This window comes from Hypanus sabinus, chromosome 15, assembly GCF_030144855.1.
Source record: "Hypanus sabinus isolate sHypSab1 chromosome 15, sHypSab1.hap1, whole genome shotgun sequence".
NCBI lineage: Eukaryota > Metazoa > Chordata > Chondrichthyes > Myliobatiformes > Dasyatidae > Hypanus > Hypanus sabinus.
Window position 1 is genome coordinate 29,919,161 of NC_082720.1, and position 144,179 is coordinate 30,063,339.

The 144,179-nt window shown below is 40.3% G+C and overlaps 1 protein-coding gene across 1 annotated transcript; it reads left to right on the forward strand.

Moving 5' to 3' along the window:
* Positions 1 to 24,466: 24,466 nt before the first annotated feature.
* On the forward strand, positions 24,467 to 111,685 carry nsg2 (neuronal vesicle trafficking associated 2). The gene is made up of 5 exons (XM_059989846.1): positions 24,467 to 24,583; positions 25,582 to 25,748; positions 26,191 to 26,310; positions 98,611 to 98,721; positions 110,590 to 111,685. The coding sequence occupies exons 2-5, from the start codon at positions 25,620 to 25,622 to the stop codon at positions 110,791 to 110,793; spliced, it is 564 nt and encodes a 187-aa protein (XP_059845829.1). The 5' UTR covers positions 24,467 to 24,583; positions 25,582 to 25,619; the 3' UTR covers positions 110,794 to 111,685.
* The last annotated feature ends 32,494 nt before the right edge of the window (positions 111,686 to 144,179 follow it).

The following is a 144,179-nucleotide window of genomic DNA, read 5'->3' on the forward strand; positions in this document are numbered from 1 at the left end:
ACAATGGAACATTGACAGACTCCGCATCCTTCATTCTACAATTAAATAACTTTTTTAGATTTACTCTCTATGTTCATTCTGAACTTATTAAAATATGTAAAATAGAAATTATAACTTGTTTATTATAAGATTTTGTTTGAAAGAAAAAAAAGAAGCATTTATTATGGAATAGAGTTTACATTTCTCTCCCACAAAATTTACAAGAATTATAGAAACTTTGCGGCTGTTTGAACTGGTGCACTATGCTGTAAATAGGAGCATTTTCTTTATAACCTGGAGCTTCTAGTATTAGAAGACTGAAAAGTTTGGAAGGATTGTCTAATGAGTAGAGGGTTGGTCATGTCAAGCCTGCTGTCATTGGAATTTTGAAGCATGAAAGGGGATTTAAATGAAACGTGAAATGCTGATGGGTCATGATAGGGTGGATGTGAAGAATGTGTTTAATTTTGAAGGAGAATTTAGAATTGGGGGTGATGTTTTACAATTAATGGGTCATTCATTTAAGATATAGTTGAGTCACAATTTTGTTTTCATTGAGTTGTCTATTATCTACAAATCTATTAGAGTTTTTCGAGGAGGTTACCAGGAAAGTGGATGAAGAGAAGGCAGTGGATGTTGTCTACATGGACAGTAAGGCCTTTGATAAAGCCCCACATGGGAGGTTAGTTAGGAAGATTGAGTCGCTAGGTATGTATGGTGAGGTAGTAAATTGGATTAGACATTGGCTCAATGGGAGAAGTCAGAGACTGGTAGTTGAGGATTGCTTCTCTGAGTGGAGGCCTGTGCCTAGTGGTGTGCCACAGGGATCAGTGCTGGGTCCATTGTTATTTGTCATCTATATCAATGGTCTGTCTGATAATGTGGTAAATTGGATCAGCAAATTTGCTGATGATACAACGATTGGAGGTATAGTGGACAGTGAGGAAGGTTTTCAAAGCTTGCAGAGGGATCTGGACCAGCTGGAAAAAATGGGCTGAAAAATGGCAGATAGAGTTTAATACAGACAAGTGTGAGGTATTGCACTTTGGAAGGACAAACCAAGGTAGAACATACAAGGTAAGTGGTACTGAGGAGTGCAGTAGAACAGAGGGATCTAGGAATATAGATACAAAATTCCCTAAAAGTGGCGTCACAGGTAGATAGGGTAGTAAAGAGATCTTTTGGTACATTGGACTTTATAAATCAAAGTATTGAGTATAAGAGTTGGAATGTTATGGTGAGGTTGTATAAGGCATTGGTGAGGCCGAATTTGGAGTATTGTGTACAGTTTTGGTCACTGAATTACAGGAAGGATATTAATAAGGTTGAAAGAGTACAGAGAAGGTTTACAAGGATGTTGCCGGAACTTGAGAAACTGAGTTACAGAGAAAAGTTGAATAGGTTAGGACTTTATTCCCTCGAGCGTAGAAGAAAGAGAGGAGACTTGATGGAGGTATCTAAAATTATGATAGGTATAGGTAGAGTGAATGCAAGCAGGCTTTTTCCACTGAGGCTAGGGGAGAAAAAAACCTGAGGACATGGGTTAAGGGTGAAGTGGGAGAAGTTTAAAGGGAACATTGGTGGGGGAGGGGGGGGGCTTCTTCACACAGAGAGTGGTGGGAGTGTGGAATAAGCTGCCAGATGAAGTTGTAAATGTGGGCTCACTCTTAACATTTAAGAGAAACTTGGGACAGGTACATAGATGAAAGGTGTATGGAGGGATATGGACCAGGTGCAGGTCACTGGGACTAGGCAAAAAAATGGTTCGGCACAGCCAAGGAGGGCCAAAAGGCCTGTTTCTGTGCTGTAATGTTTTATGGTTCTATGGTTATGAATCTTTGGAACACTTTTCCTCGAAGAGTAGTGGAAGCACTGACTTTGCATATTTTTTAATCCAAGAAAGGAATTGTGAATGACCAGTAATTGTAAAAGTAAACTTAATGGTAATTTGGAACATAAATTTGGAAGGTCTAAGTGACACGTAATGCAAAAGAATAGATATTAGTCCTGAGTCAAGCATTTTGTGTGGCATGTGTTATTTCCACTTTCTCCTCCTGGTCATGTGCACATACGTACAAATACACACCATAATTTTAACCTCAAAACCTTTAGTATGCATGCAGTAAAACTCCAATAATCCTCCATTTGACTATTTGAGACTATTTGGACATCCTGATGAGTCAGGCTGATGCCAAACCTTTTCTGCTCATGAATTTACACTCATTGTGGTACTGTTACCTTGAATCTTACCACGTTCACTAGAAAATACTCTACTGTCTAACATCTAACAAAAGTATGTTGGAGTATTAATTGAATATCATCCAGTCATCTGCAGAGTCTAGTGCTGCCAAAATCCTAAATGTACCTGATTAACGAAATTTTACTGTACTTTGAATTTATTGAACTATGTATACAGGCTCTGCCAATCTTGTAGACTTAAATCCTTTTAGATTTGAATTCAAATATAAACATATTAAATATTTATTTATATAGTCTGGCAAGAAGAATGAAGTTTTCAGAGTCATTTACAAAATGCTTCATGAGAATGAAAACTTGAGGATCCGATTGCTGAACACTAGCCACAAAAGCACTGTGGGTCTGTATCAACATATTTGATGTTATATGCATATATACAATACATTTGTAGATGTAGTATCTGGGAGCTAATTTTCAAGGCGGGAAATATATATGATGATTGTATTATGATTGTAGCTTTAAAATCATGGAGGTCATCTTTAACCTAACTTTTGGTGGTTAACCTATAGTTAGTTTCAGAATTTTTTCTGTGGATCTTATGCATCCTATTTTGGCAAGGGATTTAGGGTATTTTGGAGTGAGCTTTCAATGTGTTTTTTTTTACTGGTTATGACCAATTCTTTTAAAAACTTATGTTTTATAAATACCTTAACTTTCTATTGTTCCCCTGTTTGAGAATATTTACTAGAGTATAGGACAGGACATTTTAGAAGAAACAGTAAAATGTCAGCTTGATTATATACAATATGAATTAACAGAAGTTCTGTTGTCTTCTTTGTATTGACTTGATTCTCTATAACTGTAAATAATGCTCTGAAATTAAACAAATGTAATAGTCTTTTTATAATTCCTGTCAGCAAGATTTCTCATTGTATTTGGACATTAGACTGAATACAAAATAGAGTCCTTGTTAGATGTGGGGTTGATAGGGAAGAAATTTGGCTGCAATGCATGAGAAAATGCATCATATATTCATTTCAATTGAAATAGCAATTAATTATAGATACTACTGAATTATCTCATGTTCCAATACTGACATTCAATACTCCCACATTGCAAAGGAGCAGAAAAATAATTATCAAATTTAGATTATGTTATCTAACATATTACTCCCATGTTGATGTTTCCATGAGTTCAAATTTATAAATCATACTTCACAATGTCTACAGATATGTACATATTATTCAAAGGTGAAACAATTGATTCGATCAGTGGCGGACCAATTGATTGGGAGAGAGAGCTTTGCACAGGTCAGGGAGAAAAGTTTAAAAAAAAGAGTGTTTCGTGGAGCTTGGCGCATTAGAATAGTGGGTATGACTGTGAGGCCAGTTTTCTGTTCTGGGTGTCAAATGTGGGATGTCTGAGAGACTTCCAGCCTCCCTGATGGCCACATTTGTGACAAATGCTTCGAGCTGCAGCTCCTTAGAGACCGAGTTAGGGATGATGACCTTTAGCTTGTTAGGGAGAGTGAGGAGGTACAGGCAGGTAGTCACTCTGGCACCAAAGGAGATAGTTAAGTGAGTGAGCATCAGGAAAGGGAAGGAGGTGTGTCAGGTAGAGGAGAGCACCCCTTTGGCTGTCTCACTTAACAATAAGTACTCCATTTTGATTTGCAGTTGGGGGTCGACCTACCTGGGGGAAGCAACAGTGTCCTGTGGTACTGAGTCTGGCCCTGTGGCTCAGAAGGGTAGGGAATGGAAGATGAGAGCAGCGGTAATAGGAGACTATAGTTCTGGGGACAGGAAGGTGATTCTGTGGACGCGCAAAAAAAACAAGGATGGTAGTTTTCCCTCCAGCTGCCAGGTCTTGTGATGTTTCTGAGAGTGTCCACAATGTCCTGAAATGGGAGGGTGAGCAGCCAGAGGTTGTAGTACATACTGATACCAATGACGTAGGTAGAAAAAAAGTGGAGGTCCTGAAAGCAGACTACAGAGAGTTAGGAAAGAATCTCAGAAGCGGGACCTCGAAGGTAATAATCTTGGGATTGTTGCCTGTGCCATGTGATAGTGAGTATAGCAATAGAAAGAGGTGGAGGGTAAATGCGTGGCTGAAGGATTGGAGCAGGCGGCAGGGATTCAGATTTTTGGATCATTGAGACCTCCTCTGGGGTAGCTGTGACCTGTACAAAAAGGACGGGTTGCACTTGAATCTGAGAGGGAACCAATATCCTGGCAGGGAGGTTTACTGAGGAGGGTTTAAACTAGGTTTGCAGGAGGATGGGAATCAAAGTGAAGAGGCAGAGGACGGGGAAGTTGGAGCACATAAAAAGATAGCTTGTAGGGAGTTTTTGAGGAAGGATAGGCAGATGTTAGAGCAAAGAGATGTTTGAGATGTGTCTATTTTAATGCAAGGAGTATGATAACCAAGGCAGATGAACTTAGAGCATGGATCAATATGTGGAACTGTGATGTTGTGGCCATTACAGAGACTTGGATGTTTCAGGAGCATGGCTGCTGAGTGTACCAGGATTCAGATCTTTCAAAAAGAACGGAGAGGGAGGCAAAAGGGGTGGGGGTGTGGCATTGCTAATTAGCGATAGTGTCGCGGCCTCAGAAAAGGAAGTCATGGAGGGATTGTCTACTGAGTGTGGGTGGAAGTCAGAAACAGGAAAGGGGCAATAACTACTGGGTATTTTTTTTAATAGACCCCCCCCCCAATAGTAACAGGGATATTGAGGAGCAGATAGGGAGGCAGATTCTGGAACAGTGCAATAATGATCGGGTTGTTTGATGGGGGATTTTAATTTTCCTAATATTGGCATCTCTAGCGCAAGAGGTTTAGATGGGGTGGAATTTGTTAGGTGTGTTCAGGAAGGTTTTCTGATACAATATGTAGATAAACCAACTAGAGGAGAGGCTGTACTTGATCTGGTATTGGGAAATGTACCTGATCAGGTGTCAGATCTCTCAGTGGAAGAGCATTTTGGAGGTGGTGACTGCAACTCTTATCTCCCTCACCATAGTGCTGGAGATGGATAGGAGCAGACAATTTGGGAAAACATTTAAGTAGGGTAGGGGGAAATATGCTGTTGGGCAGGAACTTGGGAGCAGATGTTCTCAGGGAAATGTTCTGCTAAAATGTGGCTAATGTTTAGGTAACATTTGCAAGGAGTTTTGCAATGGTATGTTCCATTGAGGCAGGGAAAGGATGGTAGAGTTAAAGAGCCATGGTGTACAAAGTATGTAGAAAATCTTGTTTAGAAAAGCTTATGAAAGGCTCAAGAAACTAGTAGTGTTAGAGCTCTAGAAAATTACAAGGTTGCTAGGAAGAAGCTTAAGAATGGAATTAGGAGAGCCAGAAGAGGCCATGAGAAGGCCTTGGTGAGTGGGATTAAGGAAAATCCCAAGTTTCTACAAGTATGTGAAGAGCATGAAGATGAGCCGTGTGAGAAGTGTGATAGTGGGAATGTGTGCATGGAGCCAGAGGAGGTACTTAATGAATACTTTGCTTCAGTATTCACCAAGGAAAGAGACCTTGGCAATTGTGGGGATGACTTGCAGTGGACTGAAACGCTTGAGCATATAGACATTAAGAAAGAGGATGAGCAGGAGCTTTTGAAAAGCATCAAGTTAGATAAGTTACCGGGACTGGATGAGATACACCCCAGGCTACTGTGGGAAGCGAGGGAGGAGATTGCTGAGCTTCTTGTGATGATCTTTGCATCATCAATAGGGACGGGAGAAGTACCGGAGGATTGGAAGGTTGCAAATGTTTTTCCCTTGTTCAAGAAAGCGAGTAGAGATAACCCAGGAAATTAGAGACCGGTGAGTGACTTCAGTGGTGTTCAAGTTGTTGGAGAGATCCTGAGAGGCAGGATTTATAAGCATTTGGGGAGATGTAATCTGATGTTTTCTGTAACCTGCCATTAAAATCAGTGTGAGAAAATTAAAAATTAATTTTCAGATGTTGTTAAAAATCAGGTGTACAGAATTAATATAGTTAGCATTAAAGGTTCTAAGGCAAGGGTATATATTGAAGATCAAAGCTTTGGTTAAAACAATAACAATCTTATATTTAAAACATAAAATAACATATTAAGAACTTCATATTTAGAATGAAGAAACCTGATGAAACTAAGATATGAATACAATCTATAGTAATTTGCATTTTAATATTTACATTGTTATTCTGTGATTTGATATTTAGGTTGAAATAATGTGATTTCAAAATATTTAATTTCTTCACTGTTTCCTTGTAGATGCTGATATTACAAATAGGATGAAAGATTCTCCTGAAGCTCTGGTGAGTTTTCTGGGAGTCTTTAGAAATCTGATGTCCATCAATTTGTTTCCAGAACCATCTACAAAATAATCAATAATCAGTATCAGTTGGTTAATTTAAGAATAATATGTCTATCTATATTCTAGCACATGAGTTGGTGATTTTTCCATAGATACAATTTCAGAGTTGATTCTATTATAAAGATAACTTAATGATTTTAAATTTAATGCTTGCTCCTGGAAGGGCATGATTGGCAAAGAGGGAGTAGAGAAAGGTAATTCCAATGGAATCCATCTTGTAAAATACTTGAAGCACACTTTATCATTGTGTTGTTAGAGACAAAACCAGACCTATAGGCAGCACCCCTCTCTCCTTCCAGGTACTGGCAAATTATTTCATCTTCCAAGTGGAGCTTCAAGAATATCCTTATCTCCATTCCAGGACAAGTACTTGTGTCTATTAGAATGTCCATTTCCCAATACACAATTGGCTCCAGTGGCTTAGTTCCAATCAAAATACAAGCATTGATGTAAGCAAATCAGCAAGGGGTTTCACAGCAATAATGGCTCTTTTCACAAACCAGACAACCTGACCACCTCTTCAGTCAACTGAAAACAAAGTCCATATCATCCAAATTGCCCTCAAGCCCACTATAATTGGCAACCAAATGAGAAACTTGACTTCTCCAACAAAAGACAAGGATTGGCTTGATAAGAATGACTAGGAGTGAGTTAATGACACATACGCAACGTGTTCTTGCATCGGAATTTCAGTCCACTGAAAGGGAAAAGAAATGGGCACATGAATGTCAAAATCAAAAAGAAAACTGGTGACCTAAACATTAGAGGTAGAAATACAGCAATTTACTGAGAGCCATAAAATGTGCAGGTTCCTCAGCACCATCAAGGTTGTGTACAGCTCGATACATCTAAACAAAGACCTTGCTGAAAGTTGAGGAAAGAGATAAATTTGTCAAGGATAAGTAGGTAACCTACGGCCATGGGGAGGAACACTTCAATATGTCTACAGCTGTGACTGTTCAACCTTTTCTTGATGTTACAGCAAATTATCTGATCCAGCTTTAATGCTGCTCTTGATTAACGAGGAGTCAAATATGCCATATGGCAGCTGAAAAATGAGAAGGTTTTTGGAACTGGTGGTAACCTTGCTGAAGTTTTAAAACACAGTGGTGACATTCACAACCTTTTTCCCACATCTGTAAAGATGACATGCTAAAGGACCAGGGCCGGATTAAGCTAGTGCAGGGCCTGTAGCATATGTTATAAAGGGGCTCTAAATTTAAAAAAAACAATAGTATTAAAACTTAAATTATTTACTTGCATAGTAAAGTAATTCAATTTTTTCATTTGCTATACAGCCAGATAATATGACAAATGTCTGACTCTTCAGTAATAGTATTACTTACATATAGGTATCAATTTCAAATGTTAGAAGTAACAAAACTATAATTAAAAGTTAGATTTTCTAGATTTAGCATGAGTAAATTTGTTGATGATACTGGAAGTGTCTATTTCACGCAGAAGTTCATGTTCTTATGAACTCGATGGACTCTGAACATCTGATCCCTGAAGTATTTTACCCAGTAGATGCAGAAGAAATTTGATAATTGCGCTTTGTTTGAATTTGTTTACCCTCACCGTCTTTTATGAAAAGTAGAACATTAGAAAATTGGGAGCAGACTTTTAAATTGTAACAGCCCGGGATTAACAATGGTACAAGCACAGATTATCTATTACACAGTAATTAGATTTATCGGTGTCCTGGGTAAGTACCTTTCGGTTTCTTATATGGAGGCTGTGACATCTCCTCACTCTGAGCAACTGCTGATGCGATTTTAGTCTGTGCTAATGAAAATGTATTCATACCACTGTTTTCTATAGGAGATGATGTTCTGGTTCCAACTCACATTCCACGTTAGAATCATTGCGTATGCAGGCCTCTTTCAAATGGGGTTGTTGGCAAATCATCTGATGCCTTGAAACAATTAGTGGAATCAGAGGTGTTTACTGATAACCTGAGCTATCAGTACTCCCTTTCAGATTTTCAGCTCATGTTCCTGACAGTCACTAGAATGCCATCTCGTTCCCCTCAGTCTCATGTCGTGTATGAATACCAATTGACAATTTAACCTGGGTCATGCAGACTTGTCACTGGAACTATTTGTAGTTTTTTCATTTGTGACGTGAGACATCGAACTGCACAGAAACAACACACACAATCCATGTCTATCAAAACATCCTGTCATTAGTGGACCTCATTCATTCGAACTTTTTTTTCACGAGTAATCGATTGAGATATTCTATCTCAGGGCAAATAACTTTGATTTCAACTTTTGAAAATGTTTTCTGCTTTCTTCTCTGGGTTCATGGGATGTGAGCATCGCTGGCAATTCGGATATTATTATCCTCCCTTAACTCCTGCGATTACAGGATTAAGGTAGCAATTCACAAGATCCTCGGATATGCAGCATGTAAAATCCAGCAAGGCCGATTATTCTGCTTCCCAGAAGGTCATTGATGAAACAAATCAGGCTTTGCAGTTAAAATCCATAATACATTATTTGGTATGTTATGTGCTGTTACGAATGATGAACTACTCTGATGGGCAGAAGGGTACAGAATCGCCAATGCCCCCCCCCCCCCCCCCCGGAGAATCGTAAATCGCTACTATTCTGATGCTGTTATCAAGGGAGATGAGAGAGACACAGGAAAGCTGCCAAGACAGTTGTTATTGATGAACAGCTCATGTCAGTTAATGAGAAAGAGACAACTCAGAGATACACAAAGAGGAATGTCTTCTAACAAAAGCGGAATGGAACCACTGATTACTGCTATTGTCTCTTGGAGAAAGATTGTTTATTGAGTACTGTTCTATTTGATGAAACCCCTCAGGGGGCAACCAGAGTGGGCTGGTTTGATGGGTTGCATCATCCCAACCTGATTGACACCTGAGACCCCATGAGTGGGGATAAAAGTAGGGTCTGGGGCAACACCCCTCAGGCGCACCAGGAGAGACGCTACAAGATTGGTGGGGGCTTGTGTATGTGTCCACCCTTGCCTCGGTGACGAGTCCACCACGGAACGGTCTAGCTAAAGGACGGAGGGGTCATACGTGAATGGCCACAACAACAACGCATCAACGGATCAAGATTGTAAAGGAAAATTGGCAAGTCAATAGCTGTTACTGTTCTCTCTCGCTCTCTCTCCAATTGAAACACTGCGACCAACAACTGCAGCCGGCATGAACTGAACTGAATTTTATATTTCCATCTGACAATTCATTATCCCCTAGACAACAATAGAGCTTATTTCTTATTGATTATTATTATACCCGCACTTTTAGGTTTAGTATTGATGACGTGAATTATCTGTATATTTGCATTGATATTATTTTTGTGTATTTTTACTAATAAATACTGTTGACAATAGTATCACCAGACTCCAACGGACACTCCTATCTTTGCTGGTAAGACACCCAGTTACAGGGTTCTTAACAGTGCTAACATAAAGGACAATTCATATTCAAAAAGCATAGATACAGTGTCTTTGCAACTACCTGTAAATTTAGCATTCTTATCTCAGAGGCGCCAGAGATGCATTCACAGCTTTTAGGAAATGCATTGTTATGAACTCAATTCACAGTACTTAGTTAAAGAACAGAAGACTGATGGCTGAAGTCATTTCTTTAAGTGTAAATGTACCTGGTCAGGTGTAAAAGTGTAAATCGTCCACCCAAGACTCACTCTAACAGTCATGAGAAAATGGTGAGAATGCTTATTTCACCAGACTGCAGCTTAGTTGGTAAACATTTAGTGCGGGCGTGGCCCTAAAAAATGCAGGGCCCGTAGCATATGCTACTTTTGCTACTAGGTTAATCCGGCCCTGTAAAGGACCACAGAGAAGAATATAGCCCAGGACATGCCCTTCAACTCATGGTGTGTTGAACTAATTAACCCAATGACTCCTAATTAATATAATCCTCCTTCCTTGTGTGTCGACCATATCATGTCCTCCTCTACATATTCATGTGCCTAAGAGTCTCGAGTCAAGTCAAGTTTGTTGTCATATTTATGAATACTGAACACGTATGCATTGGTGCAATGAAAAACTTATTTGCAGCAGTGTTACAGGCACATAGCATCATAAAAGCAGCATTCACAAGTTTAAAAACATGAATTATATACAGTTTTTGTAAGTGTGAATACCATTAGAACAAAGGAACATTTTAGTGCAAAGTGATCAAACTATACTGTAGTGCTACTAATCAGTGATTAGGGTTTTGCCAGTTGGTTCAAGAACTGAATGGTCTCTTAAATGCTCCTGTGCAATTTGCCTCTACCATCGCTCTGGACAGCGCTTTCCACTCAAAAGAAAACATTGTCTTGCACATTTCCTTTGTACTTTTCCCCTTTTCATCTTAAGTACATACACTCTGGTGCTAGACGTTTCAATCTGGGAAAGAGGTGCTGGCTGCCAACTTTGTCTTGTGTAATTTTATAAATGTCTAGCAAATTTTGCCTCAGCTTCCACTGCTCCAGAGGAAACGATTTTAACTTGTTCAGCTTATCCTTATAGCTCGTCTTCCAAACCAGGTAGCATCCTGGTTAACCGCCTCTGCACTCTCTTTCACATCCTTCCTGTAGAGGTGACCAGAGTTGAATTTAGTACTCAAAATGGACCCTAAAACTGTAATATAACTTCCTGGCTCTCGAACTCAGAGCCTCGACAAATGAAGACAAGTGCCTTCTTTACCAACCTGTCAGTTTGTCACTTTTAGGGAGCCACATTCTTTTATCAAAGATCCATCTGTTCCTCAATGCTATTAAGAGACTCCCATTATCTATGTACTTCTCCTTTATGTTGGATCCCAAAGTGAAATGCCTCTCACTTGGCCTGGATTAAACTTCATCTACCAATTACCTGCCCATATCTGCAACTGATCTACATTCTGCTGGTAATCTTCTATGTAAGACACAGCACCATCAATCATTGTGTGATCTGCAGACTTTTTCACCTATTCCAGCATAGTTTAATCCATATCATTTTTATACAAACAACCTAGTTCTGGTCCCTGTGAAACCCTATTAATTCCAGACTTCCATCTAGAATATGACCTATTCACCACTATCCTCTTCTCTTTGGGCATGCCAAATTTGTTTCCAGTCAACTAAGTCATTATGGATCTTATGGATCCTATTTTTGTTTAACCAAAGGGACCTTGTTGAACATCTTGCTAAAATTCTGTATACAACATCCATTGCTGTACCTTCATCAATCACCTTCATCACCACCTTGAAAAACTCATTGGTCAGACATGACCTGCCTGCATAAAGTCATGGCTGACTGTCCTTAATTAGACTATTCTTCTCTAAGTGCTTACATAGTAAATCCTATCCCCAAAAATGCTTTCCATTAGGTTCCACCATCTTCAAGAAAAAAGATAAATTCAGTTTTGGTAACCACAGAGGTGGTCTTCCTCTTGTATGACTTGGGGAAAATCATTAACAGGATCCTTGTCAGCATACCCCACCCACTGGCCAAAGAGCTGCTTTCTTACTATGTCATACGGGTAGAAGTGGGGATGTTCACTGATGATTGTACAATGGTCAATTTATTTACAACTCATTAACACAGCAGTCTGTTCTTGATGCAGCAAGACCTAAAAAAACATTCATGCATGGACTTTTAATATTTATGCCTCAAAAATGCTAAATATTAACCACCTCCAGCAAGAACGAGCATAGATACTCAATGGGATTGCCATGGCTGAGTCCTCAAACATTAATATCCTGGGGCTCTCAAATAGACTAAATAGACAAACTCAAATAGACCACCACATAAATACCATAGGGTTATATCATATCAGAGGCTGTGTATTCTGTGGTAAGTTATTTATCTCCTGACATGTAAATGATGGAAAGGCCTTCACAAGGCACATGCATGTCAGCAGCCAGATGGATCACCATCCAATTACCTGGATGGTTGCAGCATCAGCAATTCCTGTAGCCTGCTGCCTTTCAGGTTCAGCACATAAAAGTCAGCATAAACATAGGGACGAGGACAGCACATGAAACTAACATTAATCTGTGGGTCCTACGTTGGCTTCAGTAGTCACCTCCGAATCCACAGAAATTGAATGGTTACAAGTTTCTCAATCCTAAGGAACTGTTTAATGAAAGTAATGACCTGACATGCAAATTAGATGCAATGATTGGAGATGGTGGTGGTGTAGTAAAGCTAATTGCCACCCACTACATTAGAAACATTCAACCGAATGTCAACAAAATATTCAGGATCTATCTGAATTCTGTTGGGCATGTTTGGAACATGTAATGTTTTCATATAAAGGCAAGGATATATCATAGTGTATTCCACTCTGCTTTTACAAAAGCAAATTAATATGGGCTAAAATAAAAACAAATTGCTGTTAGTTTTCAGTAGGATTTGGCATTATCTGAGTAATTATAAAAGCTTTTGTACTTTTAAGTTGATAACCTTTAAAATGAAGGCAGAAATATTTTGAGATGTAACAGATTTTATACAGGTGGGTGTAGAGGGTTGAAGGATAATAAAAATAAAGATGATTTGAGATCTTGAGATGGATTTTCAGGTGAAAAATTATGAAATAAGAAACATGCAAATTAAATCCCCTTTTTACTGGGCGTCTTTATAGATGTGGCTCGTTAGCTCCTTGCTAACAGCCACCAGACTTGGCGGTTGTTGATACTGTATGGCAAAGGAAGTATTTAGGACCAGGAAATTAAAAAATCCCAAAATGGGGAGGTTGACAATTAGAAAGGTTAAGGACATCCATTGGAAGAATCTGGATAAAGAGGAGACCGATTTTTGTTACAATATATTTCTATTTCTTATTGATCTCCCTTACAAGCATAAGATCCATTTGAAAGGACCAATTGCTTCTAACTTTCCACTGACACTGTTCTCTAACCATCTGTCAGAAGGGTAGCATCTTTGAGATAATAGAAGAAATGGCAGAGAAGATGTCTGTTGCTGGAATTGAATTGTCTGTAGTCTCTGCTTTTTCACTTGAGCTGTCAAGTTAGAACTGGAGATGAAGGTTAAAACTGACAAGCCTTAAGAAAATATAAATGGTAAAATAAACTGGAAATGGATAGCAAACTGCCATTACCAACAGCTAAAGATGTGCTGACTTCTGTTGGAAAATATCTGGTCAAGGATAATATAAAATTATTAGCAAAGAGCATTACAGTTCCTAATTTGGAGTTGACAGATGGATATCACTACGAGGCAGTGAATGTATTTGTGGTGTTGTAGTACTGAATAGATATTCCATTTGATTAACTTTTTACATTAGGGATTGTTTATGTGAAATTTTCCCTTGGGATACTATGATCAAAGTTTTATGCTCTTCTGTTAATGTCAACTCTGATGCTTATTCATTGTTCCCAGGGGGCGTTTGGGCCACTACAGTATTTTAGATACAGGTGTCCTCCACTTTACAAAGGTTGAGCGTTCCTATGAAACCTTTCTTAAGCCAAAATGGCGTAAAGTGAAGAACTATTAATTTATATGGGGAAAAAGTTTTGTAAAAGTGAAAATCCTCTTTGTAATGGGAAAACAGGTTACTAATGTAGGTTAAGACGTACAAAAAAGCTGGATGAACTCAGCAGGTCGGGCAGCATCTGTTGAAAGAAGCAATCAACGTTTCGGGTCGAAACCCTTTGTCAGGACTAAAGAAGGTGGGGGGAGGATGGAAAACCAATCAGAGGAAAGATCAAGGGGTAGGGGAGGGGATAGGCAGGAGAGGTGAAGAAGGAATCTAAGGGGAAAGCACTATGGGTAGTAGAAGAAGGCAGAGTCATGAGAGATGATAGGCAGCTAGAAGAGGAGACAGAGTGAAGGTGGGATGAAGAAGGGAGAGGGAGGGAATTACCTGAAGTTGGGGAATTCGATGTCCATACCAAGGGGCTGGAGACTACCCAGACGGTGTCTGAGATGTTGTTCCTCCAACTGAAGTTTGGCCTCATCATGGCAGTAGTATTTCTACTCTGTCTCCTTTTATTTTATTTATTTATTTCTACTCTGTCTTCTACCCCCTCCTTTTTTAGTCCTGACAAAGGGTTTCGACCTGAAACGTTGACTGCTTCTTTCAACGAATGCTGCCCAACCTGCTGAGTTCATCCAGTTTTTTTTGTACGTCTTGAGTTGACCAGAGCATTTGCAGTGCACTTTGTGTTTACTAATGTAGGTCTTTTGTAAACACGATGTGGCATAAAGTGAACATTCGTAAAGCAGGGGGACACCTGTGTATACCACTTAATTCTCTTACAGATAGACACAATTTTAATTTGTGTTTTTTTTTTACAGAGCAAAGATAACTTCCTGAAATTAATTTTTTTTTTAATAGGATGCCACTCCTTTTGGATGGGTGTAGGGACTACCAAGCTTCAAATTTTCAAGAATTTGCCATTTGACGAGATGTTCATTTGACATAAAAACAAACGGTTTTGTTTTGGAGTAATACATCTGTATAGGAACAGATGTTTTGTGATTGTAAAGCCTTGAAATAGATTCAATAGAGTTTGTTAATGCTAAGAAAAATAAAATATTTATAGTAATATATTAAATGTATTTCATTTAGTCAATGTGTTTTGCAAGGGATGTACCTAAATATGCAGTAATTCCCTATTGCTATAATACAATAAAATTATTAAAAGATCATTAAATGTTTTTTTTCCTTTTCATGTAATATTTACTTAATGGAAGTTATAAAGGGTTTGATGTTCCTTTTTAATGTCAGTCCTTGTGCAGTAGAGTATTATGTAAAGCACAGTGGTTCAGGCTGCTTCTGCAGTCTGATTAAACAAGCTGCATATAAATTGTACTCCAAGAAACTGGCCATTATGTGCTTGCAGGTTTGTTCACAGCATCTAGATGGGCTTGGTCACTGGTTTTCAAGTTTTTTTTTCTGGTGATCCACTTTAACCGAATATCTCACCCATGTGATGAAGACCAATGAATAACTAGCTATAAGTCTTATTGTAGATGCCATGAGACCACTTTTGTTGAATCTTACTAGCACTGTCATAATAAATGATATTTCAGGTATGTTTCACTGTTTTGCATCTCTATTCTGGGTGACATGCTGATCTGTGATTTGTTTTGGCAACCCATTCTTGTATCATTTCAGGGTCATAAATGTCAGTTTGAAGAACACAGGATATACACAGTTAAGCCTCTCAATCATTTTCTGCAATAATTGATGTAAATTATTAGTGAGCAATTTTTATCCCTTGACTGGTAGTTTGAGATCAGATAAACTTTTTAAGTCTTATGGTTGTATATAATAGAACTATAATAGAAAAAAGGCAGATAAGTCTTAAATTCCTTGGTGTTAACCTATCAGAGGATCTTTCCTGGGACTAGCACTTAGATGTCATCACAAAGAAGGCATGATAGCGCCTCCACTTTCTTGTGTAGACATGGCATGTCATGACAAACTTCTATAGAGGATACTATCCCAAATAATTGCTTCATGGCTTGTTCAGGAATGGAAGTGGCTACAGAAAGTGGTGGATACATCCAGACCAAGCTCTCTCCTCACTGTTATCAGGCAACAGGTACAGAAGCCTTAGGACCTGAACTACCATGCTCAGGAACAGTTAATGCCCTAAAACCATCAGTTCCTGACCTGGTGTGGATAACTTCATTCACCACTACTCTGAACTGATTCCATGACCTACAGACTTCCTTTCAAGAACTCTTTACAATTCATGTTGTCTATTATTTTCATTTACACTGTTTACCACATTTTGCACATTGTTGTCAGTCTTAATCTGTTCATGTGTAGTTTTTCATAACATTGTATTTTTTCCCATAGATGCCTGCAAGAAAACAAATCTCGAGGTAGAATATGGTAACATAGTGCTTTGGTAATAAATTTATTTCAAACTTTCAAGTTTGATGATTTAGTGAACGACTTTCCACCATCAGATTTCTAAGATGTCCATAAACCCATGACTACTACCTCATTTTCCTTTTTTTTGCTCTATTAGTAATTTGTAGTAATTTTCATACCTATGCACAGTACTAAGAAAAACATGGTAACACACCTTAATGACTACTGCCCCATGGCTGTGCCATTCATCATGATGAACTGCTTCAAGACGCTGGTCATGGCACGCATTTACTGCAGCTCCCAGACAACCCTGAACCACTGCAATCCACCTGCCACTGGAGCAGGTCTATTACAGATGCCACCTCCTGCACTCATTTCTGGATCATCTGATCAGTAAAGACACTTATGCTGGACTATTAGTTATTAACTGCAGCTCTTCCTTTGTTATTATAATTTAAAAAAAAACTCATATCCAAACTCCTAGACCCGGGACTTAGCAACTCCATTTACAACTGTATCCTTGATTTCCTGACCAACAGACTTCAATCAATAAAGATAGGTAGCAACACTTGTGCCATGATCATCTTCAACACTAGTGCACACAAGGCTGTGTCCTTCACCTCCTACTCTACTCCTTATACACTCATGACTGTGTGACCAGCTTATTTAACCATCTGCAAGTTTGCCAATGTTACTGTCACAGCCAGAGATTGGTTACTATGTGCTTTGTATTTGCTCAATGTCACTCATGGATATACGTTGTCCTTGGATTGTTTATCTTTTGTGTCTAACTGTTTGCCTTTGCACTAGCCCAGGTTTTTTCACTTTGTTTTGCAGATGTCTCATTTTGGGTCTTTAGGGATTGTTAATCTTTGTCCTCATACCTTACTGAATTTGGGGTAATTAAGGTGGTATTGTCAACATCCAGAATTCCTGTGAGCTCCGGGGTGTATTTCAAGGGGGCATGCCAACTCCTCTTTGTTGGGTCGTTGTGGTTCCTTGTCAAGTGAAACTCAGACCGAGTTCTCTGTGTAACTCAGTGATTTCTGTTCATCAAGATTCTGCACGGTTAGCCTGAGCTTTTATTGTTTTTCTAGTTATTTTATGTGATAAATTTTTAGTTCTATTTTAATTGCCGAAGTCTCCGTGATTCCTGCACTTGGATTTGCTAGTGATCATCACAGTTACTAACATAGTGGGCTATATTTCAGTGATGGACCAGAGTACAGAAAGGAGTTAGAGAGCCTAGTGACATGGTATCATGACAATGATTTTTCCCTCAATATCAGCAAAACAAAAGAATTTTAGGAAAGGGGGGCAGTGCTCATGTTATTGGGTATATCAACAGCACGGAGGTTGAGGAGATTGAGAGCTTCAAGTACCGAGGAGTGAATATCACCAATAGCCTGCCTGGTCCTACCATGTTGATGCCATGGCCAAGAAAGCTCAAGAGCACCTAGGAAGCTAAAGAAATTTTGTATGCCCCCTTTGAACCTTACTAATTTTTATCATTACTTCTCATTGTGTCACTGGGCAGCAATGAAGGTCCTCCATCTCTGGTGGTGTTCAGGGCTTCCTTCATCATGTCAGTAGCTTCCTCTTGCTCTTCACTACTGTCAGCCATATAGTCCCTGGTGGAGACTCAGGAATGCCATCACACTCTGATGTAGAAGGATTCTTCATTGCTGTTTCCGTAACAATTTTGTTTTACCAGTCAGGGTTGTTAGTCCTGACCTGAACCCCTGAACCTTGAGGACAATTTTTATCAATGCACCATAGAAAACATCCTATGCATCATGGCTTGGCTTGGCATGGCAATTATCCTATGATTGCAAAAAATTACAGACACAGCTCAGTACATCACAAAAAACAGCTTCTCACCATGAATTCTGTCTACACTTTTTGCTGCCTTGTTAAAGATGCCAACAGAATTAGCAACCCCACCCAACCAGACATACTCTCTTCTCCTCCCATCTATTAGCCAAAAGATACAAAAGCCTGATACATACCACCATGAGGCTCAAGGAGAGTTTTATCCTGCTGTTACAAGCTTATTGAATGGTTTTCTGGTGGTGTATGTTGGACTCTTGACATCACAATGTATGGCGTTGCCTCCTTGCACTGGTCTTTACTTCTAATTGCAACTTAATTCTGCATTACTTTTGTTTTACCCTGTACTACCTCAATGTTTTGTTGTAATGAATTGACTGTGCAAATAGCAAGTTTCTTTAACTGTATCTTGTACATGTGGCAGTAATAAATTTCACATCATGTAAGTGGGTGATAATTCTGATTTAAATATAATAAATATTAACCTGACTTGAGAGTATTATAATTCTGTTTTATTTTAATTGTTTTATTCTGACTGGCCGGATTGGAGAAAAGCTATATGTCCTTACAACAATTGTTGGCTAGGAGAAGCAGGTGTATTTCCTCAAGCTCAGCAAGCCATTAAGTATTGCATTTTCAGAATGTCTGTACTAACCCTACCCCTAACAACAAGTTGATTGTAAGACTATATGAAATAGTAGTATTAAGTCATTGGACCCATTGAGTCTGCTGTGCCATTTGATCACAGCTGATTTGTTTGCCCTTTCAAGATAGTCAATCACTCAAGGTCTGGACCTCTCATTCTCCCTAGTGTGGAATCAGGTCCTTAACAAGCATATTTCCACAACCCGTCCTGAAGGCTTTCATGCTGGACAGAGTTCCCTTGAAGTAAATCTTAGAAACTGTAGATGTTAGATTTGTATGTTATGTAGGACTAGATGTTAATATCCCTTATTTGTACTCCTGAGACATGCTGCCTAAACTCTGGGGTAGCCAAGTGAGTGGTGGTATCTTCTGGGTTATCAAGTGGGCACCCCCTTTCCTCAGTGCTTTGCTGATAGTCCCACGACACCTCCAGAGGGTTCAGCAGTGAATCCCGGCATCCCAGGCTTACCCCCTAGATGCCATTCACTCACTTGGGGGCCCAGATGGAATCCATTCTCTTTATCCAGAGCCACTGACTACCCTTTTCAGCAGCTCTGGAGAGGTCTCTGACTGCTTGTTGGTGTGTCTTTCCTTGCACCCCCAACTCCCGGAGTAGCCTTGACATTTATGTGGCTACAAATCCTCTGCAGCCTACTTTGACCGGTCACACCCTTGCTTTCTAGCCAAGTTACTACACATTGACTGCAAGCTCAGCGTACCTCAGCTTCTTGCGGTCGTAGGCCTCCTCCACTGCATCCTCTGAGGGCACTGTAGCTCAATAATGTAAATGAGATGGAGTGAGGCTGACCATAGCACCAGGTCTAGTCTGAGGTTGGTTTCCGCGATTTCAGTTGGGAAACAGAGCCTCTGGCCTAAGATATAGAGGCAAAACTAAAAAATAGCCATTGCAGAGTCAGTACCTTACAATATACCTACCTCATCTAGTGTGAGAAAACAATACAAATCTTATTTTCTGGTTTGAGTGCTGTAAATGTACTGGATATCAAATGAAAAAGTATTTCTTTGCTTCATCGGAAGCAAATTTGGTGTTGATGCTCTAAAGTAGCTGATGCCTAAATGCCCGAATTTTAAATTTTCTTTACAGGAAAAGGTTGGATTAGATTAATATGCCACATCATATTATCTTAGGTGCATGTAAATTCCAAAAAGCTGATAGGAAATTTTACTGTACAACGTTCGTCATAATATTAGTCACTTTGAGAGCTGGTTATCAGTTTAGCTAGTTGTGATCAGAGCTTTAATGTCTTTGGATGCTGAGGCGTTATCTACAGATGGTGGAATACAATAGGCATAATCTGTATTATAAGATTCATCATAAAATGAATATCTCAAATGTTTACTTCAGGTTTCAAGATGGGAGTAGTTGTTAAGCACTGCATATTTAATGTAACATGAAAATTAGATGCTTTGCTCATCCCAAATCCCACAACTTTAAGGAATTAGTGGATATAGAGGAGGATGAAGCACTTAATTCTTTGAAAGATGGATCTGGTACAGATGGGAGAGGAGGTTTGTCACGCAGTGAGAAGGGAGTGTAGCCAGTGAGTTCAGTGTATGAATGTTACTTTTAAAGATTCTGGCCACAAGGTGGCGCTGTATTAAAATATTACCAGTACAACATTGGACCACTTGCTGGACCTGATTCATTTCTGATATTTTGTATTGCTTGGTTTTCTGCCACTTAGCTTCCTAATTCTGGTTGATATTACACTCACTTATTCTGCATGCCTAGATTTATGAAACTCTCAGCTACTGAACTGAAATATAATATTTGCAGCCACTTAAGGTGTTATATGTTGAAGAAAATGTGCACAATAATTGCAGCCTAAATGGAAATATTACTGTTTATTTCCTATGCATTAATAAGGCACCTGATTGCTTTTTTGAAAAAAAGGCAAATTACTTTATTGAGAGTAAAATGTTCCTCCTTTGTCATATTCCATTGGCAGACAAGATTGCTGCATTTTGTGATCAGCTTGCAAGGTTACTTTGAAATAAAATGTTAAGTGTTATATATTTCTTTATTCTTGGTGTAATATTATTAAGACATACTTTGATTAACAATTCCCTCTGTTTTGCTAGAAAGAATTAATCTTGCACAAAACAAAATGCCCAATTTGAAAGAGAGTACTTGAACTTTTCAGCCTAATAGATCGCTTTTAGTTTTTGGCTATTTTATTAACTGTGTAGTTACAGGACAACAATTTATTGTAAATGTAGAAAATAGTATATAAAATTAGAGCCCGAATCTCAGGTTAAAATCACAAAATTATACGGGACTGATAACCAGCAAATTGTTTTAATAACATCAACAAGACTAGCAATAAAGAAAACCTAAGATATTATAGTTGAAAAAGTTGCTCTCCTTTGCACAGTTGGAAATAATATGGAAGGATAATTAACACAAGTCTGGAATCATATAATTTTGAAATTAGCCCAGAGTTAAAATTAAAACATAAACTCCTACATGATTTTTAATGAGCCCAATTTTACAAAGAAAGCACCACTTTAACTAAATTAAATAAGGATATGCACCTAGTGACTGAACCTTTCTGAGGTAAAATTATTGATTTGAAATTGACAGCTGGATCAGCTTGCAGGTTATATCTAGCCACCAATCGAAGGATTTATGTTGGTGGACAGGTCCTGTCATGTGATGGATATAATTGAAAAGTTCTATGTTGTTCAGGGCTTCACCAGTACGATTGGAGCTGACCACTAAGAATCTACTTAAGATAATACCTTGGAGAGTAGATAGGTTTAGCATCAACGAGCTATTCTGAAGAATTCTGGGCACCTTCCTTTTATAATATATGGTCATTGACTTTAAATGTTAATTTCGTTTCTCTGTTCATGGATGCTAACTACGTTGCTGAGTGTTTAGAAAATAAAACAGTCAATCCTTTAGCCAATGCTCTCCAAATGCTTTTACCTTTAAGAATTTGTCACAAAAGTCCTGTCACATGACTTAGTCACTTTGTGGCCTATATAGCAACTGTTTCCATCTGTTATCAGTTGCTTTCGACCTGTGAAGCCAAAATGCAGTACTGCCAGTTAAACACAGACTGAAACATTTATTTTACTGAAATCTTCTATTTCAGTATTCAGATAAGTATTTGTATCTCAGAAGTATCTTTATCTGCCACAGGGTAAAAACTGTAGAGTTCACATTGAATTTATGCATTTTAATCAATCACAATATGTATCTCAGGCAATTCTTGATCCAGAAGGTCATAATATATTATTTACTTTGTGAAGAACTTAATTAAAAAAACAAGTTACATTTTAAACTGGAGTAGCCTACTCGCCAATTCAATAAGATCATGATTGATCTGATCTTTGACCATAACCCTTTGATTTCAAAGCCAGCCATTCCCCCATGGTCCAAAAATCTGCCTGACTTAATTGCTGAGTTCTTGAATCACAATAAATATTGATTGTTGTGCTTGCCCCAATTATTACCAAAAGTTTTCATGGGAAAAAACCTTGCTCTTAAATTATATCACATCAGTTGATCAAAAACAGAACCCAGGGCGATGTAGATTAAGAAAATTACACAGGTTTGTTTGAGTTCTTTCTACCTTATCACTACAGTAATAACTTAAGTATACCATCTGATAAAATTAGCCTTATTTGTAAAACATTATTGTTGTATTTGAGGACAATGTTTTGTAAACTTAACATTTTAAATATGTATTTTCTTGGGCTCAAAAATAGACTTACATGAAAGTAAGAAAAGATCCCCTTAAATATGAATTTATTTCTCTTTAATTGTTCTGTTGTACAGTCTGAGGAATTTGTTTCATCTTTTTGGCTTGGTTGTCTGCAATCCAAAAAGATTGTACCATTTGCTAATCTTTGGCTACAAACAAACTCATTTTTAGAAAGGATTAAACTATTGATGCCCTAAAATACACCACAAACATATTCAAGTATTATAGAATTACTGATTGGAGTACGTGAGCTTCTTGTCCATATATATAAAATATTTAAATAATAACTTTTTGCCACTTGTAATCTTTTGAAATAATGTGTTGATATTCAAAGGCATATTATCTGTTAAGCATCAACAAACTTGAAATTAAATTAGTTACACCTTAGAATGAATATTCCATTGTGTACATGATTTTTAAAATTCAGAGAATAGAGAAACATATCTGAATATGCTTTTTTAGCTGTTTCTGTTATGGAAATATTGTAAATTCAATACAGTACTTTCATAAATTCTCATGTTTGTTTAAGTGTGATCTGATACATAAATAAATCGGTTCCTACAAATCTTGATGTCAGCTCTGTAGAGCTCCACCAGACTAATTGAGGGTATGGAAAATAGTTTCAGCATACCATGGCCTCCTTTTTACATTTCATGTGGTACCGTGGCTTCCGTTGTGTGTGTGCTGCATGCAAGTGTGTAGCCGATCCCCGTGGGGTGGTAAACCATATCAACATCAAATTGCCCTTGTGTCTTGTTGTGAGCCTTTTGTTTGTAGTGATGGCTCAAATGCACGTGGCATAATCAATCACTATAGAATGAAGGCATTTTATCAGTTGTCAGGATAATGAGTATTAACCTGAATGAGTTGCCACCTTGTTTGTAGGCGTGCTGGAAGTTATTTTTGCCGGTGCCTAGCTAAACATGAGAAGATGCTAGTGAATCACGTTCTAAAACTGCAGTCATTCTGGGAAATCAAGGCCCTAAAATGCTGTTGGGTCAAGACATCCAGGATTTAGATCCAGCAATTGTGAAGAAAGTGTATTGTATGGTGTTCAGCATGAAAGGAATGTGTAAGTGATGGTCTTTCCAGGAACATTTGTTGCTCTCGTAATCAGAGGGGCACCACAGAAATCAGTGCTATGGTTCCAGTCACAATCAAAATCAATGATACAGCCGCAGGGCTCAAATGCAACACCAGACTAAGTGTAGATGTTAGTAGCAATTAGGATTTGTGGAAGCTTCAAGTGGATATAGACAAGCTCATTGATTAGGCAAAAACATAGTAGATTGAATGCAATGCGGAAAAGTGATGTTTACCCATTGGTGGGAAATTCTAAAAGACTGTTTTCAAATGGTAAGAACTGGGAAGTATTGATGATCAAAGGTCCTTCTATAAGGCACTGAAGAAAACAACATTAATGTGCAGCAGGCTTCTGGGAAAGAAGATCACCCTGTTAGCCTTTATCACAAGAATTTTTGAGAGCAAGTCTTAGCGTGTCAATCAAATGGTCCGAGAAAGTTTTATCAAGGCCCGTGCCTTGCAAATAGATTTTGGAATGTGAATAGCTGAAAAGTAAAACTAGTTTTATTGACTCGGGTCCAAGTTTCTGGAATTCTCTTCAAACCCCGTAAACCTCTTTAAACTCATTTTAAAAACATTCTACAACGGGTTAAGGCGCTGCTAATCAGTTTGGTCGAGTTCCTTCAAAGCAGTGAGAACTAAGTAAGTAGCAATTCAATTATGTTATTCTGTTTAACAGGATGCATTTGGTAGCAGAATTTGCTGGGTAAATGCAGTAGGCGGCGTTGTTTGCACAATGCAGAGAGGAGCATCGAGGGTTCTGGGCTGGACGTCAGTGTCCCGCAGCGCACGGATTTTTCACTTTCAGCACCAAACCTGTTCAGTCTGCGGCAGGAGCGCTCTCTGGTCAGAATCTACTGCAAAATCTTCCCCTTACCAAACGCCATCTTGTGACATTAGGTGCTTTTATTGTAAAGGTAAAAACCACCTACACTGTAAGTATGCATCAAAGAGCATAACACCAAACTGTCACATTTTATCGAACGTAATTCGGACGGTCTGGATTTCAACCGACGTCATTTAGCTCCAAAAAGGCAACATTCGACTGGCATTTCCAATATGTGAATTGTCTGACTAATATTAATTCGCGTCGAGTCAATATGAATGTAACGGAGTGCTAACCTTTTGCGGAACAATTACATTTTTTTCTTTATGATTTATCATGGTTGCGTTGAAAATTAGGCAGGTATAAATGATACACCGTGGACTCCAGATTAGTGCAGGTGCTGTGCTTTGGTGGGCGAGCTCGAAGGGCAGAGAAAATGGCAGTGGGGTACGGTCGTCCACTACATGCGGGAATTATATTAAATACTTTGTTAAAGTGCAAGCGTTCGTGTTTCGTCTTTCCTATCTGGGGAAAAATTCTTCACAATAATCAAGTCGTAAGGAGTCTGTACGCATAATCTACAAGCCGACATATCGACAACAATGCAGTCATCGTTCGGAATGCAGATCCCCAGACATGAAAACGCGAATTCTGCTCCTCTTTGTACTTAATAAATGTCACATAGGAATGGGAACAAGTTCAATTGTGCGGGCTTTTTTCTATGATCGGGATTGTATTTAGTCACGTACACAATTCTGAAATGTATATGGATGTAATGTTGCACGTTGCGTTAACGAAGATTTTCTTTCGTACGCTGGCTGAAATTTGTCGGCTTGGAGTCGAGGATCCTTGTGTGTTGTGATGGTTAAATTATTTTATTTAACATACGACACTTTATTAATCGCTTTGGGATTTATTACAGCACGAAATAAATCAATTAGTATTCTAACCTCGTGCCAAATCCTTTCTGAAAAGAAGATGGCATTGCACTGAATTCACGGTGTGGATTTAAAAGGGAGATACGTGGAAAGGTTTTCTGTAAGAGTCTACTGTGTTCTTTCTGCTCCGTGTCAAAGCACTGCTTCTCTCTTTCTCTTGTTTTCCCAGGATTTGGAAAGTACGTGAAGTAGCCGCCCTCGTGAATAATGGTGAAGCTGGGGAGTAACTTGAATGAAAAGAATGCCAAGCAGTCTTGTAGCGATGATAATTTTCACACCGTCCCTTTGATCACACCCTTGGATGTGAATCATCTGCAGTTCCCCGCTCCAGACAAGGTACTAAGCTTCTTCAGTCAACTCACCGCAGAGCTGAACCACAATAATACAAACGAGCACAGCTTTTGAGTCGTGTATAATTTATTGACTAATACTAATTAACTGCAACAGCATGAGGAAAGGATAATGTATTACCTGGGTCCATTTTGGTTATGGCTATGATAGAGTTCCAGGGGCTACTATCGGTCAATCAAAAGTTAGTAAGGACTAATGAAAATTGACCGAATCAGCGCATTAGGTTGTTTGGTGTTGACTCCGATGAATAAACACTGGGCCGAACAGCTGCGGAGGGGAATCGGGTGGGGCAGGAGGCTTGGGTTAAAGAATGCATCACAATTGCGGTGCATTTCTGCTATCGTTATGTTTATACATTTTCAGTATTGGTTGAGAGTAGCTTTGTAGGTTAAAGAACCGGCACGCCCTGATTTTTCCTTTATTATAGGTTGTGGTGAAAACGAGAACCGAATTCCAATCGGATCAAAAGAACAAAGGGAAACTGCGGGTACCCAAAATAGCTGAGTTCACTATTAGCTTCAACGACGGAGTGTCCGAAAGGCTCAAGGTAAAGGTTTCAATTCTTGCTCATTGTATCATAATGGAAACACATTTCAACACATCTTCGGTCCAGTGAAGTACATAACGAATGGAAAAATCCTGCATTAAAAATCTTAATCAAAGAAAGATATTTACAGTGGAATAAATGGGGAACCATTTATATCTTTTCCAGAATTAAACACATTGGTATATGTATTTTTAAATAAAATTGAATGTGTTGTAACACCAACTTTATTTCTCTAATTTTGAGAAATGTTCATATTTTTTCCTGAATCAAAGTACTTATGATTATATAGAGAATAATATGAAGATCGTACCTGTCAGAGAAAACCATTTTATTGTAGATGGACTGAAAATGTTTCACATATCTCGGAGATATAGCCAGCGAATTTAAATGAATGGAATATTTCACACACAGCTGGTCTCTATAAAATATATATTGAACATAGGAAAGTAGTCACTTTTAAAATTAAGAATTATGATGTAGTACAAATTCTCCTCAAGCACAAAACAGATAGATGACACAATCTATCCTTTAAAATAATCTAGTTATGCATGCAGACTAATGATTAAGGGGACTTGGCATCTATTGTTCATTTCAAAGAGCTGGAAATTACCCAGTTTACAGCAAAGAGATCCGCAAATAAATATTGTGGCCAAGTTGCTTGGCTTATAAAATCAAATGCTCAAACCAATCAAAAAATTGGTGAAAAGTCATCTCTGTGAAATGCTGACTTTGTTTCTCTCTTCACAGATGCTGCCTGACTTTTGAGTATTTCCAGGATTTTCAGTTTTTTTAAATTTAAGTTTGCAGCTTCTGCAGTTCCCCCCGTTTTTAGGTAGTCCGTCAATTACATGCAGGTTGGTTGCTGACTGTTTTGAAGATGAGATTGGTTGTTGCGAAATATCCTTCCTGTGTGCAATCTTAATGCAGTTTCAGTACTTTACAGGGAGTTGTAATGCAAAAGTAAGATATGCTTCCTGGCATCTAAGGTTCTTGTGAGTTCTGGTGATAGTTCCTCTTGGTGTGCATGAAGAGTCAGTATGCAGAGAGGACCTACTAGAAGAGGGGGAGGAAAAGAGCCTCAGCAGAATCTATTCATCAGGAGAGCATGGAAAGTAGTTCAACGTGCATCTTGCAAGGAGCAATGCCTCGGAGGGCTCTATGTTTGAAGGGTGATGCTATATGGGATGTGTCACAAAGATAGTTGCAACTCGTCTGCACCGTTAATCAGAACTATGTTGCCAGTGGTTGTAAAAGGCCAGGGTGAGCATTAATTTCAGTGTTTCTGCATCATTCCTGATGGGTTTCAGAGACATCAGAAATGCTTTTCTGTTTGTAGTATGTTCTTGCATTAGGAGACTCTTTTACTTCTGGAGAATGGTATTCATTTCCTGTCACTGAAAGCTGTGAAATACTGCAAATGTAAGAGTTTCCATTTCCCACATGTGCATTGATGACCTTTTTCAGTGGATTTTTATTGTCACTGCCTGATTCTAGATAGCAGCCACAATCTATTTATTTTATGACATTCCCTCCATCTTTCACTGTGGGGTGTCTTCCCATCAGCTAATTCTTGACTCCTGTCAGAACCACATACAGAGGGACATGGCAAAATTCAGAGTGGGTATAGTGTGCTGCATGCAACCTCCTAGAGTAGATTGTTATATCCACGCAATGCTTTCACTGCCTAATTTGCTCTGGTACAGGATGCACAATGAAACTGGACTCCAGGTTCTATTTTCAGTTGTATGTTTCACACCTGTCAGTTATCATCTTGCCAGCAACCTGAAGGTAGTAGGAGAACAGAAAGAAAGGAGGCAATGTTAGGATCCATTTCATGCTGTCAGTGATCACATCTGAATTATCTTTTTCACTATAGTTCCTATTTTACTGTCCACTTAAACACATTGAACAACAAAAGCCAACACCAAATCAACAGTTCACACTTTACATCCAATTATAGCAAATGATTAAAATCAAAAGGAAACACTTTCACTGTTTAAAAGCAAAGGAGGTTAGTGCCCAGTGGAATCACTACCTCTCCCTAAGGGATTATAGCCCAGAAACCCTTGTAGTCTTTTGAAGAACTGGTTACTGGAATAGTGACATTTTTAAAGCTGTTTGAAATACTGCTGTACAGAGCCATAATAACACCATTTTGGTTCTTATCTAGCATTTTTTTGGCTGTTGACTTTAGCATGTAGTTTACTTGTGGCGTCTGCTTCTGCAAGTAGAAGATAGGAACTCACCATCAGATGGTGCATGAAATCTAGGTCAATAAGTGCCTTTGTACTTGAAAGGACGGGTTCTAAGTTTTGTGTAGAGCCCACTAGTCATAACTGGATTCCTGTGTGGTTCCCAATGTTGCATGTGTGTTTTTCATCCAGTTGTCCAATCCATCAGGCATTTTGCAGTGCATTCAGCCTCCAGTGGGCTGCTCAGAAGAGTATACTGAATGCACTGTGCTTCAGAAGTTTGTACCTTAGCTACCTTTTCCCTTTGCCCTTGCAACAGCCCATATGTGCCCGATAACACAATATATGTGGGTACAGCTTCTAAGCTGACATCTACAATATACAAAATTGCCAGTAACTACTGGGAGTTACATCTGTCAGATAGATTAATAGGGTGTCTTTGCCCCTGTTATTTTGCTGTTAAGTTGTCCCCTGTCCATGTTTTGTTTTTGGCTAACTGAAAATGAAATGCCATTGTGTAGGGTTGTGGAGAGGTGGAAAGAGCTTTACACTATGTGTATCTCTTAATCTGAACAGATTCTGGGGTGAGTGAGAAATGGGAATTTGCATTATATTTCATCATCATATCATCATTCTCAAAGTAAGGATTTGACCATTATCTCTATGATGGCTTGCGTCAGTCCTCTAGGGTGGTTAGACGTTGTAGCCTTGAATTTCCATTTCTTGTTTTGCTGCAGTTATGTGCCTCCCCATTGTGCAAGTGAAAGTGTGTGGTTATGTTTATCATAGTTAAATAGGTGTGCATTCTGTGAAATGGGGTTGTGAGACTTAGAGTGGTGCTAGATGTGTAAGAGTGTACTTTGACATATGAACATTAGGTTCAACCCATGATTTATGAAGACAGTAGATAGCTGAGTGATGGGCCATGTTGTGCATTGAGTAGTGTGTGCGTTTGGTTCCTCATATGGAAAATATCATTTGAAAATCATTTCCCTTGTGGTCATTAAGATAGACACCACTATGTCAATGGCCTTGGTGCTGGACTCTCCCTGTTGCCTTGCCAGCTACTTTTGGCCAGTGGTATTTGAGCATATACCTGGAGAGATACTCTTACTCTGAGTATCTCTTGCCATCTTAATTGATAAATGTTGTGATGGAAAATAACTGGTTCTTTGAGTCTCAACAGTAGAGGCCTGGACACGCACAGTTTTAATAATAAGGAATTTATTTACAAGGGGAAGTCAGGTCAACACAAGCAACTACAATACACAGGAAGTGGTGTGGGGACAGGGTACGGTTACATAAACAAAGAACAAGGGGAAAAGCACTACGACAGCTATCCCCCTTGACCTTGGATAGCTGCGGCTCCCTTACCAGGACAAACAATAGACCTTCCCAAACATAAATCAATGCACTTACCTTCAATGTGGTGGTCTGTAAGAGAGACCGAGCCAGGCACAAGTCTCATCTTTTATAGCATGGGGCTGGGCGAGATAATCCAATTAAGGTAACCAATAATTTAGGTGTGCATTGATTAGTTGGGAGGGACCAAATGTTGATTGGCATGTGGTGTGTCCTCCGACCAGCCAGGTGGCAGTTCGTCTATCATGTGGCCGGTATCTCTGGATACACTCCACCCCTCAGAAGACGCACCACATAGCCAACACATATAAGAGGGTGAAACAATATCACATACCAGAAATAACCATTTTAAAGCAGCTAAGTAAATACAGAGACACTCTTAATCAGCTGGCATGCGCAAGATAATATAGAAATGGCTATGATTACAGGAATGAGTGCAATGGACCAGTGAATGACAGTTGCCCACCACCCCCCTGGTTCAGCCTTGGGTTCCAAAAAGTTCCAAAGACCTCCACAATGACTTCTATTAGTAGTTTTTGCCACCAAATTCCCCTAAGTTAAGAAGTGGAGACTGTTTTTAATCATTTGAAACATCTTAAAATACTACTCCATAAAAATGACACCCATGATCATGCTCCAAGTCAATAAATAATGTTGTAAACATATTTGCAATCACAGTAATGATTAAGCAGTACCAAATTTGCTGCATCAAGCCAAATGGACATGTCTTAATTGTGCTTTGTGGCTCCAGCTCCTGTCTTTCAATACTATCTAGTTTTTGACTCTACTGTATCTATTCAGACATCACAATTATCTTGTCAAGATGAGTCCTCATTGCCTTGAAATCATTCTATTAATTGGATGAATGTGATAAAATACCATCATGCCATTGTCAATAGAATTAATTTGATTATTAAAATAGCAAAAATGACAACAGAAGAGCAGCCAATATAACAAAACTCAATACATTTTACAAAATGTAGTAAGTAATGATGTGTTCCTTGCCAAATATATTTATTTAGATGTAAAATTAATAACGAAGCATGAGACTAAAACAATATATTTTGGGAAGTAAAACCATGTAAAATATTTTAAAAACTTTGTTGGCACCTCTGCCTGAGTAAACTGGATTGCTGCCGAGTTCTTTCATTACAATCTAGTTATATCTTTCTCTTAGTTCTTTGCATATATTTCGTTCAAACAGGTGAGATAGAAAATGTAGCTGCTAACTCAACTCCTGATGTCGATTGAACTTGAAATCTCTATTCATCTAAATTTTTATTTGCTTATTTTTAAATATTTCTAACATCACTAGATTAATAAAAAGGGTGGGATCATTTTTATTTTTAAAAATTTTGTTTGCATTTTTGTGAAATGCAGAACTGCAATAAATGAGTGACAGCACACACAGCTAAAATCTCTATGTAAATGTGAATTCCAAAGGTCAACAGAATACAGGGAAACAATTTATAATCTCCACATGGCAAAAGTAAAGTTTATATATTGAATTTCACAAAATCATCGACCTTGTAACACAGAGGCTTGTTTGGTAGAATTATGCACACATCTCAGTCTAGAGAGGCTTGGCACCACAATAGCTTAGCAGTTAGTGCGACAGTATCACAGCTTGAGGCAATCTGGAGTTCAGTTTAATTCCAGCACTGTTCTGTAAGGAGACTATATGTCCTTCCCATGGAAAGTGGGTTTTCTCCCCGGGTGCGCCGGTTTCCTCCCACAGCCCAAAGACTTGCTGGGTAGGTGAATTGGTCATTGTAAATTGTCCTAAGATTAGTGTAGGGTTAATCAGGTTTGTCGGGGGTTGCTAGGGCAACATGGTTCGAAGGGCTAGAAGGGCCGACGTTATACTGTACCGCAAAATAAATAAATATATATGTGGGTTGATATTCCAGTTCACTACTGAGGTCCCATCCATTTGCTTATGAAATATTTTAGAACAGGAATATTTTCTCATGGGCAGAATCTAGGTCTTCATCAAAATTACTTTGAAAAAGGTGGATTAATCATACTGCTGCTTGTGGAATTTTAGTGCACCAATGGCTACCAGCTTCCCTGTATCACCACGGTGAATATATTTCACCACGCGAGGGATATTTGTGAGAGAACAGTATATGCAAATTAGCGGTCACCTTTCCCACAGTACTGTTAAAGGCATTATATCAGAAGGGAGTGAACTTCTTTAGGACATTCTCTTGTTGTGAAAAGCCCTACATATATGCAGTTGTTTTGTTTTATCTTGTTCACTTGAAATTGCAGCTCTCCTGATTCTCATTACCTGGCTCGATACGCTTTGAGAAACATACAGTTAGTGTTCTGTTTTTGACAGGGTTCTTAACGTTCAGAGGAGAATTTCTTTCTTCTGTTTGGGCATAGTGGTAACATCATTGCTCCCTTTACTCATGTCACTGTTGATCCAATTTGATAAGCTCTTAGTGGTGCCAGGTCATGACATACTATCTTTGATAGAAATAATCCTTTTGATAACCTCAGAATATTTGAAGTGTGTCACAACCCATGAAGTAATTTTGAAATATATTCACTATGGTGATCCAGGGAAGCTGGTAGTCATTGGTGTACAAAAATTCCATAAACAGCAGCATGATTAAGCACTAGCCATGACTCTGGAGTAACCCTCATGAAGTTCTTGCTATGATTTTTAAATGTCTGGCAAAACCTTTCCAACAGCCATTGTATTCAGCTCTCTGGAATAATGGTTAGCAGCACTAACAATAATCAATTTTAGTATCAATCGGACTATCTTCGAAATACGCAATATCTCTGCACATTCTACATTACACTATTATCACAGTAGCACAGATTCATCGTGAATTAGTTTAAATTTCCTATTTGTAAATTGTAGTCAAATTAAAAGTCAAAATAAGAAGATTCTACTTATCAATTACATAAAATAACCCAAATGTAGTTCTACTTTCACAATTTTTTGTCTGTAGTTTGTACCCCTTGAGGAAATATATTTTCAACTATTTTTCTAACATGGTAGTCCTGAAAAGTTACCCTTTTCACAATAACATGATTAAAGCTCAAGTTTGTGTCTAAATAACTTAATTCATTTTTTAAAAATTTGGAACGTCCAGTTTCAATATCTTAGGTGCTTCAACTGGACTTTTCAGGCAGTGGCAAAATGTTTTCGCAATTGATTTGATTTAATATTTTCAATTAGTTATGAAATGGTAGAGGAAAAAATTTAATAGCTGAAAGGTAGGAATAAGTATTTATTTTATCTTAAGATGGTGTTAAGTGGAGAGGGAGGGAGAGAATATAACATAAGAAGAGGGAAATATCACTGGATTTTTAATTTATTTAGATACAGTTTGGAACAGGCCCTTCCGGCCAATTAGCCACATTGTCCAGTAACTCATCCATTTAACCTTAGCCTAATCATAGGACAATTTACAATGACTGATCTATAAACCAGCACTACTTTGGATTGTGGGTGGAATCTGAGGAAACTCATCCAGTCATGGGGAGAGCATACATACTTCTTACAGATGGCACCAGAATTGAACTCTAAACTCTGATGCCCTGAGCGGTGATAGTGTTGTGCTAACAGCTACGCTACTGCGGCGCCCACAATTTTGACCTTGTATTATAAATCTAAGTTCATCTTTTTTATATCTTCATTATCCAAAACAATCTACTTTTTCTCTGAAAATACTGTTGTATATTTACATGAAGCATTATTTTCAGATGCATTGTTGAGAAAATTGAATCAAATTATAGAACAGTACAGCACAGGAAAAGGCTCTTCAGCCCACGATGTTGTGTTGCCCTAACTAAACTAATGACACTTAATTAAACTAATTCCTTCCATTCTCTGCATATTTATGTGTTTAAAAAAAGCTTCTTAAATGTCTCTATTGTATCTGCCTCCTCCATCACATCTGACATCTACCACTCTGTGTGTAGTTGGAAAGGAAACTTGCTTTGCACATCTCATTTCAACATTCCCCCTTTCATATTAAGTGCATGGCCTCTAGTATCAGACATGTAAAGCCTCGGGGGTGGGGGAAGATAGTTGCTGCCTACTCTAACTACACCTCTCATTATTCTATAAACTTCTGTGGCACTGCTCAAGAGAAAACAACCCTGATTTATTCAACCTTTCCTTATAGCGCATTCCCTCTAATTCAGGCAGCATCCTGGTAAACCTCTTCTCCATCCTTTCCAAAACCTCCACGTGCTTCCTATAATGGTGCCAGCAGAATTGAATACACCACTCCAGACGTGGCCTGACTTGAGTCTGATTCTTGAACTCATTGCCTTGACTAACTTGTGCTGCCTTTACCACCCTATCAACTTTTTGTGTAGCCTCTTTATGGAGAGTGAGTTTGAGAATGATGACTTTGTTTGAGATTATTTTAAGTTACAAGTTTCATGTAAAGTCACTTCAGCTTCAAATCATTGTAGGTCTAGTGCCAAACCAGGCATTCATGCACTAAACTTATTTTCTGCAACCTCTTGTCGGAGCAGAGACAGAGTGGAGGTTGAAGGGAAAGTTGTGAGCAGGGTGCACCCAAGGGAGAGGGGAAGAATCTGCTCCTGAATCACTGAGTGTGTGCCTTTAGGCTTCTGTACCTCCTTGATGGTAGCAATAAGAAGAGGGCATGTCCTGGTTGATGGGGGTCCTTGGTGATGGACACTGACTTTCAAGGCACCACTCCTTAAAGATGTCCTGGATACTATGGAGGCTGGTGCCAATGATAGACCTGACTAATTTTACCACTCTCTGCAGCTTACTTTGATCCTGTGCAGTAGACCCTCATACAAAATGTTCGCCATGCTGAAACCTGTAGAAATTTGCAAGTGATTTTGCTGACATACCAAACCTCCTTATACTCCTAATGAAATATAGCACATGTCTTGCCATCATTATGGCTGCATCGATATGTTGCATCCGGGTTAGGTCCTCGGACATTCAGGAACTTGAAATTGCTCATTCTCTCCACTTCTGATCTTTCTGAGGACTGGTTTGCGTTCCCTCATCTTACCCTTTCTGAAGTCCACAATCAGTTCTTCGGTCTTACTGATGTTCAGCGCAAGGTTGTTGCTGCGACACCACTCATCTAGCTGATATATCTCACTCTTGTATGCCCTCTTGTCACCATCTCAAATTCTGCCAACATTTGTTGTATCTTCAGCAAATTTAAAGATGGCATTTGAGGTATGCCTAGCCACACAGTCATGGGTGTAGAGGGAGTACAGCAGTGCACAAAGGATACAGGACACATCTGAGGTGTGTCAATGCTGATCGTCAGCGAGGAGGAGATGTTACTTCCAAAGGATGCCAAAGGCAATATTTTATGGTATTCTCACATTTGAAAGTTGCAGTAGGATTTATGAAAGTGTTACTTTTCAATCAAGAAAACAATCATCATTGTAAGTTGACCAAAAATATCTCTGTTTAAAGCAGTAAATCTTATGGTTTGTATCTTAGGCTAGACACATAAATATCTACCTTTTGTTGCAGATTAAGTGTTGTGTGGTACAGTGTTTTATGCTTTGTAAGAAGAATATTCTTTAACTTGGAATAACCTGACAAGTGTTATAGTATGAATAAGTTTATTATAAGCGAAGATTTTGGTGCACTATAAAATTGACTGAATATTGGCACATAGCTCGCCCAGTTTCCATTCCATTAATTTTAGTGGACAAGAAAATCCAGCAGGAGATTTAACCAGTGGCTAATCCATCTATTTCATGGTCCCAAGAACATTTAATCACAAATTCTTTAAAAATAGTCTAGGATTCAAACATTGATTGTTTAGCAATATACTGGTATGGCTTTCTGTTAACTAAAGTGTTGAATGAGTTTTTCTATGACTAGAAATTCTATTATTTTGAACTGAAACCAACCAATTTTCAAGGAATGGGTTGTATAGTATTACATGTATTATTCCAAAGAAATAACTTCTGTTAGCCTCCAGCATTGATTTTGGAAATGGCTTTTATTCTTCAGTATGTGATTAAAAAGGCAATGTCGCAAATAGCAAGTTATCCTTCCTTGTTCAGAAATGACGCCATTTGGCGACACATTTCTATAATAGGAATAAAAAAAAATTGGAAATAAGAAATAAATGCATATTTTGCCAGAAGTGTACAGTAGGTATTCCTAACAAGAAAATGCAGGGCAGCTATTTAGATACAAATTCTCTGTTATGGCTCACAAACCCAGAGCATGTGAACCTCTTTAAGTATATTGATGGGCATCAATTATTTTGAGTAAATCGTGTTTCTATTTTGGTTACAGTTACAGTTTATTCCATATATCGTATTACTTTGGGGGGGGGGGGGTAATCTTTGCTTCCTAAATTTGCTGTATGTCTTCATCATTACTGATTTAGACCTATCTGTCTGCTCCATTTTTTTTTACAGATATTTCACACTTGGTACAAGTCTTTAAACAGAATATTTACTTTGACCTTTCAGAAAACCAAACTAATCCTCTCTTTATTTCCTTTTTCATCTCATGTGCTTTGGAACCCAGCAGCCTTATAAATACATTATACTTCAACTGTACTTTGCATCTTCATTTAGACATCTAATGGTCAGGAAACCAGAATGCTTACAGAAGTTCAGTTTTCAATGAAATTTTGTTCCACTCTTTCCAACATGGAATTTTGATGTGACTGTTTTTCTTTCATCAAATACAAATTCAATTTGCTAATTTTACTGCGTAATTCTATTGATTTGTTGACTGTCAGTTTGTGGCTAACCCACATCAACATACATTAAGTCCCTGGATGGATTTTCCTTTGACTATTCATTCTGATCATTAGATAAGACTTGCTTTTGTAGCTTGATACTGACTGGCTCATATAAATCAGCTTTCATTTCTTTGGCATAAGGCTTCATTAGATGTGAAGCAAGCATTTTGTCATATATTGTATATTAATCCTTAATACAATCTACTATGATAGACAACTCATTTCTGTATTTATTCCAAATAAAGTTTTCTTCTTCTTCTGTTTAATATCATTACAGTATGAATATATATCTTTTTTGAGATTTTGCATGAAAGTGCAGAATGGAAGACATTTTTTTGTATAACAGTAACAGCTAAACCAGAAAGTTTATTGCATTCCTCATTAGATATTAGTTTTATTTTGTAATACAGTTTTAGATTCTTTCACATTGTTTACTATATTTGAAAGCTTTGATATTTTGATCCAAAATCAATTATGCATAAAGAGCTTTGAGGTTAATGCCTTGTATTTCCATAATTATGGGATAGATTATTCAAAGAATATCTGTAGAAAAGCATGTTTTGAGTCAAACTATATTTTGCAATAGTAACCTTTTTTTAGCTGTACCTAATATTTTTTGCACACATAATTAGTTACCTATTCTTTCTGTTTAATTATTAAACCTCAGAACTGTAAAGGTTCAGTGGAAACTAAAGTCTCCATCATACGTTGATGATATCAGTGCATAAATGTGTTTTCACTTCTGATCTAAATTTTTGTGATTTAATGATGCCATTCTAAATTACTATGATAGTTTTAAGCAGTATGTCCAGAGTCTCTAATGATCTTAACAGGCTTCCGTAGTGTGGTATGTCTGTGCACGAGGTAGGGAATTGTGTCAGTTTGCATTGTCTGGGTGGATTTGGCTAAACATTCCATACAGCATGATTTACGAAGCTTCAATATCTGGTTCCTGAGTAGAATGAAGGCAGTGTAGTGAATTTACTGGCCTGGAGCTTTCAGTTCATTTTTAGAATGGTGGGTGCCTGGAATGTGCCCCCTGGGCTGGTGCCGGAGGCAAGTACGAGGGATGAGCACATGAATTTGCATGAAATGAAAGGATATGGACATTGTGTGGGCAGAAGAGATTAGTCTGGCATTTGAATATAAATTTAATGAGATGGCACATCATTGTGAACGGAAAGGCTTGTTCCTTTGCTGTACTGTTCGAGGTTCTACATTGCCCTTCTGTATTCTGTGAGGTGGGCATGCTCTGCACATGTGATACCTGCTTAGTGGAGAGAATAAACCTGAGTGTGAGCCAAAGCAGTCCGTCATCACTTGCTGTTCTGTAATCTTGTTTATTACTTAGAATTAGGCCAAATTCAACTCATAACTGCTCCCCAAAAAAAAGTGTGATTGACCTCCACATTGCCTTGTTGCCATTTTGGGAGATAAACTTCCCTGTCCATTAAGTTTGCTGCTGAGCTAGTCAAGGAGTAAATACATTCTAATGTCCTGCTGTTTAGTTTATTAGTTCCTCTCTGGACCCTGACTTTACATTGTACGGTATTCTCTTTGTCACCAGGTACTGCTGCTGCCTCTCTGATTCTTTCTTAAATATTGATGTGGTGATTTCCTTTCTCATTGAACCATGCATGAGCTTGCTGAGTATGTGGAGGCATAGACATTCTAATTAAACATATGCTTCTGTTGCTGATGTAAGGCAATCTGTGTCCTGATTTCCTTTTCCAAACTGGTTGTAGAACAAATACCAGCAGCTTGCATAAAAGAAAAAGGCACTGCAAAATAAATGTATAGAAATTCATTTGCACATAAAACCATGAATGAATTTGATGCTGTGCAGAGTATCCATTGCAATGACATTAGCAAAATATTTTCATTGTTAGGTATTGTGCAAAGCTTCATGCCTGAAATTGGTCCAATTCACAGTTTTGTTTTTTTCAGGATTATACAGTTGTCTTAATTTTGGGATTTGAATGCAGTACAGTAAGTAAACCTGAACTGTCACATGTAAAGGCTGAAACTCCTAAAGCACAACAATCAACTATATTGTAAATTGTGAAAAATGCTGAAACATATGGAAGTGGACACTCTGGTTTTCTGCCCTTGACTTTGGGATTGTGCAGATGTGAGCATCTATACTGACTGTCCTCTACCCCTTTCAACAAAAGGTCGCATTATCCATGAATGAACCAAAGCGTCTTACTATGTTTGCAGCTCAGCTGAGTTCAGTGTGAAGTGGCGTGCGGTGGTTGATTCAAGTGTGTAGTATGTGATCCTTGGACTACACTGTGATATGTTCAGGCAGCTCCAGGCATGCCACTAGGAGGGAACTATCTGATCAATAATTTTAGGGTGCACTTGCACCACAATTATCTTGTAGCATAAGGTAATTGTAATGCAAGTTTAAGATGATTGCAGTTATCTCGTAGCATGGAAGTGCACCCTACCCCCATAAATTACATTTTTATCCATTCAAGTACATACCCAATTTAATTAAAATAAGCCTGCTACTACCCCCTTTCAGTCAATGTATTCAAGGTCAGATGACAAAAATGTAATGACAGAATGATAACTAGGGACAGGTGGGAATATTAATTTAAGGAGGCAGCTGGATCAACTATGAGCTTTTGAGTGATGGAGTAGAAACAAGTGGCCTGCTGATGTTCTTAATACCTATGTTTGCATTACACTATGTATGGATATTCATCTTTAACAGGAAAGAATTGTATGTAATCCCGAAGAGCACAATGTATGACAATCACTAATTTCATTGCTGGATAAATCAACTGTTACTGTTCTACAATTTACTGCTATCATATTTGTTATGATTGCTTTTTTGGACACCGATACTTGGTTGAAACTTGTAGCTAAATATTAGCTAGCTTCTTTCTAATTTTGTTGCTACTTTGAAATGTGGACAATGTAATGATCTTGTTAGCCCAGTAATATTCTACGTCTTATGAGGTTGCTGTCGTAGTCAGTGCCCCAATAATCAACAGATGTATTAGTTGATACTGGAAGGTTAGAATTAAGTAAGCTATGCTTAGGAATATGTCTACATACTCTTAACTAGCAGAAACCCTGTAACCACTGCCCTAAAGATCGTTGAGTTTCAGCAGAAATAATCCTAATAATAAGCGCCTTGGCTACCAACCATTCTTTGAAATACAATATTTTTGTTTGCCAATCTGTTTTAGGTTCTTTTCCCCGTTCCTCTGAGCTGATTGTGGAGAGTCTATGGCGGATGGTTGATTGGAAAAGGGAACTAGAATTAATCTTTTAAAATACTTTAAATTTTAAGTATTCCATGTATTTCATCACTAAACATGGGATGTGATTGGATCCCACTTAGGAAGAATTCCAAAAATTTGGCTTCTATGCGGCATCACGTTTTGAGCAGTAGTTCATTACTAGCTAATCTCAATGAAGAGGCTGCAATGGAGCTATCCCTTACACCAGGTGAAATGTACATTGCCTTTATTTGAATAGAGTTAGTAACCACTCTAGTACATTTTTATTTATTGGCCTGTCTGTTGTTATAATCCATAACATCAGCAACAGCTGGGACTCTTTTGATGCTAAGTTGTTTACAATAGTCATTGTGGGCATATATAATTCCTTAAAGTTCGGTTGTCACTTACACTGAATCATGTCTGCTCTGATCATAAGAATAAGGAGGTCTTGCTTTGCATTGAGAGCAGTGGTTCCTTTCAGTTCCCTCTTTACTTTGTCAGGACTGCCTTGCCGGGCCTCTGACTTTAACTCCTTTTGTGAAAAGAAGGCCACTGTAGCTATGGAAAGACTTTAATGTTGCCCATTAAATAAAAATCTACATCTGACATATGGAACTCTGGCTGCATTTACAGACTGTAAGTGGTAGAGGGAGTGAAAGTCTACCAGCAAATAATTCTCCTTATTTGTCAGGAATTTTGTGATTGATATGTTAATTATTTTTGTACTGCAACAGCATTGACTTTTATAGTATCACTCCAGTATATGCTAGATTACTGATAATCCGGTAACCATTAGTGGTGACATTACTACATTAAATGGAATTAGGTCTGACTTCTGCATGAGGAAATGGACTAACATCCTAGCAGGAAGGTTTGCTAGTGCTGCATGGGGTGGGGGTAAACGAGAGTTGTAGGGGGATGGGAACCAGAGTGCCAGAACAGAAGGTTGTGGAGACGTTAAGATTTCAGACAAAGTCAGGAATCAAGATGTTGAGCATGGTGCGACTAATGTTCTGAGCTCTGTATGTTTCAATGCAAGAGGAAAAGGCAGATGAGCTCAGGGCATGGATCAACACATGGAGTTATGAAATTGTAGTCAACCGTGAGACTTAGTTGCAGGAGGAGTAGCACTGGAAGCTCATTATTCTGGGGTTCTGCTGTTTTGGATGTGATAGAATGGGAGGGTTGTGTTACTAACCAGGGAAAATGGCACGGCAGTGCTCAGTTAGGGAACACTGAGAAACTTCTAGTGATGCTTTATGGGTGGAACTGAGGTGTAAGAAAGGTATACCTATGTTGTAGACTACCAACAGTCCGCAGGATTTAGAGAAACATTTCTGTAGAGAGGTCGCAGACTGTTGCAGGAATCATAAGGTTGTTATAAATGGTGATTTTAACTTTCCACATATTGACTGGGAATCCCATACTATAAAAGGACTAGGCGGGACAGTGTTTGTCCAATGTGTTCAGAAAAGTTTCCTCCTTCATTACGTAGAAGTCCCAGCATGTGAGTGTGTCTCTTATTAGGAAATGTGACAAAACAAGTGACACAAGTTTGTGTAGGGGGACACTTTGCATCTAGTGAGCATAATGCCATTAGTTTCAAAGCAAATATGGAAAAAGATGGGTTTGGTCTGTGGTTTGAGATTATAAATTGGAGAAAGCCCAATTTTGATGGCATCAGAAAAAATCTGGAAAATGTGGATTGGGACAGGCTGTTTTCTGGCAAAGATGTACTTGGTAAGTGGAAGGCCTTCAAAAGAGAAAATTTGAGAGTACAAAGCTTGCCAAAATAAAATGTGAAGGTAACAGGTTTAGAGAACCTTAAATTTCAGGAGATAGTGAGGTCCTGGTTAAGAAGAAGAAAAGGAGGTACACAATGGGTACAGACAGTTAGGAAAAAATGAGGTATTTATGGAGTTTAAGAAATGCAAGACTTGAGAAGGCAATCAGAGGGCTAAAAGAAAGCATGAGGTTACCCTAGAAAACCAGATGAAGGAGAATCCTAAGTGATTCTACCGATATGTTAAGAGCAAAAGGATTGTAAGGGACAAAATTGGTCCTCTGGAAGATTAGAATGGTCATCTCTGCTCAGAGCCAAAAGAGATGGGGGTGATCTTAGATGTATTTTTTTTATCTGTGTTTACTTGGGAGACGGAGACACAGAACATAGAAGTGAGGCAAAGCAGCAGTGGACCCTACACAGATTATGGAGGAGGAAGTGTTTGCTGTGTTGAGGCAAATTAGGGTGGGTAAATCCTCAGGGCCTGACAAGCTGTTCCCTCAGACCCTGTGGGAGGCAAGTGCAGAAATTGCAGGGGCCATAGCAAAAATATTTAAATCATCCTTAGCCACACGTGAGGTACTGGAAGATTGGAGTATAGCTAATGTTGTTCCACTGTCTAAGAAAGGATCTAAAAATAAATAAGAAAATTATAGGCCAGTGAGCCTGATATCAGTTATGGTAAAGTTATCGGAAGGTATTCTAAGGGACCGGATATGAGTATTTGGAAAGACGTGGACTGATAAAGGATTGTCATTATGGCTTTGTGCATGTTAGTTATAACTAACCAATCTTATAGAGTTTTTTTGGAGAAGTTACCAGGAAAATTGATGAAGGCAAAGCAGTAGATATTGTCTACGTGGACTGTAGTAAGGCATTTGACAAGGTCCCGCTTGGGAGGTTGGTCAAGAAAGTTCAGTCCCTTCTCATTCAAGATGGTTTAATAAATTGGATTAGATACTGGCTTGTGGGAGAAGCCGAGAGTGGCAGTTGATGGTTGCCTGTCTGACTGGAGGCCCGTGACTAGTGGGTCATTGTCGTTTGTTGTCTTTGTACTGTATATCAATGATCTGGACAATAATGCAGTTAACTGGATCAGAAAATTTGCAGATGACACCAAGAATGGGGGTGTAGTGGACAGTGTGGAAGACAGTCAAAGCTTGTAGTGGGATTTGGACCAGCTGAAAAACTGGGCTGAATAATCTCAGATGGAATTTAATGTAGATACGTGTGAGGTGATGCACTTGGGAAGGACGAACCAGCATGGGTCTTGCACAGTGAATGGTAGGGCACGGAGGAGTGCGGTGGAACAAAAATCTGGGGATACAGGTGCATAATTCATAATGACATCACAAGTAGATAGTTTCATCAAGAAAACTTCTGATTAAAGTATTCAGTACAGGAGGTAGGATGTTATGTTGAAGTTCTTTAAGACATTGTTGAAGCCTAATTTGGAGTATTGTGTGGCAGTTTGGTCACCTACCTACAGAAGGATGTAAATAAAGTTGAAAGAGTACAGAGAAATTTCAGCAGGATGTTGCTGGGACTAGAGGACCTGAGTTATAAGGGAAGATTGTATAGGTTAGGACTTTATTGCTTGAAACATAGAATATTGAGGGGATATTTGATAAAGGTATACAAAATTAGGAGGGGTATAGATAAGGGAAATGTAAGCAGGCTTTTTTCACTGATGTTGAGTGGGGCTACAAGTAGAGGTCATGGGTTAAGGGTGAAAGATAAAAAGGTTAAGGAGAATGTGAGGGGAGCTGCTTCACTCAGGGCAGTGAGAGTGTGGAATGAGCTGCCAGTGCAAATGGTGCATGTGAGCTCAAGTTTAAGAGAAGTTTGGATAGGTACATGGATGGTAGAGAAATGGAGGGCTGTGGTCTGTCCCAATGCAGGTGACTGTAGGGCCTGTTTCTGTGATGTACTCTATCCCGTGTTTTTGGCGATGTTTAGAAGAGATCAGAGGTTTCCGGCACTTTTGGACTTTCTGCATATCAGAATAGAGGCTCACTTTCAGAATGACCTAACATAATAGTGCAAGATTTTTAATTGATATATTTGATTTATTAACAGACTCAAATAAGTCATGGGAGCATTGGAATTTTCATTCACCATTGAACAGTATTATGTTTGACCAGTTGATTTTGATCTGTGTCAGGATGCTATTTGTGCCTTTACTGGGGATGTTACCCATTACAGCAGGTAGCCAGCACTGATGATGCTTGGTACGTAACTAGAATGCTGTACAAAATATTTTGAGGTTATGCAGGAAATGAAGTATTCAAATTTTTGGATGATCCTTGTCCATTTTTCTTTTCGAGGTTTAAAGATGAATCAGCATGGAATCCTGATTATCACTTGCCTGCTGAGAGTACATTTTTCTACTTTTCTGATTTGCAGAGAGAGGGAGGTGTGTGTGTGAGAGAGAGAGAGAGAGATAATTTTACTAATCTCTTGGTCTGCAATGCTTTGGCATCCGATTGGAGAACAGGGACTATCTGATCTATTACTGTAAGAGGGAGAGAGAGTTAATTAATTATCTGGTCAGATTGTATACAAAAGCCCAGCAAGTTTTCAGTTCAAAACTCAATTGCACCTATACTCTGGTCAGAAACATTTTAACAAATAAAGACAAACTTCCCTTTTTCATGGCTGCTTTCTGGGGATGCTTGAATCAACTGCCCATTTATAAAATCTAACCCTCAAACTTAACAGTTGCTATTTCAGACAGTAGCTATAAATGATATGATACCTTTCAGTTTATTGGCCATGTGTCTCCCTAGACTTGGATGGAACCAAAAACCCTAACCTTCTGAGTCAGGTGAGAGTATTACCATTTAGCCAGTGTATTTTCCTGTTGAGTTAATATCCAGTGATGATTGGAGAATATTAATTTCTTCATTTAGTATTACAATCTATTTGGGCCATCTTCAATCCTTATTTATGGAATATCCCTCACCTCATATAATTTGGAGCCTCATATAATTTTTTTAAATATATAAGTTTATTTGCACCTGTTGCCAAATGAACCCTTTGCATTATATAGCATTGGAGATTGAAAAGGGTTTGCAATTTATTATCAATGGCATATGTTGTGAAATTTGTTTTGTGGGAACAAATGAGAGGAAGTCAGTTTGTTTACAGAAATGCTTCATAAATAGTAGCAACATCAGTGAGCAATTAGGTTTTAAATCTCTAGTTGGTTTAAGGATAAACATTGGCCAGAACACCAGGAGAATGTGCCTGCACATCAAATAACGAGGCCATCTTTTATGAGCAGCTGAGAAGGGAGCCAGGATATAGATTAGTGTCTCATCTTAGTGCTGCTTGACTTGTTAAATCTTCACCCATAATATGGTTTCCCAAAATACTTAATCAGTTCCTTTGACCTTAATAATTTACAGAAGTTCGTTTATGTCAAAAATAATTAAGAAAGCACTGTAAGTTCAATATATAGTTTTGCTAAGATTTATAACCTACTAATGAACACTAGTCATGAATGCCAAGCATTTTTGATATATAATATTGCATTAAAATAAAATCTTGTAACGTCTCTCATCATTCTGCCATGAAAAATTACCTAATCTTGGCAAACACATCTCTTTTTGGTTAAGGGAATTCCAAGGAGATGTGTGGGGCATGTCCTTCAAAAGAGTGGTAATTGCCAGGGCTACTGGTGAAGGCAAATACAACAGAGTTTAAAAGGCTCTTAACTTGTTGCTTGAATGTGCAGAGAATGGAGGGATATGAACATTGTGTAGGCAGAAGGAATTAGTTTAGTTAGACATATAATTACTAGTTTAATTAATTCAAAACAATATCTTAGGTTGAAGGGCCTGTTCCAGTGTTCTGTTCTCAGTGAAAATTGTGCACTGTGTAAGTTAGGAGCTTGTTTACTTGCCATATATTCTCATGTGGTGTCATTGGTAAGGTCACTATTTATTGCACGTCTCTAATTGACCTAAAGGAAAATTGTAGAGATCCAACATCTTGAACTGCTGCTTGTCTTCCAGTGAAGGCGTTTGCAATGAAGGAGCTGCAATATATTTTCAAATTGGGATAGTGCAATTTGCAAGGATACTGCAGCTGAGGCACTTCTAAGCACTTTTTTTCATTAGATGTCCTGGATTTGGATGAGGCTGTTGGAGCAACCTTGGCAAATAATTGTAGATTTGAACAGGTGACTACTTAGGGTCGTAAATGATGTGGCAGGCTTCTTAAGTGGTTGGACCTAAACTCACTGATATATCTACAGAGCATCTATTCAGAATTTGGTTCCATAATTGTTTTCAGAATGCTCCCAACTATTAGGGGACACTTTCATCCCATCTACCTAGACTGAGTTTGAATGGAAATCCTGGTGGTAAATATTCTTAGTGTGTCATTACACAAAGAGGCTGAGCTTATCTACAAGAGATGCATTATAATCTTCCAAACTAAGTGGCAGTGATAATTTAATTCTTTCTACTGTACAAAATATGAAGTAACTTAGGATTTAAAATGAAAAATAATTATTTGAAAAGTCTGACAGAGTAGACTCTTAAGATTATCTCACGACACAGGGTGCAGTTTTGTTATAGTTTGGAAAAAAGCATATTTAACCACTTACCATGGAATCACAAAATCTTCAGGTAGAAGTTCACTGGGGGGAAAAAAGTCCCATCATCTCTGTTCTTTTACTCCTTTAGCTATGCCTTGACGTCTTCTCCATTTCAAGTAAGCATTCAATTTTCTTTTACCATTGGAAAATAATTTATCGAGTGCAAATAGATATTTGGTTCACTGCAAGCCATGTAGGTTTTAATGCTCCACTCTAACCTCACCCCGCCTATCTTCTCATCCTTTCTATTTATTTCTTCTTCCTAGTTTATCTGCATTCCCTTTAAACAGATCATACTTCCTTTCTCGGCTACTGCTTATGTCAGTGAGATTCATGTTCTTGCCCCTCTTGGGATAAAGAAGTTCCTCATGAATTCTCTATTAGATATATGAGTAATTATTGTATATTTCTAGTTTTGCCTTTTGTTGATCTACTGTCGAATCTTAGTTAGACCACACTGCTCTCTCACTATAAACAATATAAAACAGTATGACATAGGAGCAGAATTAGGCCATTCAGCCCATCAAGTATACTCCACCATTCTATCATGGCTGATCCCAAATCCCACTCAACCCCATTCACCTGCATTCTCGCCGTATCTTTAGATGCCCTGATTGATTTGGAAATGATCAACTTCTGCCCACAGACCCACAGACTTGACTTCCACTGCAGTCTGTGGCAGAGCATTCTACAGATTCACCAATCTCTGTCTAAAAATATTCCTTCTTGCCTCTGTTCTAAAAGGTCACTGCTCAGTTTTGAGCTGTGCCCTCTGATGGATACCCCCACAATAGGAAACATCCTCTCTGCATCTGTTGGTGAAGGTGTGGAAAAAAATTTAGTGAAATGATTCTATAAATACAGTGATCGTGATTGAGGAAATGTCGAAGAAGATAAGACAGTTCCTCCACATTTAGCTCAGCAAATTACTTCACAAATTTATGGATCTCCTCAGAACTGTCTTTATGATTACTGAAGAAAATAACCCCAGTTTCTTGTCCAGCAGTGCCCCGAGGTATAACTTTATATGTTGGTTGGTTGTTGGAGCTCTGTGCTTCAATTTATATTGAGAAGGACAGAAATAAGGGATTTATGATGTGACATTATTAGATGTGTGTCATTCGTGCTAGTATGAACAGCACACAGACTACTCCTGCCCATTTTGGTAATCGGCATGATTTTATGCAGAAGTGATCTCAAATGCAGTATAAAATATTAAAAAAAAATGCTTCTCTGCAATGCCAGTCCGGTTTCTAAATGTTAATATGACTCATGGGAACTCTCTAATGGAAGGCTGATCCATAGCTATTAATTTAGGTTTTTTATCAATAGAGTGATGGCTATACACTTGAACTAGATGTAAATGCAGTTCAGGAGTAATGCTTCATCCTGAGATCCATTCACATACTTCACAAAGATCAAAGTAAATTTATTATCAAAGTACTTGTATGTCACCTTATACAACCCTGAGATTCATTTTTTAGTGGGCATACTCAATAAATCCAATAACCATGATAGAATCAATGGAAAAACTGCACCAACTGGGCATATAATCAGTGTGCAAAAGACAATAAACTGCACAAACACTAAAAGAAAAAAGTAATAATAATAAATAAATAAGCAATGAAGAATCATTGAAAATGAGTTCATAGGTTGTGGGAACAATTTAGTGATGGGATAAGTGAAGTTATCCCCTCTGGTTCAAGAACCTGATGGACGAGGGGTAATAACTGTTCTTGAACCTGGTGGTGAGAGTCCTAATGCTCCTGTACCATCTTCCTGATGCCAGCAGCAAGAAGAGAGCATGTTCTGGGTGATGTGGGGTCCCTGATGACGGATGCTGCTTTCCTGTGACAGTATTCTGTGTAGATGTGCTCAGTAGTGGGGAGGGCTTTACCTGTGTTGAACTTCTGTATCTACTGATTTTTATAGAATTTTCTGTTCAAAGGCATTGGTGTTTGCATACCAGACTGTGATGCAGTCAGTCAATATACTCTCAGCTATACACCTCTAGAAGTTTGTCAAAGTTGAAGCTATTTTCAGGTTTTCTTTATGCCAGCTTAACTATATACTTGGTAATGTTATAAAATATACATTTTAAGACTATTCAGAAAACATTTCTTATTCAAGTATAAAGCTTCTAACTAAAAATGATAAAAAAGAAATTGCAGATTGTACCCAAACTAAACTTCTGTTGTGGGTTTTGCACAATATTTTTTAAGATGGTAGACAGCATTGTGAATAGAATACAACTGGAAATTTTTTTTTTGTCTTAATACTCCAAGGCTCAGAAAATTCTGAGCCTATCCAGGTCCCTCTGATGGTTCAATGAGTGGTTGAAGTGTATACATTAGTATTTTCATGTATTTGATGCCTGAGTGTACTATACTTGTTTATTCAACATGTGGCTGCGTAAATGAGCCTAATGCTTCTGGATTATAGGGGTCAAAATTAGAATACTTAGAATAAGTTTTATTCTGGATGTAAATTCTATATAGAGTTATGAGAATATTGGAAATCAGAAGGATTGGGTTTCTCAGAAGTCTTGTGAATATAAATGCAGCGTGATTGGCAAATGAGAAGATTTTTGGATGGGCTGTCTCTTTCAGAACACCATGAGAGCAGAAACACCGGAGTGAGGGAGAGAACTGGAGTGGGGGCTTGGTTGGGGTGGTTCCAGTTGGAGCGGAAACAAAACTTTGAAGCCAAGCACGTGAGGGCTTATATCCTGTGGTCAGAAAATCAGAATCAGATTTATTATCACTGGCATGTGACGTGAAATTTGTTAACTTAGCAGCCACAGTTCAATGCAAATCATAATTTAGCACAGAAAAAATAATAAATATAATAATAATAATAAACAAAATCAATTACATAATTTTGCCAAAACAGAAATACTGCATATTTTTTTAAAAAAAAGTGAGGTAGTGTCCAGAGATTCAATGTCCATTTAGGAATCGGATGGCAGAGGGGAAGAAGCTGTTCCTGAATCGCTGAGTGTGTGCCTTCAGGCTTCTGCACCTCCTTCCTGATGGTAACAGTGAGAAAAGGGCATGTCCTGGGTGCTGGAGGTTCTTAATAATGGACGCTGCCTTTCTGAGGCACCGCTCCCTGAAGATGTCCTGGGTATTTTGTAGGCTATTACCCAAGATGGAGCTGACTAGATTTCCAACCTTCTGCAGCTTCTTTCGGTCCTGTGCAGTAACCCCTCCATACCAGAGAGTGATGCAGCCTGTCAGAATGCTCTGTATGGTACAGCTATAGAAGTTCTTGTGTGTATTTGTTGACATGCCAAATCTCTTCAAACTCCTAATAAAGTATAGCTGCTGTCTTGCCTTCTTTACAATTACATTGATATGTTGGGACCAGGTTAGGTCCTCGGAGATCTTGACACCTTGAATCTTGACATCTTGAAACTGCTCACTCTCTCCGTTTCTGATTCCTCTATGAGAATTGGTATGTGTTCCTTCGTCTTACCGTTCCTAAAGTCTACAGTCAGCTCTTTCATCTTACTGATGCTGAGTGCCAGTTTGTTGCTGCAGCACCATTCCACTAGTTGGCATATCTCACTTCTGTACACCCTCTCATCACCAACAGAGATTCTACTAGCAATGGTTGCACTGTCAGCAAATTTATAGATGTTATTTGAGCTATGCCTAGCCACACAGTCATGTGTATATAGAGAGTAGAGCAGCATGCTAAACACACACCCCTGAGGTGCGCCAGTGTTGATCGTCATTGAGGAGGATATGTTATCACTAATCTGTACAGATTGTAGTCTTCCAGTTAGGAAGTCAATGATCCATTTGCAGAGGGAGGTACAGAGGCCCAGGTTCTGCAATTTCTCAATCAGGATTGTGGGAATGATGGTATTAAATGCTGAGCTATCGTCGATAAACAGCATCCTGACATAGGTGTTTGTGTTGTCCAGACGTTTTGTGGTTTAATGGTGGTCGATAGTACAGACAGATTGTGGAAACAAATTCGAATCAGGTTAATTAACAGTGACATATGACATCGTATTTGTTCTACAGCAGCAGGACAGTGCAAAGACATAAATTTAGATTTAGATTTAGATTCAGATTTAGTTATCACGTGCACATCAAAACATATAGTGAAATTACAATAATATATAAAAGTAATTAATGCAACAAGTATAAGAGATAGCGTTCATTGAACACTAAGAAATAAATAATTGTGTAGAATTTGATCACAGTCTTTCTCCTAGTGTACATAACTGTCTCCACACTCATTATTTGATTGTCAAGTCAAGTTTATTGTCATTTCGACCGTAGACTGCTGGTACAGTATACAGTAAAAACGAAACAACGTTCCTCCAGGATCCTGGTGCTATGTGAAACAACATGAAGCTACGCTAGACAACGTAAAACAACCTAAAAACTGCACTAGACTACAGATCTGCACAGGACTACATAAAGTGTACAAAAATGTGCAGGGCAGTACAATAATTAATAAACAAGACAATTGGCACAGTAGAGGACAAATCACAATATAATAATAAATGATGTAGATGTCGGTCTAGACTCTGGGTATTGAGGAGTCTGATGGCTTGGGGGAAGAAACTGTTTCACAGTCTGGTCGTGAGCCCTTTTGCCAGATGGCAGGAGGGAGAAGAGTTTGTGTGAGGGGTGCGTGGGGTCCTTCACAATGCTGTTAGCCTTGCAGGTGCAGCGTGTGGTGTAAATGTCAGTGATGGCAGGAAGAGAGACCCCGTTGATCTTCTCAGCTGATCTCACTATCTGTTGCAGGGTCTTGCGATCCGAGACAGTGCAATTTCCGAACCAGGCAGTGAATGCAGCTGATCCCCTGTAGAATATGGTGAGGATGGAGGGGTGGATGATGGACTTTTCTCAGCCTTTGCAGAAAGTAGAGATGCTGCTGGGCTTTCTTGGCTACGGAACTGGTGTTGAGGGACCAGGTGAGATTCTCCGCCAGGTGAACACCAAGAAATTTGGTGCTCTTAACAATCTCAACGGAGGAGCCATCAATGTTCAGCGGAGAGTGGTCGCTCCATCCTCTCCTGAAGTCAACAACCATCTCTTTTGTTCACGTACAGAGACAGGTTGTTGGCTCTGCACCAGCTGATGCACCTCCTCTCTGTATACTGACTCATTGTTCTTGCTGATGAAACCCACCACAGTCATGTCATCGGCGAACTTGATGATGTGATTCAAGCTGTGTATTGCTGCACAGTCATGGGTCAGTGGACTGAGCACTCAGCCCTGGGTGGCCCCCGTGCTCAGTGTGATGGTGTTGGAGATGCTGCTTCCGATCTGGACTGACAGAGATCTCTGTCAGGAAGTCTAGGATCCAGTTGCAAAGGGAGGTGTTCAGGCCCAGCAGTTTCAGCTTTCCTGTCAGGTGCTAAGGAATGATTGTGTTGAATGCTGAACTGAAGTCTATGAACAGCATCTGAACGAATGTCTTTTTTGTCCAGGTGGAGGGTGGTGGCAATGGCGTCGTCTGTTGAGCAGTTGGGACGATATGCAAACTGCAGGGTGTCCAGTGAGGGGGGCAGTAGGGGTCTTTATGTGTCTCATGACGAGCCTCTAGAAACACTTCATGATGATGGATGTGAGAGTAACGGGATAGTAGTCGTTGAGGCAGGACACTGAAGATGGTGACGGCCTTGAAGCACTTTGGAAAGACGGTGCTGCTCAGGGAGATGTTGAAGATGTCAGTGAGAACATCTGCCAGCTGGTCTGCACATCATCTGAGCACTCTACCAGGAATGTTGTCTGGTTCAGCAGCCTTCCGTGGGTCAAATATCACCTCCACTGGCTGCAGGCCATCTGACTTCTCTGCTCCCACCTCTCCAATAGCACAACACCACAGTACCTTTGATAATCTAAAACCACAGAAAAGCCTTATCATCTGACCTCCCCACTTTCATTACATGATACCACAGCCCCATACCTATCAATCATGTGATATTTTGCCTGCACAACACATGACCCCATACCCAGAATGATATAGCCACTGTATTAATGACTGCAGCTACCTCCAAGTTCTTCCTTGTTGGCAGACAGTTCTCATCCTGACCCTTTTATTCCACCACCAGTCTTCGCATAGTATTAGATAACTCCCAGACTTGGCCATGGTCATCGGATACCTTGTGCAGTGTGCAGAGAAAATATCTTTTCATGTGTGAGTCCAATACTTCCTGGGGTGCTATTACAGGTGTGAAAATTCTAAACTCATTACTGGTAAAATTTCACAATAATGTTTAAATGATTAATCCACTTCTCACTGCTGGATTATCCTTCTGCTGTGTCTCCCTTCATTAAAACTGGTAGTTAAATGATTCATTTTTTGTTCCAGGGCTGATGGAATTTCAGTTAAGTGAAAAGCAGATGATTACCCTTGGTCTTCTGCAAAATCCTTCGTTCTAAAAGCCAGGTTCCAGCTAATTTTGTTTACTGCTTATAATGCTAAGAAGCATTTGAATGTAGTGGTCTTGAAGAAGGTTAAAAGAGAGCATTGTGATGGTGGTGCTCACTACAGCGAAGCAAGCCAAGCAATTCCAGAGCAACTCTAACAATGGCAGTGACACACAATATGGAGCAATTACCCGCTGTGCAGAAAAAATAATCAAAATCAATCAAATTTAATCAATTATCACTGTCCTAGTTGTCAGTAAGTTATGGAAGAAGTTACCAGCACCGAAATGGCACAAACTATCAGTAATCTGTTCAGTGATGTCTAGTTTTGGTTCTAGAATTTCAAAAGATAAATGCCGAAGAGGAATTGAAAGGATCTCCCCTTGAACTCCAATAGTATTTGATCAAGTATGACAGTCAGGAATAATAGCAGAAGTGTGATAGAACACAAACTACTTTACTACATTACTCAAGCCTTCAGCTAGAACCACTGACTTCACCGTTCACAACCACAATCATCTCTTTTTGTGTCAGTTATAATTTAAGCCACTGGGACCTTTCATCTTGATCACTGGTGACTGATTTTGCTGTAGCTTCTTGATGCCATATTGAATCACCTGTGCTTTGATGTTAAGACAGAAATACTTGCAGTTACATAGCATTTTTGATAACTTCAGGGCATTTTTTGAGATATAGTCACTGAAAGATGTGGCAGCCAACTGGGACATGTTAAAGCTTCAATGAACAGTTTATTGCCTAGAAATTGGATTGTGCTAAACAGGAACATAAATCTTGCATTGTATGTTGTGGGTAGAGTTAAGAAACTGCAAGGGAATTGTATACAGACCTCCAAACAGTAGGCATGATGTGGGAAACAAATTACAATGGGGGATAGAAAAGGCATGTAAAAAGGGCGATACTACAGACTTCATGGGAGATTTCAATATATAGGTAGATTGGGGAAAATCAGATTGGTGCTGGATTTGAAGAGAGGGAGTTTGTAGAATGCCTTTGAGATGGTCGTTGAGAGCAGTTTGTGTTCCAAGTCCACTGGGGGAAAAGCAATTTTGGATTGAGTGTTGTGTAATGAACTAGATTTAATTAGGGAGCTTAAGTAAAGAAGGCAGTGATCATAATGTGATAGATTCACCCTACAGTTTGAGAGGGAGAAGATAAAGTCAGATGTATCAGTATTACAGTAATTAAACGGAATTACAGTAGCTTGAGAGAGGAGCTGGCCAAAGTTGATTGGAAGGGGATGGCAGAACACCAATGGCTAGAGTTTCTGGGTCAATTCAGAATACGCAGGATAGATACATCCCAAAGGTAAAGTATTCTAAAGGGATAATGAGGCAACTGTGGCTGATATAGAATGTCAGACATTATAAAAAGAAAAGGGAGGGCATATAATATAGCAAAAATTAATGCGAAGTGAGAGGATTGGGAAGCTTTTTAAAAACCAACAAGGTAACTAAAAAGGTCATGAGAATAGAAAAGATGAAATATGAAGATAAGCTAATGTATAATGTAAATGAGGATACCAAACATTTTTTGAGGTCCATAAAGAACAAAGGAAAATCGAGAATGGACATTAAATTGCTGGAAAATTGTGCTGGTGAGGTAGTAATAAAGGGGGTGGCAAAGAAATGGCAGATGACCTTGAATATTTTGTGTCAGTAATGACTGTGGAAGATACTAGTAGTATACCAGAAATTTGAGAGTGTTGGGGGGTAGAAGTGAGTGTAATTGCTATTACTAAGGAGAAGGTGCTTGGGAAGCTGAAAGGTCTAAAAGTAGCTAAATCACTGGGACCAGATGGACTACACCCTAGGGTTTTGAAAGAGGTAGCTGAAGAGATTGTGGAGCCATTATTAGTGATCATTCAAGAGTCATTAGTTTCAGGAATGGTTCTAGAGGACTGGAAAATTCCAAATGTCGCTTTACTCTTTAAGAAGGGAGGGGGCAGAAGAAAGGAAATTATAGATCAGGAGTTGGGAAGATCTTGGAGTCTATTGTTAAGGATGAGGCTTAGGGTGCTTGGAGGCATATGATAAAATAAGCCAAAGTCAGCATAGTTTCCTTAAGGAGAAATCTTGTCCGACAAATAAGTTGGAATTCTTTGAAGAAGTAACAGGCAGGAGAGTTAGTGGATTCCATCTGTTGCACATGAGGCTGCTTAGTGTGATAAGAGCCCATGGTATTACAGGAAAGATACTTGCATAGATAGAAGACTGGCTGAATGGCAGGAGACAAAGAGTGTGAATAAAGGGGGCCTTTTCTGGTTGGCTACCAGTGACTTGTAGTTTTCCGCAAGGGTCAGTATTGGGACCACTTATTTTTATGTTATGTCAAAGATTTGGATGATATATATGTCTTTGTGGACTATATGAAGTTAGGTGGAGGGGCAGGAAGTGTCGAGGAAGCAGGGAGTCTGCAGAAGGACTTGTACAGATTGGATGAATGGACAAAGACGTGGCAGATGGAATATAACGAAGGGAAGTGTATGGTCAGGCACTTTGGTAGAAGGAATAAAGGTGTAGACTATTTTCTAAATGGGGAGAAAATTCAAAAATCAAAGGTGTAAAAGAACTTGAGTTTTTGTGCTGGATTCCCTAAAGCACGGGTTTCCAACTTTTTCTGTGCCATGGACCAATACCATTAAGCAAGGGGTCTGTGGACCCCAGGTTGGGAATCCCTACCCTAAACATTAACTTGCAGGTTAAGAGTGGATTACTTATTATTTATCATTAATTATTTTTCATTCAGAATTCTATAAAGGCTTGGAATACAAACACGTTAATTAAGTTAAGTCAAGACTGACTGCATATTGATCTGGATTTGATGGGAAGGAGAATCGCCTGTTTAACCAACTGCACTGTCATTCAAAGAAATAATGGTTGGCGAATTTTGTCAATTTTGTTATATCTAATCCATTTTTCTCAACCTTTTGCCTCACAGGTAGATAGGGCAGTTAAGAAAGTTTATGGGGTGTTAGCTTTCATAAGTAGAGGGATAGAGTTTAAGAGATGCGATGTAATGATGCAGGTCTATAAAACTCTGGTTAGGCCACACTCGGAGTACTGTGTCCAGTTCTGGTTGCCTCACTATAGGAAGGATGTGGAAGCATTGGAAAGGGTACAGAGGAGATTTACCAGGATGCTGCCTGGTTTAGAGAGTATGGATTATGATCAGAAATTAAGGGAGCTAGGGCTTTACTCTTTGAAGAGAAGGAGGATGAGAGGAGACATGATAGAGGCGTACAAGATATTAAGAGGAATAGACAGAATGAACAGCCAGCGCCTCTTCCCCAGGGCACCACTGCTCAGTACAAGAGGACATGGGTTTATGGTAAGGGGAGGGAAGTTCATGGGGGATATTAGAGGAAGGTTTTTCACTCAGAGAGTGGTTGGTGTGTGGAATGCACTGCCCTTGTCAGTGGTGGAGGCTGATACACTCGTGAAGTTTAAGAGACTACTAGACAGGTATATGGAGGAATTTAAGGTGGGGGTTATATTGGAGGCAGGGTTTGAGGATCGGAACAACATTGTGGGCTGAAGGGCCTGTAATGCGTGGTACTATTGTATGTTTCTGTTTTTCTATGATGGTAAGGAAGGCAAATGCAATGTTGGGATTCATTTCAAGAGGACTAGAATATAAAAGCAAGGATGTAATGCTGAGATTTTATGAGGCATTGGTCGGACTGGAAGAATATTGTGAGCAGATTTTGACCCCTTGTCTAAGAAAGAATATGCTGGTATTGGAGAGGGTCCAGAGGAAATTCACAAGAATGATTCCGGGGATGAAAGGCTTAACGTATGAGGCGCATTTCATGGCTCTGTGTCTATACTCGCTGGAGTTTAGAGGCCTAGGTAGAGTGGATGTGGAGAGGATGTTTCCTATAGTGGTTGAGTTTCAGACAAGAGGGCATAGCCTTAGGATAGAGAGATGTGTATTTAGAGCACAGATGAGAAATTTATTTAGCCAGATGGTATTGAATCTATGGAATTCATTGCTGCAGCCAGTGGTGGAGGGCAGGTCATTGAGTATATTTAAAGCAGAGATTGATAATTCTTGATTAGTCAGTGTATCAAATGTTACAGGGAGCATGCAGGAGGATGGGATTAAGCAGGATAATGAATCAGCCACAATGGAATGGTGGAGCAGACTCGATGGACCAAATGACTTATAATACTGTGCAAAAAATCTTAGGCACATGCAAAGAAAAAATTTTGTAAAGTGAAGATAATGAAGTGAAAAGTTTCTATAGTAAATATCAAGAAATTCGCTGTGAAGAGCAGTAAACAGTAAAAAAACTAATTTGGTGTGACCACCATTGACCTTTAAAACTGCATCATTTTTCTTGTGTACATTGTTGTGCAGTTTTTTAAGAAAATTGGTTGGTAGGTTGTTTCAAGCATCTTGGAGAACTTGCCACAGTTCTGTAGACCTTGGCTGTCTTCCTTGCTTCTGTCTCTCCACAGCTTCAATGATGTTGAGATCAGGTCTCTGTGGAGGCCATAACATCTGTTTTAGGACTCCTTGTTCTTCTTTTCACTGAAGATAGTTCTTTATAACCTTGGGCATCTGTTATTCATTGTCCTGCTGCAAAATCTTCCCTGACAGTTGTGGTAAACTATGCATAAGTGTCTGGACACGCCCCTCTGTTGACTGCTCCTGTGGCTCCTCCCACAGACCCCTGTATAAAAGCGATTGGGCCACTGTTCCTCCCTCAGTCTCTGAGATGTTGTGCTCCCTTTTTGCTGCTAATAAAAGCCTATCATTCACTTCCAGTCTCGAAGAGTTATTGATGGTGCATCAATGGTATTGTGTGATGGATGAGAATCTACTTGTACTTTTCTCAGCATTCAGGATTCCATTAATTCTGACTAGATCACCAGCTCCATTCGGCGAAAAGCAGCCTCACACCTGCAGGGACCCTCTGCTGTGCTTCACTGCTGGCTGCAGACACTCATCCATGTAGTGCTCTCCTGCTCTTCTATAAATAGACTGCTTCCTGTTTGAGCTAAAAATGTCAAATTTTGACTCGTCAGTCCAGAGCACTGCAGTCATTGTTCAGCACCTTTGTCCTTATGTTTTCGTGTGTAGGTGAGTCTCGGCTTTGTTTCCAATTTGGGGGAATGGCTTTTTAGCAGCACTCTTCCCTGAAGGCTACTTCTGACAAGACTTCTTTGGATTGTAGGGGGTATATTTGGGTTCCAGTGATTTCTGTGAGTTTTGAGCTGATAGCAGTGCTGGACATCTACCAGTTTAGAAGGAACATTAGTTTGATGTACAGGCAGTCCCCGGGTTACGAATGAGTTCCATTCCTGAGTCCATCTTTAAGTTGGATTTGTATGTAAGTTGGAACAAGTACATCCGGTATTATTTAGCGTTAGTTAGTCAAATGTTTGTCTTAGTATATAGTATATATTTTACCTTTCTATGCACATAAAACACTTAAGAAACATATGTATTCCGATAATTAAACCACTGTGTTGCTTATGAATAATTGTAGCTTTCATCGGGGCAGGGCCTTTCACATGCTCCATTATTCTCACTTTATCCTTTAAAATTGTTCTGATCATTGACAGACTGTAGCCTAATGCTTTTCCAAAGACCGATGGCATTTCACCTCTTACCAAACGCTTTATTATTGCCACTTTATTTTCAATCACGATCGCTTCCCATCAACGGAACAGAAACACTGCGGGCAGCGGGTCCTGAGGACCACCGCACTGAATTCCCTGGGTCTGAAAGCCCACTGCACGGAGGCAGGTTAAATGGACAAGGTGGGGGTGTGTTGGGTTTGGGTACTGTATTTGATCCTGCACAGTATTCCGCGTGGGAATTTAAACTGGAGGTGGCAGTATTATTTTTTACGAGTTGTGCGCTCAACATCAACCCGGCACAGATGGTACGGGAGTCACTGGATCGACATCAACCTGGCACGGGAGCAGTCTGTCACTGGATCGAACTCGGGGAAACTCTGTTCTCGAGCCTGGCGCTGATCTCACTGCGCCACCAGCCGACCGGAAAAGGGGGGGGGGTGGGGTCAGGGTGAATCTTGCTAAGAAAAATTTAAGCAAAGTTATGACTTAAAGTAGTGAACGGTGTTCTCCTCCCTTAGTTCATAAGTACGAGTTGTCCGTAAGTCGGACGTTCATAACTCTGGGACTATCTATATTTTTTCTTCTGCTGCACTCAGTTCTGTTGCTGTCCACTGCATTTCTGTTCCTCAGCATTGCCCATTTAATGTGCCTCTTCTGAAGAACTTGGACAGCACATCTTGAAACTCTTGCCTGCAGTGAAATTTCTGCTTGGGAGATGACCACTTGTGTCTTGTTGCTGTGCTTGCTCTTGCCATGGTGTAAGAGCTGATGATTTGAGGGTTAAACTCGCACGTTTGCCACACCTTCACTTTATAGTTTGGTTATCCTTCGCCTAGTTTGGTTCCTTCTACACCAGTTTCTGTTGATAATCATTTCAGTTCATTCAACTCCTTATGTCATTGATTCTGAGCATCCTTTTTGCTAGCTTTGTTTAATCAAGCACTGGGTAAAACACTTACAAAGTGATCAAGTTTTATTTGTAAGTGGTTTGTTACGTAATATGTTGCTTTCTTTAATGAAATACAAAAAAATTCTTTAACGTTCAAGTTTTAGAAAAATGGATGTTTGGAAATCTTAAATTTGTTTTTTTCTGCTGACACACTAATGAAGAAGACAATGTGTAAGCATTTAAAACAAAATTTATATTAAAAACAACCTAGGCTGCCTAAGACTTTTGCACAGTACTGTAATTCTGCTCCTATGTCTTATAGTTCCCAGCATTTGGAATGTTAATCGCAGGCTTCCATGGTGCTTGATGCAGTAGAGAACAATTAGTTCTTGAAAACAATGCCACTTCATTGAGTCAGAGAGAAGCACAGCACTGAAGTAAGCTCTTTGGTCTGTCTAGTACGGGGGTCGGCAACCCGCGGCTCCGGAGCCACATGTGGCTCTTTTACGTCTGTGCTGCGGCTCCCTGTTGCTTTGGGAAATAATTGGTCAGTATTTAATTAAAATGTATTTTATGTTAGTTTGTTAGTTTTTGAAATGTAATTCTAAATTTGAAGATTATGGTGATCTTGTACAATCTAAATAAGACGTTGTGGCGACCCATTTCCTGACACATCCGAACCGGCTCGCAATTAGCCAGCGTTCAGGCTAAGGGATTTAGCCTACGGGGGTTTGTGAGTACGTGTCTTTTACAGCATCCGCGCCCATGGGGGGGCTGGTTGAGGGAGGCTTAAAAGCAAGGCTGTTTAGTTCGAATAAAGCTATCTTTGACAGCAGTTTACTGACTGCGTGTAGCACACCGCTACAACGTGTTTTTATCGCTGGCTATCCAGAGGGGAGGTGCTGAAACGCTTTGTCGCGTGTCTGGAAGAAGTGAAAACTTTCCTGGGCAGCAAAGGGCTCACCTTTCCTGAGCTGGAACAGCCAGAGTGGCTGGAAAAGCTACACTTCATGGTAGACATGACAGTGCACCTGAACATGCTGAACACAGCTCTTCAACGAGGTAAGGACGTACAGCCCTGCACATGTTGGAGGATGTTTTGGCATTCGAGCGCAAGTTGACAGTGCTTGCCAGAGATTTACAGAAAGGCACATTGTCTCACTTCCCCAATTTGAGAGAGTTCAAACAAGGTCACGACATGATAAATTCGGAGTATTTACATTCTGCAATCATCGCAATGCAAACATCGTTTGGGAAACGCTTCTGTGAGTTCAGAGAGGAAAAAAACACATTATCCTTCCCGGTCACTCCCCTAAGCATTGATCCATCCCTACTGAATACGACTGCATTGTCAGGTGTGAGTCAACCTGACCAAGTATGATAAATATTTTAATTGCCTATTATTTTACGTATATTCATATGTTTTCATTGTTCAGTGAAATAGTCCTTTTATTTTTCAGGTTGACAGCTGGCTGACGTTATTTTTGGTTTGCTGCTGGCGGCAAATTTAAGTTTGGCGTTTTTCATAAATACAAGAAGGACTCAAATAGATGTTGAGTATTTTACTTAAAAGTAACCTTCAACCCAGCGTCTTTTTTTCGGAGTTCAAAATGTTTTTGTTGCATGCAGAAATGTAATTTCGTTTTCTCTGCAGGAGTTCATCAATTTCATAAATGCAACACATTATAGTTTGTTTATACATAGCATAAAGGCAAAACAAAACGTTGTATGCAGTGTTATTTCATTTTAAATGTCAAACGGGTTTTGCGGCTCCCAGTGTTTTCTTTTCTGTGGGAAACGGGTCCAAGTGGCTCTTTCAGTGGTAAAGGTTGCTGACCCCTGGTCTAGTACATGCCAAAACCATTTAAATTGCCTACTTCCATCAACCTGCTTGGGAACCATAGCCTTCTGTACCTCTACCATCCACGTACCTATCCAAACTTCTTTCAAATGTTGAAATTGAGCTCGTTCGTACTACTTGTGCTGGCTGGTCATTATCTCGCATCATGCACAAGATGCCGGTGGAACGCAGCAGGCCAGGCAGCATCTATAGGAAGAAGTACAGTCAACGTTCATCAGTCACCCTTCATCAGTCCTGATGGTAGAGGTATGGTGGGCTATGGTTCCGAAGCAGGTTGATGGAAGTAGGCAGTTTAAATGGTTTAGGCATGTATTAGATGGGCCAAACAGCCTGTATCAGTGCTGTGCTTCTCTCTGATTCAACGTCATTGTAAATTGTCCCATGGTTAGGCTAGTGTTGGTGAGTGGCCAAGTGGTTAGGGCATTGGTCTAGTGATCTGAAGGTTGCTAGTTTGAGCCTCAGCTAAGGCAGCATGTTGTGTCCTTGAGCAAGGCACTTAAACACACATTGCTCTGCGACGACACCGGTGCCAAGCTGTATCGGCCCTTGCCCTTCCCTTGTACAATGTGTGGAGAGGGGAGACTTGCAGCATGGGCAGCTGCCGGTCTCCCATACAACCCTGCCCAGGCCTGCGCCCTGGAAACTTTCCAAGATGCAAATCCATAGTCTCTGGAGACTAATGGATTCTGTAGGCTAGTATTAAATTGTGGGATTGCTCAGTGGCGTGGCTTGAAGGGTTGGAATGTCCAATTCCATGCTAAATCTCAATCAACCAATCAATGAATAAAGGATGTTGACAAGGGTACAGACAAGTTCACAACAACGATTCTGGGAATGAAAGGTTTAATGTATGAGGGGAGTTTTATGGTTCTGGGACTATACCGCTGGAGTTTCAAAGAATGAGCAGGGATCTCATTGAAACCTATCAAATATTGAAAGGCCTGGGTAGAGTAGATGTGGAGAGGATGTATCCAGTAGTGGGTGAGTCCACAATCAGAAGGGACAGTCTCAGAATAGGGGGATGTCCATTTAAAAATAGAGATAACAAGTTATTTCTTTAGTCTGTGGAGTTCATTGCCATGGTGTCTGTGAAGGCCTAGTCACTGAGTATATTTAAAGCAGAAGATGATAGGTTCTTGATTAGTCAGGACATCAAGTGTAGCAGGGAGAAAGCAGGAGAATAGGGTTGGGAGGGATAATAAATCGGCCGTGATGGTAAGGTGGAGCAGACTTAATGTGCTGAATAGCCTAAGTCTGCTCTTATGTCTTGCGGTCTCATTCAATTGGAATAAATGATTGTGTTTTGTTCTCTGGCAAGTCGTCATGTATATGCTAAAGTATGTTAATGCATCCTCTCAATGAATCTTCAGTAGGATCAGGATCGGAATCAGAAACTCCTTGCACGGGTAGGTAAGTAGACACTAAAATCTTGTTATAAACACAACAGAGTCTGCAGATGCTGGAAATCCAGAGTAAACACAAAATGTTGTAGGAACGCGAGCAACATCTCCACATCTCTGATTTGAAAGGGCGCCCCTCTATGCTGAGGCTGTGCCCTCTTGTTAAAGCCTAGTCACTTAAGGCTTTCAAAAACAGTAAGTTACACTAAAATAAAATTACAAGTACAAATCAATTAATAAGAAAGAACAGCCCTTTAAAAATCATGCTTCTGTTGGTGAATAGTCTGATGTCGTGCTCCCTGGTGATTGATCAATGACTAGTGAAGTAGAACAGTACGATCTAATTTTACCTGGCAATGACGTAAATGGTGAATGATGTCGGCCTGTATCATGCATATTAAATGCCTGACCTGTTCTGGTGCACATTTTGATACGAAGGTCAGGTCCAGTTTTCCTAGACTTTGATAATGGCTGGATATTTGAACTTTACATACATAAGTATTGATATCCAGTTGCACTTTAGTACATGATCCAACCTTAAGGCATTTATATTTTAGGTGTCACTTGAGAGTTAACTCCTGGACATCAGAATTTACCTTGAAGTTTTGCAGGAGGGTATATAGTGTGGATCTGACAGGCCTCAGTTAAACGTGCCATGCAAAAAACACAGCTGCCATAATGTAACACTCACTCAGTACTAAAGTGCCAACCAGCAGCATGATTTATATCTGACACAAAGCTGTGTGATTGTAAAAGATGCTAACTGCTGCATTTCCATTTCTGAGTGGTTAGTGTTAAGGGCTTTTCTGAGAAGCATGGGTCCTATCACTGAGCCTAGGCTGATAGTAAACAATGACATTCATTCTTTGAGCATTCAGCTCCTTCAGATCATGTTTATACCAATCTGTGATGAGGCTTGTTAATGAGTAATTTTCACAGTAGCTGAACAGCGCAGGTTATTCTTTAGTAGGTGTTTATTGATGAGAGTGTTGGTTTCAATCTATATGTTGTGATCAGATATACAAACTGACATCATTATAAAGTTGTAACTTAATAACAAATATTGAGCTTGCATTTATAAAATACTCCAGTATCACTGTCAGTCGCTTTGATTGTTACTCCAAGCTACCAATAATCTCTGTCCTTATGACACCAGTTTGTTTTCTAAGACATATTGGGTATAAATTTCATTGAGGTTGCTTTATTTGTTTTCTGTGTGTGTGGAGGTTTTTGTACTTCCTCAATGGTACATAAAATATTTGGCAGTGTCTATTTAATTTGCTCAAGCAGCAAATTTTATAAACATAAAAGTGACCGGGGTAGTCCGTTTTTTTCCTTGAAATTTTGCAGGAAATTCTGGTGGGATGGGAGAGTTTAAAGGAGGTTTATGAGGAATTAATTTATTTTTAAAAGAGTGGGTCATTGCTGGAAGGGCAGTGATGGAAGTGGATATGATAATGTTTGAGGCATTTGGATAGGCAGATGAATGAATAAAGAATAGAGCGATACAGCCCTTGAGTAGGCAGATGGGATTAGTTAGGCATAGACATTGTGGGCTGAAGAGTCAGTTTCTGTGTTATCTAATCGAATTGAAATAAGTACAGTAGAAGGTATTGGATCTCTGTTATTCTTCTGATCATAGAATTCTTCCGGGGGTCAAGAATAGTGAGGAGTTTTATTTCTTAATGATCATTTATTTTAAAGTTTAAACAAGCAACAAATACTAAGCAAACGAGCTGAGAAGCAGAGATCCAATGAAAAGCAAAGACGGGAAGTTGAAGACATTAAAAAAAAGATGCTGCATCTGAAAAATCCATCAGCTGTATGATCGAGTTAAGACAACTTCCCTGGCTAAGAATAAGCCAATCAATGATTGCATAATTACATCACTTGGAGAATGTGCTAACACGTAGTCAATGAACAATGGGAAAGGTGGTACACTATTATGCAACAGCTATACTGCTTTCTGCCAGTAAATGGGGATGCACTATCACTTACTGTGGAAAATACATGGGTTTGTTAAAAAAGTACACATGATTAAGCTACGACTTTAGTCTTGCATTAATTTATCTCATATAAAAATTATTTTTAAAAAATGGATCCCAACAGAGGTACATAAGGAAAGTCATAACAGGTGGAATTTAATCCTGAGAAAAATGAGATAATGCATTTTGGAAGGTCTAATAAGGATAGGATATACTCGATGTATGGTAGGACACTAGGAGTATTGAGGAACACAGATCTTGGTGTATCTCTGCAGTAATCCCTGAGAGCACAGGTAGATAAAGTGGTTAAGAATGCACTCGGATAATTCTGTTTATTAGCCACAACACTGAGAAAAACAGAAAGGAAGTTATTTTACAGCTAGATAAAATATTAGTTAGACCACATTAGTTTTGGTCTCTGCCCTGTGGAAGGAATGTATTTAACTCAGTGGTGTGCGGAGGTTTACCAGGATGTTGCCTAGAATGGATTGTTTCAGCAATGACGAGAGACTGGATAGGTGATGTTTATTTTCATTTGAACGGAGGAGGGCAAGGGAAGATCTGATTTGGGTTATTCAAAATTATTGGGGAGCAGCAGGGAAAAGGGAGATTAAATAGTGAAAAGTGTTTTCCCCTTAGCAGAGATCATTCTCCTCCCTATCAGATTCCTTCCTCTTCAGTCCTTTACCTTTCCTACCCATCTGGCTTCACCTACCTCCTTCAAGCTATTCTCCATCTGCTCCCACCTTTTTATTCTGGTGTTGTCCCCTTTCCTTTCCAGCCCTGAAGAAGGGTCTCAGTGTGAAACTTCTGACTGCTTGTTCATTTTCATGGATGATGACTGACCTGCGGATTTGCTCTAGCATTTGGTGTGTGTGTGTGTGCGTTTGTCCCAGAATTAGCAGAATTGTCTATGTTTAGTGGATACATGTTTAAGTTAAAATGTAGGAGTTGAAATCTGGAATGTATTGCCTGAGGGGCTGACAGAGGCAGATACCCTTGCAACATTTAAGTATTTAGATTGAGCATTGAAAAGGCAATGGCATAGGAGTTTATCAACTGAACGCTAGAAAATGTGATTATTCTAGATGGTTATTTCATGGCCAGCGAGCCAAGGGGATTGTTTTTGGGTTGTTTGACCTTATGGTACTGAAACAGAGAAAACTGAGCAAAGTTTAATATGACAGCTTTTCTCCTTTTCTTGCTGTACTTTTCATTTTCCATAAAAAGTGGGAGCAAAATGCATGACTTTTCCATAAATCTGCTCTGGTTATTAAGGATATTATTGAGCTTTCAGTGAAAGATGCTCAGTATTCTTCTGGGTGCTATTAAAATTGCCTAGTGCTGGAAACTCATCCACTGACTGATATTAATTCAGTGATAGAGCAGTTAATCTCTTTGGTGCAGCATCTTTTTAATATGCATTTTGCTTTTGTTATTGGTTCAGTGTTGATGTTATTTGGTGAGGATTGCTCGGGGGTATTGGCTTTCACCAGCGACAAAGGACCCTACCAATTGCCTGGGTGCTAATTGCCATTTTAATCAGTGGAACAGTACTATGGCTAAGGGATTTTTAAAAATGCATGATTGGTCAACTGCTTGTAAATCTATCGGGCTACATTCCTTATGTTACTTTTCCATCATGAGGAATTAGAATTGCGGTGTAAAAAATCAATATAACACTGTTCTGTCAATATTTGAAACAAAATGAAAATTGATATTGTTTGGTGTTCTGAGAGTGAAATGTGATTGCAACCATTTCTGAGTCATTTTGCCTCTCTCCAGGAATGTGAATGATGCAGTTCCTCATTAAATGTCCTTTCAGTCTAAACCAGATTTATTATCACTGACACATGCATGAAATTTGTTGTTTTCCAACTGCAGTACAGTGCAAAGACATAAAAATCTATAAACAAAAAAAAGGTGCAAAAACATGACAGACAGACATACCTTATTGATCCCGAGGGAAATTGGGTTTCATTACAGCCGCACCAACCAAGAATAGTGTAGAAATATAGCAATATAAAACCATAAGTAATTAAATAATAATAAATTAATCATGCCAAGTGGAAATAGTCCAGGACCAGCCTACTGGCTCAGGGTGTCTGACACTCCGAGGGAGGAGTTGTAAAGTTCGATGGCCACAGGCAGGAATGACTTCCTATGTCGCTCAGTGTTACATTTCGGTGGAATGAGTTTCTGGCTGAATGTACTCCTGTGCCTAACCAGTACATTATGGAGTGGATGGAAGTCATTGTCCAAAATGGCATGCAACTTGGACAGCAGCCTCTTTTCAGACACCACCGTCAGAGAGTCCATTTCCACCCCCACAACATCACTGGCCTTACAAATGAGTTTGTTGATTCTGTTGGTGTCTGCTACCCTCAGCCTGCTGCCCCAGCACACAACAGCAAACATGATAGCACTGGCCACAGACTCGTAGATCATCCTCAGCATTGTCCAGCAGATGTTAAAGGACCTCAGTCTCCTCAGGAAATAGAGACGGCTCTGATTCTTTTTGTAGACAGCCTCAGTGTTCTTTGACCAGTCCAGTTTATTGTCAATTCGTATCCCCAGGTATTTGTAGTCCTCCACCATGTCCACACTGACCCCTTGATGGAAACGGGTCACCGGTGCCTTAGCCCTCCTCAGGTCCACCACCAGCTCCTTAGTCTTTTTCACATTAAGCTGCAGATGATTCTGCTCGCACCATGTGACAAAGTTTCCCACCGTAGCCCTGTACTCAGCCTCGTCTCCCTTGCTGATGCATCCAACTATGGCAGAGTCATCAGAAAACTTCTGAAGATGGCAAGACTCTGTGCAGTAGTTGAAGTCTGAGGTGTAGATGGGAAAGAGAAAGGGAGACAGGACAGTCCCATGTGGAGCCCCAGTGCTGCTGACCACTCTGTCTGACACACAGTTGCAATCACACATACTGTGGTCTGCCAGTCAGGTAATCAATAATCCATGAGACCAGGGAAGCATCCACCTGCATCACTGTCAGCTTCTCACCCAGCAGAGCAGGGCGGATGGTGTTGAACGCACTGGAGAAGTCAAAAAACATGACCCTCGCAGTGCTTGCCGGCTTGTCCAGGTGGGCATAGACACGGTTCAGCAGGTAGACAATGGCATCCTCAACTGCTAGTCGGGGCTGACAGACAAACTGGAGGGGGTCTAAGTGTGGCCAAACCATAGGCTGGAGTTGCTCTAGAACAAGTCTCTCCAGGGTCTTCATGATGTGGGAGGTCAGTGCCACCGGTCTGTAGTCATTGGAGCCACTGGGGCGAGGCGTCTTCGGTACAGGAACGAGGCAGGACGTCTTTCACAGCACAGGAACCCTCTGGAGATTCAAGCTCAGGTCGAAGACATGGTGAAGTACTCCACATAGTTGGGGGGCACAGGCTTTGAGCACCCTGGGGCTGACACCATCCGGGCCTTGCTAAGAAATAACAAGGTAGTATCCATGGGTTCAATATGGGGGAAGTCAGACTGAGGTGTGCTGGGAGCCAACACTGGTCATGTTCAGGAAAAAAGTGTCTTGCTAACAAAGTGGATTTGCTTTCTTTATATAGCCATAATCCATCAGCTTCTCTACCACTACACTCCCCCTCCAAACTTACAAACTTTGTACCCTGCACCCATGCCTTCAATCTTCCATTCACTTTGTCTCCCAAAGCCCATCGCATTCTCTGATCAACTACCTTCTGTTGTCCTGACCCACTGCCCAACTCATTATTTCAAGGTCTCTCTGATGTCTCTGGTCATCTCTTTGACCCTGATCCTATGACCTTCTGATCCTCGTCTTTGAGACCAAATTTGGAGTATTGTGTGCAGTTCTGGTCACCTAACTGTAGGAAAGATATCAATAAGATTGAAGGAGTACAGAGAAAATGTACAAGGATGTTGTTGATCCTTAAGTATCCGAGTTATAGGGAAAGGTTAACTAGGTTAAGAATTAATTCTTTGGAGTGTAATTAATTCTTTAAGAAAATGAGGGTAGATTTGATGGAGGTTTATAATACTATGAGGGGCATATATAGGGCAAGTGCGAGCAGGCGTTCTCCACTGAGGTTGGGTGAGACTAGAGTAAGTCATAGTTTAAGGATGAAAGGTGAACTATTTAAGAAGAACCTGAGGGGGAACTTCTTCACTCAGAGGGTGGTGTGACTATAGAGCAAACTGCTAGCAGGGGAGCTGAATCTGGGTTCGATTGTAGTATTTAAGAGAAGTTTTGATATGTGCATGGATAGGTTTATTGAGAACTATGGTCCAGGTGTGGGTCAATGGGATTAAGGAAATATAACAGTGAGGTATGGATTAAATAGGCCAAAGAACCCATTTCTGTGCTGTAGAACCCTATGACTCTTGATTCAATATCAAGTTTTCCCCAATCCACCATCCATTCATTTACATACCTTCCTAATGGACCCACCATAATTTGTTATCTCTGATCCTTTGCTCCTGACCTTAATCCCAAATGGCCCACTTTCCATTGTGCAATGTATATAACACCCCTGCAAGAGTGCCTCAAGCCTTGATCTTACACTTGCTGCACTATGTTACAAAGCCCATCTCGTCTACCTCTTTTGATGTACTGTAATTTTCTAATTCATGAGCATAATTATTTAACCTCAAACGTCTCGGGAAATAATGAATAAAGTATTTGCAACTTAATTATTTTAGTATCCTTGGGGGGAAGCCATCATGAGCTGGATAATATTAATCCCATTAATTTTAATCATTTCTATGATAGTCATTCTACCCTGTAATAATTTTTTTCACCTCCTTGTATTCTAAGCATTTTTGGCACAATCCCATTTATTTAGCAAACTGAAAACTACCCTCTTCTACATAAAATTAGTTTTAGCCATCTCACACAGGCAGATTTGGGTCAGGTAGGAGTTTAAAATACTGAAAATTTAATACTGGAAACCCAGCCTGAACTTTAGAGGAGAAAGGTCAGGGGAGGGTGGCCAATTACCTCCTAAAGACTCTACTGTCAGTAAGGTCTCTTGAGGACTGTCCTCCATTTTAAATCAGGACTGAATTCCATTTACTTTTATCTAATGAAGTGCAAGCAGTTGAAAGAACATCTAGTTGCAATACTATTTGTTGTCCCATAGAGGCAGGGACATCATCTTTATGTAATCTGGAATCTCTCATTCACTTAAATCCTATTTACTTCCATTTGCTTTTCAACGTCTTACTCTTCATTTGAAACAAGACCTGTCAACCTGTCTGGTTGTCAAATGAGGAACCTGCTTGAGAATATAAGGAAAAGATTCATCTGTTAATTACTGCGAATGTGTAGAAAAAACACAGATTTTAGATTACATATTTGGAAAACCATTTGGACCCCTCCAGTCCCAATCACTGTTCACCCCCTTCCACAGCCACACCCATACGCATACATTCCCGCAATCAAATCCTATATAAATATTGGTATCTACGATTCCTTCAATATATAATGCTTGAGTCATGCTTAGTTTGGAGTCAAGTGGTTGTTACAAAACACCCTAAGACTAAAATGTACTTAAGTTTGAATTATATTCAGGATTGTAGGACCTTCAAGTGCTCACTATGGAAATCTACCAGAATGCTAGAAAGAATAAATGTATAGTTATACAAGAAAAAATTAAGTACATTTTCAATTGCAGCAAATGTTTAATAAGGCTTTTAAAGTTAGAGCTTTGAGTTGGTGAGTAGGGAAATGCTGTCGATGACAGGTCATCAATTTAAGCTTATCTTCATACATAGGGCACGGAGAACTTTATCTGTTGTCATTATGACAGCCAACATTTCAACTTTGATGAAAAATTCATTAAGTATTTGAAGTGAAATAAGGTGCAGTGTTTCAGTGAGAGGAATGAATTGCTCTAGCAAAGAGATAACTGTGACCTAATATGATGAATAGCTTCTATGGTTCTACTCTGTTAATTTCCATTGTATCAGATTTCTTGGAAAAGTATAATTTGTTGGCAAAACTATTCTGCATCTTATTACTTTTGTACCTATTCAACAAGGCAGATATAATGTTTTAATCAAGACCTCTAAATGGAAATAACTTTATGATTCCTATCAAAAAGATTACATTTTTTACTTGGTCGATATATTTGACCAGTTCTGGAAGTATGCTATTCTTCAATATCACTCAAGCAGAGCATGAATACAAAGACTGAACAGTAAAATCATTTAATCTGAATTCCATTAGTATCCAGTTAGAATTGCTTAAGTTTGTAAAGACCTGATGATGAAGATTTTTTCCAAAGTGGCTGGTCAGAAGCTTAGTAGTTTCTATCTGTGACATCAATGGTAGAGCAAGAGCAAGCATTTGCTTACGCTCTCATGTCAAGACAGCATGAGCTGCAGTAGCACTTCAGTAGTCTCAGGCTTGTTCTGGGTACAAACTGCCTCAAGACATTCTAAAAGATCTGAAACTCGTCACTGCTTTTCAGCGCCAGTGATCATCAATTGGGGTTCAAATCCTGCTGATGTTTGGAAGAAGTTTGTATGTTCTTCCCGGGACTGCACGTTTCCTTCTGGGTGCTCTGGTTTCCTCCCACATTTCCAAAGACAAATGGGCATTGTGGGCATTCTCTGTTGGTGCGAGAAGCATAACGGTACTTGAGGGCTGAACCAGCACACTCCTAGGACTGTGTTGGTTGTTAACGAAGCCGAAGCCTTTCACTGTATGTTTCAATATACATGGAAAAAATAAAGCTAATTATGTAACCGCAAATATGTTTGATATTAAAGCAATTACTACTTTTTATGTCTGTACAGTATGTCCCTAATATGTTCATTGAGAAGGAAAGACGAAAAGTACTTGGGCGTTCTCTTCTGCTGAAGTAGAGGCCACTGAAGTACCTATCAGTAAACTATCCTGTGTATGCAGAATATTATGTCCTTGGTTTAAAGAAATTTGTAGTAGGGTGTTGCATTCTGCTGCAATGTCTCTTAGATCATTATATTTGAATGATCATAATCTAGCTTTTTTAAACATTTCTTTCCTTTCATAATCGTAATGACTGAACAGTTCGCATATTAAGCAACCTGAACTGCTGAATTTATATTGATTTGCTGGGCTATTCTTGAAATTTCAACTTTCTTATTAGGTATGCTAAGATCACGTGGGAAATCACAAATTGTGATTGTGCTGAACCTTTGGGAGCAATGCAATCATAGATTAAAGTTTCAAACACTTTGGAGAACTTGAGATAATTATTAGGAAACTAATTTCAAGAACTGAAATTTGGAGGATAAGAGAGGATGTAAGTCATATTGAAATGTTTGGCTGTTCCTGGGTGAATAATATAGCTTTGGACCAGACAACCATTGCACTCCCCTTCACCCTCTGGCCTTGCTGCCATGATTATCAGTGCCTACTTTTCTAATTAGCTGCCTTCAAGCTTCCGGGAAGAGAAAGCTGTATCCCTCTTTTACAAATCAGATGCCTATCTCAAATCCCTTTCCAATCAAAGGTTTGGAAATGTTCTGTTGTTAAATTTTTGCTCATCTTTTCCACAATGTGCAATACCAAGGTGGCTGTTATCAAGGTCACTAATTACTTCCTTCATGACTATGCAAAGGTTAAAATGTCCTTCCCTATTTTTGATGTATCAGTGATTTTGACATGGTTAATTATACAATACTCATTAATCTACTTGGGTAATTCTGTTCTGAGTAATCCAATGGAATCAGTATGTTTGGCACATGCTTAGTGTTCTTACAGTCTTTGGAACTTCCTATCTGCAGCTGAGCTGAAGGCCTGAGTGCAGATCCTGGTCAATTTCCAGAGCTGAGCCAAGGTTTCCATATGGTAGGTTAAAAGAGAACACTAGAGAAATGTGGGGTGGGCAATCAAGCAGAAAGGGGCAGTGAGTGATGGAATATAGGGAAAATGAGTGAAAGATTAATGAGAAGTAAGTTTGACTTTTTTCCCAGTTAAATGTTGGGAATTTCAAAGCAATTTTCCTCTGATCCCTACGTAAATATGATCTCCCACTGCTATTTCTGTTGCTCCTTCCAGCTCTAACATTACCTAAATAACTCCTTCCCTTGACTCATCTCCTGCTGGAAATCCATCCATTATGTATATTTCATAAACACAAGATTCTGCAGGTGTTGGAAATCCAGAGTAACACACACAAAATGCTGGTAGGACTTAGCAGGTCAGGCAGCATCTAAGGAGAGCAATAAACAATTGACATTTCAGATTAAAACCTTTCATCAGTCCTGATGAATAAGTACTTTGCATGCATTTGTTGTCTTTGGAGTTTATATTCCAACAAACTTCTGTCTGTTTACCAGATGCAGTGGTGCTAGAAAGTTTGAGAACCCTGTAGAATTTTCTTTATTTCTGCATAAATACTACCTAAAATGTGATCAGATCTTCACGTGTCCTAAAACTAGATAAATGGAACCCAATGAAATAAATAACATGAAAACATTATATTTGTTCATCTATTTTTTGAGAAAAAAATTATCCAATATTATATGTATTTGTTGAAAAAAGTATGTGAACTCCTGGGGTAATGCTTTCTACAAAAGCAATTTGGAGTCAGGTGTTTACATCAATGAAATGGGATCAGAGGTGTGGGTTGTAGAGGTGCCTCGTTCTATAAAAGACAGACACACACACACACACACACACAGTCAGGTTACTGACAGAGCCTGCTCTTCTCAAGAAAGATCTGTTAATGTGCACCATGCCTCCATCAAAACAGATTTCAGAGAACCTTAGATGAATTGTAGAGATGCATGAAGCTGGAAAAGGCTACAAAAACATTTCTAAAGACCTGAGTGTTCATCAGTCCACAGTAAGGGAAATTGTCTACAAATGGAGGAAATTCAGTACTGTTGTTACTCTCCCTTGGAGTGGGCATCCTGCAAAGATCACACCAAGAGAACAATGTGCAAAGCTGAAGGAGGTGAAAAGGAGCCCAAGGGTAACAGCAAAAGACTTGCAGAAATCTGTAGAATTTGCCAAAGCTTCTGTTCATGTGTCCACTATAAGAATAGCACTGAACAAGAATGGTGTTCATGGAAGGAAACCACGGAAGAGACAGCTGCTCTCAAAAAAAAAACATTGCAGCACGTCTCAAGTTTGCTAAAGATCACCTGGATATTCTACAACACTTCTGGGAATGTTCTGTGAACAGATGAGACAAAATTTTAACTTTTTGGCAGAAATGCACATTGGTATGTTTGGAGAAAAATGGACCACTGCACAACAACACCAAAAACCTCATCCCATCTCTGAAGCATGGTGGAAGGAGCATCATGGTTTGGGGCTGCTTTGCTACCTCAGAGCCTGGATAGTTTGCAATTGTTGAGGAACAATGAATTAAAAATTATAGTGAGATATTTTACAGGAGAATTTCAGGATAACAGTCCATCACCTGAAGCTTAGTAGAAGTTGGATAATGCAGCAAGACAATGATCCGAAAGGCAAAGGTAAATTAACAACTGAATGCTTAAAACAGAGGAAAGTTTGTGTTTTTGAATGGCCAAGTCAAAGTCCTGACCTTAATCAGATAGGAGTGTTGTGGAAGGACCTGAAGCAAGCAGTTCATGCAATGAAGTCCATCAATATCACAAGAGTTGAATCAGCTTTGTAAGGAATGGCCTAAAATTCCTCCAAACTGATCCAACAGTTATTGAAGCTTTTGGTTGAAGTTCTTGCTGTACAAGGGGTGGGGGGGGGGGTGGGTAGGGTTGTCACACCAGTTACTGAAAGCACGGGTTCTCATTCTTTTTCTAACAAATACATGTAATATTCGGTCATTTTTCTCAATAAATAAATAAATGAACAAGAATAATATTTTTGTGTTATTTATTTAATTGGGTTATCTTTATCTAGTTTTAGGACTTGTGTGAAGATCTGATCACATTTTAGGTCATTTATGCAGAAATAAGAAAATTCTAGAGTTCTTAAACTTTCTAGCACAACTGTACCATCTTTCCAGACACTGCTATTATTTTTTGACTTACACAAAGGTCTGTACATCCATGAACACTATTGGCTGACCAATATTGTGTTTCTTTTGTGCGGTGTGTCAGTATTAAAATTCTCAGCTTTGTTGACATTAATGTCCTTTAGGTCTGTGAATCTCTGAGGTATCTCTGCCAATTCTAGCCTCTTGAGCTAACACTGGCAACTTTACTACCAACATTTTAAATAGCATTTTGTAAACCATTTTATATCAAAGTGTCATAAGAAAAGTATGCATGGTCAACTTTGAATGTATTGAAAAGGTACAGTATCCAAGGGTATGTAGAACATGTACAGTATGTTGTCTAGATTTCAGAAACATTTTTGATACTATTCCATATAACATGTTAATGAATGAGATCAGAGTATGTAGAATTGGGGGTTGAGGAGCAGAATGGATAGTTGGCTGTGTTCAAGAGAAACATCAGAAAATAGCAGTGAAGAGTAAGTATTCATCATAATAGAAGGTACAGCATGAGGTTGCAGATGGATTGGTGCTGGGATCCAAGTCCATAATTTATATCAGTAATTTAAATTTTGTGGTCAAAACTGCAAATACCTAGAAAATTATTTGGGGATATGGTTAACTCTGAGAAGTGCAATGGCTCATTCTTCATTAAGAAGATATTAATAAACTTTTAGAATGAAAAATGTACTTCAGGATTTATGACTGAAGTAAGGAAAAAAGCTTGAATATTAGATAACATGAATCCAGATTGGGAGAGGACAACAAAGGTGTATCACAAAAAATGGAAGCGCAGATAAATGAGGATATAAAAGGCAAAACCAATCAAGCCCTGAGATTTTAGTTTTGATATGCATTAATTTTTATGGTAGATGGCTAAACATTATCAAAGCAGTTTCTTGCGAATTAACCATCCCCTACTCCTAAATTCAGACTGAGAGGTCCCAGTTGGTGGTTGTTATTTCAGAGTTCCGATTATGTTATGTATCAGAGTGTGTGATTAGTTGAATGTCCAATTGCCTGAGGGTGAATCAGTTGTGTATTTAATATTTAAGTACTATTTGGTAGTATTTGAGTAATATTGTAAACATATTTTAAGTATTCTTTGATGTTTAATTCATTATGGGTTTTATGTAAGAATACTTGAATTGTACATGTCATCATGCCACCACATAATAACCACGTGTTTCACTTAAAGTAAAAACGAAACTAAGACAAGTTCTCCTGGGCTCCTGTCTTTTTGCTTTCAGTAAATTTTATGTTTTGGAGTTACAAAGCATAACGGTGGTGATGAGGACGTTTTAAATGAACCCGAAATGAGTATGTGCATGTTGAAGCTCAGCATGATGTTTGAATTTTTTAAAAAAATGTGTATTGAGAAACGGTTGAGTACTAAAAGCAGTGTAGCATAAGCTTCTTCAGAAAAGAAAACAGACACAGTCAAGTTTATAAAAGGCAGAACATGGACAAATTCATGTGTTCATAAACAATGAGTAATGGGTGATAATCATAAATTTAAAAAAATGGCTGATTATATTGGAAAGATTGACAAGTTTGATTGCACAAGAGATAACTTGGTAGTGTTTACTGAGCAAATTGAGCAGTATTTTGAAACAAATGAAAGAGCCATTGAGAAATGAGTGTCAGTTTTGCTGAGTGCATTGGATTTAAATGCATACTGTTTGCTTGGAAGGCCAACTGCTCTAACCAAACCTGCTGAAATGAGCTTTGCTGATATCTTGGAAGAAATACAGAAAATGCAAGGAAGTAGGACACATACAAAGAGCATGTCGTCCAGACAAAAATAAATGGGCTGCACAGAGAAGTTAAAAAGTTAAGTTACAATTTCAAAAAGAGTACTAGTCTGCATGTTGTTGATGAAAAATCTGATGATTGAGTGTGAACACAGGAATGGGTAGTCTTGAGATCTGTAACGTGAAAGCTAACGTGATAGACAACATGCTTACCCCTGAAGTAAATGGCAAATTAATTAAGATGGTATTGGATTACTTGCTGATGGCAAATAAAATAAGGGAAAAAGTCCAAATACATAATTAATCACACTTTTTCTGGTAAATGGTCGCTATAAGCAATCGTCTGTAAGTTCTCTATTGGAGTTGAGCTTTTGAACCACCTGTATGATCTGGCATCTTTCCAGTGTGAACTGAAGTCTTAGAGGTGCAGGAAAGTTGCTGTAAAGCATATATGCATGGGCTGAATCGAGGTGGCGGGATTCGGGCTGGAGAGCAGATAATGAGCCAATGTTCAGCTATTGCTGGAGTGGACTGGGAGGCAGTTTGAGGCAGAACTGAAGTGAGGTGAGCAGAAGTGAGGCGGAGCCCATGCCAGAGATTATGGAAAGACTTGAGTTTGATCGGTTTAAGTACTGAGCCGAATTGGAAAGATTGGGTAAAGGCGAAATAGAGGCGGCAAGACTAGGGCCTGTGAGCATATTGAAGCGGCAGGGCGCGGGTCCAAGAGTGAAGAACAACCCAGGTTTGGACCATTTAAGCACCGGGCCAGATTGAAAAGGTCACGGTATCGTGACCAGAGGCAAGGGACGGGCTGGTTCAGCTTGCTACTCTGTGAGGTTTACTTGTCTCTGCACTGAACTGAGGCTGTGGCCTGTAACTAATGGACTTCTGTGGACTCACCATTGTGAACTTTAGTTCTGAATGCTATTTACCAACTTTTATATTTTGCATGACTTTGTTTTTTTCCTTCTGTACGTTTGGTGTTCAGTCTTTTATTGTTTCCATGGGTTCTATTGGGATTTTTTTGTTTTGTGGCTGCCGGTAAGGAGATGAATCTCAAGGTTGTATGAAGGATACATACTTTGATAATAAATGTACTTTGAACTTTGATTTTTGGAGTAATGTCTGCACCTGCACTTTGGCAGAAAGGTATGGACCAGGTAGTGCAAGGCTGCCCAGGGACTCACTGTTACTAAGATGACAGCATTGTTATTGGTAAGGATGACAAGGGACATTTCAAATCTGAGTATTAAGAAGATTAGAAGATTATTGGCTCAGAGCATGATGCAACAAGTGTGAATTCTTTAAACCAAGCATCACTTACTGCGGTCACACCATTGATGCACAAGAATTACATAAGTGTGCTGAAAAATTCAAGCAGTTGTGAGGGTGCCCCAAGGCTATAGTATGTGTCACAGTTGCGAAACTTTTAAAGATTTGTCAATTACTATAACGGGTTCCTTCCAAACCTGGCTACTGTGCTCTACTCCTTTAAATCACTACTACAGTTCGGGAAGAAATAGCAATGGATAAAGCAGTGTGAGGTGGCTTTCCAAAAGATAAATGAAATAGTGACATAGACACTGTACTTACACATTATGATCTACATCATTCAGTGACGCTTGCAGTGCACTGTTTGGGATGCCAACATAGCCAGAAAAAAGGTATCCATAGAAGTCAGAACCAGTTCCTGCAGTGCCAGAGTCGTCACCTGCTACGCCCATTGTGGATGTCCCAGAACCTGAGATCATTGTACAGCCACATACCTCACCTGCCAAATTGAGTGATTTTCCCCCCCTACCCCCTCACCAACTCTTTTCAGGAAAGACGTTATCCCACAGAGTAAACTATTCTCTACAGTGACTAAGTCTTTAGGCTTGAGTGGGACAATTAAAAATCTACTATGCTGTAGATGTCTAAATAATAGTTGTATTATATTGTTTACTGTTGTGTGCTATATTATTGAGTGCCATCAAGTATACTATACTTATGGTTGACATAGTTTTCCATGGGGTTTTTGTGGCAAGTTATGGAAGTAGATTGCCAGTCCTTTCTTCCAAGCAGATACTGCTGCTGCCCAGATTGAGACCCAGCTGGATTCAAACTCAGAACCATCTGCCTTGCAGTCCAGTGTTGATGCCAGTATGTTACTGGTTGGCCCTTATATACTAAGTAGAGATGTATTCTTTATTGAGTTGGAGTTTATAGCCAAGCAGGGAGGAGTGTTGTCTATTTAATGTTTCAGTAATATTTGAGTAATATTGTAAATCTGTTGTTTGATTAAGCATTCTTTGCTATTTAATTCATTATGGTTAAAGTTAAAGTCTGTCCCGAGCCTTATAAGCTCATCAGGGTGATGCTTATGCCGGTTTCCGTGGCGTGAAGTGACTGAGAGTATGAGACTCCGCCCCAGATAGGACGCCAGTCTATCACGAGGTTAACCAGCATTTTGCCGGTACCTGTTTTCAGCTGGGTAAACTGGAGCAATGTGTGGTTAAGTGCCTTGCTCAAGGACACAACACGCTGCCTCGGCTGGGGCTCGAACTCACAACCTTCAGATCACTAGTCGAACGCCTTAACCACTTGGCCACGCGCCATCATGGGTTGTATATAAAAATCTGTGAATTGCATACATCATGCACCATGTCATGAGTGCATGCCTCACTTAAAGTAAAAATGAAACTGGTTCTCCTGGGCTCCCACATTTTGCTTTCAGGTTTTGGAGTTGCAAAGCATAACAAAATGTAAATATATTCCTTATATTTTGTGGAGCCCACATGTTCCATCTTCTCTCTGCAGCATTTGATGTATGGTGTCCTAATTTTTGAGGTGAGCTTTCTGTTGCAAATATCTGAGATGGATTTGGAAGTGTTTAAGATGGAGGTAAATACATTTTCAAAAGAAGAGGGAATTGAAGGTTATGGAGAAACGGCATTGAGGCTAATGTAGATCAGCCATGATCATATTAATTCGCAAGGCTGGACTGAGCCATTTGTTCTTATTGTCTTGTATTTTTCTTGTATCTAGGTACCGCTGGTTAAAGATTTTGTCTGCACTGAAAATCTGCACTGAATTGATAAATTGACTTGTTATTGCCACATGTACTGAGGTGCAGTGTATATCTTATCTTGCAGAAAGCTATGGACCAGGTGCTGCAAGGCTGCCTAGAGTACATTATGTGGATCATAAAGTACTCGCACGTTATGATCCATGTCGTTCAGTAAAGCTTGCAATGCACTGTTTGGGATGCCAACATATCCAGAGAAAGGGTATCCATAGCTGTCAATTCATTGCAACAGTATACTGAGGTAGTTAAAGGGAAAGCAATAGCAGAGTGCAGAATCAAGAGTTACAGTTACAGAGTGCAGTGCAGGCAGACAATAAAGTGCAAGGTTATAATGAGATAGATTTTGAGGTCAGGAGTCCCATTTTTATCATACTGCAGAATCGTTAATAGTCTGATGACAGCAGGATCAAAGCTGTCTTTGAGCCTGCTTTCAAGCTTTTGTTTCTTCTGCTTGATGGGAGTGGAGAAGTGAGAACTTCTGGAGTGGGTAGGATCTTTAATTATGCTGGCTGCTTTACCAAGGCAACAGGAAGTGTATGGAGAGTCCATTACAGGGTGGGGGCGGGGTGCAGTCTTCTGTGTCTGTAACCCTCTGCAGCTTAAAGATTAGCTTTATTTATCAATTGTACTTCAAAGCATGCAAAGAAAAGTGTCATTTTGCATCAACATCACAGTCCAAGGATTGTGCTGGGGACAGCCTGCAAGTGTTGCCGCTCTTTCAGCCGCAACATAGCATGCCCACAACTCACTAACCTTAACCGTACGGTTTCGGAATGTGGGAGAAGGCTGAACCACCAGTGCAGACCCACACGGTCATGGGGAGAACATACAAATTCCTTACAGACAGTGGCAGGAATTGATCACTGATCAGTGACTCACTGTTGCTGTAAAGTGATTGCGCTTACTGCTTTGCCCCTTCTTGTAGTTTCAGGCTGAGCATTTGCCAAACCAGGCCAAGAGGTATCTAGATAGGATGCTTTCTGTGGTGCATAGATTAAAAATTGGTGATGGTCAAAGCAGACATGCCAAATTTACTTACTGCCCATTATGCTGCTGGCATTTTGGGCAGCAATGAAGGTCTTCCATCTCTGTCTGTTCATACCATCGCACACAGATATAGCAGGATTCTTCATTGCTGGTTCCATAACAACTTTGTTTTACTAGCCAGGGTTGTTAGCTCTGGGCTGAACCCCAAAAACTTGGTGGACCACTCTTAGTCTGGCCTCGACCCTTTGACAAGAGCCAAAGCATAAAGCTGTGATTCTAGCCAACATAGCTGTCCAGGTCATTGAGGCACAAAAGCTTCCAAACCCTAAGACAATGTTGTGGTCCTCTTTGAGGCTGTCGAATTTCTGAAGTTGTAGCCTAGTCGAACACCAGTATTGAGGATGATTGTGGAAGAGAGTATGCTGCCTATCGTTTTTGATGGCTGTCTGTTGATCAGGAAGTCAAGGATCTAGTTGAAAATGGAGGCTTTGAGTCCCAGGTATAGGAATTTGGATATGAGTTTGCTTGAAATTATAGTATTGAAGGAGAAACGTACAGTCAATAAACAATTGCTAAAAATAGGCACCTTTACTGTCCAGATACTCCAGTGATGAGTATAGGGCTAGGGAGGTGGCATCCAGCATAGATCTGTTTTAGAAGCAGGCAAATTGTGGTGGGTCAGGGTTATCTGGGAGGCTTGAGTTAATGTGTGACATGAACTATTTCATGATGGTAAATGTTAGAGTCATAGGGCGGGAGTCGTTGAGGAACACTACCTTGAGTACTGGGATGATAGTGGTCTTAAAGCAGGTGGGAACCCCAGATTGAAGCAAAACGAGGTTAAAATTGCTTGCAAATACACCTGCTATCTGATCTACACAGGATCTAAGGACATGGCTGGAGACACCATCTGGGCCCAATGCTTTCTGAAGGTTTACTCTTATATCTGCAATGGTGACTATGGGTTAGGCTGCATTGGAGGCTGTCTGGAATGGTGATGAAATTCCAATTCTTTTGTGTTCAAGATATGTATAGTATGTATTATGTTCATTAGGAAGGGGTGCACGCTTGTTGGCAATGCTGTCTGACTTAACCTAGTAGCCAATTATAGCATGTAAGCCCTGCTACTACTGACGGCTAATCTGAGACTTTATTTTGGACTGGCATTGTCTCTTGGCATCCCTGATAGCTTTTTACAGAGGTTGTATCTCAATTTCTGGTAAAGGTTAAGGTCCCCTGTTCTGAACGTTGCAGTCCTGTGTTTTAGTAGGGAGTAGATCTCCTGGTTCATCCATTATTTCCAGTTTTGGAGTACCTGAATTGCCCTCTTTGGTATATGGTCCTGATAAAGTTTGTAATAGTGGTGACATACTCATCTAGACTGGCAGCTGAGTCTTTGAACACATACCAGTTTACTGACTCAAAGCTGTCAAACCTGGAACATGCTGTACAGTACCACAATAAGCAGTGTGCTCATCCAGGGCATTCACAGAAAGCCTCAGTTGTAGGGTGTTTTTTTTCTGGACAAAAAAGATTCCTTGAGATGTTGCCTGATGCATTAATTTATAATTATAATAAGACCTTCCAAACTGATTTTTGAAAATTACTAAAATTTACAAATTAATTTAAAAATTCTTACAGGATTGATTTTAAACATTTTGTATATAAGAAATCCAAATAAAAGTCTGACAAGCAATAAAATATATTTGCACTAAAACTTTGAGGATCTGCTGAGCTGCAGGCCTGTGTTTATTATTTCCCAGTTGTTGCCAAAATCAGATTGCTCTTTGTGTACAAGGACCCAACACTGATTGCACCAGAAATGCAACTAGCAGGATTTTTAACATGTGATTCTGTGGTGACTTCTACTTTACAAAAAGACCACTCGACAACTTGATGGCCAAAAGAGCATCTTTATCTGGGATGGCAAATGATATTCACAATACAGAGGCTTCCAGGTACCTTGTGCGGCATGGGTGAAGGAACTATATACTGGGAGTAAAAAGAGCAGAAATAAAGACCCTGCCAACCCCGGATCCTGCCTCTTGCTACCAACAACTTCCCGATTAGTATTAACTTACTTTAAATAATACTCACATTACAACAGATTCCATCTGCCAACCTTTTTCCTCTTAAAAATCTTAAAGGTATTTTCTTCTAATAGATTTTATATTTGCTGAATTAAGGAGATTGTACTAAGCAGTAAAAAATAAACAGAATGTACTCAAGATACTCTGCAGGTCAGGTTGTGTCTGGAGGACAAATCAGAGTTAATGTTTAAGATCAAATTAAGGAAAGTTAGAGAACAAATGCGTTTTATACTGCAGAGAAACAGAAGTGGTGGGGAGAACAAGAGGAGCGTCTGTGATGGGGTGGAAACAGATGGATTGAATGCTGGTGGTGTCAGCTGAGAGAGGGTCTGTCTAGATGAGATTTAAATGAAAGTGGACTGAGAGGAAAAAAAATCTAAACACTGGGACAGTGAGTTACTGAACATTGAGGCTGTTGTAAATCTGAAATTGAGAATATCAGGCAGCATCTGTGGAGAGACAAAATGGAGTTAATGTTGCAGGTTGATACCTTCTTAGTCCTTAGCCATTGAGCAACAGTGCAATCCATAAGAGACTGAAGATTTCAATTGTAGTTTCAAAGATACCAAAATCATTCTTTGCAATGATTTCTCAAAAATGTATACTGTATGTAATTTATAATCACTTAAAATGATTTTTGATATAATTACAGGATTTAATATAACAGAGTATTTTGTTATTCAAATTCTGTGCGAAAACCTACTAAGTAATTTATTTACAATGTAGAATATAGATTAACAGATTTAATGTATTTAAGATGTTTAATACAGTAACAGACAAGCTAATGACAAGACCCTTAATTGTGCTGAAGTGCAAAAGGATCTTGGGGCTCAAGTCACTGCCTCCCTGAAAGCAGCTAGACAGGTTGACAGACTGGTTTAAAAAAAAGCATATGTCACGCTTGGCCTTATTACTTGAACTGAGTTCAAGAGTTAGAAAGTTATGTTACAACTTTATAAAATTCCAGTTAGGCAACATCTAGAGTATTGCAGTCAATTCTGGTTACCAGTTATAGGAAGGATGTGGAGGATTTTTTTTGAGGGTGTGGAAGAGGCTTACCAGGATGCTGCCTGGATTAGAAGTGATGTGATATGAGGAGAGGCTGGACAAACTTAGGTTGTTTTCTCTGGAATGGGCTGAGAGAAGATCTGATAGAAGTTTAGAAGATAATGAGAAGTATGAATAGACAATCAGTATCTTTTCTCCAAAGTTGAAATGTCTAATACCAGAGGGCATGCATTTAACGTGATGAGGAGAAAGCTCAAAAGAGATGTGCTGGCTAAGTTTTGTTTACATAGAGTGATGGGTGCCTGAAATGCACTGTCTGAATTGGTGGTGGAGGCAAGTACAATAAAGTCATTCAAGAAGTTCTTAATAAGTGCATGAATGTGCAGAAAATGTAAGGATATGGACATTTATTTAGGCAATTGGGTGCTTGATTACTAAATTAATTAAGTCCAACATAACATTGTGGGCAAAGAGGCATGCTCCTGTGCTGTCCTAATCTATGTTTTAAAAACAGGGAGTAAATCCACAGGCACATCTTCTGGCATACAAACTAAACATGAATATTATAAAAGTACATTCATCCTTACACAACTTTATTATGCAGTCAAATAAGGTTGGTTAAATATCTTTCCTAGAAGATGTGCCTTTTTGTTCTTATTATATTCTTTAGAGAAAAAGTCTTCCAGTAGTAACAGTAAATATCCTCTAATGGACCCAGATCAACTTTTACCTTGCTTCCAGTATTCTGGTCCATTGATTGCTGTGGTGGCATGTGTGTTTATTGGTACGAATCAAGGACAGATAATTGACCTGGCATTTTCTAGCTTATTTCTTTTATTTCTATTTTGACAGCCAAAGGCTTTTTGAATCTTTGGGGTTACTTATTTTCAGTAATGGCATACTTAGGTGAACTGAAAAAGTTGATTGAAATTAAAATGTTGAATATTGTGCTAATAAAATTACGTTTGCATTTAGCCTCTCAACTGTTAACCGTTCCAGTAATCCACATGGAAGGGTTGACTGCTGGCTTTTTCCATACAGATGTGTTTCTAGTAGCCAGTATCTTACCTTCACAGTTGATAGTAATGAGCTACTGTTGTATAAAAAACACGTTTTGAATTAGGATTATGGTAAGCGGAAGCATCAGTCGACATAGCACATTTTTATTTTCTCTCTGAAGAACAATACTTTGAAAATTGTTGAAATCTGAAATTTCTGTATATTTAATCTAAAATGGAAAGCAAATCTTGGATGATGTGAATCTGCATCAGCATTTCCTGCCTTGTATTTCCACTTGCATTTAAAAGCATGACGAGCTTACAAATTGCAATGATTTCCTCAGCTCCAATGCTGCAAGAATTTAACTTTGAAAGGCTTGGACATTGTTATGTTTTGTTATTCCAAAACTAATTAAAAAAAGCACACCAGAGCCCAGGGATAAAACATGGCTGCTTTGTTCTTTAGTGAGGTGCCCATATATGACATGGTACTGTAATGAAACATGCTGTTCCCATGCTTCTTGCATTTAACCCTTAGAGTATTATGTAAACAACAAAGAATCCTTAATCAAATCATCTATTTACAATATAACTCAAATACTACTGAAATATTAAGTAGACAATCCTCTTCCCTGCTTAGCTATAAATTTTGAATATAGAATGTATTTCAACTCGTGCCTCACACACACACACGATATATAATCGCTATGGAGAATTTCTTACTCTTGTGGAATAACATCTTTCCTGACAAAGGGATCACTCTGCTTGGCAGGTGAGACTTGTGGCTGTGAAACAATCTCAGATTCTGGTGCCTCCTCCATGGTAGTTGTAGGAGTTGATTCTGGAACTGCAGGGAGTTGTTCTGACAATTATGAACTACATTGCTTTCTAACAATTGACTCTGCTGTCCTCGATTGACCAATGTGTTGTCTCCAGTTCACATCAGGCACAATCTCCACTGTGTAGCAGAGTGATCCAGTTCTGTCCTTAATCTTTCCAAGTGCCCATTTTGATCACTTATGTATTTTCTCTCCAGGACTGCTTGTCCAGACGCGAAACATCGAACCTTCTTGTGTGAGGAGCCCTCAGTTTGTCTTAGCCATTTGTCCTTGTCTTGCATACTCCTTTTGTGATCGGGTTTAAAGAGATCCAAGCATGAACACAAGTGATGATCCAAGAACAGCATAGATTGGTTGTAGAGTACGCTGCATTGTGTTATGTAAGCAGGAAATTGGTGAGCTTCTGACTCAACGTCAGTGTAGTGTGTTCTGCTGAGTTCTTTAAACTCTGGGCAAAACTTTCCACCCAGCCATTTGTGGCTGGGTAGTACAGTGTAGATGTAATATGTCTTATTCCATTCATTTTCAGGACTAACAGAAACTGTGGTTCATTGTTGCTGACTAAGAATTGTGGAATGCGAGTCCTTGAAGAGAGGCTTTTCAACACATTGACAACATGTGATGCTTTAGTGGAGGCTATTTGGAGCATTTCTAGCCACTTTGTAGGTGACTCCACAACTACAAAGTAATGCCCATGAATGGTCCAGAAGAATCCACATTTATCATTTGCCAGGGCAATGCAGGTCATTCCCAGGGACCGAGCAGCATCTTGGCATCTTTTTCAATCAGTCACAAGACGAGCGGCTCAATTGGCTGATCCATCCCAGGCCACCAGACAAAGCTTTGAGCCTATGCTTTCAAATTGACTGTGCCTAGATGACCGACATGTAGCTCCTCCACCACTTTAGCTCTTAGCTTGGATAGTACAACATCTCTCAATCCCCACATGAGGCAAGCCTGTCAAAAGAAAGTTCACCTCTGCAGGTAAAAATGGGGGAGCTGGAGTTTCTTCTGCACATTCTAGCCATTTTAGGTGGCTATGCAGAATTGAGACTGAGTGGGGTCTTTTCTGGTTTCCCTTTAGATTGTCTCTGCTGTATTACGGGGACTTCCAGTTTACAATGGGGAGAATATGTCAAGAGGCGTGATCTCTTCGGTAAAATTTTCCTGTATTTGCTTTTCCAAGGATAAAAGGAACAAACCATCAGCATTTCCATGATTAGTTGTCCTCTTGAATTTGATCTTGTATTTGTGTCCTCCAAGAAACAGCCTGTCTCTCCGTTCGTGCTACTGTTAGTGGAACACCCTTTTGTGGATTGAAGATGGACACCAGTGGTTGATGATCAGGACAAGGGTAAACTCTCTGTGTGAACTTTCTCAGCACAGTTGTGTAGTCCTTGTGCATCAGTTGAGTGACCACAGTAAGTGATGCTCAGTTTAAAGAATTCACGCTCTGAGCTCATAATCTTCTAATCTTTTTTTAATACTATCTAGAGATTATGGAGATGTCATCCTTACCAGTAACCGTGATGTCATCCAGGTAACACTGAGTGCCTGGGCAGCTTTGTAGGACCTGGTCCACAACTTTCAGTCAGACTGCAGGTGCAGAAGCTATTCCAAAAATAAGCTTATTATAGCAGTAAAGCCCTTTGAGTGTTTATGGTTAGAAACACTTTGGACTGTTATTCCTTCTCTATCTGTTGGTAGTCCTCAGCTACATCTACTTTGCTGATGTATCTCCCTTCAGAAAGATTTGCAAGTATATCCTCTATTCTGGGCAGAGGTTATTGATCTACTTTCAGAACTGGGTTGACGGTGATCTTAAAATCACCACGGATCCATTCTTCTTGGTTACTGGGTCTACTGGCATTGCCCATGGGCTCCGCTCAACACTGGAATGAATTCCTCCAGCGTCCATGCAGTCTAGCTCACTGGCTACTTTATGATGGATGGTAAAAGGAACTGGATAGGCTTGGCAAAATGTAAGTGTGGCATTTTCATTTAATACTATTTTACCCTTGATTTGTTTTGAGCTTTCCAATGCTGTCCTTGAACAGTGCTGTGGTACAACCACTACCTTTCTTAACTCGCTTTCAGTTGACTTTATTGCAAGGGATGTGGCATGTAGATTGTGTATGGATCTCCTAGCTGTCTCAGCCGTTTGCATCCCCACAATGCTGACCCTCCTGTTTTTACTACATACAAGCCCAATGTGGCTTGTTGGTTGTTGTATTTCACTTTTACCAATGTCATTTCCACAGGATATACCTTTACTCCAGTATAGATTTTTAGCTGGATATCTGCAGGTTTCAGTTTTGAGATGCTGTTCAAACTCATTTTGTGGAATGATGTCCAATTCCATTTGAATCATTTGCCGTTCATGTCTGATGTAAGCTATATTGCTTGACAGTTGTTAGTTTTCACATTATAAATCTCAGTGCTCTGTCTTGTTTCACTTTTGCCATCACATATCTCATCAACAAGATGCAGATCAGTGCTCTTTTTGAAACTGTAAATTGACTTTTTATCTTTTTTCTCTTCAGTGTGGTTGTTTGCTTGCGTACTACCTGTTGTGCAGCTGGTGCTTAGGGCCGCAGTGTAGGCCTCCAAGTTCATTGTTGTTTCTGTAACAATTCTTTTGACCAGTCATGGTTGAGAACCCTGAGCTGAACCCCTGAACTTGGGGACCTGTGGACCACTCTTCGTTTGGCTTCTACCCTTTGATCTGTTTGGCATGGGTGACCCCACCAAGGCCCTGACTCTCTGGGTCATTGAGGCACACAAGCTTCAAAACCCTATGACAAGGTTGGGGTCCTCTTGGTGGTCTTCCTTGTGCAGTCCAGTTATTTTTGTCTTCCTGACATGCTTTTTGTGTATGTCCCACTTTGTTGCAATCTCTGCAAGTTTTGCCTTTAAACCTGGATTGGTCTGGTGTATGAGTGCCCTTGCCACAATGGTAAATATTACTGAAATACTATATAGACTAGTCAAGATTTTAAATGTTACTGTTATTTTTTAATTAAGTTCATTAAATTAAGTGAACATTAAATATGAGGAAACTGGGTAAATAGGATGTGGGTTCATATTCCTCCTGCTTACATTACAGGATTTTTACAAAGTATTCCATCGTTATTTTATATTGCCAGTGGTGCACAATTATTTTAACGAGACTTTGTTAATTTATGGATTTGAGTTTTAAGCATATGTCAGGAAAGTGTTCATCTATCATCAAATTCACTGCATGATTTTGTTAATCCTGGACTGCTCACTTTGTGATGCATTGTGTTTTATATGTACTGTTTCCAATTAAGGTTTGTACACACCCCCCCCCCACACCAAAACCCTTCATTTAAAATAGTCCTTGCTTTTCCTGACCCTTTAAGTGTTGTATTTAGTATTCTAAAGACTTTGAGTTTACCTCCTAATACTTTCTAATTCAACTTTTACATGTTACTAAACTGACACTTCCATCAGTTTTGTGACTCATGTACTCAGGACTGGCTGAGCCTGTCTTTGATAATTCAGGCTCCATTGGGAACATTTCACAAACTCACTTGCTTACGGAGAGAAATAAATGCATCTTCGTGGTACCTCAGGCTTTGTCTGGTTCATTCTTAATATACAAGCTTTACCCAGCACACCATACCATAGTGTTAAGTGATTCCATTAAGGTTTAATGTGTGTTTCAGTTTGTATATCGAGAAGCTTCATAAAGTTTAAATATTAATCTATGTTAAGAGCTATTTAAAATCATGAGGTGAAAATCTTTCTTAACTTAGCTTTTATGCTTGACATTTCTGTAATGTAAGTGAAAGAGTGTTGGTTCTATTTAATGAGTGAAGAACCACTTTAAACTGTTGGAATGAAGTTCTGCTTGCAATTCAGATCTAAATTGTCCCCAGAACTTTGGATGCATTGAGTAGAATTATGCACTCTCTAATTACTCTTCAAACATGTGCATGCTGTTGAATCCAAAATGTGACATAAACCTCTGCAATCAGACAGTTTTAACAAGTAATTTTTGGAAATAAGTGCATTTAGATTTAGAAAACATCTTCCTTGTTATGGTTGAGTGGCAATCTTGCATGGTTCCCTTAATATAGCTGAAAATGCATTTGTCACAAAAAAAAAGGTGACAGAGTGTGAACCACCAGATTTTTATAAAACTGGAAGTGATGTGTTTAAAAATAAATTGGCATAAACAGTCCTTCCAGGTGAGGCAATAAATCTGATGGGGTCATCTATGTGTCCAGTGCTCTCAATGTGGCCTCTTCTACATCGGTGAGACCCATTGTGAATTGGGGGACTGCTTTGTTTGCCAAAAGCAGAACTTCCCAGTGGTCAAGTTTACTTAGTGAATGAAGCTTCTCCAGTCTATAACATTCTGAGGTAATAGTATTCTTCTTAGTCTGGTTTCCTGCTTATTCTTTGTGGTAGTTTAATACAGAATTGAAAAGGTTGGAAATCCTTAGCAGATTGGTTAATATCCATCAAGAGAGAAACAGAGTGAATATTTCAGGTTTATAAAATCAGAAAATAGACTGTCAGATGGCCAGGCAGCATCTTTAGAAAGAAAAATTTAATGCTTCAACTGGTAATCAAATGGCCAACTAAACTAATCTCTACTGCCTACACAATGTCCACATCCTTCAATTTTCCTCACATTCACATGTCTATCTAAATATCTTTTAAAAGCCTCTGTAATATACCTGCCTCTACCATCACCCAGGCAGTGCATTACAGGAACTCGCCACTCTGTGTGTTTTAAAAAAAAGAGAAAGATAAATAAATCTGCTTATAAATGACCCTTTCTCATCTTAAGTGCATGCCCTTTGGTATTAGATATTTCAAAAACATTAGAAAATCTGCAGAAATTGAAAGTAACACACACAAAATGTTGGAGGAACTCAGCAGGTCAGGCAGCATCTGTAGAAGTGAATAAACAGTCAAAGTTTTGGGCAAGATCTTTCTTCAGGATTGGAAAGGAAGGGGGAAGGCTCCAGAATAAAAAGGTTGGGGGAAGGGGAGGGAGGATATATAGAAGGTGATGGGTGAAGCTAGGTGGGCAGGAAAGATAAAAGACAGGAGAGGAAGGAATCTGATAGAAGAGGAGAGTGGATCATAGGAGAAAGGGAAGGAGGAGGGGACCCAGAAGGAGGTGATAGGTAGGTGGGAAGAGATATGAGGCTAGAGTGGGGAATAGAAGAAGAGTGCATGAGGAGGGAATTTTTTTTACTGGAAGGAGAAATCGATATTCATTCTATCGGATTGAAGGCTACCAGAAAGAATATAAAGTATTGCTCCTCCACCTTGAGGGTGGTCTCATCTTGACAGAAGGGGGGAGGCCATGGGCCGTCGTGTCAGATTGGGAATTGGGAATTGAGATGTTTGCCCGCTGGGATGTTATGTTTTGGCGGATGAAGTGGTCTCCCAATTTACAATGGGTCTCACTGATGTAGAGGAGGAGGCCATGCTGGGAGCACTGGACACAGTAGATGACCCCATCAGATTTGTTTCCTCCCCTGGAAGGACGGTTTGGGGCCCTGAAAGGAAATGAGTGGGCAGTTATTGCCTTCGGAAGTGCTGGGAGGGATGAATGAACAAGGGAATGACAGAGGGAGTGATTCCTGCGAGAAGTGGGGTGATTGGGGTTGGGGTAAGGTAAGGATATGTGTGGTGGTAGGATCCCTTTGGAAATGGTGGAAGTTACGGCAAGTGATTTGTTGGATGTAGAAAGTTCTGGGATGGTTTGGGATATTTCAACCCTGGGAAAAATATGCTGTCTGTCTACTTTATCGATGCCTCTCATAATCTTATGAACCCCTATCCACCCTCAGCCACCTTTGTTTCAGAGAAAACAACCCAAGTTTGTCCAACCTCTTGTTGTAGCATAAGCCCTCTAATGCTGGTAACATCCTAGTAAATATTTTCTGTACCCTTTGCAAAACCTTGACAATCTTCAGGTAACAGGGCAATCAGAACTGTATGCAGTACTCCAGATGTGGCCTAACTGGAGTTTTATAAGGCTGCCACATGACTTCCTGACTTCTGAAATCAGTGCCTCAACTAATAGAGTCAGACATGCCATATGCCTTCTTCAGCACCCCATCAACTTTTATAACCACTTTTAGGAAGCTAGGAGCAAGATCACTCTGTTCATCAACACTTCCGGATCCTTATCTATAGCTATCTCAAAACTTTGTTTCCACTGAAAGGTCGATCACCTGGCTAGGCTCATTAACTAACAGTAGATCTAGTACTGGTTCTCCTCTTGTTGGGCTATCTACGTATTGATTTAAAAAATCCTCCTGAATGCCCCTAACAAATTCTGCCACATTTAGACCTCTTCCATTAAGAGGTTCCCAGTTTATATTGGGGAAATTGAAATCTCCCATGACAACAATCCTTTTGATTTTAAACCTTTCCTTTATTTGCCTGAATATATGTTTCTCAGTGTCCCTTTGGCTATTGGGAGTTTATAGTACAATCCCATCAAAGTGATTGTACCCTTCCTATTTTTGTTTTTGACCCATATAGTCTAGGTGGATGGGCTCTCCATTATGTCCCCTCTGAGTGCAGTTGAGATATTGTTTCTGATTAGCAGTGCAACTTCCCCTTTCCCCTCTTTTACCTCTCTCTTTATCTTTTCAAAAACATCAAAATGTTAGGACATTAATTGCCCATTCCGGACCCTCTGTCAACCAAGTCTCTGTGATGGCCACAACATCATAGTTCTGGGATTATACACACTTCAAACTGTATGACCCATCATATATATTGCTTTGCTCCTGCCTGGCTTTACTGGCCTTGACATCAATACCTTACTTTCCATCCTCCATTTTCTGACCTGGTGCTTTGGTTTCATCCCTCCACCAAAACTAGTTTAACCCCTCTCAAGCAGCACTAGTGAACCTCCTGGCCAGGATATTGGTTCCCCTCCAGTTCAGGTGCAGTCCACCTGAGAGAGCGAAAGTAGCAAATCGTAAACATGAGATTCTACAGATGCTGGAAATCCAGAATAACGCATACAATGCTGGAGGAAGTCAGCATGTCAGGCAGCATTTATGCAGAGGAATAATGTTTCGAACTGAAATCTTTCATCTGGAGTCCTTTTTAGTCCTAAATACATGCCCATATTAGTTGTCTGGAACCTTTGGTTCTGGGCCTCCCAACCAACAGAAATAGCCTCTCTGTATTCAGCTATCGAGTTCTTGAGTTTCCAAACTCTATTCAATACAGCACTATTTTACCCAGTTTCTCCTTATTGCAGGAATCAAGTAAACTTTGAATACAATTATGATTATTTTTTCTCTATCAGCCAAGTAATTTCTTTCCAACGTAGAGCTTGGATTAATGTCTGATTTGAGAATCTGTTTATGCATCCTTCATGGCCTGCCAAAGCTAAAGTCTTGATGGTAGACTTTAGCTCGAAAATCAGAGTTGCAAAACTATGGCTACCTTCAAGGATATTAAAGAAAATTGAGCAATTTGACAGTACTTTAGGAAGGGAATCTGGACTATGGAGAAAGTGCAAAGAGATTTCAAATGGTACTTGGAATGAGAGCCTTTGGTTCTGTCGGGGGGAAACTAGAAAAGCTGGAGCTGATTGTATAAACAGGATTAGCAAAGTTAATAGAGATGCTCAAAATCATGAAAGTACTATAAAACTGGTTTCTTGCAAAAGCTGCATTGGTAAATGGATACAAATTGAAATGATAAAAATTTGAAATAGTAAAAATTTAGAGCAGGCAGACCTAACTAAGGTGGGTTATAATGATCTAGAATGCACTGTCTAAAATGTGGTGAGAGCAGTTTTAAAAAGTAATGGGCGAGAACCAATAATTGAAAATGATCCGTAGGGTTACACTGAGGGGGGTGTGGGGGGTGTTGGAGCACAAAGAGGGTACGTTTAATTGGATGGATCTACAAATGAATCAGTATAGATGAGCGATTTCGTGTTGTGACTTGACATTTTGCCCATCAGACTTTTAGCTGGAATTACAACATTACTGAAGGACGTTCTAATTATCCATGCTTCAAAGCAATTAATTTAAAGTATTTCAACGGAATAGTTGTAAACCATTTTAACCTCTAATCATAGACACATAGAATCTTCTATCACAGGAAATGGTCTTACGCCACTTTAATTGTTTTTCCATACACATAATTTCTGCCTTTTGTGCTATCATAATTTTATATAAAAATCTTAAATTTCACTTTATTCTTTTTCCAGTTTACAAAGTTTTTCTTAATAATTGCGAAGATTTGGCATCGTCCTTATAAGTACTCCTAGCACACCAGTACTATTGTCATTTTTCCTGCTGTGTGGTGATTAGAATTGCATACACAGTTGTCTAACGTTGGCTGTTCTATTGTGTCAGCCCTATTTTTTATTTTGTCTTTGTCAGTGAAGAAAATCGTAAACATGAGATTCTGCAGATGCTGGAAATCCAGAGTAACACATGAAATGCAGGAGGAACTCAGTAGGTCAGACACCATCTATGGAAAGGAATAAAGAATCGATGATTCAGGGCCAGACCCTTCATCGGGACTGGAAGGAAAGTGGGAAGAAGCCAGAATGAGTGGGGGGGGGGGGGGGTGTGGAGAAGGAGTACAAGCTAGAAGGTGATAAGTAGAGTCATGTGAGGGAAAAGGCAAATGGGTGGTAGGGAGGAATTGAAGTGAGAAGCTGAGAGGTGATAGGTGGAGAAGGTAAAGGGCCGAAGAAGGAATCTGATAGGAGAGAAGAGTGGACCATGGGAGAAAGGGAAGTGGAGGGATACCAGAGAGATAGTAGGCAGGCGAAGAGAAGTGATGAGAGGGGAGCCAGAATGGGGAATGAAAGAAGAAAGAAAGGGTGGGGGGCAGGGAGAAATTACTGGAAGTTAGAGAAATTGATGTTCATGTCATCAGGTTAGAGGCTACCCAGATGGAATGTGAGATGTTGCTCCTGTAGCCTTGCTTTGGCAGTAGAGGAGGTCACAGCATAACATATGGGAATGGTGATTGGACTTTAAATGATTGGTCAATGGGAATTCCTGCTTGTTGTGGACTGAACAAAGATGTTCGATAAAGCAGTCTCTTAATCCACGTCAGGCCTCACCAATGTAAAGAAGTCCTCCATGGGAGCACCAGGCACAATAGATGACCCCGACAGACTTGCAGATGAAGTGTCACCTCACCTGGAAGGACTGTTTGGGATCCTGAAAGTTGGTGAGGGAGGAGGTGAATTGCAGGTGTAGCACTTCTAGCACTTTCAGGGATAAGTGCCAGGAAGGAGATCAGTGACGAGAGATGAATGGACAAGGGAATCATGGAGGGAATAATCCCTGTAGAAAGCAGAGAGTGAGGGTGTAAAGATGTCCCATCACAAACAAAAGAAAATCTGCAGATGCTGGAAATCCAAGGAACACACAAAATGTTAGAGGAACTCGCCAGGCCCGGCAGCATCTGTGGAAAAGAATATGGTCAACATTACAGGCCAAAATCCTTCATCATGACTGGAAAGAAAGACGAGTCAGTAAGAAGGTAATGGGAGGGGGGGAGGAACCACCAGGTGATAGGTAAAATCAGGAGGGATGAAAAAAGAGCTGGGAAGTTGATTGGTGAAAGAGATACAGGGTTGGAAAAGGGGGAATCTGATAGGAGAGGACAGAAGGCCATGGAAGAAAGAAAAGGGCTCTCCATAGGGAGATTATAGGCAGGTAAAGAGGTAAGGTGTGAGAGGGAAGTGGGAATGGTGAAGGGGGTTATTACTGGAAGTTTGAGAAATCGATTTTCATGTCATCAGGTTGGAGACTACCTAAATGGAATATAAGGTGTTGCTCCTCCAACCTGAATGTGGTCTCAACACGACGGTAGAGGAGGTCATGCACTGATATGTTGGAATGGGATATGTTGAAGTGGAATTAAAATGGGTGGCTGCTGGGAGATTCTGCTTTTTCTGACGGACAGAACATTGGTCCTTGGTGAAGAGGTCTCCCAATCTGCATCGGGTTTCACCGGTATACAGGAGGCTACACCGGGAGCCTCAGGTGCAGTAGATGACTCCAATAGAGTGAGAACAAGTTCAGCCGGTATGAATGTGGTGGCAGAGAATCTGGTTAAGCCACTGTTCAGGAAGAACTGAGTGGCCCTTTGGCCATCCTGTCATCTTGCTTTGAGAAGAATTACAGTGTTAAGGTATTATGTAGAACTTGAGCAGTACCTACTACCAGCAGGAATCATCTACCTCTGAAACATAAAAGGAAACAGTTCATTGATTAAATATTTTGCCTGGTAACATTTTTCACTTCACCGGTCACTTCATCATTCTTCTGATCAGTTTAAGCTGGCTGCAGAATTGGCAGATAGTGAACAGTGAAATAAAAAAAAATAGATGTTTATGCATTCATACTTAAATTCTTTCCGGATAAAAGAACTTTGTCAATTTCTCAAGCAATGAGATGAAGAGGGATCTTAACTAATTTCTGTGTCAGGTAGCCATATTTAAATGATTCTACAAGGATTGCTTCAAAGGACATGACTTTAATAATGGATACAAAGGCACTGGAATCAACTGCCCTTAGTCTCTTTTGATAAATTGTTATGTCCCCATCAAAAATATAGACCAGCAGCACAGAATTCTCTTCTTAGCACTACAGTGCCTGTTGGTTGACAGCTTGGATTAACTGTTCTAAATGTCATTACTGTTAGCTGGTAATTCTTAAAGGTCTTGACCTCTTAGCTCTTTGCTGCTGACCTTTCATTGCTACAGTTAGATAGACGGGAAAACGGTCTGAGGTGCATTGGCTTTATCACTCTAAAGAAAGTGACATTTGCGGTGTGTAATTGATGTGCTTCTTTCATTCTCTCAGTTACTGTCCAAAGCCTCTGTCAGGGAAAATCCATTTATATATTGGAAACCGCAGGCCTACAAAATCACCTACCAAAGATCAGTGTCACAGATGTTTCTTTTGTTATTTTGGTAGAAAAGTACTTAACCCTTACTATGCTAATGAGGATTACTTCAATAACAATTAAGAGCAGTTCAGTTTTGAAGTTCCAATTAACATAAACTACAAATTAAAATCAAATATTGCATAAAGGAATTGTTCGCTTTTGTACCTTGCTGAGTGAATGTCAGTGTTTATATTCTGAATGTTCAAAGAACTTTATGTAAAACATGTTAAGGAGCAAGGAAAAACCCAAGAGAGAGCATTTTGCATTTCCACACAGATACTCCCATTTGTCCAAATGTTACATATAAATCATGCAGGTAGGTTGCCAAAGTACTTATAGCTTCAGACAGGCAAATAATTGTTTCATTTTCTATTTGAGAATAACAGTATCTCATATTCATTAAGATTTATGCCTCAGTCCTCTTCAGTCTTTTTGCAGAAAGGAAATGGGTAATGCAAAGAGGAAGCAGAAGGTGAAAAAAAGGACATTTTCTGTAACTCATAGTTTTTCAGGCTGCAGCCTTCTGCAAGTTGCTTAAACTCAAACTACAGATTCAGTTTTGAGCTTTGCAAAGAGATCTAGAACATATCCGCGGTGTAGATGCAAATTTCCATTGAAACCCACCTTGTTCATGGACTGTTTTTTCCCACTCCCATCAGGGAGGAGGCTACGTAGCATCCACACCAGGATCACCAGACTCAAAAACAGTTACTTTCCCCAGAGGCAGATCAACACCTCCACCCACTAAATCATCACTCCATGTCCCCAATCAACACTACTTTATTTTTTTCTTTTCAGTCACCTTGTGTACTGACACTCCTGTGCCCAGCATCACCTTATGGATATGTAATCAATCTATGTATATTAACTATCTTACATATTTATATTTATTGGGGTTTTCATTATTGTGTTAATCTTATTGTGTTTTTTGTGCTGCATTGGATGTGGAGCAACAATTCTTTCATTCTTCTTAACACTTGTGTTCTGGAAATAACATTAAACAATTTAAATCTTGAAAATCTTGTAAATTCTTCAGAAACAAGTAAATTTTTTTGGTTGCTGGTTTTGCAATTACCAGTTTTACATTTTTTCCTGGTTTCTTTAACCTGTTCGGATTGGAATGGTCCATAAGAAACCAAGGGTTCTCTGTCTTAAGCATTCCTTTGTACTGCTTTGTATTCTGATGATAATGCTTCATTTAAACTCCCTGTTTCCATTTTAATGTGAGAGTTAGAAAGTTCAAATATATGTGCAGGCAGGCACTTGGCGTACTGTGCAGAGTTTTGGTCACCCTCTTAATAAGAAAAGCCTTGTCAAGCTGGAGAGGGTGCTGAAGAGATTTAGGAAGATGGTGTCTGGACTAGAGGACCTGGTTTATAGGGCGATGCTGGATCTTTATTCCTTGGAGCACAGGAGAATGAAGGATGACGTCATAAAAATATATAAAATCATGGTGTATAGGGTTAAGGTGGACTGTCCTAGTCATTTACTCAGGGTTGGGAGTCCAAAACTAGAGGGCACAGACACGAGATGAGAGGGGAGAGAATTGAAAGACATAACTTCTTTATTCAAGAGTAGTGAATACCCGCAACAAGTTTCCACAGGAAGTAGTCAAGGCGTGTACAATTGCAACATCAATAAGACATTTGGAAAGGTACCTGGGGGAGAGGAGCTTTGAGGGTTACAGACTGAACATGGACCACTGTGACAAGCAGAGAGGATGTTATAGTTGGCGTTGACCAGTTGGGCTGAAGGACCTGCTACCATTCTGTATTGCGCTGCGGAGTCTCACGGAAAGGCACAGGTTGTGTCTGATTGAGGAGATTTTTACATAAGGTTCTGATTAGTGAACATACATCACACAGAAGCAGGCTTATAAGAGGGCAAGAAGAAAAGTCAATTACTTTTTTTTGTGACCAATGCAAGTGCTTCTATGAGTTGAACTTGTAGCTAACTGTAGATTGTGGATTGTCTATAAACTTTGGCCTCATTTCCTTTTATACTGAGCTACATAATCACTTGGTGAAAGGTACCCAGAAACTAATAAGTCAAGTGTCAACCATACTTAAAATTGTGAGATAATACTAGATGTGATCCCTGTTTTCTAAAAGTGTTATTACTAAAAGAATGCATGCTTTAATGAATAAGCAAGTCCTGCTCAGGTGAAAATATAATGAGCACATCTTCAGTTAGGTAGTGTGAATTCTTTACATGCTTTGCAGTAAATTTCATTTACAAGATATCCTCTTATGAGAAATTCTTGATGACATTGTATGTTGCTTACTGATGTACTCATGACTTGATAAAATTCTCCAATATTGTAATAAAAGTTGAAGTTCTTAGCAGCCTGCCATTGGGCATGATTGAATGACAGTAAATATTGGCAATAGAATATTTCTTCAAGAAGCCTCAGATTAGTGTTATTTGTTATTTGGCTCTCGGGCATCTTTTTATTGAACACACCATAAAGTATGAATACAAGAGTCATGAAAACTGTTAAAGCAGTAAATTCCATTTTAAGATGCTAATGAACATACTAAGAATTTCGAAGTTAACATTTGGTTGTCACTTTTTCTATGTGTTACAGGTTACCATACTCATTTTTCTTGCTCTTGCATTTCTTGCCTGCATTGTATTTCTCGTGGTATACAAAGCCTTCACCTACGATCACAGTTGCCCAGATGGATTTGTGTATAAGGTACGGTTGCAGTTTGTGGAATGATTCCATCTTGTTCTTGTACGAGTAACTCGTAGATTTTTGGAGTTGTCAGCAATGGCTGTCACCTGTCATTTTTTATTGAGTTACATCATATCTTGCATGTAAAAATAAAAATATGATTTATTATTTATTAATTGATTAATTAATTAATGCATCTTTTATCACAAAATTATTCATGCATGGGGAAGATTCTGGGTAAGAATATTTTTATCAGAAGTAAGATTATATTTGCGTGTTTGTTCTCATAAAGAAGATTCAAATGTAACATAAGAAGTAGAAGCCATTTGAGTCCATGATACTGTACTGCTATTCAATTCTTCGGTGATCTTCTACATAGGATCTATTTTCCTCCACTGTCCCCATATCCTTTGCTTCAAGCAAAGTCAATGACTGAGCCTTCCAGGTAGAAAATTTCAAAAATTCACCACCATTTGTATGAAAGAATTCCTCATCATCTCTGTCCTTAACTACCCATCCCTTTATTCTGGGAGCGTAGCCGTTTATTCTAGACTTCTCAGCGTGGGGAGCCACTGTTCCTGCATCCAATCTGTTGAATAGTGAAAGAGAAGGTGGAATTGATGTTTACATTTATATTTGAAACTTACTATCAAAGTAAATTTATTATCAAAGTACATATATGTCACCATATACAACCCTGAGATTCGTTTTTTTTGGGTATATACAGTAAATCCAACAAAACAATAGAATCAATGAAAGACCACGCCCAACTGAATGGACAAACAACCAATGTGCAAATACAAAAGAAAAATATTAATAATAAATAAATAAGCAATAAGTATTGAGAACATGAGATGAAGAGTCCTTGAAAGTGAGTCAGCAGGTTGTGGGAATGGTTCCGTGATGGGGCAAGGGAAGTTATCCGTTCTGGTTCAAGAGCCTAATGGTTGAGGGGTAATAATTGCTCCTGAACCTGGTGATGTGTTTTCTGAGGCTCTTGTACCTCCTTCCTGATGGCGCAGCAAGAAGCATTGTGGGTGACCTTGGTGATGGATGCTGCTTTCCTGTGATGGCGCTCTGTGTAGATGTGTTTAATGGTGGGGAGGGCTTTACCTTTGATGGACTGGGCCATATCCACTACTTTTGTAGGATTTTCCATGCAAGGGTATTGGTGTTTCCATCCCAGGCCATGATGCAACCAGTCAATATACTCTCCACCACACACCTATAGAGATTTGTCAGTTTCAGATGTCGTACCAAATCTTTGCAAACTTCTAAGGAAGGAGAGACACTGCCATTCTTTCTTTGTAATTGCACTTAGATTCTGTGCCCAAGATAAATCCTCTGAATGATAATGTTGAGTTTAATACTTGCTGACTCTCTCCACTGCTGATCCTCTGATAGGGACTGGCTCATGGACCTCTGGTTTCCTCCTTCTGAAATCAATAATAAACACCTTGCTCTTTCTGACATTGAGTGAGACATTATTGTCATGGCACCACTCAGCCAGGTTTTCAGTCTCCTTCCTGTATGCTGATTTGTCCCCACCTTTAATTTGACCAGCGACAATGATGTCATCAGTACACATAACAAGCTACTGAAAGCCAGCCTGCAGATATATCAAGCAAGGCTTATAAACTCTAGAGAATAAAAGGCTCATCTATTCCATTTCTCCTTGTATGACAAATCTGCCATCCCTGGAACTAGTCTTCACTGAATCAGATTGACTCCCTAATGCTTGTTTTCCTGTTATGCACTAAAGAGGTGATTTCACATTCTTCTGTTTTATATTTTTCTCTGTGTTCTTACTCATTAATTCAGCTTGTCAATATCCCCTCAATCTCTACATTATCCCTCCTAGTTACATATTAGCAGTATTGATAATTTAGAATCATCAGCAAATTTGGACCATGATACCTCAGTCACATCATTGGTGTAGATTGTGATTAGCTGATGTTGATCTCTGTGACACCCCACTGATCAAAGCTTGCCTGTTTATTTCCACTGTTTGCTTTCTGCTCAATAACTAATTCTCAATTCTTACATACAGTATATATTATCCCCAACACTACATTGTGGAACGGCCTCCTCTGTGAGGCCATATGGAAAGCCTACTGAAAATCCAAACACAGCAAGCCTATTGGTGGTTCCTGATTTATTCTTCTAGTCATGTCCTTAACGAACTCCAGCAGATTAGTCATGCATATTTTCCTTACATAAAGCCATGGAGACTTCACTCTATCCTATTAATTATTTCAATATGTTCTATAATTGCATCATCCATTATGCAGTAGATCACACATTTTCCCACCTATTGATATTAAGCTTAACATTATTCGTTCACTGTCTTTTGTTTTCCACCTCTCTTAAATTGTGGGGTTAGATTTGCTACTTTTCAATCCAAAAGAATAATTTGAGAATCTATAGAATTTTGGAAGCTGATAATTAGAGGATTCACTAAGTCTTATTAATCCCAAGGAGCTTGTGATGAACATCCTTCCTGTATCTAAACACTGGGATGTAACTCACCGGGTACCTGGGATTTTTAAATTTCTAGCTCACTAATGTCTCTGGCACTAGGTTTTGACTGATGCTTATTCTTCAATTTTTTCGTTCTTGTCTGAACTCTGATTCTTCAATATTTCAGGCAGCTATTTTTGTTGCCTTTATTGATAAATAATCCATTGTTGTTTAATTTCTCTGTCATTTCTTTTATATTCATTATAAATTTTCCCATACCTGATTTAAAAATGCCTCACATTTTCTCTTTTTCATTTTAAATATCTGTAGAAGCACATCCAGCTTTTTAAGAATCTGGCCAATCCACACTCATTGTATTTTGCTTTTTTAAAACCAGCTTCTTGGTCCTTATTCACTGAGTGTTTCCAATCCTTAGGCTTTATAAGCCTCTTCCTCTGGTTTTATTCCATTTTACTTCCATTTCAGATGCCCATGTTTTATCCTCTTAAGCTAATACTTCTGCTAAACAATGTTAGAAGTTTGAGTTTTGAAAGCAAGGTTGAATAGTCAAAAATATTGTCCTGGAAATTCCTTGACTGCCAGTAGTGTGATATAAGAGCAATGGGCTAGGTTTTGTCTGTCTGAAGTGGAGGTCTCATCAGAAACCAGCTAGTTGTCATAGCACTGAGAATGAATCTCATCAGCTGGGGACTTTGTTCCTTGAAAGAAGTCGGGAAGGAATGGACAAAGGGTGTTTAAATTGTATCCTGTATCTGTAGTGACAGAACTGAGAGAAACATAGAACAGGCCTTTTGGAATCTATAGCTCATTCCATCTGCATATTCATGCTCCAGATCCCTCAATTTCCTGTATGTACATCTGTCAAAGAGAAAATGAAATAGCTAGCTCCAGCAATTGATAGGAAAACACATTTATCTTCACTAAGTATGAATGTACCTCATAGAAGGGGGTGGGGTTGCTAAAAAGAAAGTATGCAATGGCATATTTCTTATGAAGGTTGCGGCAATGGCTGAGTAGGATGGCTAAGAAGGAAGCTGAAGAGCAGGATACTTTCTCGATCCTTGCCTTGTTGCGTGGCTGGTCAAGGAAAGAATTTTTGTTGTTTAAACACTTATTGATGATCTTGATACTGGGATGCACAATGACGTGGAATCATTTACCCCTGTAATCATAGGAATCTGGCAACTTTGAGAAATGCAATGCTTCTTTCAATCATTTAAACCAAAGCACCATTGATGAATGATTATAACTGAAATAATATTCTGTCAAAAGCAACAGTGTCTTTTTTTTAGTATCTTTGAGATATTTTTACCTCAGCTATGCACCCTGTAGATACTCCTGTGCAATTCTTTCCGTGAGTAATGCAGATTGTAGGATGAAGCTTTGAGAATAAAGTTGATGATGGAGAATGGCGGAGGAACACTTGATCCTTCCTAATTTTGCCTTTTGTATGTATCTGGCATCCAGTGAGGTTTACGGGTTCTACTTTAATGAAGTTTGAATCTCCAGTGAAGTTGTAGAGCTGTGTTACTGTAGTAAGGATGGAATGTACTTGGAGGTATCAAACATTGGTGCCCGCATTAGGTCCATTCCAACCCAGGAATTTTCCAACCTTGATATTTCTCAGTGTTAAGTTCACAAAATTAAAGGTATGTGGTTTCACAATATATATATTCAGCACTTAACTAGGTCACTTATCAAAGATGTGATGTAGAATTGAAAGCTTTGTCACACTAACATCCAAGAATAGAATCACATCACAACTTATGCATGATTTGTACCTTGGTTGGCTTACAACTTGCTGTGTAAATGTGAATTGATTAACAGCATTATCTTAAAATATACTCATGTAAAGCTAGCCAAGGCATAATTCTAGCCACAATCCTGACATGGGGAAAATATTTTGGATAAGTACAAGGAATTAAGACATCTTTGATGTGATTCAGTTGACCATAGATCTATATGGGTGATAACAATAGATTCCAACAGCTCACCTCTAATTTCATAAGTTCTTACAAGACTTGATTTTCCCTTTGGTTTTGGAGGACAAGTCATTTGCAGGATAACCCATTAACACATTTCTGATTGATTAAGTAAAAACATAAATTCCCTGCGATAAAACATTCTGGGTATTTGTTGCCAACTTAACCTCAGGATTTTTCAAGCATATTTCCTATTCAGTTGTACCCGTAGAACCATAGAAAATTACAGCACAGAAACAGGCCTTTTGGCCTTTCTTGGCTGTGCCGAATCATTTTTCTGCCTAGTCCCACTGACTGCACCTGGATCATATCCCTCCATACACCTCTCATCCATGTACCTGTCCAAGTTTTCCTTAAATGTTAAAAGTGAGCCTGGCAGCTCATTCCACACTCCCGCCGCTCTCTGTGTGAAGAAGCCCCCTCAATGTTCGCTTTAAACTTTTCCCCCTTAACCCATGTCCTTTGGTCTTTTTCTCCCCTAGCCTCACTGGAAAAAACCTGCTTGCATTCACTCTATCTATACCCATCATAATTTTATATACCTCTATCAAATCTCCCCTCATTCTTCTACGCTCCAGGGAATAAAGTCGTAACCTATTCAACCTTTCTCTGTAACTCAGTTTCTCAAGTCCCGGCAACATCCTTGTAAACCATCTCTGCACTCTTTCAACCTTATTAATATATGGTGATCAAAACTGCACACTATACTCCAAATTCGACCTCACCAATGCCTTATACAACCTCACCATAAGATTCCAACTCTTATACTCAGATTTATAAAAGCCAATGTAACAAAAGCTGTCTTTACTACCCTATCTACCTGTGATGCCACTTTTAGGGAATTTTGTATATGTATTTTCAGATCCCTCTGTTCTACTACACTCCTCAGTGCCCTTCCATTTATCTTGTATGTTCTACCTTGGTTTTCCCTTCCAAAAGGCAATACCTCACACTTGTCTGTATTAAACTCCATCTGGCATTTTAGGCCCATTTTTCCAGCTGGTCCAGATCCCTCTGCAAGCTTTGAAAACCTTCCTCACTGTCCGCTACACTTCCAATCTTTGTATCATCAGCAAATTTGCTGATCCAATTTACCACATTGTCATCCAGATCATTGAAAAGATGACAAATAACAATGGACCCAGCACTGATCCCTGTGGCACACCACTAGTCACAGGCCTCCACTCAGAGAAGCAATCCTCAATTACCACTCTGACTTCTCCCATTGAGCCAATGTCTAATCCAATTTACTACCTCACCATGTATACCTAGTGACTGAAACTTCCTAACTAACCTCTCATGAGGAACCTTGTCAAAGGTCTTACTGAAATCCAGGTAGTCAACATCCACTGCCTTCCCTTCATCCACTTTCCTTGTAACCTCCTCAGAAAACTCTTAATAGGTTTGTTAAACATGATTTACCACGCACAAAGCCGTGTTGACTCTCCCTAATGAGTCCCTGTCTATCTAAATACTTGTCGATCCTATCATTTAGTACTCCTTCCAATAATTTACCTACTACTGACGTCAAATTTACTGGCCTGTAGTTTCCTGGATTACTTTTAGAGCCTTTTTTAAACAATGGAACAACATGAGCTACCCTCCAATCCTCTGGCACCTCACCCGTACATACCGACATTTTAAATATATCTGCCTTGGCCCCTGCAATTTCAACACTAGTCTCCTTCAAGGTCCGAGGGAATATCCTGTCAGGTCCTGGGGATTTATCTACTCTGGTTTGCCTCAAGATAGCAAGCACCTCCTCCTCTTCAATCTCTATAGGTTCCATGACCTCACTACTCGTTTGCCTTATTTCCATTGACTCCATGCCAGTTTCCTTAGTACATACAGATGCAAAAATCCATTTAAGATCTCCCCCATTTCTTTTGGTACCATACATAGCTGACCACTCTGATCTTCAAGAGGACCAATTTTATCCCTTACTATCCTTTTGCTGTTAATATACCTGTAGAAGCTCTTTGGATTATCCTTTACTTTGACTGCCAAAGCTACCTCATGTCTTCTTTTAACGCTCCTGATTTCTTTAAGTTTTTTTTTGCACTTTTTATACTCCTCAATTACCTTATTTGCTCCGTTTCCTATATATGTCATACATCTCTCTCTCCTTTATCAGAGTTCCAATATCTCTAGAGAACCAAGGTTCCTTACATCATTGTATTCAGTATCATTGACAAGGTACACATTTGTCGATGATGCAGAAATAAAATGTTATCTGTATTTATTAAACAGAGTATGAGTGAATTACACAGCAGTTGGGCCAATGGAGGGTTCTGGGGCTGGATGAATAGACAATGTTAAAGAGTCACAAGTTAAAATGTGAAATACTCTGAATAGAAACTTGCCATCCCTCTGCATAACCATACCCAAGCAGCGTTTGTAGTGAAAATGTAACATGTATTTAAAAACATTGCCAAGTAATTTCCAATTCACACACAAGTGATACTAAGTGTCTGGTTGTGTTTTTACTAATAATCTATATATGTGAGGACCGAACCTCAAAGCCACAGATTTTCCTAGTGGGAGTCGGGCATCAGGGTGAGGACTGGGCCTCAAAGCCACAGATTTTCCTAGTGGGAGTTGGGCATCGGGGTGAGGACTGGGCCTCAAAGCCATGCTGTCACCTAGTGGGCATTGGGGGCCAGTCGACAGATGATATCAATGGGCTGGGGGGGTTTGGATTACATATATATGCATACTCAATGTCGTCGTATTTTTACTGATAGGCACCTGTATAGGTTTGTTGACTTGTATGCGTCAAACCATGGCATCGCCCGGGGTGGGTGGGAGGGAGGGGGCTTGGGGGGTAGGTGGGCAGTTATTACATGATTGTGATCTTGTGTGCGCTTACTGTGTTTGACTGTTGGTAATGTGTCTTTGCATCTTGTGTCATTTGGCTGCATTCATGAGTATTCATATATGAAATGAGAATTAAACTTCGATGACACACTATGGCCCAAAGCCTCAGTATTCAGTTCATCATGTTAGTGGGGAAGATCACCACAACGTTCACAGACACAAAGCACAAGAGCTGGGGGCAATCTCGCAGCCTCAATGTCACATTTAATCAATGGAGTCAGCGCATTTTATCATTGGTGTTGTCAACATGCTTGTAGCTTTTTTATCCAGTTGAGGAGTGGTGTTGGTGGAAGCTCAGGATCTATCACCCCTCCCTTGAAAGAAAGGTATTGACCATTTCTTGCTGAAAGTAGTTCCACACTGCTTTTGGGAAGCGAGTTCCAGAATCTAGACATGATGATAATGAAGGAATGCTCACGTACATCCAAGTCAAGATGTTGTGCGACTTGGACCTTGGACCTTATGTTCTTGCTATTCCTGATGGCAGTGGCTGCTGTTTTGCTGCTAGGTTAGACTGGATGAAGAACTGTCGTAGACTTTGCAGATGGTGCACACTGTGTTAGCAAAGAATTGAATGTCGAGGATGCTGGCTGCTTTGCCTTGGATGATGCTCAATTTCTTCAGTGTTGTCAGAACTACACTCATTTACACAATTGTAGAGTATTCCATTACATTTCTGACATGTGCCATTTTAATATTGGAATGGCTGATTGTGTGTCAGAATGTGATTCACAGGATACCTAACTTGTAGTCCGCCGTTGTAAGCACAATATTGATTCTGGTAGACCTGTTGAGTTTCTGATCGTTGAAACCCCAGTGATGGTGTGAGACTCTACCGGTAAATGTTTAGATCCTCCCTAGTTGCAGCTGGGTTTTGTCTGGCCCTTCTGTGACATTAAGCTTAATGGCCACTTAGCAGAATGAGTTGAGAACTGTCAGGTCTTGATGCCTGCGGGAGTGGACTGTGCCACTTGCAGAGGAGCTGGACACTGGTTTTGAAGCTCTGACAGGATGGTTACTATTGAACCAGATGACTATGATGTCTTGCGCAGAGATTATTGGTTTCCAACAGACACAATTATTACCCTTTGTATTAGGTATGACTCCAATCATTGACCTGTCTCTGCATTGATGTGACATTGACTTCAGTTTTACCAGGTATCTTTGATGCCATGCTCTGTCAACTCCTGCTTTGGTGTCACAGGCAGTCACCCTCATCTCACTTCTTGAATTCAGCTCTTTGATCCTTGTTTAGACCAGGGTTGTGATAAATTCTGAAGTCATATGATGCTGGGAAAAACCCGGACATCAATAGGTTAGCAAAGGGACTGCATGATAACACTGTTAACAATGTCTCCCATTGATTTACAGATGAGGGAAAGTAGATTGATTGGACTGTAAGTAACTTGATTGGATTTATACTTGTTTGTAAAGAGAGCAACCCAGAAAATTTTGCACAGTATATGGCAGATGCTAGCATTGTAACTGAATTGGGACAATTTGGCCTGAGGTTTATTTAGTTGCAGTGCAGCTTTCTGAACTACAGCCAGGATGTTGGTTAATCCCATCCCCTTTGCTGTGTCTGGTACTGTGCTGCATCTTGATATCATGAGAAGTGATTCAAGTTGGCTGAGGTCTGTTTTCAGTGACGGTAGCGTTTTCAAGTGGATGCAGAGATGGATCATCCGCCTGGTACTTCTGGCTGAACGTGGTTGCAAATATCTCACACATGCTCAGCCATGCCAGCATTGAAGAGGGGCATATTCCTGGAACCTTCACTTGCCATCAGTTGCTTAATTGTCCAGTACAATTGATGGCAGAATGTGGAGGAGCTGCAGATCCTGGGCCCAGTCTTTTGATTTTGAGACTGTTAGCTCAGTCTATTGAGTTGCCTTTCAGCACACCTGTAATCCTCTGTTTCAGTTTCATTAAGTTGACTCATTTTTAGGTTCATCTGGTACTGCTTCCAGCACACCCTTTCTCTCTTCAGGACTGATCGATCCCCTGCCCTGACTGTAATGGCCAGGGCCATGAACATTCAGGTTATGGCAGTGCACATCTCCGCTGCTGATAGTCGTCAGCACCTTCTAGATATCTTTGTTCTGCATCCTTTAGCGTTACTGCAGTAGTATAGATGGAGAGTATCCTCAGTATGAAGATGGGATTCTATCTTCCTGAGGTTGGGTTCAGTGATCACTTCTCCAACTGATGTAATGGAGAGGTGCAGCAGGTAAATTAGTGAGGATGACATTTATCTCTCATGCTGTATCACTCACTACTGCCCCAGATTGAGTTTGACAAATATATCCTTCAGGCCTCTGGCAGCTTGGTCAGCGGTGGTGCTACCAAGTCACTCATTATGATGGATATCCTCAGAGTACGTTAACTTTTGGCACTTCAGTGAGGTTTCTTTCCTTGGAATAGAAGGTGGGAGAGAAAGAAATGAGGATAGAAAGATAGGAAAGGGAATAAAGCGAACTGTAAGAACAAGGGGAATAAGGAAGGTGGATGAAAGTAAGCTTGGTACCTGCTAAGAGTCCTGACAGGTACTAATCTTTATGACTCAGAAACCATTGAACAGCATTTCCTGCAATTCAAAAGGAATGCCTGTATGAGATTGATATGGGTACTCCTAAGGTGCACATCTTCCAGCACCATTACTGGTTATCCATCAAAACTCGGCTCCATTTCTTTTCCTCCCTTGACAACTGTCCGGTATTACTCAGTTCATCATGATCTGGGCTACACTTCAATTACACTTCTCTGTTACTCATTCACCTCAGGCTTCCACAGGCATTGCCCTTAAAGGCTTTCTGACTGCTTCTGTCATTTAAATTCTTTTGTGGACCAAGAACCCCACTTATAAAACCATGCCATTAAATGCTGCAGAGAATTCAAGAAACCTGTTTTCTAATCTCTTCACACTTACCTGTACAGAGTTTGTCTTTATCCTAAAGTCCAAGCTGAAACCCCACCTTGAAGGAGAGAAAAATGACGATTACATTTAATTTTTCACAAGGATTTGAAAGAGAAATTAAGGTTAAACTCCTACCAGCTTGATTGTTGCTTTCTTTGGTTCAACTGCAAGTAAATTTGACCAGCAGTTTTAGTTTGCATGCAATACTTTTCCAAAGTGATTTGTCCATGGTGGTCATATGTACTTTTTAGCAGCAAGTGGCTTGCTCTATCTGGAGTCAGAGAAGAAGTGATGGAAAATTACAGTTTGGGGATTTGCTGTGCTCATGTAAAAAGTCTAATTGTCAAAGATCAAGAGTTACAATATGATGCAATGTTACATTAAATTAGTGATACCAAATAAATATGGGGCACATTACATTGTAAATTTGTGAATTATTTCTATTTGACTAAACATAAATATAAAAGATTGTGACATTCTGATTTGTTTAAAAATAACGTAGTTGATTCAGGTATTGTATGATCGGACATTTTCTTAATAGACTGAAATGATTTTTTTAATTCAATGCTGTACCTCGTGCTGATCGCAAGCAATTACATGCTACATTTCCCATATGTGTAATCACATCTAATTCTTGTTGATTTTACATCATTGAATTATGTCATTTCAAATTAAACTAGGTTGCCATTTCTACTGTGTTATTTAGCTAAGGGAAATTATGTTGTCACTATTAATAGCCACTGGGAATATATTGGAAGAATGAAAAAAATACTCTAAAATGTGCACAGTTTGTATTTATGTAAGTCAAAATGTGTAAACAAAGCCACACAAATTTTCTATTCCCGTATGAAATTGATCGAACATTATGTTGTTTTTCTTTGATCAGCAACAGGATGGTATAATTTTTGTCTGCCAAACTACTAAAGAAAAACAATTCTGTGTCTTATCCACAAAGAGCTCAGGGCTGTGAAGGCTTTTTAGTTGAAGCCCTTTGATCAATAAGTTCAAACCCAACTGTGGTGAATTATGAAACTAGATTAAAGAAGTCTGCTTTCAAGGCAGGTGCCAAAACGATACCATGAAAGTGGGCAGAATATTATAAAATCCATTAGGTAAACCAACATTCTTCAGTGAATGTGTTCTACTGCCCCTGGTCCTATAATTCTAAGACCTAACACCATTGGGATACTTTTGCAAAAACCACATCATCTCAATAATTGCTATACTTTAAGGAAAAAATTCACTGCATTTCAAGGCATTTTGGAAAAGTGCAATACGAATGGTCTTATCATTGTGACCCACATTCTGAAAGCAAATTTCAAAAAGGATTGGAAATCATAATTGTATCAGCTGATTCTATTGAAATTCTACATAGGGTATCACACCAGTTTTGTTTTTGGCTTTCATTATTACACTTGGTACAGGTTCTGTCGACTGGAACTGTTATTTAGACTTGTGCAAAACCATGTAATTTTGACAAAACATTTGAGTAACCTTATGCTGTTTGTAGTTGTGCAAGAACTTCTCTGGTGGAAAACTAAATGCCTTTTATTTAAATTAGTTTTATATTATGGCAAAGCTAAATGCAAAACTATCCAAGAAATGCTAATTATGTTTTCTTCCTCCTGACAGCATAAACGCTGTATACCAGCATCTCTTGAAGCCTACTACTCAGCACAAGACTCAACTTCCCGAGGGCGGTTCTACACAGTCATCAGCCATTACAGCCTGGCTAAACAGACCACCTCCCGATCAGTTTCTCCATGGCTGCCTGCTACATCAGCTGAGAAGCCAGCAGAACATGATTCAAAATCCTCAACCAGTGACAGTCACTGAGCAACTTCCCCTATGGTGATGGTTTTTTTTAAAACATAAAACCAAGTGAAAGATGTTAACATTGCTAATAATGGGACTGTTGTTGCAGTTCCAAAATGAAGCAGTATTTGGAACATACAATAGTTGTTCTTTTGTCCCTTGTCTTTGTTGATTTGTAATTGATTCTGAAGTTCTTTTGTACAAAGGCATGTTTGGTGTTGCTGCAGTTCATATTATAAACTCATTTTTAAATAGGTAACTTGAAGAAACATTTCGTCAATAACTTCTTATTGTTTGATTGAATTTCAAGAATAATCTCACCAAGTGTCCAGTGAGCCTCTCTGCTGAAGACTTAGGCAGTGCACACTTAATCATATTTTGGAATAGAGCATTTCCCGCATGAACAGTTTATGTGCATGAAATTTTGCACGTTTAGCTAACGTGTACACTTATAATCATATAATGTTTCACCTTCATGGCTGCACTTTTCTAGAAGAGATAAGATAAGCTTATGTAACACAGCCTTTGGTTGATGAGCAGTTGATAACATATTTCTCCTTCACCTGCAGTCACAAAGGTGTTCTGCAGTTCCTGCGTTCTATAACAATGCTAATGCTTGGAAAAGGATAAAGTGTTGTACATATGAATCCTTAATATTAAGGGATGCAGTGTGAGGATTTAAGCATTAGATTTTACATGAATTATCAGATTTGTAGCTGAAGCTTGGTAGAGAATTGTAATTAGTATTTAACACAAGTGCAGTATCATTTTATGTTTTCACATGTAATATATCATTGTCAATAGTGTTGATTTTCAGCTAATGTTAAAAAGAGGAATAATTTATAACTCCTTGTGGTGTATTTTTGTCACTATTTAGCAGAAACTAAAGTATTTTTGGTTGTGTTTCTTGGGATTTTTCCGATGAAGAAATAAAGCTAGGTGTGTCTGACATTTCAATCTTTTTCTGTTGGATTTTCCGCTGTTCATAAATAAAACAAATTGAGCAAATATTTTATCATTCACTGCTATTAACTATGACTTCACTGATCTGATGTCCATTTCTGCACTGTCATTTTTATATTAAACTTTCCTTAACTACAGTTATACCAAAGCATTGAATGCCCCTGCATCAAACCCTATCAAGGAGAAAGCAGAATAATACAGCAAGTCAAAGAACAAGCAACTGATTTGATCTTCCACCAAATTAGTTTCTCATCTAAGAATACTATGGATAAGACTATGCAAGCATCCTTGACAAACTTTTAATAAATCCCTTTTCTCAGTAAAGATGATAAAATACTTTTAGAGCCTGATAAATCCTACTTACTTAATTCCAGATATACTGTATAAAAATCTACCACCCCCTCCCACCAGCCTATAATTTTTGCCCAAAATGTTAAATCTGTGATCCTGTAATCACCCATAAATGGAACAGCACTTTCAATTTACGACATGCAAATCAGTCATGCTCTTGCATGTTCCAATTAAATCTCCTCGAGGTCTCCTTGATTCCCAAGAGAATGAATTCCAGTCATATGTTTGAAATCCTCACCCCTGGAACCAATCTAATAAATCCTTTCTGCTTCTACTTCCTAAAGATAGATGACCAGAAATGGATGTGAATGCACCAGTTACATTTTCGACAGGTTCAACATAGTTTTCCTGCATTGTACTCTAGTCTCACTTCAGAACCTCGGGATCCAATATGCTTTATTAACACATTCAAAATGCACTTCCATTTTCAATCCTTCTTGCTGCACATTATTAGTTAATATTGGAGCAGACTGTTACCTGTTCTAGGCCTGCTGTTTGTTGCAGTTGTCCCTGTCTCTCCAGAGTTTGGCCTCTAAAACTTGAATATGGCTGAATGCAGCACATAGGCTGTCCTAGTGCAGGCATTCAGCAGTGCTTGCAAAATGGCTGACAGTTACCAATGCCTTTTTCCTAGACTCACTAGTTATTTGACATTCACAGCCACTTACCTGTTAAAAACTGATGTTATATTTACCTCAAAATGCATCTTCCACAAGTACACTAAAACTAATATCTAATAAAATAAACTCTCTACTAGTTCAGCCAGTGCTGCCTGCCATTCATTGTCTGGGGACTTCTGGAGTGCCATGTTTAAAGTGGTGCTGGCGCTTTCGGCCAACTTCCCAGTCTGCGAGCGGGAAATCGGGCTGTCTTGTTCGGCTCAGTGAGGAGACCGGCAAAGCAGCAGAGGGGAACAGGGTGAAACCTGTCTGAGGTCAATGCAGGTGTTTGGAATGGGGATGTTTGTGATGATTTTCAAGTTCATGTCAGTATAAAAAAAAATGTCAAAAATGAGCATCTGCCCTGCTGACTCCTTGTTCTTTCTACACATATATATCACTTAAAGCTTCTCTATATTCTGGTACTAGTCTACCTAAGTCATCCATATCCTTTTGCATTCTAATTTGTGTTACTTGCACGTCTATAATTTTTGCCTTACATTCTCATATCTAAGTAATTGTGACATGACACTGTTTATTTGTGTGTATGGATGCAGCACAAAACAGGTCCTTCTGGCCCAAGAAGCTATGTCACCCAGCAACCCACCTGTTTAACCCTAGCCTAATCACAGGACAATTTACAATGACCAATTAACCTACTGACTAGTATGTCTTTGTGGGAGGAAACCAGAGCACCCGGAGGAAACCGTGTGATGGGGACAACGTACAAACTCCTTACAGATGGTGTCAGAATTGAACACTGAACTCCAACGCCCCGAGCCGTAATAGTGATGTGCTAACTGCTACATTAACATAGCACCCATTCTTGCAGATATCTGAAATTGCTAGCCAGGACTGCTCCTACTTTCTGTGTTTGAGCCAATTTCCTATCCTTTCTACTGAATATACTATTTTAACAATTTACTAAAAATATTCATATATATTAATGGTGTACAATTTAAAATTGTAAATACTAAAATTATAAAGAACAGAAGCCCTGCTAAACCATCGTGCTTGTATTCCTACATATGCATTTCAAATGTATGTCTCCTCACCCTGGTGATGAGAGACAGCTGGTGGAATGTTCCAGCATTATTTTGCATTTTCTATTCCATTTTCTGCCCCACTATGTTCAAACTTTCTTAAGTCATAGAGAGCCTGCTGACAGTAATTTTTTCTTTTGGACTGACAAAGTTGTAAGTTTTCCTGACATTGTTTGTGCCTCCTAGACTCCAATTATGATATTCATCATGCAAACAATTTCTTCCTCACTCTTCTCTCTGTGGGGAGTTGCAGGATGTAAAACAGTCAAAAAATAGCTTCTGTGTTATGAAGAACATCTCCAATTAGTCGTGGAGCTCTGAATCCAAAAACGTATCATTGTCAACATTTGCTTTTGTTATAGGGAGTTTCATTAAATGGATATTCTCTAACTCGATTGTTAAATTTATGCCTAATTTTTGTTAACAACTTACTGTGCGTACATTTCAGTGTGCTTTTTCCACACGTAAAATGGGAGCAGTGTAAGATGTGCAAGAAATAAGAGAAAGGTTAATCAGTACAGGCTGGTCTGGCATGCTGGTAAAGAAAGTGGCCAATGCAATCAGTACAATGGGTTAAATTGGCAAAGATACTGACTGTACTGGTAAGAACTTTGGTACTTTCACACCTGAGTGGTCAACAAGCTGTGAGTGTAGCTCCAGCAATCCAAATTTAGTTCTGACCACAGGTGCTGTCTTGAGTGACGTATGGTGGTGTTCCTTTGCCTAGATAGGGTTCTCCCCATGCGCTGCGGTTTCTTCCCAAATCCTAAAGATATGTAGCTAAATTAGTCAGACAGTTTAATTGCTCCCAGTGTAGGTGAAACAGGAGAGAGTTGGTAAGCATAAAGGAAAGAACAGATCACGTGACAAGAAGTCCTAAGAGACGGTGTAGACCTAATTGATCAAATGACCTCTTCCAGGTTGTAAGAAAATATGAGAAAGTGCATGGAAATTGTTCTTGGAGAAAAGAGATACTCATTTGTTAGGGTGGGGATGACATTACAAAAAAAGTAATATATGCTGCACACAAAAGATTTGATTTTAATTTACTAATTTCATTTTATAAAGATAAGCATATTAGTTGGTGAAAGGTAGAACCTTCTAGCGCAAGACTTGTATAACATCCAAATAATAATGTATCTAAGTTCATCCCTGACTGGAATTATATGTGCAATTATTGATTGTCTAATTTCATCCATTAATAATTCTTCAACACAGCTCATCATTGTGGCCTCTAATGGTTGAGCACCGAATGGCGCTGAGTTTAGTTGTGAATAACATTGATTTGAAGTTAGAAATTAATACAGAGAATGGAACCTGGCAGATTAACTATTTAAATAAAAGCAAATTACCTGATTGGTCTTGCCAATAGCAATATTAAATTGTTGGGGTGGTTTCACTGGGTGGGTGGGGTAAAGGCTGTGTTTCTTATGACTCCCTGTATATACAAATTGCAAGGCCCATCATTCCTTGAACATCTAAATGCAGTATCGTGGTAGGATTCTGGAAGGGTAGGAGTGTTGTTGTCACTGCATTGCTATCCAAAGCTGTGCCTATCTGCTTCAAGATGTGAGTTCAAATTCCATCATTGGGGAATTAAACTTTAAGTAACTAAATTCAGCTGATGAATTAATGATGGCTAACTACAAATACACAGACAGTTGTAAAGAGAAAACACATTTGGTTTATTTATATCTTTCAGAGAAGAAAATCTGTCCTTAATTGATGTGACTGATATCTATATCCAGACCCTTTGAAATAGTTAACTCCTAACTTCCTTGTAAAATTCAGTAGTTCTAGGGATGGACAATATATACCCAACCTGTCAATAATGGACATGATCTGTGAATAAATGAATAAAGAAAGAAAGGATCACGTTGATGCTTGGACAGATAGACAGATCAGTGGACTCCAAGGGAGACAACAGTGATCGGGACCAGACAGAAAGTGGAGCTGAAGCCAAAATTAGATCAGCCATGATCTTATTGAATAGTGGAGCAGACTTCAAGGCTGTGCTACCCAATCTGGCTTCTACTTCCTATGTCAGAATCGGAATCAGGTTTATTATCACCGGCATGTGACATGAAATTTGTTAACTTAGCAGCAGCAGTTCAATGCAATACATGATCTACCAGACAGAGAAAAAAATAATAACAAATAAGCAAGTAAATCAATTACATATATTGAATAGATTAAAAAACTGCAAAAACAGAAATACTGTATATTTTAAAAAAAGAGGTAGTGTCCAAAGATTTAATGTCCATTTAGGAATTGGATGGCAGAGGGGAAGAGGCTGTTCCTGAATCACTGAGTGTGTGCCTTCAGGCTTCTGTATCTCCTACCTGATGGTAACAGTGAGAAAAGGGCATGCCCTGGGTGCTGGAGGTCCTTAATAATGGATGCTGCCTTTCTGAGACACCGCTTCCTAAAGATGTCCTGGGTACTTTGTAGGCTAGTACCCAAGATGGAGCTGACCAGATTTACAACCTTCTGCAGCTTCTTTCAATCCTGTGCAGTAGCCCCTCCATACCAGACAGTGATGCAGCCCATCAGAATGTTCTCCACTGTACAGCTATAGAAGTTTTTGAGTATTTTTTGACATGCTAAATCTCTTCAAACTTTTAATTAAGTATAGCTGCTCCTGCAATGCCCACTACATATAGGCTCCTCTGCCACGCCAAAGCTAGCAACGGGGGAACAAGGGCCTCCACTCCTCTGCCACGCCAAAGCTAGCAACAGGGGAACAAGGGCCTCACCTATATTTTTGCTTCTCAGCTGCTCAACCCAAGACTACAAGAATTTGCAGAGTGATGTTAAGGCACCCCAGTCGATCACACTAACCAGCTTCCCCTCATTTGATTCCGTCTACAGTTCCCACTGCCTTGGCAAGGGAACAAACATAATCAAGGATCCTTCCCTTCCTAGTCATTCTGTCTTTTCTCTTCACCCTTTGCACAGAAGATACAAAAACCCGGGAGCACAAACTAGTAGACTCAAGGACAACTGCTAACCCACTGTTATTAAACTATTTTATACAAAAACAGTTGAACTCCTGACTTCTAAATCAACCTTCCTGTAGCCCTTTCACTTCATTTGTTTATCTTCACTGCCATTCCTCTGTAACTATAACACTATGATCTGCAACCTGTTTTCTTTCTAAAACCTCAGTGTAGTAATGCATGGCAATGAATTAGCTGAATGGGACACATAAGCTTTTCACTTGGTTAATGTGACAATAATAAACCAAAAAGAATACTTTAAACTCCTCTAAATGCATTTACGGGCTTCTTGTTTGAATCTCATTTTTAGTGGATAAAGGTACATCACTTCAATGAGGACACAATGTGAACATATTGTTGACTGTGAGCCACCAGCTTTCATTTGATCTTGTCTCCCATGTGTTGAGACTGCAATAGTATCTTGAGCTATATTCAACCTTGCCTTTGCTCTCCAAATAGGAATGCCAGAGAGAGTTTTTTCACTAATTTACATAAATGTCAGAGGTTATTAGCAGTAGAGTGTAATTACAAGTGTGCAAAAAGAGTACACGTGCAACCAGATTAATCCTGAACTGGTGTTGGTTCAAAGCAAGCACATTCCAACTTGTAGTGAAGTCCTAATGTGCATCAATTGCTTCTAACAGAAGGTATGTACAGACTTCAGTGAAAAAGCAGATTTGGACTTCTATTTACAGAGGTGGCAATTGATTAATCAAAGAGTGATAAATGGGAATTTATTTCATGAGGGTAATTTGCTTGATTAAAAAAATTCAGAACAGACAGTTTCAAATGAATGTAATTAAAAATATGACAGTTATATTAAAAAATGGCACCATGTATATTGGTCCAGACTAATTTTATTGGCCTGGAAATTACAATGGGAAATATTATGACATCAACGTTTTTCAAATAAGCAAACTGATACCACATTTTAGGTAGCAGATTAAATATTATACGTGTATACACACACACCCACACTCACTCACTCACTCACACACACACACACACACACACACACACACACACACACACACACACACACACACACACACACACAATCATTCACCTGGATAATATCGCTAATGGTAACTTTTAGGTTACATTAAATTCCTTAATAACAATGGGGAATATTTATAAAGGATTTGCTAACGATCAAATATTAACATTTTGACTCATGTATGAAGCAAATTGAAGAAAATCAGATGCATCTTCTTAAACTAAGTGCACTGACAAAACAGAATTGGAAATAAAACTGCCCATGAAAATAAACACATATCTGTTCCAGTGCTATTATTTCGTGCATTTTGTCTCCATTTTTTGCTGGATAAGTACTAAAGAGTATTCAGTGTATTGCTCTGCTCCTTAAATTACCTTATATGCTGGTTATTTACACGGCTGCATGCTTCTGCCAAACTACTTAATGTCTTTATGTCCTGAAGTGAAGCTGAGTATTGAAGATATCCATTTCCAAAGGCCGTTGGCCATCTTAAAAGACCATTGAACATCTTAAAAGACTTTGCAAGGGGGATGGGACCTGGAGTGATAGAGCAGAGAAAGAAGTGCATGGAGTAAAGCCAGATCTAACACATAGGGAGGTTTTGAGGAAAGAGCAGCAGAATAAAGGGTATAAAGGTAGTAAGGTAAAAGGGCTAAAGTGTGTGTACTTCAATGCAAGAAGCATCAGGAACAAAGGTGATGAACTGAGAGCTTGGATACATACATGGAATTATGATGTAGTGGCCATTACGGAGACTTGGCTGGCACCAGGGCAGGAATGGATTCTCAATATTCCTGGATTTCAGTGCTTTAAAAGGGATAGAGAGGGGGGAAAAGGGGAGGAGGGGTGGCAATTACTGGTCAGGGATACTATTACAGTTGCAGAAAGGGTGAGTAATGTAGCAGGATCCTCTTTTGAGTCAGTATGGGTGGAAGTCAGGAACAGGAAGGGAGCAGTTACTCTACTGGGGGTATTCTATAGGCCCCCTGGTAGCAGCAGAGATACCGAGGAGCAGATTGGGAGGCAGATTTTGGAAAGGTACAAAAATAACAGGGTTGTTATCATGGGTGACTTTAACTTCCCTAATATTGATTGGCACTTGATTAGTTCCAAGGGTTTAGATGGGGCAGTTTGTTAAGTGTGTCCAGGATGGATTCCTGTCACAGTATGTTGACAGGCCGACTAGGGGGAATGGCATACTAGATCTAGTATTAGGTAACGAACCGGGTCAGGTCACAGATCTGTCAGTGGTTGAGCATCTGGGGGACAGTGATCACTGCTCCCTGATCTTTAGCATTATCATGGAAAAGGATAGAATCAGAGAGGACAGGAAAATTTTTAATTGGGGAAGGGCAAATTATGAGGCTATAAGGCTAGAACTTGTGGGTGTGAATTGGGATGATGTTTTTGCAGGGAAATGTACTATGGACATGTGGTCGATGTTTAAAGATCTCTTGCAGGATGTTAGGGATAAATTTGTCCTGGTGAGGAAGATAAAGAATGGTAGAGTGAAGGAACCATTGGTGACAAGTTAAGTGGAAAATCTAGTCAGGTGGAAGAAGGCAGCATACATGAGGTTTAGGAAGCAAGGATCAGATGGGTCTATTGAGGAATATAGGGTAGCAAGAAAGGAGCTTAAGAAGGGGCTGAGAAGAGCAAGAAGGGGGCATGAGAAGGCCTTGCAAGTAGGGTAAAGGAAAACCCCAAGGCATTCTTCAATTATGTGAAGAACAAAAGGATGACAGGAGTGAAGGTAGGACCAATTAGAGATAAAAATGGGAAGATGTGCCTGGAGGCTGTGGAAATGAGCAAGGCCCTCAATGAATATTTCTCTTTGGTATTCACCACTGAGAGGAAACTTGATGATGGTGAGAACAATATGAGTGAGGTTGATGTTCTGGAGCATGTTGATATTAAGGGAGAGGAGTTGTTGGAGTTGTTAAAATACATTAGGACGGATAAGTCCTTGGGTCCTGATGGAGTATTCCCCAGGCTGCTCCACAAGGCAAGGGAAGAGATTGCTGAACCTCTGGCTAGGATATTTATGTTCTCGTTGTCCACAGGAATGGTACCGGAGGATTGGAGGGAGGCAAATGTTGTCCCCTTGTTCAATAAAGGTAGTAGGGATAGTCCAGGTAATTATAGACCAGTGAGTCTTACATCTGTGGTGGGAAAGCTGTTGGAAAAGATTCTTAGAGATAGGATCTATGGGCATTTAGAGAATCATGGTCTGATCAGGGACAGTCAGCATGGCTTTGTGAAGGGCAGATCATGCCTAAGAAGCCTGATAGAGTTCTTTGAGGAGGTGACCAGGCATATAGATGAGGGTAGTGCAGTGGATGTGATCTACATGGATTTTAGTAAGGCATTTGATAAGGTTCCACATGGTAGGCTTATTCAGAAAGTCAGAAGGCATGGGATCCAGGGAAGTTTGGCCAGGTGGATTCAGAATTGGCTTGCCTACAGGAAGCAGAGGGTCATGGTGGAGGGAGTACATTCAGATTGGAGGGTTGTGATTAGTGGTGTCCCACTACGATCTGTTCTGGGACCTCTACTTGTGATTTTTATTAATGTCCTGGATGTGGGAGTAGAAGGGTGGGTTGGCAAGTTTGTAGACGACACAAAGATTGGTGGTGTTGCAGATAGTGTAGAGGATTGTTGAAGATTGCAGAGAGACATTGATAGGATGCAGAAGTGGGCTGAGAAGTGGCAGATGGAGTTCAACCCGGAGAAGTGTGAGGTGATACACTTTGGAAGGACAAACTCCAAGGCAGAGTACAAAGTAAATGGCAGGATACTTGGTAGTGTGGAGGAGCAGAGGGATCTGGGGGTACATGTCCTCAGATCCCTGAAAGTTGACTCACAGGTAGATAGGGTAGTTAAGAAAGCTTATGGGGTGTTAGCTTTCATAATTCGAGGGATAGAGTTTAAGAGATGCAATGTAATGATGCAGCTCTATAAAACTCTAGTTAGACCACACTTGGAGTACTGTGTCCAGTTCTGGTCACCTCACTATAGGAAGGATGTGGAAGCATTGGAAAGGGTACAGAGGAGATTTACCAGGATGCTGCCTGGTTTAGAGAGCATGGATTATGATCAGAGATTAAGGGAGCTAGGGCTTTACTATTTGGCAAGAAGGAGGATGAGAGGAGACATGATAGAGGTGTACGAGATATTAAGAAGAATAGACAGAGTGGACAGCCAGCGCCTCTTCACCAGGGCACCACTGCTCAGTATAAGAGGACATGGCTTTAAGGTAAGAGGATGGAAGTTCAAGGGGGATATTAGAGGAAGATTTTTCACAGAGAGTGGTTGGTGCGTGGAATGCACTGCCTGAGTCAGTGGTGGAGGCAGATACACTAATGAAGTTTAAGAGACTACTAGACATGTTTATGGAAGAATTTAAGCTGGGGGGGTTATATGGGAGGCAGGGTTTGAGGGTCAGCGCAACATTGTGGGCCGAAGGGCCTGTAATGTGCTGTACTATTCTTGTTCTATGTTCTATAAGACATAGGAGCAGGATTAGGCCATTTGGCCCATCAAGTCTGCTCCACCATTTACTCATGGCTATTCCTTTTTCCCCCTTCTCAGCCCCACTCCCCACCCTTCTCTCTGTAACCTTTGTTGCCGTGTCCAGTCAAGCTCTGCCTTAAATACACTCAACAATCCGGCCTCCACAGCTGCCTGTGGCAATAAATTCCACAAATTCACCACCCTCTGGCTAAAGAAATTTCTCTGCATTTCTGTTTTAAATGGATGCCCCACTATCCTGAGGCTATGCCCTCTTGTCCTAGTCCTCCCCACCATGGGAATAATCCTTCCCATATCTACTCTGTCTAACCCTTCCAACATTTGAATGTTCAGCGAGATCCCTCCCCATCCTTCTAAATTCCAGTGAGTCCAGACACAGAACTATCAAGCGTTCCTCATAGAATAATCCTTTCATTCCAGGAATCACCTCTGAACGTTCTCCAATGCTAACACATCTTTCCTTAGATGAGGAACCTAGAATTGTCCGCAAGACTCAAGATGAGGCCTCACCAGTGCCTTATGAAGTCTTAGCATCACATCTCTGCTCTTGTATTCTAGACCTCTTGAAATGAAAGCTAACATTGCATCTGCCTTTCTTGCCATCAATGTATCTGGCAAATTTGCCTTCAGGGTTTTCTGCACAAGGACTCCCAAGTTCCTTTGCATCTCAGATTTTTGGATTTTCTCCCCGTTAAAAAAATGGTCTTCATATTTATTTCTACTACCAAAGTGTATGACCATGCATTTTCCAACATTATATTTCATTTGCCACTCTCTTGCTCAATCTCCTAATCTGTCTAAGTCCTTCTGCATCCTACCTGTATCCTCAACACTACCTGCCCCTCCTTCAATCTTCGTATCATCTGCAAATTTGGCAACAAAGGAATCTACTCCATCATCTAAATTATTGGTATACAGCATAAAAAGAAGCAGACCCAGCAACGACCCCTGTGGAACACCACTAGTGCCTCCTGCCCATCAGCCAATGCTCTAACCACGCTAGTAACCTTCCTGTAATACTATGGTCTCTAAACTTTTATCAATCCTACTTGTAATTTCCTCAAAGAATCCCAACAGGTTCGTCAGGCAAGATTTTCCCCTAAGGAAACCATACTGACTTTGTCCTATCTTGTCCTATGTCACCAAGTACTCCATAACCTCATCCTTAACAATTGACTCCAAAATCTTCCCAAAAAAGCATTGTAGTATTGCAACAGAAGCAGGTTATACACTGTAAGTTGAGCCAGTTGTTCAGAGATTGTGGTGTCATTCTTGGAGGCTGAGGAAACAAAAGTCAAGAATTAATTGACATAAAAGAGGTAAAGTCCAAATGGAGGAGATAGGTAATAATCAAAGGGATGATCTGAAGATCTGGTCCCAATGTGAGGAAAAGTGTGATGACCTCATTCTTCTCGCCTGCTTAGTGGAAGCAGGAGGATTTTCTATCAGTCATCACATTATTACACACACTCATTTTGCAGTAGTTCAAAATTTATAATTTAATCTTGCAGCCTATTCACTCTTTCAACTACCCAACAATGCCAGGGATATCATACATACATGTTTTAGCAGGACATATGGACAATTTTCCCTTTACTTTGATGGGAAATCATTGTAGGCACAAATAACTGAACACCCTGCTTCTTCCACTTACTTTCTTCATATTACATGGCTAATGTCAATTTGACAGTAATTTCAGGGGATCTGAGCAGCTTCTAAAACTAATTTGCACAAATACATTGATTCAGAGTCATTCAGCAATGAAGTAGGCCATTCAGCCCACCGGCTGACTGGTGTTGAATTGATGAACAAATAAAAGACAACCATAAAAATTGATATCGGAGGACACGGGGATTACCAACACTGTAATGCTCATTGAGGGTGGAGGGGACTAACAAACTAATTACTAGCCAGTGAACTTGAGCTGTGAAAAGTTTTGCAATCAATTCGGAGAAATTCATTTGGAAAGTCACAAACTAAACAAGATTCATGGATTTGTGAGGAGCAGCTTGTGTCTAAATAGGTGAACATTTTTGAGGAAATAACAAGGAGAGATGATGAAGTCAGTTCATTTGGTGTAATCTACATAACAGGAATAATAACAAGATTTCGGACAAAGCCAGTCAGAAAATAGATGCCAACATGAATCTTTGAGAATGCCACTTTGGATTGTAAGTTAGGTTAATGTCAGGAAACAAAAAGCAATTGCAGATGGGTGTTTTTGTGATAGAAAATCTGTTTCCAATGGGATTCCACAGGACCCAATACTCTTTACTGAATTACTTACTGAATTAAATATTAATGATTTTGACTTAAATGCAGGTGTCATTGCAAATTTACTTGCATAAAGTACAACAAATAGTCATGTGGTTGTCAATGAGAAGGAAAGCATTAGAATGCAGCAAGTTGGAGATGGTCCTCTCCATTGGGAAGAAAAATGGCAAATGGATTTTAATTCAGAGAATCGTGTGGGAATGCTTTTTGGGAAGAATTAAGAAGGCAAGAAAATATAAAATAAATGGATGGACCATGTGGCTAAGCACAACTCAAATGCTATCTATCAATTCACAGGTGACTTCACTGTTACTGGTAAGATCTCAAGATGGCAATGAGGAGGTGTACTGGAGTGAGATTGGCTGGTTAAGTGTGTTATCTGTTTAATATTTCTGTAATATTTGAGTAATATTGTAAATATTTTATTCAGCATTCTTTATTGTTTACATAATCCCCTGCTGGTTATATGTAAAAGCAAGTGAATGGCATACGTCATCACGACACCATGTCACGCATGTATGCTTCACTTAAACTAAAAACTAAGTTAGACACATTATTCCTGGCTCCGTATTTTTATTTCAATTAGTTTTTATGTTTTGGAGTTACAAAACCAAAGAACAAAGAATTGATTGTGGACTTCAGGAAGAAGAAGTTGGGAGAACACACACCATGTCCTCATCGAGGGGTCAGCGGTGGATAAGATGAGCAGCTTTCAGTTCCTGGGTGTCAACAGCTCAGAGGATCTATCCCTGGTCCAACTCATTGGTGCAATCATGGGAAAAGCATGCCAGGGGCTCTACTTTGTTATGAGTTTGAGGAGATTTAGTATGTCACTAAAGAATCTTACAAATTTCTGTAGATGCACTGTGGAGAGCATTCTGAATGGTTGTATCACAGCCTTATATGAAGTCTCCAATGCACAGGATCACAAGAGATAGCAGAGGGTTGTACTCTCAGGCAGCTCTGTCACTGGCACAACCCTCCCCACCATGAAGGACATCTTCAAGAAGCAGTGCCTCAAGAATGGGGCATCCAAAACCAAGGATGCTCATCATCCAGAACACACCCTTTTCTTGCTATAACCACCAGGGAGGAGATTCAGGAGCCTGAAGACCCACAGTAACTGATTCAGAAGCACATTTCTCCCCTCCATCATCAGATTTCTGAATGGCCCATAAACACACACTACCCTGTTATTCCTTTTATTTGCTCTACTTATCTACTTTGTAATTTATTCTTTGTACTGCTGCTGGCACCGTAGCATAGTGGTTAGTGCTACACTTTACAGTATCAACGATCTGGGTTCAATTCCCACCGCTGCCTGCACGAGTTTCCTCTGGCTGCTTTGGTTTTCTCCCACTGACCTACTGGTTTGAAGGTTCACTTGTCATTGCAAATTGTCCGGAGATTAGGCTAGGGTTAAATCAGGGGATTGCTGGATGGTGTGGATTGGAGGACTGTAGGGGTCTATTTCATGCTATATCTCAATACATCAATAAATAAATAAATAAACAAACAGATCAATCAATCAATGAATGCCACATCATGTACGAGAGTCTGATTCTGATACTGAGAAGGATGGAGGAACAGAGGGAGCTCGGACTGCATGTCCACATTTGCTTAATGTTATCAAGCTAGGTCAAAGGTTACATAGGATGATTTCCATTGGAACATAAAAACAGGTGCTAAAAATGATACGATTACATGTAAGTCAATTTAATGGATTTAAGACGACTCATTATTGCAGGACCATGGACACTACATCTCCCAGGTACACCGCATGGTTAACCATATATTTATTATGTTTCTGGAAGTGTGTATTCAAAAGTTGTACCAAATGTTATGACCACTACAAAGTTTAATAACAGTGTTTTTAACATTTCAAGTTGCCATCCCTCTTATTAGTTCCAAAAAAATCTGAACCATAAAAATATTTCTTATTTCATTTTGGATCAGTTAGCTTGAAGTTTAATCCAGGTTTAATGGAGCTCATATCATAAAAATGATCCTAACTGCTTCTGTAAACCAAGATTTTCCATCTCGCTTGAAATTACATTCTATCAGTAATGGCAAATCATGTTATTTTACATATTTCTTCCTATTGTATGAATGATGTCAAATTAGCTGTGCAAATTTCTAATACTTCCTGTTCAATATTGTTTAAATATTGCAAAAGCTCAATGAGTATACTAATTTGTTTGAAGTGCAATCTTCCTAAAGGAAACAAATATTAAGAAAAAACAGGATAAGGCTAATTTTAAAAAAATGTCTCAGCCAAATGAGTTTCTAGTGTTGCTTAAAAAGCTCAATTAAAAGTATTTGGTGATTCTGTTTTTCAGTAATAAAATATCTTTGAGTTGAATAAAATCTAACATTGTTCAACCTTGCACTAGGTCAAGAGAAGTGAGGGTTGTTGGGGTGGGGAGGGGAGTGTGGTGTAACTGACCAGATGCAATATTGATAGGTGACTCAATAGTGAGGGAACGGTCAGGTTCAGAGTCACGAGTCCAGTATGGTCTGTTGCCTCCCTACTGCCAGGCTCAAGGATATCAAAGAAAGGGGAGGGTAAACAGCTAGAAGCTACCTGTAAAATCAGATGTCTTCAGTGATGTGATATTGTCTGGGAATTAACAAATTAGTTCTTTAACTTTTCCTTACTCAGCCCTCTAGTTCAGGATACAGGCCAGTAGTCTAGTTAATAGTCTAGTCTTTTGTTCAAAGTTCAAAGTAAAATTAGTTATCAGGGTACATAAACATCACCCTGACATTCTTTTTCTGTGGGCATACTTGGCAAATCTATAGAACAATAACTGTAAACAGGATCTCTAAACAGTAAACTTTAAACAAACTGTGCAAATGCAGACAATAAATAAATAGCAATAAATAATGAGCTTGAAATAAAAGAGTCCTTAATTGAGTGTAGTTATCCCCTTTTGTTCAAGAGTCTGATGTTTGAGGGGTAGTAACTGTTCTGGAACCTGGTGGTGCAAGTCCTGAGGCTCCTGTACCTTCTACCTGATGGCAGCAGCGAGAAAAGAGCATGGCCTGGGTGGTGAGGATCTTTGATGATGGATGCTGCTTTTCTACGGCAACGTTTCATGTATATGCACTCAGTGATATACTGGGCCGAATCCACCACCTTTTGTAGGATTTTCCACTTAAAGGCATTGTTGTCCCCATTCCAGGCCAGGATGCAGCCAGTCAGTATGCTTTTCACCACAAATCTATAGAAATTCGCCAAGGTTTTTGATGACTTCCGAGGAAGTAGAAGCACTGTTGAGCTATTTTTGCAATACTATTTATAAGATGGGTCCAGGACAGATTCTCTGAAATAACAACACCTAGGAATTTAAAGTTATTGACCCTGTCCACCTCTGATCCTTCAATGATTACTGGCTCATGGACCTCTGATTTTCCTCTTCTGAAGTCTATAATCAGGTCCTTGGTCTTACTGACATTGAGTGAGAGGTTGGTGTTATGACCCCACTCAGTCAAGTTTTCAATCACCCTCCTGTATGCTGATTCATCACCCTCTTTGATATGGCCCACAACAGTGGTGTCATCAACAAACTCGTACATGGCCACACAGTCAGAGGTGTAAAGTGAGTAGAGCAGGGGACTAAGCACACATCCCTGTGGTGCATCATTACTGATGGAGATCTTTTTGTCAATCAAGTCTGACTGGGGTTTACAAGTGAGGAAATCCAGGATCCACTTGCATAAGGAGATATTGAGGCTCAGGTCTTGGAGTTCACTGTTTTGTCTGAATAAGTTGGCAACATGAAAATAAGTTATCTGTTCTATGCCTCCCCTTCACATATATCTTTGTATCTGCTCTAGATGGGGACATTCTGGCCACTTTTTAAGTTAATTCCAGAAATCTTAGAGTAATATGATAAGGTTGGAGACACAGCATTATACACTTTTCTATATTTCACTTTATATCCAGAACTAAGAGGTCTAGAGATTAGGACAACAAAGAGGTGGTTGTGGGAGGCAGAGGAGCGGTTATGGGATTGCTTCAAGGTGGTGGACTGAACTGTGTTTCAGGATTCATCTGTGGATCTGAATGAATACACCAGAGTTTTCACGGGCTTTATTAAAAGAGTTGTAGATGAGTGCATCCCCACAAAATCATTCAGAATTTTCTCCAATCATATATCCTGGACGAACCAAGAAATTGGCAATCTGCCAAAGGACAAATCAGAAGCTTTCAAATTTGGTGACCAAGAAAGTCACAAGAGGTCCAAATCTCCAGAAAGCCACCTCACAGCTGAAGTGGCAATTCTGGATGAAAATTTAATCAATGAAGGCTGCTTGTCAGTTGTGGCAAGGCTTGAATATTATAATTTCTTAAAAAGTTAAATCAAGCAGCATAGGTGACAACAGGGATTTGCTTTCAGATAAGCTCAATGCCATCAATGCTAGCTTTCACTGTCAAACCATCACAAGCTCCCACAGCCCTCAATGATCCTGTGATGTCAGTCTCTGAGGCCAATGTTCGAGCAGCCTTCAGAAAGGTGAACCCACAAAAAACATCCGGCCTAGACGGGGTACCTAGCCAAGTACTGAAAACCTGTGCTGATTAACTGGTTGGAGTATTTACTGAGATCTTTACCCTCTCGCTTCGGCAGTCTGAGATACTCACCTGCTTCAGGCAGTCTTCAACTTTGGTTACATACCTCAATGACTATCGTCCAGTAGCTCTTACATCCACAGCAATGAGGTGTTTTGAAAGGTTAATCATGAAACATACCAACTCCTGCCTGACAATCGAATTGGGTTAGTTCCAGTTTGCCTACTGGAGGAACAAGTCTAGAGCAGATGCCATCTCACTGACTCTTCACTCAACCCTGGAACATCTGGACAGCAAAGATGCACACATCAGGATGCTCTTTATCAGCTACAGTTCAGCATTTAATACCATAATGCCCTCAAAACTAATCGATAAGCTTAAAGACCTTGGGCTTCAATACCTCTTTGCGCAACTGGATCCTCAAATTCTTCACTTGCAGACGCCAGACATTTTGGGTCAGCAGCAGCATCTCCTCCACAATCTCTATCAACAGAGGTGCACCACAAGGCTGTGTGCTTATGACTTTGGGGCTAAGCACAGTTTCAATGCCATGTTCAAGTTTGCTGACAACACCACTGTCATTGGCCAAATCAAAGATGGTGATGAATCAATATATAGGAGGGGGCTTGAAAATCTGGCGGAGTAGTGCATTAACAACACTACTCACTTAACGTCAGCAAGACTAAGGACCTGATCATTGACTTGAGGAAGAGCAAACCTGAGGTTCAAGAGCCAGTTCTCCTCAGAGGTGGAGAGAGTCAGCAACTTAATTCCTCTGTGTTATTATTTTGGCAGCCCTGTTTTGGGCCCAACATGTAAGTGCATTTACGAAGAAATCAAGGCAGTGCCCTGACTTCTTTAGAAGCTTGTGAAAATTCGGTATGATATCTAAAGCTCTGGCAAACCTCTATAGTTGTGCAGTGGAGAAAACATTCACTGGCCGCATCAAAGCCTAGTATGGAGACACCAATGCTTTTGAATGGAAATTGCTACAAAGAGTAGTGGATACAGCTCAGAGAACCATGGGTAAACCCTCCCCACCATTGAACACTTCTGCACAGAGCATTGTCGCAGGAAAGCAGCATCCGTTATCAGGGGCCCTCATACTTTCTTCTCACTGCTGCCATTAGGAAGAAGGTACAAGATTATTTACTCACACCACCAGGTTCAGGAACAGTGAATACCCCTCAACTATTAGAGAATAAATTCACTCAATTTCACTTACCCCATCATTGAACTGTTCCCATAAGCAATGGACTCACTTTCAAGGATACTTCATCTCTTGTTCCCGATATTTGTTGCTTATTTAATATTATTATTCCTTTCTTTATGTGTTTGTGCAATATGTTGTCTTTTGCACAGTGGTTGAATGCCCAGGATGGTGCAGTCTTCCATTGACTTTGTTATGATTATTATTCTCTTTTGGATTTATTGAGTATGCCAGCAAGAAAATGAATCAGGGTTGGATATGGTGACATATAAGTACTTCGATAATAAATTTACTTTGAACTTTGAATTTTTTGAACTTTAGATGAGCACTTGAATTTCCTAGGCATTGAAGACTATGGGGCAAGTACTAGGAGGTGGAATTAATTTGGATATTTTCCCACTTGGCTTTGTGGATGCGGTGAGCCCAATGGCTTGTTTCTAAGCTGTATTTCAAAGTGACTCTGTAGGGTAATGTAATGGGTGACAGATGACACATATTGTTCATAATAGAATCTGTTTACATAATTCACAAATGCTGTCATTGAGTTGTGTTCACTAAGAGACTGGGTCTGATGTAATGAGGCCAGTGTAAGGTGACTGCTCTTGGTTTGTTCGTAATGAAAGTAAAGGGCCGAGGCTTTTGTTAAGTGCATAAAATGACTCGCAGATTTTATTCACAAAATTGTACATTGGTAACCCCATCACTCTCAAATGATTTGAGAATTACTCAAGTGATATTTTGACTAATGCAGTTGCTTTGAAGCTGCTGTATGTTTTGGGAGCAACATGTTACCACATGGTTTGCACAGGCTGAAGCCCAGTTTGTGCTGTGAGAAATCACCATGGGCAATACCAAATTTTACTATGTTGTAACATCACTAAGTTGTTCCACTGTAGGAAATGGCGAGTCTGCTGGAAGACCCCCCTGCATGTGATAAATACGTCCCTCTGAAAACTCACCGACTACAGATTTTTTGACTGTCTGAGTCTGATTGCAACAAACAGTTGCTCTCTTTGCCCAGCCTGGGTGACGCTAGGCCTTCAGATGTAATAGACACAAGCTATCTCTTCTGGGAAATCGCTGTCCTTGGTTTATTTTAAAGAACTCTTCATAGAACAAACGCTTGATCAAGTTCGCAGAGCCCTTGCTAAAACCCCCATGAAAGACTGTAAGAGCTTGCTAAAGTGGCTGAGAGTCTGTACTCAGCCATTGTTCCTCTTCCTTTCCCTGTCTCAATGAGCCCCATCAGCAGACTCACACCTGTGGCTCTGAACCAGACAGGGGCGGGTTCATGTTTTACCGCGCACGGATTGGTACAAATGCCCAAGAAGTGCCCACCGCGGTGCAGCTTCGACAGTGTGTGAACACCGTGGGCCCCAGCTGCCAGGGTTTCTATTCTTCATTATAGGCATGGGTGTGCTCCAGCATCACTGATTGATTATAGGGCAGACAGTGATGGACCCTAACTAGAGGCCACCAACAGCAGAATGATCCAAACTTATTGGACACGACAGGTTCAGCGGAAGATGATACACACGGGACTACACATTTGTCTTAGTTAAAGTTGCCAGACCTCTGCACGGCACAGATTTCCTGTATGACAAAGGATTGCTAGTTAACTTTAAGAACTGCTAGCTTGTGGACACGGAGGAATTTGGGTCATTACCCTGTAACCCCAGTAAGTCCCCAAATATGACTCTTGTCAAGCGCATGCACCACCATGTTTTAATTCACTCGCTTGCTGGGCCAATTCCCAAACTACGGTCACAAAGCATGGGGGTCGAGCACCACATTTCTACAGCTGGCTCACTGGTCCACACCCATGGAAATAGACTGGACAGAAAATCTGGCCAGCGTAAAGGCTGAGTTTGCTAGCATGCAAATACTTGGCATTGTACGCAGGTCACTCCTCCACGTGGTCCCTAAGCCCGATGGCAATTGTCATCCCAACACCATAACGAGGCCACCACCTCCCCTGACTGTTACCCGGTCCCATATATTCAAGATTTTTCGGCATGTTTAGTTGGAAAGATAATTTTCTCTAAAGTGGACCTAGTCAGGTGTCTGTGTGCACTGAGGACATTTCCAATACTGCTGGTATAACCGTGTTTGGCCTATTTGAGTTTCTGCACAAGCTGTCTAGGCTGAAAATACAGCTCAGACTTTCCAGACTAATGGCCTCTGTGTCTAAGGGTTTAAAGGTTCTTTTTGCTTACCTGGACGATGAACTTGTCACCACGGCACCCAAAACGGAACGCATCTCTGCATACTTCTTAAGCGCTTAAACTAACATGGGCTGATTTTTGACCTCACTAAATGTCAGTACAGATTGTCTACTGCTGACTTGGTTGGCCACCATATCTCCGCAAAGGTGTGACACCTGAGGTCAAAAGTCATCACTTTTATTGAGTTTGCACTGCCCCACACTTCCAAAGGACGGATGTTGAATGTCTACCACTGTTCCATTCTGTGAGCCACTGAGCTTAGATTCTCTTTGTATTGTGCCCTTAAAGGCAATGCCCCAATCGCGTGCTTGAATGACCAGTGGAGATGACCAGAGCATTTAAAGACACCAAATCACAAGCAAAAGAAAATCTGCAGATGATGGAAATCAGAGTTACACACACAAAATGCTGGAGGAACTCAGCAGGCCAGGCAGCATCTGTGGGAAAAGTACAGTTAACCTTTCAGTACTGTTGAAGGGTTTTGGCCTGAAACATCAACTGTATATTTTCCATAGATGCTGCCTGGCTTGCTGAGTTCCTCCAGCATTTTGTGTGTGTTGTGATGACACCAAATGAGCTCTTTCAAACGTGACCCTACTGGTGCACCCATTCCCCATCAGACCTATAGCCATCACTGCTGATGCTGTGGGTATTGTGCACAAACGGTTGTTTGGAGGTGTGTAGCAGGCGCTCTCCTTCTTGGCCAGCAGATTTCCCACCCCCCCCCCCACTCCCCAAGAGGAAGTACGACACACTGGACCACAAGCTTCTCAGTTTCTATATGGCCATCCGCCATTTTCATTTTTTACTGGATGGTCAGCGTTTTATAGCGTTTGTTGTCCACAAACCTCTTGCACGTGATGGCTGAAACATCAGAGCCTTGGTCTGCTCGGCAGCAACACCATCTACCTATATTCCAGAATTCATGACTGACATATAGCACATCAAAGGATAAAGTAATGCCATTGCTGATTGCTTCTCACAGCCATCAATGCTGTACACATAAGAGTGACTATGTTGCCATGGCGTGCCTCCTTGACGGACAAGTGTTGGTATGATAGTCCCCCATGGAACCTGCTGGGGTTCAGAACTGTTTTGAAAGAGGACCTGCAATCCTCCGCAGATAGGTTGGTGTACGGGCAGCCACTACAGGTGCCAGGTCATATTATTCCTGATACAATGACTGCCTTCTAAAACAAAAGCGATGATCATTGACTTCAGGAGATCAAAGGACAGAGTACACACCCCCTCCATATACATGAAGAGGTAGTGGAAAGTGTGGAAAGCCTAAAGGTCCTTGGAGTTATGTTGTCAAAGCAGCTGACATGGACCACCAACACCTCGCTGACATGGACCACCAACACCTCACTGACATGGACCACCAACACCTCGCTGACATGGACCACCAACACCTCACTGACATGGACCACCAACACCTCGCTGACATGGACCACCAACACCTCGCTGACATGGACCACCGAAACCTCGTTGACATGGACCACCAACACCTCGCTGACATGGACCACCAACACCTCGCTGCTTGTAAAAAAGGCACAACAAAGACTCCTCTTCCTCAGAAAGCTGAAACAGGCCAAACTCCCATAAAAGCTGTTGCTTAACTTCTACAGAAGCACAATTGAAACCATCCTGACCAACAGCACCACAGTGTAGAATGCCAGCTGCACAGCCGCTGAGCGACAAGACCTGCATCACATGGTGAAGGCGGCCCAGCGAACTGTCAGGATGGAGCTCCCAGGATTGGACACCATCTATTCCAGCAGACTCAAGAGGAAAGCAATCAGCATAACCAGAGACACCACACTCCCCGGCCACTCCCTGCTCGACCCACTGCTGTCCAGCAAGAGGTTCAGGACACGAAAAACCAGAACAAATAGACTGAAGAACAGTTTCTACCCCAGAGCTGTGGCCTCCATCAGCCACAGAACCACTCCCACAGAACAATGACTGAAACTGTGAGCATGCACAAGGACTCAAATACTTGCATTAATGGCACTTTGTGCATTACTGTGACATTCTGGTGCTGCTGTAACTTATTTTCTGTTACTTATCTATTTAATACTGTTTTTCTATTACTGTCTTGTTTTTATCTACCGCTTTGTTTGATTGCCTGAGAGGAAGCCAAACAGAGTTTCATTGTACCTAGGTATAATGAAAATAAAGATCATTCAATTCAATTCAATGCCTGGTCAACGGCTCAGCAACATTCTACCCTCCTCAGTAAACTCAATTCTTTTACACCTACTGTATTCCTACCTCCCATACAGCACTCCTGGGCTCCAGTTAAGATACATACTACCTTATTTGTTTTTGCCCTGCATTAACACCCTCTTAAACCCCCTTTTGATGCCTGTTCCATGTTTTGGAATGGGTGAAAAGACTTTTATTGTAGACAGGAATGGTAAACCTGAATATATTCCTGTAGATTGCCTCAAATGACACACCAATGCCTGGATGGTTGCAGTTCCATACTCATTGCATGATGACATTACTATGTGACTGTTGGCACACCCTTAGACACACCAGATACCCTCTGTTACTCCAGTTTAGGCACATGGGACCCAAGCCAGGCAGATCGTATGAGCACCAGACAATGCTGGTTTCGGTGGATTCTGGGGGGGTGGGGCGGTGGTCCTGTGTAGGGTAATGTATTGGGTGACAGATGACACATATTGTTCATAGGAGAAACAGTTCTACATAATTCACAAACACTATTACTGAGTTGTTGTGTTCACTTTAAGTGATGGTGTCTGACATAATGACATCAGTGTAAATGACTGTATTTGTTTGGTAATGGAATTAAAGGGCTGTGGCTTTTGTTTCTCGCATGTCTTATTCACAATACCTTGAAACTCTGTGTATACAACATAATTAAACATGGGGAATAAGGAGATAGTGTCTTATTAAAATAGGTTAGGCCTGTATTCTTTGAAGTTTAGAAGAATGAGGAATAATCTTATTGAAACATGTAAGATCATATATCGTTGATATAGATGACAAACAACCATGGACCCAGCACCAATCCCTGCAACACTCTACTAGTTGTAGGCCTCCAGTCCAAGAGGCAGCCAATCACTACCACACTCTGGCTTCTTCCACAAAGTCAATGTCTAATCCAATTTACTAGCTCATCTTCAATGGCGGGCAACTGAATCTTCATTTATGCAGGACCTTGTCAAATGTCTCGACAAATGTCCATGTATATAATATCTACTGCCTTATCTTCAAGCACGTTCCTGGTAACTTCCTTGAAAAACTCTATAAAATCAGTTAGACATGACCTACCACACATTAAGCCATGCTGACTATCATTAATCAGACCAAGTCCATCAAAATATGCATATATCTGGTTCCTTAAAATATCTTCCATGTTACACAAGCAAGGCAGTGGATGAACCCAAGTGCAGAACACAGGCGCAGAGGCAGAGTCAGGAGGCATTCTTGACGTAGCGAGCATGGAATCAGTACCCAGGAGCGATGCTAGACTTAGAACTGGCAGTCCTAAGAACAATAAGACAAGGTTACTCACACCAGAGTCAACCAACAAACTGGCAGCTCCCTGTTGTGGTCACAGGGTTTTTATACTGCATTTGCTGATGGCAAGCAGGTTTGCATAGTTAGTGGAACCTGGGAATGATTGGAAAATAAACAAGGGGATTGAGGCCCAATTCCTGAGGTAAATAGCCAGGTGGGGGATTGCCAGAAGGGACCATGACATTCCAATAAGTTTCCCACAACTGATGTCAGACTCACCAGTCTATAATATCCTGATTTATGTTTAGAGCCTTTCTTAAACACGAGAACGACATTCCAATCCTTTGGTTCCTCTCCTGTCTCTAAGGATGATTCAAACGTCTCTGCTAAGACCTCGACAATTTCCGCATTTGCCTCCCACAGGGTCTGAGGTAACATCTTGTCAGGCCCTGGGGATCTATCCACCCTGATTTGCCTCAGGATAGCAAACATCTCTTCTTCCATAATCTATATGTGGTCCATGAAGTTGATGCCACTTTGCCTTACTTCTATAATCTCCAGGTCTCTCTCCTGAGTAAATGTGATGCAAAAAATAATTAAATATCTCCCCTATCTCTTGGATTACTTTTCTGATCTTCCAGAGGACCAATTTTGTCCCTTGCAATTGTTACGGTCCAGCAACAATGAATATATAACTGAGACAGGTTTATTATAACAAATAAAACATCTATTAAACACTGCTAAACAAACGACTACCTTAACCGGAAGTCAGCTGCGATATGGCAGCTCGAACAGTCCTTAAAGTGAGAAATGCGAACTCAGTTCTTTAAAATAGTATTGCAAAGAGTCCCAAGTGATTTACAGTCAGTTAAAGGAGAGACTTTCTTTGAATTAAATCCCCTTTCACAACGTTACTGCTGATCCTAGCCGAAGTATGCTTTGCCGAGGGATTTACAATTGAAGAAAATAAAACGGCTTAAAGGCACTGACCTTTCCTTGGCGAAATTCTGCATCCAACTCTGCTTTTTTTAGCAAAACAGGAGTTAACACGGAGACAGGTTACTAATTCCTGGAGTGAAGATTAAATAAAGGTCGAACCTGCTTCATGGCCGAAATCAACTTTCTTCGATCTTTCAGCTTCCCGAACTTCGACGAATCTTCACTCTCCAACTAGATTTTAACTGGCTGTATTGTAGCAACGTTGCCAGCAATAAACTTTGACTTAAGGCAGAAGTAAAGCACAATTTTTAAACGAAATTGCGTCATAACATCGGAATACACAGCAACATGGATTCACTGTCGAATTCAGCCACAAACTGCCCCACCTCACAGGGAGGGTTTCTCCTTTTATACCTGGTTGAAAAAAAGATATCACATGACCTCTCACTGGCAGGAAAATGACGTCACTCCACCATCACTAGACCATTACCTCATGCCCAGCATAGCTTCAATTACATCATGGTCAGATGACAGGTACGAGATACCCATGGGTATGTAACACAATCCTTTTCCTCTTAACATATCTGTAGAATCCCTTAGGATTCTGGTTTAAGATGGTGCTACCAAAGACATGTGACAGCTAACTTGTGGTTCAAAAGCGAAGGAAATTGATTAAAAACATTATTACTAACACTCTTCTCGAAGAAAATTGTGGTAAACTATCACTGCAAACATCGAAGAAGTGAGTGAGGGCAAAGCAAACTCAAGAGGTGTGCCCAGCTGGTGCAGTGCAAAGTTGAAGCATTTAGAATTGGAGTCATGCTGACTAGAGTAGACGATTCAGAGGGGAGAAGATGAGCTGGAAGAATTCTGATGCCAGTGTGAGAGTGGATCGCTCTGTAACCCCGAGGGTCGCCTCAGGCTCACTCAGCTCGTTCTCGTCTAGGGGGAGCAGCCTTTGGCCCTGCCAAACTGGGTAATCAGCTGGTGTGGATGCTGTGTGAGGTCCCCGCCTCGCCCAAAAACAGACAGTACACCATATGCAATTAAATGAGTACAATTTATAAAGATTACTATAACTAAGTGATTAATAATGATACAGTATATATGAAGGAAAAGAAAATAAAGAAAAGGTGCCAACTTATCAGAGTCGAAACCACTTCGTGCACAACCATTGGAGATCAATTACTGAAGTCTTCTGGCCACCATTCGATCCCCTCCGAACTCCTTGACTCGCAGCTCAGGACCACCCAAAGTGGTCAACCAAACACATCTATCTTCATCTCCTCTCCTCGGGGTACCTCCTGGCCTTGGACCCCTGCTTGGGGTCCATTCCTCACCCAGTTTACAGTATCGCGTCCTCTCTCTCTCACCCCCTCGCGCCAATCTCCCGCCAACAATAGCTTACAGACTCAGAAGAAAGAACAACATTAATCCCAATTAGTTAACAAAGGAATACAATTCTCGTTATCAGTAAATTTTAAACCAAACAAGCTTCCAGCACTCTCTCGCAACAAAGAAGCATTCCTATTTTTAACAAAACAAAGAAGCTATTTGATTAACATACACAGTAACAAAGAAAAAGAAGAACCCCCCTTTACACTCTCCCCACCACCAAATAAAAGTCATGTCCTCATGACTATTAAATAACTCACCACCTTTCCTGCCAACACACCGTAACCCAAGCACAAACAGTAACATTTCCTCCTCACACAGTAAACCTCACGCCTTGTTCCTCAGGTGCTACATAGGCCAACTTAGCTGGGAGTTTCCTAACCCTCTGAGACCTCCATACCCCTTCACCTAAACCCTTCAGGTTCGGACACAACTGGGGATACCTCGGGCCCGCTACCAACTCCTCTCTCAACTTCTCACTCATGCCCCCCACTACACACAGCTAACCCTCCCCACTACACCTGACTCAATGGGAGAAGGGCCAAAGATCTCTTCCTCGATTGAGGGAAAGTCAGCAAAAGGCAGCATGTACCACACATCCAGCACATCATCCTTCGAATCCATATTCTTCCTCATTTCTGCGATTGGTAGCTGCTGTTTGATCTTCTCCAAATGGAAATACGTGGCCTGCACTGCTCCTGCAGTCTCTTCAGCCTCCTGCAATCAAAAGATCAGCTTTTTCTCTGGCCCCTCCAACTCTCTCCACAGGCTCAGCAGTTCTGATTCACGCGTCCCGGCCATCTCAATCTGGGACGCAGTTACTCCAACAGCTTCTTCCACCCCGACCTGAAAAGCAGCAGTTAAAGATTGGTCAGCCTCCAGTTCAGTATTCACTGCACTTATCTCCAGCTTTTTCTTCCTCATGACTTCTTCCAGATCAACTTTCAGGTTTTGCACTTCATTTGAACTGTCGATGGTCATCTTCAGGTTCCCTTCAAGTGTCCGCTTCCCTCTTCCGAGATTTGTCTGCGATTTCTTCACCTCCGCAAACTCCCCTCTCCAGGCTCTCAATTTGCTGTTGCCCTCAGTCAGACAACTTTCTTCATTTTCTCCAACTTGTAGGTCTTCCCAATGGTTCCAGATCACTCTCTCCAGTCTCTCAGTCTTCATTTCAAACTTGATTCTGTAGAGACAGTCACTCACGAGCTGCGACCTTCGCCAGCCCTGGCACGTGTCCAGAAAACACTTTAACTCTGTAGTTCTCAGCTGCTCCTGCAACAACCTCACTTCATATTCTCCTGAGGCAAGTCCAAATACCAGGAGATCATCCACATCTGCCAAAACTCCAAACACCTCTAGATCACCCATGGTCTTCCACATGCCCCGCGGGAAGGTTGCAAGGGCTCCGGATATGCCCTGTGGCATCTTTTTGGACCAGAAGAATCCTAGGGAACTTACAATGGCCGTCTTCTCCTTGTCGGCCCCACTCATCGGGATCTGGCAACATCCACTCCTCAGATCCAGCACCTTAAACCACTTTGCACCACTCAGATAGGCCATCGCCTCTTCAGCCCTCAGGGCCATATTCACTGACGGTGCGCCTCTTCAGCACAATATAATCCACACACACACTGCCTACGTCTCCCACAGCTGTAGGGGCCAGTTGCCGCAACCTCTCTCTCACCGAGGTGTCTTCAGTGGTCAACTCCCCTCCCTTGTGGTATTTCGCAGCGTCCACTAAGAGGGTCTCACCCTCAGATACTTCCCCCAGGCTGTACCACCACCAGCTTTTGTTTGAATTTGGTACCGGCCCAATGCTGCTACACACATCCGCACAAGCAGCTCGAAACTCTGGGTGCATCGACAATATCTCCAAACAGCTCTCACTCGCCTCCTCTGAGCAGGCCCCCAAGTGCACCAGCAGGGTATTGGTTCTCTCCAGAACCGAAACGCTGCCCGTCTCAACAGTGTCTGGACACATCAGCATTAACGATTCATGAACCTCAGTCACCTCCACATTTGCCTCTAAGAATTCCATTTTCTCTGACCAACAACCGTCATCTGGATAACCACCGGCACTGGTACCCCAAATCTCCAGTGCCCTCAATGTCGTCAAGGGTAAATGCTTCCAATAACGGTTATGAAACAAACTGTACAGCAACTTAACCGGCACCCCAGTGCCGAGGATGGCTTTAATTTGACTTCTATCCATCCGTAACAACACCTGTGCGCGTGGTCCCGCTAAGCCTTCAGAAATAGGGTCTGCTCCTTTCAGGAGTTCCTTGGTACATTGCTGGGAATGTGCTCCCCCAAAGACCCCAAGCTGTTCCCCCACTGGGCCTCCTCTAAGTTTCCTGACACCTCTCGGATCAACTGAACAACCGAGGGAGGAGCTGATCCCCTTGACAGATCCCCTTGGCACCGCAAGCAATTTATCTGCCCCCTTAGCCAAAAGGGATACCCTAAAAACTTTCCACCAATCTCCTGCCATGGATATGGTAAGCCCACCAGCTGCGGCATTTGACTTCCAGTTGAACCACACGCATTTTCCCACACTTTCACATACCTGGCAGCTGTCACCCCGAGGTAATTGTAGCTGACAGTTCTAACAATGCCACCAGCCCGCCTACTCAAACTTCCAACCAGTCCCTGTCGCTTTTCCTCAGCCAAGCACTGCTACTCACCCAACAACTGAGGGGTCCGCTCCGCCCACGCCTCCACCACTTTAGGGCTGGACATTATTCCAACAACCGGGCGGAGCCCACCACTGCTGTAACGTCCCAACCTGTCACTCCTCACTCTCCAAACAGTACGGACAACCCATGGTCCCACCACCATTTCGTCAGCGCTAGTCTGAACTCGAACAACGACCTCCGGGCTACCAACAGCAGCCACCCCACCCAACACACACGCAGTGATAACCAGCAATCGCACACCCACAGAGGCACACCAGCTCTTCACCACAGACATAATTTAAAGAGGGCTATCACACAGCTTCCGCAGAAATCAATCCCGGACGAGCATCCCACAATGTAACCCCCAGGGTTGCCTCAGGCTCACTCAGCTCGTTCTCGTCTAGGGGGAGCAGCCTTCGGCCCCGCCAAACTGGGTAATCAGCTGGTGTGGATGCTGTGTGATGTCCCCACCTCACCCAAAAACAGACAGTACACCATATGCGATTAAATGAGTACAATTTATAAAGGTTACTATAACTAAGTGATTAATAACGATACAGTATATATGAAGGAAAAGAAAATAAAGAAAAGGCGCCAACTTATCAAAGTCCAAACCACTTTGTGCACAACCGTTGGAGCTCAATTACTGAAGTCTTCTGGCCACCATTCGATCTCCTCCGAACTCCTCGACTCGCAGCTCAGGACCACCTGAAGTGGTCAACCAAGCACATCTATCTTCGTCTCCTCTCCTCGGGGTACCTCCTGACCTTGGACCCCAACTTGGGGTCCGTTTCTCGCCCAGTTTACAGCATCGCGTCCTCTCTCTCTCACCCCCTCGCCCTGATCGCCCCAAAAGCCCGCCAACAATAGCTTACAGACTCAGAAGAAAGAACAACGTTAATCCCAATTGGTTTACAAAGGAATACAATTCTCGTTATCAGTAAATTTTAACCCAAACAAGCTTCCAGCACTCTCTCGCAACAAAGAAGCATTCCTGCTGTGGTGAACTACATATACCCCCCCCCCCCGCTGACTACTCCTGTGGCTCCTACCACAGACCCCGGTATAAAGGCGATTGAGGCCTGAGCCATGCCCTCCCTCTCCAGGATGCAGTGTGGTGGTCAACTACTGCTTGTTCTTTCTTCCAGTCAATAAAAGCCGATATCTCGTCTCCCTTCTCAGAGAGTTATTGATGGTGCATCAATTTTATTGACTGGAAGTCTTAAAACATGGAAAGTATTTTACGTCCGGAAAAATTAAATTTGGACCCCCAAACCCCAGAAGCAGCTCTTGCCTTTGAACTCTGGCTTGCATGCTTCCAATCATACTTGGAGGAGGTTCGTGCGACTGAGCTCACTATTATGCACAGAATTCTCCTCTCGAGGGTCACCCCAAAAGTTTACTCACTTATCAGGGACCTGCCGACCTACCAAGAGGCACTGGACGCCCTCAAAAGACAGTACCTGCGGCCGGTGAACACTGTCTACGCAAGACATTGCTTAGCAACGCGGCGGCAGCGACCCGACGTGACGAGCCCTGCATTTCTCTGAGCCCTACAGACACTCGTGCGAACTTGCGATAACAAAGCTCTGACAGCAGAACAACATGCGGAGCTGCTAGTACGAGATCCCTTCGTTACGGGGATCAGGTCAGTGTACGTGCGCCAGCAGCTGTTGGAAAATGCCGATCTTACCTTACGCTCAGCAATCGAGACGGCCGACATGCTGGAGGCTGCTCTGCACAACGCTGATGCTGTCCAGCCGCGCGATCCCCTGCCGGTCCCGCGGATACCTCAGACCCCGCCACCCGCAAGCAAATCCACCACCGCTGCTGCTACTCGCGAGTCCACGAACTCCCTGAAATCGACCACAGCTGCTGCCAGTCGCAAGTGAAGAGCACCCCTGAAAATGCTGCCCAGCCTGAGAAGCGACCTGCTCCAGCTGCGGAAAGAAGAGCCATTTCGCCAAGGTCTGTAAGTCTAAACCATGAGCGGGGTCGGGCAGCGCTGCGTGTGAGGCATGGGGGCCACCATCTTGACTGCCCGGATGGGGGCGGCCACCTTTGTTGGTGCCAACTCGCCCTGCCCCCGACCCACCGGTGCTTACTGGGCACCAAGACGGCAGTTCAACTCTGGCCTCTGTAACCCTCGACCAAAGCGCCCCACACCAGCTTGCAAGGTCAATGATGGACATCCTGGTGGAGGGGCACAGGACTAGCTGCCTGTTTGACACGGGCAGCACTGTGAGTTTTATTGACCCGGACACAGTGCAACGCTGCGGACTCGTGACACGGCCGGTAAGCCAGAGGATCACTTTGGCTTCTGGGTCGCATTCCACAGACATCCGGGGGGGTTGTGTAGCGACATTGGTGATGCAGGGCACAGAATATCGGAACTTTGCGCTACAGGTCATGCCTCAACTGTGCGTGCCTGTGCTACGTAGATCGCAGCGACAGATTCGACCACCTGATAGACTTAACCTGTAAATATACTTGTAAGAAACTTCGCCCCATGGGGACTCTCTTTTAAAACAAAGGGGGGGGGTGAATGTGGTGAACTACATATACCTGTCTGGACACACCCCCTGCTGACTGCTCCTGTGATCCCTCCCACTGACCGTGGCTCCTCCCACAGACCCCGGTATAAAGGCGTTTGAGGCCTGAACCCTGCCCTCAGTCTCCAGGATGTAGTTTGGTGGTCAGCTACTGCTTGTTCTTTCTCCCAGTCAATAAAAGCCGATATCTCGCCTCCCGTCTCAGAGAGTTATTGATGGTGCATCACCTACTTTTAACAAAACAAAGAAGCCATTTTGATTAACATACACAGCAAGAAAGAAAAAGAAGAAACCCCCTTTACAGCTCTATGCACTGAGCCAACTCGATGAGGTGGAGAATGGCTTCGTTGGCAGGGAAATCCAGGTATGAAGCGAATCACTGGGCAGCATGTTCAAGGTCTGTTAAGCAAACAAATCATAAGGCTTGTATAATTTATACATTCATTGATAATAAATGCATTGAATCTTTGATTCTCCTTCATCTCGTCTGCTCGTTCAACTTCATGTCTTCTTTTAGCCCTCCTGATTTCTTTCTTAAGTGTTCTCTTGCATTTTTATGCTCTATAAGCACCCATTTATTCCTTCCTGTCTATACCCACTATAAACTTCCTCTTTTTTACTTAACCAGGGCCTCAATATCTCTTAAAAAACAAAATTTCACCTTTAAAGGCCTCCGAGTACACCTTTGCCAGGAAACAGTCTGCCTCAATCCGCACTTGCCTGATCATTTCTGATACTATCAAAATTGACATTTCTTCAATTTAGAATTTCAACCCATGGACCAGACCTCACTCTTTGCATATTTACTTTGTAACTACTGGCATTGTGATCACTGGATGCAAAGTGTTCCCCTACACAAACTTCTGTCTCCTGCCCTGTCTCATTCCCTAATAGCTGATCAAGTACTGCCCACTCTCTCATTGGGACTTCTATGTTTCCTGAATACATTTGACAAACTATATCCCATCTAGTCCTTTTACACTATGGGAGCCCCAGTCAATATGTGGAAAGTTAGAATTGTCTACCATCACAACCTTATGTTTCATGCAACAGCCTGTGATTTCGCAACAAATTTGTTCCTCTAAATCCCTCAGATTTAGAGGAACAAATAATATAGCCCCATTAATGTGGTCTTACCTTTCTTATTCCTCAGTTCAACCCATAACGCCTCACTAAACAAGTTCTCCATTCTGTTCTGATGGGGCATTGCTGGGACATTTTCCCTGACAAATAACACCACCCCACCCCTTTTGTGTTGAATCTAAAACAACAGAACCCGGGAATATTGAGCAGCCCGTCATGCCACTCCTGCAGCCAAGTCTCACTAATTGCTATAATATCCAGGTGTTGATATGTGCCCTGAGCACATCTGCTTTTCCTTCGATACTTCTTGCATTGAAATATATACAGCCCAGGACACAAGTAGCACCAGCTCAACCTTTTGATTCTTGACTTTGCCTGAGGCCTGACCAACATCTGTCTTCACAACCTCTCCACTAATGGTTCTGGCACTCTGCTTCCCATCC

Coding starts and splice junctions, on each gene's coding strand:
- nsg2 (XM_059989846.1), top strand. CDS start 25,620: ATGGTGAAGCTGGGGAGTAACTTGAATGAAAAGAATGCCAAGCAGTCT. Junction 25,749..26,190: donor AGTTCCCCGCTCCAGACAAG/GTACTAAGCTTC, acceptor CCTTTATTATAG/GTTGTGGTGAAAACGAGAAC. Junction 98,722..110,589: donor CAGATGGATTTGTGTATAAG/GTACGGTTGCAG, acceptor TCCTCCTGACAG/CATAAACGCTGTATACCAGC.